General features: G+C 40.2%; 2 protein-coding genes across 2 annotated transcripts; both read left to right on the top strand.

Annotated features, from left to right (window-relative positions):
- Window positions 1–55,637: 55,637 nt before the first annotated feature.
- LOC135476475 (atrial natriuretic peptide receptor 1-like) lies at window positions 55,638–88,783 on the top strand. Its single transcript, XM_064756504.1, has 23 exons — window positions 55,638–55,822; window positions 64,702–64,811; window positions 65,313–65,410; window positions 66,522–66,912; window positions 67,282–67,475; window positions 67,815–67,919; window positions 68,804–68,942; window positions 69,868–69,998; window positions 71,827–71,932; window positions 72,748–72,832; window positions 73,214–73,310; window positions 73,701–73,913; window positions 74,281–74,385; window positions 75,235–75,306; window positions 75,723–75,885; window positions 76,187–76,336; window positions 77,093–77,270; window positions 79,856–79,996; window positions 83,094–83,286; window positions 84,129–84,318; window positions 85,479–85,562; window positions 87,385–87,476; window positions 87,799–88,783. The coding sequence occupies exons 1-23, from the start codon at window positions 55,638–55,640 to the stop codon at window positions 87,889–87,891; spliced, it is 3,315 nt and encodes a 1,104-aa protein (XP_064612574.1). The 3' UTR covers window positions 87,892–88,783.
- Window positions 88,784–95,525: 6,742 nt separating this feature from the next.
- LOC135476473 (receptor-type guanylate cyclase gcy-28-like) lies at window positions 95,526–117,400 on the top strand. The gene is given in 16 exon segments (XM_064756502.1): window positions 95,526–95,556; window positions 96,065–96,258; window positions 98,458–98,562; window positions 99,082–99,219; window positions 101,216–101,284; window positions 106,791–106,895; window positions 107,470–107,541; window positions 108,390–108,552; window positions 109,338–109,487; window positions 110,026–110,203; window positions 112,175–112,315; window positions 113,128–113,320; window positions 114,341–114,530; window positions 115,618–115,701; window positions 116,963–117,054; window positions 117,326–117,400. Coding segments are annotated over 16 exon segments (1,980 nt in total).
- Window positions 117,401–118,620: the final 1,220 nt, after the last annotated feature.

Raw genomic sequence — 118,620 nt, 5'->3', positions numbered from 1 at the left:
CCTTTCCTCCTGTCCTCAGCTAACGGCGAATCGAAGAAAATCCGACCGGTTTAGCTGTAGCTGCACGATCCCCGCTACCTCCCAACCCTCTATTTATCCCGTCAACGCTGACGTCCACGAAATTCGCGCGCTAACACCGAGCGCGGAATGATTTTTCCCCAGCATCTGCGTTTCGTCATCTGCTTGTCGCCCATTGATCAGTTTTGGCAAAAATTAGCTGCTCAACCTGACTTCACAAGCTCACGTTTCTCTCACCCGGCGCTCAATCGTCCGCCCGCCCGTCTCCCATTTGAGGACGCGGCGCAAACGTCAACGAAATCCGCGCGACAATCCAACCCACAGCTCAACACTCAACTCTACAAGTTGGCCAAACAGTATACCATACTATACTATAGCATACTATTTTCGACGCAGTATACTACAGTATGTTCTCGCGTGCCTTGGATCATCAATCTAGTGTTGAGGTTGGGAGACTCCAGACAAACAGTTAGAATATTGGTTCATATACAGGGTAATTTAAGATGTCCGTTATTTACCACCCAGTGATCTTACTAGTGACACTGTTTCGACGACTATTGGTCGTTGTTTTATGTGGTAGAACAGTTCCGGCTCAGCTGTGCTGAATTGCATATAGGCCTATAAATCACTGCAGCTAAAACCAGTGAGAAAGAGGACTGTTCGCCCCTCGCCTATGGGTAGTCAGTGGAAGGGACAGAGCATATGGACACAAACCCACATTACACCTTCCGCTTTTCGGTAGTTCTGTAGTTCTGTGTTTTTAAGGGTGTAAAGTCTTTTCTTGCTGCCAGCCTGCCCTTTTTGGTGTACAGGTGCATGCTTGGTATCAAAATGATGAAAATTGTCTAAGCTTTGGGCAGGTATGAGTTTTAATGATGACAGTTTGAAATGCTGGGCGAGAGAACACAAGGAGACAGGTGGTGATGAGGCTGCGAGTGACGTCCCATTGGCGTTGCTAGGCACCCCTCCCAGCTGCCGGCGTAGAAAGGTCAAGATTTTTATGGCTTCTTTCTCACAGGCTGGGCCAGGTATGCACCAAAGCTTATTGACCATGGAATGTTTGGGACTGAGCTACAACTCTAAACGTTAAAAATGTCGCTTATGGAAAACTAATGGGAGTCTGAGGCCATATTTCCAGTCCATCCCTTTCGTCTGGGCGTCCGTTCCCCGGCTAACCACCTACTTAAGGCCCTCCTTTCTTCCATTTTAATGGCTCAGTCATTGTTTAACTTTGTGTTCACAACGCACAACATCAAACGTGCTGAACATTGCCACGGTATCAGAATCGTTCATATATGTGTCATCGATCAAACGTCTGTAAAATTTATAAAGCTGGATCTTAGTATAACTTTTTCAAGCTTCAGAGTCACTTTAACACAATGATGAGTACAGGTACGAGTCTGATATTTACTTAAAGGCGGTAATTTCAGCTTCCGGTAGCCTTGGCAAATTACAGATTTTTTATGAACCATAAATCTCCACTTACACTGCACTCTCTAACCTTTTAAGGGCTGTTATAATACAAAATGTCAGGCCAAGTGTACCCTCCATGGGAGTCACAACGATCTGAGGACAGTAACATTTCCTCTGACATACTGAGTCACGACGTTAAATTTTAGCCCTAGTTTCTGTTTCCGTTTTGGTCAGGCCAGTGTCTATATGGCCCTAATGAGGTATACCGAGGTTGTATTCCCTATCACGGTGTTTGAACTGCGGCCTTAAGTTATACCTGCAGCGGTGTGGTTTTTCTCCCCAGGGACCTATGCCGTTTTCTCCATCTATAAACTTGACCACAGTGACATATCTGAAGTGTTCTTGAGTATGAGCAATAACACAAACCTAGACAAATCTAATCAACAATGCGTTTCACAAATTACACCTGAGTAAGTCCAGACTGACAGCAGCATATAGTTGTCTGTTTCCTCCAAAATAATCTTTTTGAAGATTATAATTTTTTGGAAAATGATTTTGGCGACGCATTTATACGTTGTAAGTATTTACAAGTGCCCTACAGAGTGTAATGTAACAAGTTATAAGGCATACGGTAAACATAAAAATGAAACATGCGGTACCTGTAAAATACAATGACTATTAGATAATTGATCTTTAGAGAGTCCTAGCTCTAACACCCTAAGAGGAGAAAACCTAAAACTACCAGGCGGGAATATTGCGATATTGTGTAGTCTATTGTCCAGGTTAGATATAAATAGATTCAAGCGCCTAGTCTCAATAACAGGGTTTCATAATCCGATATGATTGGAATGTCTTCACGGATGTGCGCCTGAATAAACAAAGCCATTAGGTTGTGTGTGATGCATAGGCTTACTAGGTTTAAAGTACCCTCCATCCTCTGAAATCATTATTAGCGAGCTGGAACACTGCAGATATGCTAGTAAATGACATCCCAGCATTTTGAGTAATTCTAGACCAGTAACGTCTAATAAATTGCAATTAACATCACTGCGTTTTTCTTTACCTAATTCTGCTTAAGCCATGATGCTAAGGGGCGTATGCATTGTTACTATTTACGCATTTACGTGAGGAGTTAGAATAAAACCCTGACCGAGTTAAATTGACAAGAGGCCGTATTTCACCGGTTACCGTGTGACCATTTGCCGGCTATCATACTGTCGTCGCTGCTCTGGTTTTACTCTTTATGCTGTAATCTATAATTACATATATGATGTAATAATATGAGTTCCTCATAAAGGGAATGAAATCTACCCTACGGCTGGATTTAAGGGAAACTACAGACTCGCCATTTGGTAGGCCTACAAGTTATCTGGACTTGTATTTGTACAAAGACATGAACAGCAATATACCGAAGGGTGCTGGATATGGCGCGTAAACATCTCACTTTGTGGCTTTTGTGGCTCAACGTTAGAAGTTATTACTGCAAAAAAATAGTTTGTCATAGGTTTTTCCATCAAACGCATGATCTGAACATCGGCAACATATGTACACCATGGTATACATGATTCGTAAACTGATTTCATTCACTCGCCTAGGACATTCCTTGCGTCTTCCCATAATCATTCAAAACCGTTGACCGCTTCTGGTTTCATGAAGTCGTCTGTGTGTGTTGAACATTATTTTGGAAACTGGTCTCGTTAACTGGGACGCCCATTTTGGTACGACGGTTGAATGTCTGTTTTGACGCCTGCATTTAATATTGTATGTTTTAACGTTAAATGGTGGTCCTATTATCCCATTAAACACACAAACGCCTCTTTTTTCATTACGACAAGAGGCGCTTTTGTGGCAGAAGTAACTGACGTGCCAGAGCGGCGCAATGGCCCAGACGCCTCTCACCAATGATCTATCGTACGTAGGAAGGTCTTCCAGTAAATAACAATAATGGTTTAAAAATTTTTTATACCGCTCGCCGTGCCATAGACATTTGAAAGCATTACCTCATAATCGTCCGTATGGAGTATGTGATTATAATCTTCCATAATCTTCCGTATTTTGACACAAAAAAAGCCGTCTTTATTTCTCTTTTTGATCTTTAATCCTTAAATGGAATACAGAGAGGGAGTAATGAGATATCGTTTGACGGCATATCTGCCATTTCAGATAAAACATCAAAGTACAACGGTTCATGCCTTAGATGCTGAACATCGTCATTGTTGTTGTTCGTTTGATCATCGTATAATCGTATTTCAGATATATAGAGGGGAGCAAAAGTCGGCCAACAACAGCGGCTCAGAGAATAAGTACATGGCTGAAATATTTCCAAAAGGGAGTCTGCTCCTTAATTGGGAGTTAATTCCTAAATTAGCTTTTTATCACATTGTACCGTAAATGGCTTACCTTCAAGAAGATGAAATAATCTATTTTGGAGATGACAGGGAGTATATTTGTTGTGGGTTCCCGTGTTGTGGGTTCCCGTGTTACTTATGACTATTCACATTTGTACCAAACCATGCCAGTTGTTAAGAGATGTTACACTGAGCAGCCAGGTAATAGTTTCAAGACGTTGAATGATCTCACTCGTATTCATTTCGATTCCATTCCGAACTCTATCGCTTTGCTACGTGGAATTTGAGAAAATAATCATTCATTCATTCATTCATTCATTCATTCTATCGCTTTGAAAAATGCCTTAACCCTGTACCGTATAGCAGGACATTTGCAGATAATTTACGGAAGATATCCAGCCGTTTTACCATTAGAGGAGTGGTATCAAGATGTTTGTGGGAAAATGTTACGTTAACTTGATCATGATAATGGCGTTGTCCGTTTTGCCGCATTTGACGCTTACCAGGCGATTTACCTTGGCATATATGACAGACCACTCTAAGCGTCATAGAGGTTTTACAACCAACGGTGCTGCACCTGTGTTGGCCTTGGAGACTGCCAGAACACATCAGATTGTGGGACACAGTCACATCATAAAGTAAGTATCGGTTTGTTTATCGACTTTTCCAGGTCTTTTTTTGTTAACAGAGCAAATGTTTTCACATCAGATCTTGTTCTTTTTGTGTGTGTTATGGAATCGTATATTTGAGCTTACATCCTTCTGATCTGCAAAATATATACTATTTTTGGATCTGTATTAAGTGTCCGTACAAGGATGCCCAAGATCTTCTCTGACGACGTCTTTATTACTAATCGGAATGATATCAGTATCAGTTTTGAAATTATGCATATTTTGATAGTAAAATATCAAACGGTTCTGCGCATGAAGAATACATATCTCACTTGTAACATTTGTTAGGTCATGTGTAAAATGTAATAATTTCAATCTACGGCCCCAGTTACTGATTGAAAACTGGTTTCTTAAATTGTTCTCTTGTTGATTGTTGTGATCAGAGTGTTCATGGTCTCTAGAGGTATGAGTCATAATTGTATCTTATCTACGCGTCGAAATAGATATTCGTACACCAGCCGTCCACCATGGACGCTCCAGGTCAATAATCGCAAGACCAATTTCCTACATGGCATTTAACACAAACTACCAAAGAACTAAGAAGGTATAGAAAGTGAGAAAATAGGACGGATGCATGCAGAGAGAAGCAGTCAACAGTTTTAGTGATGATGGAAAGACATAAGGTAGGTTCTAGTCACTGTGTGACTTTGATAACAATTCTGCTAACTCGGGCTTGTATCAGCATCGCGCGAGCCTCCGTGGCTCAGATGGTTAGCGCGTTAGCGCAGGGTAGTGACCCAGGAGCCTCTCACCAACGCGGGCGCTGTGAGCTCAAGTCCAGCTCATTGCTGGCGTCCTCTTCGGTGGGAAGGCCTCACAGATAAATAAATAAATATAAGCATCGCTTTTAACAACTTCAACTTTGTGAGTTTAAGAAAAGTTACATTCAAATACTACCAGCTTGAAATCCGCTATGTAACTGGCGTTTTCTATTAATTTTGATAGTTCCATGTTGATCAGTGTAAATTGTGTACAGGCACTGTTCATCGTGTTCAGGCATTAAACGACAAGCCCTAGATTGTGCCTTAAGTTGTGTTAAGCAATGTTATGTTTTGGTAGACATGTAAACAAAATCCATATTTATAGATGACTGAAACGGTTTTGCATAAATTTTGTTGATTTAACCTACTGGAAGGTGTACCTGATGATAGACAAAAAATAACGGTACTGTGACTTCAAAGAATGAATGGTGTATTTAATTGTCTAGTGTTTCCTTAGATTCTATGTCGCTGAATAGAAGTTTAGGGGCTGCGTGACATGCTTAAAATTCTGGCTCGAGGTTTGCTAGGAACCAGGTACCGGTACTGGCGAAGGTGGGTTGATCACTTTGATTTTACCCAGCTCTAAACCTGACCGCCGTCATATAAGTGAAAACGCTTTTAGCACGTCGTTAAACACCAATCAAATAAATAAATAAATAAATAAATTTTGGATCTGACGAACGGAGGGCTGTGATTGTACCATACAAGTTATCTCCCCTCAGCCATATCGTTCAGTATAATGAATGCCAGGATAGTTTCTTCATTGTCGTTTGAAGCGCCTTAGACGGATAGGATTCATCTGATAAGGTAAACTTTCCATACTTCTTAAAAATCCAGCAATTTAACAATCTTATAATCGTAGCTGGAATATCTGGGAGCTGGATGTAATACTGACTCTATCGCCTTCCACAATCGGTTGACATAGAAGACAAAACAAAGGGGTATTGTTACGATGTTTGCAGATACCGTCTTCGTACTATATTATACGTAAACTAACGCTATGAAGCGTTTGTTTGTTTTTATTCTTATTGTCCAAGGTTAAAGTACGTTCTAACGTTATGTGTTGGGTCCACATTCCGATTAAACACGTACCATGAATCACGCCTCCATTCATTATGTCAGGAAAAGGTTTAAAGACATTAAATACTAAACAAAATGGTTAAAAAAAACCTTTAGCAGATACTTCCTATACAACACACTGAGCCATAGACATCTTGACGTGCTGCCTTAAGCTATGCCACATTTCAAAGAATATTATACGCTTCTAGATCCTGTCGCATTTCTTCAAACGGGGAAAGATTATTTTGATCTTTAATCCTCTACACATAGCCCGACAACTTGTCTACTATTTCAATAGAAGACGTCAATAGAGAGAAGACCTTGAGACATTGAACATTCCCATTGTTGTTTTCTTTGTGATCTCCATAATCATATTCTAGACATTTCGCAGCGTCAGCGCCTATATATTTAAATTAATTTCGAGTAGGAACGTTGATTAAACGTTTGCTCTGCGCTTTTTATCTTGTGGATTTACTTTGCACCAAATGACGCCGTGTATGGTCTAGCTTCAGATTAATATCTTTACAGACCATTGTGGTCTATTTGAGTTGTAATATGAAATGACTTCACTCTGGGTTCTTCAGTTATATGCGGATGGTTAAACAAGTTACTCAGTCAAGCAACCATGTTACCACGGGGGCTAATATGCTAAAAAGTCCTTTCAGAGAGATGTACATTTCATGGACTCCTGGAATTTTTTGCGTTCCCACTCCTGGTGTTATTGTTAAGATAGTTGCCGTGGTGCTGAATTTCTATCGTACGCGTGTACTGCTTTACTGAAGATTTCAAGCCGTTTTAACGTCAAGGGAATGATATCAAGATGTTTTTCAAAGAGCGTTTTCTTAACTGGATCGTAATCATGGTGTTGGCCATTTTGCCACATTGGACATTTGCCAGACGATTCACCTTGGCATATATGACTGATCTATCAATGGGCTTGGTAGGTTTCACCACAAACGGAGCAGCACCAGACATAGCCTTGGATACTGCCAGAACAAATGGGATTGTGGGAAACCATTACAGCATAGAGTAAGTATCAGTTTCTTTAAATGTAGGTGATTTTCTAAAATATACTGCTAACGAAGAAAACGAGGTCACAACAGATATTTTCCCGTGATTATCTTATGTGTTGTCTTGTCATTGCGTTCTGTCTACAGCATGGGTTCTGCAACAACACTCCATGTGGCCCTTTTGACCTTTCGAATCATGTCGTAGGGCTGGAGTGTCTTGATGTCGAAGTCCAACTCAAATAACCTGGAAGAGACAAGAAAAGACGCGTTAAGTCAGTGGCGCATAACATATACAGGGGCTGATTTTGTTAAACAATTTGTAGCATAAGTCAAAATGTAAATACGTTTTGCTGTAACAGTTACAGTTGTGAGGATTTTTGTAAAAGTTATCTGAAGACAAATGTGTTAAACTTATATTTTCCGGTACCCAACAATTAAGGCACTGTAACACGGGTATGGTGAGGGAAACGAGACAGAATCTGGATTTGTCACAATAGTCTCTGTAAAACATGAATTTATTCCGTTTTTACGATAATGTCACACGATCAAGCATGTCAAGCGTGTAAATGGCGTGTGTGCAGTTGGTAATCACGATGCTGCAACCTAACGAAACGGATTTCTGAAAATTATTATTCGGAATGCTGTATTTTAAAAGCAAAATACGGGGTTCACCAAATACCGTAATATGTTGGCCAGACAAATTGACGATCATACCTCCAACAGCTACTTACATATAGTCATGCTGTAGGGATCTAAAAACGATGCGTGAATGTAGGCGTGTATTTAGTGCACATTGTTTTTCCTGTTTCTTGACATCCTTAATATGTTTAACATCACTAGGTGTACTTGCTTTCTCTCTAACGCCAGATCGCCCTAACCTACCGGCGGTTGAACGCTCTGTCGAAATACCCCTCGAGTTCTGATACAAATAGACGGTGATGTAATCAGTTAGCCAATAAACGCTCCGTACGAGAAAAAGCCTTCGCAAAGGACTACAAATTTTCATTGGTTAATTGAAGTAGGGGTGTGTCTTCATTAATATTCATCATCATTCCAGAACTGGCAGAAGCAAGAAGCCGCATAAAAAAAACATGAATTTGAGGAAATTAGTAGGGAAGCTGAGGTTATTAATTGCCACAACTTCGGGAAAAAAGAGCTGCATACATATCAGAGACAATATCTACAAGCCCTTCCACAGGGAAAAGATATTTTTATGTGCCGAAAGACTGGAGCAGGGAAATCATGCTGTAAACAGTATCCTTATTACAACAGCAACGTCAACAAAACTGGATGCCTCTATTGGTGAGACTTGATTACAACAGTCGAAGGTGAAAGCTGTAAACTAGAGAGACATACCTGTAGCGTATTCTAGGGATGACTACGAGATCCAAGACACTGTGGATTGTAAATTCAATTATGGGAATGCAGTTCGCATAATCTCGCAGGAGAGACGAGATGGAGAAAATTTTTGATTGAACCCATCTAACGAACATTCTTTCTACATGTAGAGGAAACCGGAGTGGATGATGTAAACTACCAACCTTTGCCAAGTTGCTGATGAACTCTCCCACGTTTGACACACTGACATGCACACCGTATGGATTACATATTCAGAAAAAAGTGGTCTTTAATAATCTTTAAAGTCTCTTTTTGAAGACTTTCCATAAGGTAATGTCAGGAAATATATATTTCCACACATGACATTGAATCAAATACCTGCTTTAACAAGATGGGAATGTTAGATAAATAATAAACACTGACACATATATCTGATCTTGAGATGAAATGGTTTTACTTAGTCTGGTAGAGTTTGGATTACCACATAAGAAAAAAATCACATCTCTGGGTATATGTAGATGTATCAACGCATTGCTTTCACATCGAGGAACTTTTCTGTTGAGAAGGGGGCCTCCGTGGCTCAGTCGGTTAGCGCGCTAGCGCAGCGTAATGACCCAGGAGCCTCTCACCAATGCGGTCGCTCTGAGTTCAAGTCCAGCTCATGCTGGCTTCCTCTCCGGCCGTAAGTGGGAAGGTCTGCCAACAACCTGCGGATGGTCGTGGGTTTCCCCCGGGCTCTGCCCGATTTCCACCCACCATAATGCTGGCCGCCGTCGTATAAGTGAAATATTCTTGAGTACGGCGTAAAACACCAATCAAATAAATAAATAAATTTCTGTTGAGATTTGTTCAGAACAAATGTGTATATGTTAAACATGCCATATTCCATGACTCAACATTTTTAAATGAATCAAGATCAACTTCGTACTGATATAAGATACATACATGGCGTATTAAACTTTTCTCATGCTTTTCTGCCATCTATTGTGCGTAGTATGTGTAATGACATCAACAAGCAAACATGCGGGGAGATGGACTGCTGATCGACCGCCGTTCGTGCCACTCTCTGCTTGCTTGTTTCCCATCAATCTTTGATATCCTTGCAACTATTCTTCCTCTCTTGTATGCAGGTTTCTTCTTTCCATACAGCCTTTCCAAATTTATTCAACCGCACAGAACATGGCCTGCAGATATACCATCTCCTTTCGCAACAACAACCCCAGGGGAAGGCGAAAAGGAAAGCCTCCAAGAGCTCCTTTAGAGATCTTGCTTTCCGCTGTCAAATCACGCCTCTGAGCAACCACAAGACGATTGTTCATTGTTGATACCAGTTTCGCTAAACAGATTTTAAGCATACCTTAAAATCGACAGAATATTTCCCTTTTTATTGCGTGGACATCGAATCACATCACTGCAGTGAGGTATGGATATCTGTACATGTCAACTGTCATTTACTGTTTACGACCTCCAACCAAGAGATAGTACGATCGTTTCCATTAGTCGGCCAGGATTATTTTAAATAGCAATGTTTACTTCACCATGTGCAACATGCTCAGGCCTTTCAGCCGAAGATGACTAGACCTACGCCTACGGTCCTCTGCCTAAGGACACTTTTTTGCATTGTGCAACTCTTTGAAACAATTCGTTTCATTAACTTTTCATTTTATCATTTTCATTAACACATATTGAAATAACAGAATCTTTGCTTGCGTTAGGCTTATATGTACTACAACATAATGTGGTGTAGTAATTTACAGACGTAAAACATTTCGGTAAATCTGCTTTCTACGTGGTTTATAAGACGAACAACACTGAGTTAAAGTGCATGATGTAACAAAGTAATCTTCGATGCTGCCGTCTGCAGCGAGTTGAACTAACAAGGACGAAAGTCAAATTCATCTTCATCCGAGACATCTGAACATTCTTGGCCTGGGTCATTAATGTGCCGTTGGTTTGACACAGTACATATTGGAACCTCGTCTCCCATTTGCTCCACCACAACATGGGTTTTCTTCCTAGTGGCTACGGAGTTTTCCTGCTCTACCCAGTTCCGACATATTGCGGACTAGAACATGGTCGCCAGCCTTCATGACACCGGCACGGACTTTCTGTTGTATTACTTCTGTGAATGGACTCCTGCTCTTTCGGACTTACTTGAATTTTTAAACACTTGCTGTATGCCTTTCTGCCAGCCTGCAACACTTGCTAGTTCTCTGTTAGATTGTCCAACTCAGAGGAAGGTCTATCGACTGTCTTAGAGATCTTCAAAAAAGCATGAAAAACGGTCCAAAACCTGTAGCATCATTACTGTGCACAGGCGAGCAAATCTACCAGACTTCTGAGAGTGTACCCAGCGTACTGAGCAACGTTCGATTCATTCTATCCACCTGTTTATTTCTCTGTGCGTTGTAGGGTGTAGTCCGCGATTTTATGACCGCAGTGTTTGTTCAGTTGGTGGAACAGAATATTTTCAAATTATGCCCAACCACCTCTCTCCTTGGTCGTGATGTTCGCACTTGGACGGCTTTAATTTCATGCCTTTGTAATCCTACGTAACACTTCACTTTACTGTAAGTGTTGTTCATAGGGCCAACCCTCCGGTCGTAAGTGGGAAGGTCTGACAGCAACCTGCGGATGGTCGTGGGTTTCCCCCCAGGCTCTGCCCGCTTTCCTCCCACCATAATGCTGTCCACCGTCGTATAAGTGAAATATTCTTGAGTACGGCGTAAAACACTAATCAATCAAATGAATCAAATCAAATCATAGGACCTATCAAACACGATGATTTCATCCAGATAAGGCGAACACTTGTCATCTCTAAGTCCTTCTAGACAACCGTCCATGCTGTCACAACCATCACCTTTGAAACGCTGCTGGCGCGTTTGTAAGTCCAAAGGGTATCCGTGACCATTCGCATAAGTCCAAAGGTGTTACAAGCGCAGTCATGTGACGACACTTTTCATTTAGTTTTGTGGTCGATAAGTCTTATACATCTGTTGTAGAAACGGCTCTAATGACTGAATCATCTTTTTCAAGTGTTCTCACTCTTGAACACTTGAAAACTACACTAAAGCGTCATGTTTGGTTGAATTACAGATGATTGCATCTACTTTCTGATCTTCCTCACATTCTACAAGTGAGTCCTAGATATTGACATTCTCCAGTAAAGCTGGCTCCAGCATTAGCTGCTGGTACATCAAGGCACGAAACCCACTCCCACCCAACCTTGATAAGAAATCGCTTATCATTTGCTGCTTACAGTTGAAAGTCTTCACTTATTAGCTCAGACAGCTCTCGCAATTTGCGCTTTGGAAATTTCTTCTGGACCCAGACATAGGGAAGTATACAAACTTGGGACTCGGTATCTCGTGAAATTGCAGTGGTGAGGCCATTTAAAAAACAGTTCAATGGACCTCTTCTTCCTATAAGTTGTTTTACATTCTTTTCTTGATGCGTTGCGCTTGTGGGTTCAAGGTTTTTTGTCCATTCCATAATTTTCGCAGGAAACTTTCCCCCCACTACTGACATATCTATGCTCGTATGTGTCCATATGTTTTGGGGAACTGGCCTTACGATTATTGACCTGGAACGTTCTTATTGGTTGACGGCTGATATACAAATGTCTGTTTCGATGCATAGATCCTTCAAAACCATCGGTTGTAACTTGGTCCATACCGCTTTAGTTTCCCTGGTTCTGTTTGACCACCCTTTATCGTCGAACTCAGTGGTCAGAACTCACACGCTTATTGCTGTGAGTACACTCATCCCGACTCCTCTAGAGTATTAGTTCCTACCCCCTCTCCATACACTACCTGTAGACGACTGCTGCTCATTCGCTTTTGCTATGTCAGCGAACTTCCCTGTTAGAATGGCAATCTGTGCTTTAATTTCCTCTACTTCAATAGGTAAAGTACCCGGCTTGGTTTTTTTTCTGAGCTACTTTAGGCTGAGCAGGTCTGTTATCTACCTCTATTACACACACGCTTTAACTAGCTCGCCCTGGGGGCAGTTTTTGTTCGCTTCTGTCTTCTATCGAAACGATACGTGTCAGTTCCCGTATTAAACCTGCATCACTAATTCCTGGTGATTCCAGAACTGGTTTCATCTCATGACGTATTGAGTCACTACGAAGGATACGTGATAATACTTCTTCTGAAAACATTTTTCACACTCCCCTTTCTTCTTGAGAAACGAAGACAAAGTTTTGCTTAATATCCATTACTCTGGTAGGAAAGGTTTACCGATCTTCTGTCTCTCTTTGGACACATGACACAGGACACATCACAGTTGCTGATACAGTCCTGTTGATTTTTTTTGACATAGGCTGTAAGGATCCTTCTGAGGATTGGAAGTTGGATATCTCTGACACCCTCGATGTAATTTCTCATGCAAACGCCAAGTACCACTGCTTACAGCACTGCCTGTGTAATTTCAACTTCATTGTATTTTGCCGCCAGTCTCCGGTCTATTTGCTGAACAAGGTTTATAAAGCTAAAACGTTCCTGTTGGGAGGTTCCCCTTTTTGCCACTTAATCTTAAAATCAGTCCCCAATACAGGTGAACTAAAGCCAGGTTGAGTATTTGGCAACCATGGTTTAAAATATGGACAGAGCGTACAGAAACTCTGGCTGTCTGCGTCATGATTGTGTCTAATTCCGCTTAGCCCGGGGCTAGCTACGTTGAATATATAAACAGTTGTAATGAAAACGCAACTGACATAAATATTTTGTTATCGACAACTGATATTCTAGCATGGTTCTATCTGAATACTGATTTCACCCAGTTGCCTAAAACTGCTTTATATGCTTTTTTAGTTCTTTGGTGATGTATGTTATACGTCGTTTATACGTGGGGAATTTGCCTTGCGATTATTGACCTGGAACGCCCTTATTGATTAACGGCTGGTATACAAGTGCCTGTTTCGACCCATAGATCCGATTGACTTATATCTACCAGAAAGTCCAGAAATTGGTTAGCTGACAGGAGTACAAGCTTCCCACAGTCATCTTGTGACCACACCTTACTAAGGGAGCTGCTGACAGCCTGATCAAGTTTCGCTCTGCCATGCACAACGTTGTAACTTCCTGGCACTTTTAGGTGATCCAACAACGTTGTAACTTCCTGGCACTTTTAGATGATCCAACAACGTTGTAACTTCCTGGCACTTTTAGGTGATCCCACAATAGCGAAAGTTGGTTTGACATCACAGAATACGGTATCTGCTTATCTGCATAGATACGATCAGGGTCTGCATTTTAAAAGAAGTTTTAGCAACTCTAAAATTTGTAATCAGTTAATGTGCTAAGGCATAATTCAACAATCTCAACAGCACAAATCACATATACGTGTTCTACCTCCTGGTAGTCAACAAGAGAAATATATTTATGAATCATAACACACTCACAACAATACACATACGGTACTTTAGTTTGTACTGCACACTAATCATCGGGCACAATATTGACAAATATTCATCGTCCTAACCCAGCAAAATGCTACAACTGTCTATCATAGCTTTTACAGATTTCCTGCTGTTGGGACTAATGAATATTCCGTAGAATATTTATGTCCTGATGCACTCACTATGTTGGCACTGATGACTGTAATCTGTTGGTAGAAACAGACATTTGTATAGCAGCCGTCAATAACAGTCGATGATATTCATCATCCCAACCCAGCAAAATGCTACAACTGTCTATCACAGTGTTCACAGAGTTCCTCCTATTGGGACTAATGATGGCCGTATGTTGGCACTGATGACTGTAATCTGTTGGTAGAAACAGACATTTGTATAGCAGCCGTCAATAACAGTCGATGATATTCGTCATCCCAACCCAGCAAAATACTACAACTGTCTATCACACTGTTCACAGAGTTCCTCCTATTGGGACTAATGATGGCAGTATGTTGGCACTGATGACTGTAATCTGTTGGTAGAAACAGACATTTGTATAGCAGCCGTCAATAACAGTCGATGATATTCATCATCCCAACCCAGCAAAATACTACAACTGTCTATCACACTGTTCACAGAGTTCCTCCTATTGGGACTAATGATGGCAGTATGTTTGGCACTGATGACTGTAATCCATGGGTCGAAACACAAATTCATAAACCAGCAGAGGCGACAGATTGTTAGTTGGAAAGTGGTCACATCTAATTTGTGAAATACGGTCTCTTGTCAATTTACATGTCAATGTTTTTTTCTGACTGTTCATGTAAATGCATCATAGTAACAATTTACACGCCCTCTAACGCCCTCCATGGCTTAAGCAAAATTAGGTAAAAAATGCAGTGATGTTAATTGCAATTTATTAGACGTCACTGGTGTAGAATTAGTCAAAATGATGTGTTGTCATGACGTTAGAATCACATTAAAACATGTAAAGAGACCATACCTTGGGCACTGTCCAACTGTTCACCAGAGCAGATCCTATGTTCCCCCACATCTGGCTTGATTGTCGCAATGTTCTTCCGATATTTTTTGCCCTCACCCCGGCCAGGTTCCCAAATGTAACACGGGTATGGTGGCGGATGTGACACAGAAACTGGATTTGTCACAACGGCCTGTAAAACTGGAATTTATTCTATAAGTGGTATCCAGGTAACTGCATGTCAGATTACACCAGACAGCACCACGGGCAGCTTATTGTCATCAGCCCCGAGAACAATAGAAACAGAATTCCTTATAATGCACAACTTTCCACATATTACAAAAGAGCCCAAAAAGTTTTCCTGACTGTTACTTGATCTGTGCAATGTATTTGTATGTCTTTGTATGTCATGTATTTATGAGCCTTCTTTGTCTGTTTTATTGCCTTCTACACGCACATTCTTTTGTTGTATAGAAGATAGATTATGTATCATCGGTGTATTGCCTGCGGACAATATCATCGTGATACGGCACGCCTATTTAGATAGTAGCAGTCCCAAAGAAGTCGTTCATATCGGAGAGGTTGCAAAATGTTATGCAAAGTCTCTTTCATTTCACTGACCACATTTCTGCTCTTTTGCATGCTGCTGAAATGGGCATGGACAGTTCAGTTTACTTTAGCCTATTTGTGTGATCTGTCTAATAACATGATTGGCTTTATACCATGTGGAGCCGCTCCGATGATGGCGTTAGAAGCTGCGAGAGGAGACACGATTCTGAGAAAGAATAACAGCATAGGGTAAGTCTCAGTGTATTTCTCCTTTGAAAACCCGCACATCTGATAGTTGCAGCTTGAATTTCACACTTTGCATTTGGACATTTCTTGAGATGGGGGAAATTACAACCATGTTATTTGGCCCATTTAACATTGTCGTTTGGACAGGCTGTTAAAGGACACACGAAAAGGCACTATAAAACAACATACTGTTTCGTTCATTTTAGGCAAAATTTCGGTATTGCTTTGGACAGTGTTCTGGATTTTCTTTCCAAAATGGTTTGCCATATTTAAATTTGAACCGAAAATGTGTCTTCACCATGATAAGTTACAGATCAAGTTATAGGCTGAGATTTTCGTTTTGGTCATTTTCAAGCAAATTATAACTGTTTTGTCCTGTATGACATTGAAAGATTTCTTGATTATATTTGTCTAAAACGGTGGGTTTTTTGAATTGAAACGTCTTATTGGCTTCACCATGACAAGTTACAGAACATTTTCGGCTGTTTCGTCCATTTTAAACAAAACTAGTCCCCATTATTACGGTTTAAACCGGTAGGGGACATTTTATTTGCAAAAGCAATACTCACGGTATGCTTGTTTATGCTTTTTTACTGGCGATTGGCCCCTTGTTCGTGTACCCCTACATTTTAACCAAGGTAACCATCCATAACTTTAACCAATGTAGCCACCTCTAGCCTGAATCAATGTAACCACCTCTAGCCCTTACCAATAAAACCACCACTAGCCCTAGCTAATGTAACCACCCCTAGTCTTAACCAGTGTGACCACCCCCAGCCTCAACTAAGGTAACCATCCATAACCTTAACCAATGAAACCACCCCTAGTCCTAACCAACGTAACCACCTCTAGCCTTAACCAATGAAGCCACCACTATCCCTAGCCAATGTAACCACCCTTAGCCTTACCCAGTGCGAACACCCCTAGACTCAACCTATGTAGCCACCCATAACCTTAACCAATGAAAATACCCCCAGCCCTAAAAAATTAACCACCCCTAGCCTTAACTAATGTATCCATCCCTGCCATTAACCTATTTGACCACCCGTAGGCTTACCCAATGTAACCGGCGCTAGCTTTAACCCAGGTAACCATCTTTAGCTTTTACCAATGTATCCATCCCTGCCATTAGGCAATGTAACCACTTAGAGCTTTAGCAAATATAACCACTACTACCCCTGACTAAAATAACCACCACTTAACCAATGTAACCATTTATAGCCTTAACAAATGTAACCACTCATAGCATTAACAAATGTAATAATACCAAACCTCAACCAATGTAACCATCCCTATCCTCAACAAGTGTAACACCTTTCAACCAAGGTGATTACGCTTTTGTTCTTTCCTGTCCCCTCCACTGTTTCATGAATGGTTGCTTGGCTTGTACTGATATTATCACTGCATTTTGAGGGAGACATTTCCATTATCACTCTACGCGGTTTACATTTTTATCTAACCTGTGCTGTCATCTACCTGCGTTATCTCTACTACAAACTTTTCTATCATCATTCACTTGACATGTTCTTGCTTATGGAATCTTGCTTATAAAAAGAAACACCCGAAGGGACATACGAAATCATTCCTTGTTTCAGCCAAAATATCTTCTGACATGCTACATTAACAAAACACTTCACTATCTAGGAAAAGAGAGTCAGAAGAAATAATTCATTATTTTTCTTTCTTTTTATGGCATTTTTGTTTAAACGTAATTCGTAGGGCCTTATGTATCAAAGACGACCGTCCAGTGTACTTCTTAGATATGAATCAGATTTGTACACTGAAAGTTTTCTCGAAGTTTTCACTCTACGTATAGTCTTCATTGTGTAATTTAATAGACGCTAAAACTTGTGTATTGATATCCTGAGACATTCTACCAAATCTTTAACGACATATGCTAAAGTAGATACATGCTGTGTTTGATGATGAAAATGATACATAGATACGATCCATCTCCTGTGTCCTCACATTAATTCTGGCTTAACAGAAGCCGACGAAAAAAGGATAAGATGTAACACTAATTATGAAGAGAAAATAAACCAAACTTTTCAGAAACGTAAGTGGCTTTGGAATAATTGGCTTTTCGGCGAATGGCAAGTTATGAAAGCAGCTTGCTACTTGCAATGAATAAGGGCCTAACCGCTTTCAACAGAGTTTCTTGCCTTCAGTTAATATTTGAAACCGATAATCAATGGGAAGCTAAATAATGGTTAGGCCGATCAAAGCGGCCACATTTGTTGTTTGTGAACCATGTTCCAGAAAACCAAATAATGAATCTAATCTGGCCGCTTTCAGATCCGCAAAATGGTCCTTCCAGGGGCGTTGGGATCATAAAAGAATTCTGAAGCGATCAGAAAGTATCAGTACTCAAAGATAGTGCGGCTTTACACGTGTATGTACACAGGGTAAACTGGACTACAATTATGTCTATGTATAAGCGTCATGTCCAACATCACTGATTTTAATGGAGCGAGGAAATCGATACAGCGGAACATTCCAGATCATCTTTCAAAGCGAAATCCAGTTTGAAAAGAAATAATTTGAGCAAACAAGGCCTTGAAGTCAGACTTGACATTTTTGGCCCATCGATTAATAACAACGGGTTACAGAATGACTTTCTCTGTCTTAATAGTGTATATTCTAAATAGCAGATGCATTCCAATACACGACATCTGGTCATCTTTGCTAATCAAACAATATTAAAGACAACAGCGTGGAAAAAAACCCAGAGCAGCAAAGCGTTTCTAGGTTTGCAGTTTCTAGTCATGCTATTGTGAGAATGACCTTTTTGGAAGATAGAAGCGTTTAAACATCATTAACCCGTATTATATATCCGTCGTGTTTTTGCAACTGTCCTGATTGAAGATAAATCAATATCGTATCGTGCTGTAGTATTTTGTCTTTCTCTCTAACGTTTCCACAACAGAACAATTTGATGAGCACTGCATGGTCTACTGAAAATATTTGGCCGTTTTTACAGATAAGGGAAGATGCTTTTCAACAAAGATATTTTAAACTGGACTGTGGTCATGGCATTGTCCGTTTTGCCTCTTTGGACGGTTGCCAGACGTTTTACCTTAGCATATATGAGTGATCGGTCTATAGGCTTGATAGCCTTCACCACGAACGGTGCGGCACCACCCTTACTTAGCCTTGGATACTGCCAGAGCAAATGGGATTGTGGGAAACCATTAGAGCATAGAGTAAGTATCAGTGTGTTTGTATTATATTGTGTATGATCAGCTATTAACAAAACAACTGAGGTTTTAACAGAATTGGTTTTGTTGGCTTCCGACCATTTCCCCCAAATAGATAATATAATTAAAACGCACAGCATAGAGATTAAAACCAAAGCAGGGACGACATTGTAATAGCTGGCAAATGGTCAAACGTAACCGACGAAATACGCCCTGTTGTCAGTTTACCTCAGTTTCTAACTGTTCATGGAAATGCATATATAGTAGCAAATACACGCCCACTAGCACCATGGTTTAAGGTTGTCGTAAATCGAAATTGGAATTAATGCCAGTGCTTCTGAACACTATGTGCTTGTTAACTTAAAAGGAGTGATGCTCATCTTAGAGTGACGGAGTTTGATGCAGTATCCTTGACACACGAGTTACACACCAGATATTTACACACTTGGGAAATAGACAATCACGTCGAATATCCTTTTTATATTTTTTCATATACTAGTAGTAATGGCTTCATAACGTTTTTTCATCCAGCTTGTTAGGGTACATTTTATGCCACTAAAATGTTGACATATGTCATTTTCGTCAAATGTTTTTTTAAATGGCATTTTTTTTCACGAGTAGAAAATATTTCATTCTTTGCAATGAAGTCAATGGTTTCAGTTTGTTTGCATACTTTCATGCTCATGTAACGGAAAGATTTTGAATGAAGACCATGTTTATTATGACCTTTCTCTACATTTAATGCCATGCACCCAATGAGAAAACTCCCTGCCTGCAATGCTGGGTGTCACATGGTATATCTCGATGCCTAAAGCATTATTTAATTTCGGTGGGGAGATAAGAAAAAAGGATAGATACTTGGCAACGGTCAAGCGTATTAGCGGTAAAACGGTTTTATGTCACTCTGCCACAGTTTGGGTTGTATTTTAACTATTGCAGGAATGTAAGTTGTAATTCATTAGACGTTACTGGTCTGTAATGACACAAAACACTGTGTTGTGGACACATTTAATATAAATGTACATTGTACATCTCATCAACTTATTTAATACACTTTTACCTTTTACCTGTACGTGTAAGAAGACATGTTATAATTTATAACAGTGACTAAGTTAACATCACTGAATATGTGATATAACAGGCTACGGGAAGGAAACTCATCGAACACATTAAACAGGTGAGAACATGCTGACCTAGTCGGAAGATTTGTCTTTTACATCGTGGGGTGCGGTGGTTACACTGGAGTTTGACCTCATTCCTCGTCTAATTGACCTGGCCTCTATGGCACAAGACCTGACGGGATAGGACAGTAGGTAGAACATCCGCTTCGGGAGGCGGTAGATCCAGTGACAATCCTGCGTCGGGTCACACCTTAAACTGTAAACGCGAAAGTTACGCTTGGCGTTAAACATGACGCGGGGCTGCTTGCTTGCCTTCAATAAGTCGCCTCAGTGAAGCAGAACTAGATAAAAGAGCGGTGGAAATCCATCCTGCAACAAGGAGGCACATTAAATGCACTCTAAGGACTCCTTCACTCTGTGTCATAAGTGAAAACTGCAGATAAATGAAACACTCAATGAGATGCATATTGAGTGTTATAGTCTTTAGTTTTTTAGCATAACGACATTATTGGGGCGAGGTTTAAACGAAAAGGGATTCCATTTGAAGTGATATTGAATACTACCGCATAGAGTAAAACCAGAAAAGCGACGACAGGGTGATATGAAAACTTCCCATCCATTATTGTCAAGCATATGACTAGCAGTGCAACATGTAACCAGTGAAATACGGTCTCTTGTAAGTTTACCTCGGTTACGGTTTTATTTTAACTGTTTATGTAAACATAATTAAAGACGCATAGCGTTGAGTGTAAACCAGAGTAGTGGAGACAGTGTGACGTCTTCCAATTGGCCTCGCGTAGCGGGTGAAATACGACCTCTTGCCAATTTACCTCAGTTATGGTTTTGTTCTAGCTATTCATGTAAACTCTTAAGTATTAGCAAGTTACACGACCCTGTCACCATGGCTTAAGCACAACAAGGTGAAAAATATACCCTGATGTTAACTGCAATATATTAGATGTCACTGGCCATGAATTACTTAAACCCTTCGGGACATTGCACAGAAAAATAAGTGAGAGTATATTTACGTCATGAAGCAGATTATGTGGGAGAACGATAAAAAACAATAGTTGATTTAAAAAAACTGTACGGTATTAAAGACTATGAAATAGAGAGTAAAGCCAGAGCGGTGACGATAGTGTAGTAATTGGCAAGCGTCATGCTTTTCTTAACGGTGTGTTTAATGCAAACAACGTATTCACAACATATTGAATCAGACAGACGTACACCTGTATGGTCTGATAATAGCCTACTTCACAGGCATAGCAAAATAACAGAACACAAAACAACAAATTTTCCTTTAGCTCTACTCTTAATTTAATCCCTTGGGTCTCTTTTTATTTTCTTTGCATGGGAATTCTGGGAAATGTTTATTGTCAGCTTTAGCAGAGTATTTTTATCTTTTATTCGCATCCATCAACTTGTTACGAACATATGCTCGTCTTAAGTTATGCACATAAGTATTGGTAGTCCACAAGAAAATTCTTCTTGGTAGGAGAGTGACAGAATGCTGTACATAAGTTCTTTCCTTTGTTTTACCGTATTCCTCCTTTGTTCCTTGCCAAAATGGACTTTGGCAACTCGATTTACCTTAGCCTACATGGCGGACTCATCAGATGTCTTGTTGGGTTTTATTCCCTGTGCAGCGTCACCAATGATGGCGCTGGAAGTTGCGAGAGAAGAACAGATTCTGGACAAGGACAACAACATAGTGTAAGTCTTACAGTATGCATGTGGTTTATTTATTTATCTTTTTTATTTTTATTTTTTATTTATTGTTTTTTATTAAAAACTTGTCCCCGATAAGTTCAAACAGCATTTTTTGACGTTTTTCTCTAACATTCTCTTATTCTAAGTGATTCAGCAGCTAGAGATAGAATTAAACGTGAATCTGTGCGTAGAAACAGACATTCGTACACCAGTCGTCTACCAAAATGAACGTCCCCGGTCAGTAATCGCGATGTAATTAAAGACGTACTGCACAGAGAGTAAAACCAGAGCAGCGACGACAGTGTGATAGCTGGTAAATGGTCACACTTATCATCAGACAGGGTTTTATTTCAGCATGAGTGTTCGTGTACATGCATACTTGAAAGCAACTTACACGTTGTGTCATACTAGAATATAACTTGTCCATAACTAAAATATGCGTCTAATTTGATTGCAACTGTTCGTGTATCGAACGTGGCCATTTAATTCAGCACGATGAATATAAAACCGCTGAGCTTCAAGGCTTCTTTGCTCGCCCAACTTATAAAAATGTAAGGTAAACTATCGAGCTTTAAAATCAATGTCTTTCAAAGAACTTAATTTGCCATAGAATGCTGTGCTTCTGCAGCAAATGGTAAGTTTGTGGAGCGACTTAATTAGCTGCTTCCGGAAAAGAAATCTACACAGACAGGTCAATAACTTTCATCCCAGTACCTTTAAATGTCGAAAATCACTCGCTAAATGTAATACTCTTGAAAGCCGCTGACTTTATTGTCTATGAAACATGTCCGCGAAAATCAAAGAATGTGTGTCCAGGCCTGCTCCCAGATCACTGGTAGTTTCTTTGAAGAACATTCAGGACCGATTATTGCCACACGTAGTTACCAGCCATACCCAAAGATGTTAAGCTTTACATGCGTATGTATCGTAAATAGGACTGACCCTTATTTGAGTGCGAAGGCATCATTCCTATTTAATGATCCATCTTCACTTTCAAAGCAAAATCCCACTTGAAAAGAATCGATATCAGAAGATGATTGCTATGAAGACATCAGGTATATATAAGCCAATACTCAACAGAGTAGATCAAGAAAGCCTTCAGTGTCCAAGCCCAGCAGTATATATAGGAAGTAGTGAGTGCTCTTCGTTCTAAAGCTGAGTTCTTGGCCATCTGATCACGTCTTCTGATCAAACAAGGATTTAGGAGCTTGCTGTAAAAACAGACAAAAGTTTGTTCAAGCCATGCTACTGAGAGCGAAGAATATTTCGGAAGACAAAATCACTGACAAATAATTAGCCCTGATTTTGTCATGGCCACAATAAATTAAGAATGATACTGTGACAATGTTTAGGAAGTAAGTTCACTCATGTTCATATGTTTTCAGTCAAGAAATCTGACTCACGGCCTTCGGTCAAACTAAAGCCAATGTTTGAATTTTATGACTGGATGCAATTTCAGTGAACTGAAGGTTTTGGAAGTATTGCCCTGTGAGAGATTTACCAACGTCTGGATCACATGATGAGGAGTTTTAAAGCCGATCTGCTAGCTGAGATGTACATTGTTTGTAGTGAAGGGTTTCTGGACAATTCATGACATTATTTTTAGCAGCACGGTCAAAAATGTTCTCTGCATCATGGACTATATTTCTCTTGGTTTTTGTGCTGCCACGAGGGACGCTCTCTACTCTGTTTACCTTGGCATATGTAGCTACTAGGTCGAACAGTCCCATTGGGTTTTCTTCCGGTGGTGCTGCCCCAATCATGGCGATTGAAACTGCGAAACTAGAACGGATTCTGGAAAACAACAACAGCATAGAGTAAGTCTGGATTTACACCCCGACATTTGCCTTGGTGAAAGTCTGTGAGTAAATATCTAACGTATTTAAAAGGGCTTATCTTACTTTGTTAAATCCGCATCCTTTGCTTAATGGGAGGGTTAATCTCAGCAGAGAACCTTGCCACACAACTGACTAACCCAGACATGCTTTCCACAACTAAGACAAAAAATTAAGTAAGCAACAGGGGTTTGATATATTCACACATAGTCCGACAAAAGTTGCCCTTTACGTTCACATAAATTAGCCGCTATAATTAAACTCACAGAAGCCGCACTTAATTGGTATAGTATAAGTAAAGCAAAACCAACTCTGTTTGCACGGATGACTAAAACACACGGTCTTAGGGTGGCGTCGGGGTAATCTGTACATAGATGAAACATTATACTCTGCTTTTTAAAGGTTTGAAGACAACCGCATTTTGCTATCTTATGAGATACACAATTATAGCATCTACACGTGTATTACAAGTCTAAGATACACGAGCGGACTGACGGTAGGGATGCTTGCGTCGACATCTTCTTCCAAACGTTTGTTTTCTTGAAAGCCCCACGTAAACTCTGTGTTAAAAGCCATGTCTGTGTGCGGCGGAGATATACCCATGCTAAAGTGTGGCTTGCTTCAGCATGTGACTAGCCGGGCCTGAGGTAATTTAATGACCTTTGGCAAGTCACTAACCGACTTCTCAATGTGTGACTCGGAGACTTGTATGCCAAATAAGTGGAAGACAGTGGGTTCACTTTCTATAATCCTCACGAACAATAAGAACAGGCAATCTAGAAACTCGGCGTCATTAAACGGGATTGAACCTCTACCTTTTGGAGCTTTCTGTTAGAGCATTTTCTTACTGATTATTTTTCTATCAGACTGAGGTCCTTGAATAGTTATTGAGCTAGTTGTTACTTCTGTAGCGTTTGTTTAGGGTTATCTAACCCTCCCGGATTGCTGTTACAAAACCAGCCTGGAGTAGGATAACACACGTACAGTAGAGAAAAGTGCCAACCTTGCCGCGATACAGTAACAAAACCCACCTGGAGCAGGATAACACACGTACAGTAGAGAAAAGTGCCAACCTTGCCGCGATACAGTAACAAAACCCGCCTGGAGCAGGATAACACACGTACAGTAGAGAAAAGTGCCAACCTTGCCGCGATACAGTAACAAAACCCGCCTGCTTAAGCGGAATTAGATATACATATTTACAAAACTGTACGAGTTTACAAGTTGCAATTTGCATGTTTGGCCAAATGTAAGAAACTTTGAATGATTTATTTGACTGATTGGTGTTTTACACCGTGCTCAGCATTATGGTTGGAGGGAAACGGGCAGAGCCCGGAGGAAATCCACGATCATCCGCAGGTTGATGTCAGACCTTCCCACGCTACGCTAGCGCGCTAACCAACTGAGCCACTGAGGCTCCAACTTTGAATTAAAGCCTTTATAGTGAAGCCTTGGTTTAACATATTCAGGCCGATAAAGCTGTAATCTGGCTTTATTAGATCTGGGACAACAATGCCTGGAGATTGTTTCACATACTTCTCCGTTAAGTTCGTGTCAATATTTTACACTCAGGGATTAAAGAATCGTTAGAAATTTATGTACACTCTCGGGTGAAGTAATTAAACTTGGATTTAATTACTTCACCCGAGATTTTAATTTGACAGAGATTTTGAACTATGATGTGATCATGAGTGTGCAATTCATTAAACTTACTATGGCCATGGCTAAGGTATTTCCGTTGAATTTAAAACGTGTGTGATATTTTATGGTAGGCGCTGGTGTGCATTATTACCCTCCCCTTTAACAGTATTAGGTAAAATTAACAATTAATAAATAAATAAAAATTTAATAAAAACACAGCTTGCAATAATTATAACAAAAAAGCAATCTGAGAGTATTTTTTGGTAATAAATTATTTCAAATTCCATCTCCCAGATGGGCATTTTGTAGTAACGTATCCCTGTGAAGAAGACTCTGGAAAGTTTCTTCTGAAGATGATCAAGCCTAAACTGGCAGATGTCATGAATATTCAGAATAACGACGATAACTTCCTGTCAAAACATAGTTCTTACATGTTGCGTTATTACAGATAGCGTTCCCGACGTTATTACAATTTCACAATGTGTATAACAAGATTCTAATCTAGGTAGATTGGTGAGAGGCCAGATTTCAGAGCTTACGCTGTGTCGATCTGCCAACAATCACACTGTCTTCGATGCTCTGGTTTTATTCTCAGTGTTGTCGTCTTGCTTGAGGGTTTATGATATGCACTGTGAATGTTCATAATAATTGATAGCTATGACAAATACAAATGACAAAAACGGCATTTAACAACATATTTGTTACATATTGCAATATTACAAACTGTACTAACACATGCAACGCAGTTTGTTATTACGCATTATGTCACAGATATGTTCTTAAGGGAAGTTATCGTCAATGTTCTCATTCATAACATCCACCAGGTTAAGCTTGGCCAGTGAAACAAATAAATACAAAAAGCTTTGTAATAACGCAAGGAATTTATTCTCACTATTGGCATCTGCAAGTTTAGGTATGGCCATTCTTAGGTAAGATTGCCAGTGTCTTCTGGACAGGAATAAGTTATAAAAAAACTTTCTGGGAGTTACAATTTGTAATATAATCACTACAAACTGCGTTTATATTGTAAATTGCGTTGTTACAAAGCATGCGCAGACAGTTAACTGTCGCACTAACCCTCAATATCTTGCCAAGATATCTCACGTTTTGATGGCCATGAAGTTATCACGGTGATCTAGCTCTCAAAATGTTACAATCAACACATTCTCAAGACAAAATGTTATCAAATTTATTTTGCTGGATTTCATGGTTGTTTCATTTATCGCATGAAAGCGTAGCCCAAATGCAATTAAGGGACCCTAAAGGTGACAAGCTGTGCAGTTAATTGTTACCCGGCAACGCTAACATGGCTATAAGGCAAAGTTCAGCATGCCCAGAGATCGATTTTAATCGACCTGAAAGCATTTCTGAAATAAAAAACATTTATATGTATAAAAATAAGATAACGTGATATCAAATATTGTGTGAAGTACATGATTTTTATAGCATTTTGGTCGATGCGATATTTTCAAGTTTGCTTGTTTCGTGTTAGATAATGTTTGTAGGTAAAAAATATTCCTTTTCTCCCGAATGGATACACCAATCATTTCGTGAATCTTTGTTATTGATGAGACCAGATGACAAATCATCTGAAACCACGTAAATCGATTCCCGATCGTTTATGTGTACAAGTGTATGTGCTCGACATTTAATGTGTATATATTCATCATAATATGTAGGCCTCTCTGAACTGTTCACCTTGCAGCCAGGACTCCTGATTCCATTATAGACATGTTTACATGTGGCACAAAGGCTGTTGGCTTGTCCACCCCCTTTGGCTTGTATTAGAACGACAAAGTCACTCTAATCTAGCTCAGATCAAACGCAGACGGAAGGCCGACAGGGAAGAAGCCGGAGTTGGATTGAGGAAAATAGTTTTTTTTTTTTTTTTTGCTGTTTGGCTTCTTTTCATATTAATCAAAAGGTTACATATCTGCGGGCGAAATAGTGCCCGGAACCAAACCTTTATGTAGCAGAGTTGATTGATGTTACCCCCATCGGCGACCGTTTCAACCCACGTGCTTTCTTAATCAATCAATAACGGATACGAGATACAGTCAGGTGATCACTTCCGGCTCCCCCCCATCCCTCACCTACTCCCGATTGTCGGTAGTTACTTTCCTTCTCAATAGTTATTATATCGTCTACCAAAGCTAGACAGATCTGTATGCTTCAGCTATTTACAAGGGTTGGCTGTACAATAAGGAAGCCATAGTACTGGACTGATGAGGTCGAGCTTTATTCCCGAGTTGATCTACGAAGATTATTGGTATTGTGGTAAAGATTTCGTACCATGATGGATATTATTGTGGAGTACCCACCTTGTCGGCAACTGGAATTATTTCTCCTGACCTGTGGCAAGTGTTTCTTTTGTTCTACGACATTTGCGCACAAACTCCTGTATGCCTCATACAAGAATATTCCATAAGGAACATGTTGCGGAGAAAGAACCTAAACGCTAAGGTTCACGTTCAACAATTGGAGGTGAATAAAATTGGTTCGGCTGTAGTATTATTCTCTAACGTGATGCGTCAAACGCACTAAAATACTGGTTGCTGTGGTACTGGAACTTCAAAGCAAGATAAACAATTTAAGTGTTGTCCATCACTGTCTCGGCGCACCCAACACGCAATACACGTGACTTGGTATCGTAAACCTCTCTGGTTATTTCAGCATTGACTGAATCAACATTTTAATTGTCATTCGTTATTTCATCTATGACTTGTTTCAACTGTGACCGATTATTTTAAGGCGCCTTCTCTGTTTCATCCGTGAGTTATGTGAAAACTCAAAATATAACATTTTAACCAGACCCTTGAGATCTTCTTCTGACGGACTGTCACAATGCGCCTGGCACTGTGTCACGTGTTTCTGTCCTTACTTCTCACATGGCCGGGGATTCCTTACTGGGTGTACAGTAAACGCTTTACCCTAGCTTACCTTGCCGGTTGGACAGGGGATCTTCTAGGGTTTGAATCTGGGGGTGCGGCTGCAATCATGGGCATGGAAAAAGCTAGTCGAGATCAGCTAAACAGTAGAGGTGGTGTGGAGTAAGTTTTACCTATGTCAGTGACATAACATGTTTAATTAATCTCTGATGTGTGATCAGATTTGCTAATAATACCATTTGCTCAGTTACCCAGGAGCCTCTCAACAATGTTGTCGCTGTGAGTTCAAGTCCAGCCCATGCTGGCTTCCTCTCCGGTCGTACGTCGGAAGGTCTGCAGCAACCTGCGGATGGTCGTGGGTTTCCCCCGGGCTCTGTCCGGTTTCTTCCCACCATAACGTTGGCCGTCGTCGTATAAGTGAAATATTCTTGAGTACGGCATAAAACACCAAATAAATAAATAAATAAATAAATGAATAAATAAATAATACATTTTGCCCACTTCTTCATGACAAAGTGGTTTACCCACTATGACAAGGCATGTTTGGCTAGGCACTAATATATAGGAAGTTTACATAACTTCTTCTGGTCGGTTCATACCAAAGGCATGAAAAATGGTACAAAAGTGTTACAGCACTGAGCGGTTACAGCGAGGAAATAGAACTGGTTGATTTCGTGTCAGCATAATGTTACAGGATGGGTTTTCATTTCTGGTGTCTTCAACAGGCCTGGTTTTTCAGTGGCGGCAGCACTTTGGCGACATGGGCTCGCCCTGCCCCAAGAAGACACAATATAAGGAGGCCTCTACACACCTAATGATTCCTCCTGGTAGACTAAGCATCCCCAAGGCCTGGCCCCTTCGCATTGTTTTAATGTCATTATATGTTACATGTGACGAAAACACAGCACTTTGAGTAATTCTTCACTAATGACGTCTATTTAGTTGCAATTAACATCACTGCGTATTGTTTTGTTTACCTAATTCTGCTTAAGCCATTGTGCTAGCGAGCGTGTAAATTGCTACTATTTATGCATTTACATGAACAGTTAGAATAAAACCCTGACCAAGGTAAAATGACAAGAGGCCGTATTTTACCGGCTTCGTGTGACCATTTGCCAGCTATCACACTGTCGTGGCTGCTATTGTTTTACTCTCTATGCTTTACGTCTTTAATTATATTCTCGTCGTCATATGTCCGATACTTTGCAAAGTACGACGTAAAATCTCAGACATACATACATGGACTCTTATATAGTATATGTTTACACTTTGCTATAAAATACAGCGTAGTAAATTCTTTTAACCACCACTGCGTGGGGGCTCTTCCTACTGATACCCACCTTGACAAGTTTGCTAACACTGTATATAGTACCGATGTAAATTTGCAGTAAAATGTGCTGGCAATTTTCGGACCAGCGAATTTTACTGTATTTTTACATCACCACAGTAAAGAATTTTGCGAAAACCACAGTTGTAAATTTACAGTAACAACAAGGAAATAAGTAACTGTATTATCGTTAATAAGGACTACACTTTCTGCGGGGTTCCAACCAGCGACCTCAGAGTCAGGCCCCAAATCGTCAGCAGTACATGTCAACCGTGTAGGCCACCAGACCAACAGGCCTTCCACAAATGTAGAAGGTAGTTGACGGCTATACTTTACAGCGAACATGCATTACCCCTCTGATGATCACAAATGACGCCAATATGTGAATATATCAGACAATATATATCTGTCCATGTCTGATATCTGTATATATCTGACATATTCGCTTAAGGGAGTGGCTTTATTTGTGATCATGAGAGGGGTAATGCATGTTCGCTGTGAAGTCTAGCGGTCTACTACCTTCCATATTTGTGGAAGGCCTGTTGTTCGGGTGGTGTATATTTTCGACGTGTTGCTGAGGGTTTAGGGTCTGACTCTGAGGTCTCTGGTTCGAAACCCGCAGAAAGAGTAATCCTTAGTAACGATAATGCTTATACTTAATCCACTGTTTTGCTGTAAATTCACATTTGCAGTTTTTACAAAATACTTTACCGTGGTGAGGTAAAACTACAGTAAAATTCTCTGGTTCACAAATTGCCAGCAAATTTTACTGTAAATTCACATGGGTACTATTTACAGTGTAAGGCAAGTGGATAGTATGTTTGGGTTTTTTATATAAAGAAACGACAACATATGTTTGGGAACAAATCTGCATTATTCTGGAAAAAAGAGCATATGTAAATGGTTAAACAAAGATCTGCCTGTTTTAATATGAAGACTCAATTGTATCAAAGTTGCTTGTAAAACACATTTAAGCCGCTTAAGCTAATTAAGATATTCCAGAATCTTTGACATTCTGCTTCATAACTGTGTCTGCTCCGTTTACTCTGGGGCTAAGGGCCGTAATTTTCGTCGAATTAGATTACTATGTCAGATACATCAACAGTTCTAATCAAAGCACAACTGAGTTACACATTTTGATTTTCGGCCAGGTATAAACTAGTGTGGTACATGCATTGGATACTGATTCATTGATTCGCCCAGAACATTCCTTGGGTCTTTCCATCTTCGCTGAAAGCTGAATGTTTCTCTTTGCATCATACCGTCCTAATCTCATACATTGTATACTTTCTTTATTCTCTAGTGGTTTGTGTTGAACGTTGCTTTAGGAATTGGCCCAGCGATTATTGACCTGGAAAGTCCACATTTGTTGATGGGTGGTATATCAATGTCTTTTTCGACGCATATATTATATATCTACCTCCCTCGTGGTATTCATGTCGTACAACCGAAGAGCGAAAAACAATAAACATTTAAACACTGATTAACTGAGCCTTTAATAACAAAGTCTCGGTAACCACTAGTAAATTACCCATCTCTTCTCTGCACGATCACTAAGCGGTAGGCTGCTTGAATTGTCGAACCCAACAAACTGGTTATCCCAGACTCTGTTGTCAAACCATTGTCAATTTATTGATGCACGCTCACTAAGCGGTAGGCTGCTTGAATTGTCGAACCCAACAACCTGCTTATCCCAGGCTCTCTTGTCAAACCATTGTCAATTTATTGATGCACGCTCACTAAGCGGTGGGCAGCTTGAGCTGTCGAACCCAACAAACTGCTTATCCCAGACTCTGCTGTCAAACCATTGTCAATTTAATGATGCCTACATTGCATACATACGGTATGAATACATTCTGAGAATAATAACACAGTTAAAGAGAATCCTGTTCAGCTGTACTTTGGATATAAATCAGCCCCGAACAATAGAAGTACAGTTCTGGTGCTCAAGGCTCTTGGCAGCAAGGGCAAGATAATTGTTTGGTTTGATTAATGTTCCTCTGTGAAATGATATATTGAACGTCGTGTTGATGTTCCCTAAATTTCCATTGACCGCTGTCAAAGCAGTGGGAAATGAACTAATTTGGAGTCATGTTTTAAGACAGGAGTAAAATTGTTATTTGCTTTTTGCCGACGGAAAACGAAATACCACACAGCGGGCCATAACTATGCTATCTAACCATCTTTACAACTAGGATGTGGTCTGGAAAGTAGATTAATTTCCTGTGAATTTCATATTTCCTCACTCCCAGTGTTTGTTGGGCCTTGATGACTGTCATCATTGTGAAGGCATTTGTGCAGTGTTATGCGGATTTAAGATTACCTGTTTTCCACCAATATCCTCGGCACGTTTATGTCACACGCTTTAAAGTTCGTCAGTTTACTCAGCTGAGTTTTCTCCACCATTAAGCTGACCGCCGTAAACATAAGAAAACATTTTTAGTATGGCGTTAAGCAACGATCACATAAATAAATAAATAAATAAATAAAGAAATAAAGAAATAAAAAAAAAAGAAATAAATAAAGAAATCAATAAATAAACAAACAAATATACCTAGCGTGTTCTATTATTAATTAAGCTTATTCGTATCTTGATTAATTGATTGATCATATATTCAGAATATTTTACAGTATATACATATTGATTCTCAACCGTTATGGCGGTCATACCACCTTTTACGTTTTATTTATTTATTCATTTATTTATTTATTCGGGTGTTGCTTAAGTAAATAAGTAACCCAACATTTTTGGATGACATACAGCGGTTAGGTTTATTGATTTGTCCCTTTATCTTCTCTTGGCTACACACACAACGTTTAAAGCAACAACATTTAGCCTTCTTGCCTTGCTTTTCAACATGTGTGATTTTACCAAAAACGCTTTATGTTTCTGTATGCCATTAGGATTTCAGCGCATTTGTTTTTACCAGTCTTTTATCTAATGTAAGCCTTGGCGACGAAATTAGGGTTCTTAGCAATAAAGCCTGTGACCAATTATCGTAAGACAATAACACAACTAATGGTATATACATTAGCTGTTTTTCGATTGCATGCTTCACTAGAAATTGCTTCGCCTTGTTGGGCCTGAAAGATCAATGAGTCTGTTTCCGGCTTGCTGGTGAAGCCAATTATTCTGGACCTTGTGCTTGTCGACGTGATCACAGAGACGAAGTGAGTTTATTACCTGTTCAAATCTATGCCATTTGGAACTTTCCGCTAACTTCCCACATGCCCTAAAAGGGAATTTAATTCGTTTGCCATGCATTCATACATTTTAATTAAGACAAGTCTCTAACAGAGGTCGCACAGAAATAGTTATAAGATATTTATGGTTAGTATAGCAAAAGCTTATTATAAAACTAATTAGGAAAAATATTGTTTGGAAAAAGTCCAATTGCAAGGACGGTGAAAATAAAGCACAAAGTCATGCACAAATTCCGAATTGACTCTGGGACTCATTTTCCGATTTTGGGTTTTTCCTTAAAACTGCATTTCAAATGAAACTTTTAAATATCTGCATCAAATCAACAAATTTCTCACGTCTTATTCTTTTCTGTGGTAGAACATCTCAGTGTCCGACTTCATGTACTTTGTATCTGAATGAAGTTTTAGACCTTAGTCGAACATGGCTTTGTGAAACAGTCCCCACAGCAGGCTGTTTTAGTATTGTACCTAAGAAACTTTTCTCTACAATAGCGTCAGCAATTATTTATTTATTTGATTACTGTTTTACCCCGTACTCAAGAATATTTCACTTGACAGTTGTCCAGCATTGCATTTTGGTGGAAGGAATACTCAACAGTTATTTACATGGACATGCAATGTGATCAGCGATATTTAAATGAATAATCTAATGATGAATTTCCAAATCGTTTAGACGCTTAGCAGTTTCATAATCAAACCCAATATTTCAACACTTCAACACGCTTTGCAAAGAAACTAACGCGTACAAGATACCGAATGACAAAAACTTGGCATAAGGTCTTTAATGGTACTAAATTTAGAGTAGGCTACTATAGCAAAGATTCAAAGAACGCCTTTACAGCTTTTGGAAGAATTCATGCATGCTTGATTACATTATGTCAACATGAGGAAAAGCGACACAATAATTACATGGGATATGTGTTCAGATATCTCTGAAATCAAGTTTACAGGTGGGTTTCCTTATAATGGTCAACGTACTGTACGTCTCAGCTCAATCAGGTAGGAGAAATTGATCACCCGGTACAAGGCTCAGTTTCTTCACCCGTTACACAATCAGCGCTCACGTGACGAGTTTGTCATCGGACAAGCGACATGACGTATGATAAGGAGTGGGTCGCATTATTACATACGAAATAAGTATGTAAATACCTAGCCAGGCTTCAGTGTAACCATCGCGATCTGTTTTCATTAAGAGTTTTAGAAGAAACGCATTTGAGTGTGCAACCTGCGGATAAAATTATTGGTCATAATGGTACAAATTGTGTAAGACAGGCGGTGAATTTGTCAAGCCTATGCATAACTTATAAGCAATGAATTGTTACGAAGAGTGCAATGTGTGCAATAAATTAGTCCAAATGGGATTATATTCACATAGATTCGCTCTGACTCGTTGGTCTGTCATAGCAATGAGGAATTTCACCAGCCCTGGGAGTATACAACCAAAATTGATAGAAAGAAATGATATTTCTTTGCCAACAGTCATTGCAATTTTATAGTTTTGACCATTGGTCTCAAACCAATAGATAAAACACGATGAAACAATAGGTGTACCAACCGTGCAAGTGTGGATATCAGCGATTCTATCCCTTGGATGGAAATTTATCTGAAAACAAATGTCTTTTGTGCTGTTCACTATCTTTCATGAATCAACAGATTTATTTGTTGCCAATGAACAACAAAGGCTGCACCAAGGAAACACTTGTATATATTCGCTTCGACTGACACATCGCTTTGTTAGACCACTTCGATAATGCCTTGTGGGGAATGTTCTAATGATGTTCACCTGTCCCGTTGACGCATGTGTGTGGATAACATAAGGCTGGTGTCTAGTCTGTCTTTCTGTGCGTACTGATAATAATATTGGTATTAATTTGAACAAGGACGCGCTATGTCAGTATATTCACCAACACGGCGCATTTTGACAGCATGATGCTGAGATATGTCATCATGTGTCACAAGATTTCCTGCTATCTTTATATCCTCTTCTCACTAACGCTCCCTTTGCTGATCCACGGGTTCCAATTTACCTTGGCTTACCTGGCTTCTAATAGTCGCAGAAATCTGGGGATTTTCTTCATGCGGAGCCGCTCCAGGAATGAGTATTGAACTCGCCCGAGGTAATCAGATTTTGGGAGACCATAGTGTGAAGTAAGTTACCTTAGGATATTTGTTGCACCGTTGATGCTTTCTTTTTTCATTTCTCACACTGTACATTTTTGTAGAGGTTTCGCACGTTGTAGTCATTTAACGCATTGTAGTTGACCTTTGGTGTACCTATATCTTGCGCCCGATGTCAGATCCGAGATCTTGTGTCACATGCGTAACCTTGTGTGTTAGACGCTAAGCCATTTGTCAGATGCAAATCATGTGTCACATGCGTAACCTGTTGTCAGAAGCGAAACACTATGTCAGATGCTTGACCTAGAGATAGATGTGAAAGGTTGTGTCAGATCCGGAACTTTGTGTCAGATGTGTAACCGTATGTTAGACGCTAAGCCATTTGTCAGATGCAAACCATTGTGGTCAGATGCGAAACGTTGTGTCAGGTGCGAAACGTTGTGTCAGATGTGAAAGGTTGTGTCAGATGCGAAACGTTATGTCACGTACGAAACGTTCTGTCAGATGTGAAAGGTTGTGCAGATGCGTAACCGTGTGTCAGATGCGAAACGTTTTGTCAGATGCGAAACGTTCTGTCAGATGCGAAACGTTCCGTCATATGTTTAAGCTTGTGCTACATGTAGATGTGTAATCTTGTGTCGGATGAGAAACTTGTGTTTACGCAAAACCATCTAGTGTCAAATGCATTAATATCTTGTGTCAGACACGAACATTGTGAAACGAACATTGTGTCAGACACATTTGTCTCTCAGACGAGTAGCCATCTTGTGTCAGATGGGAAACCTTGTATCAGGTGCGTAGCCTTGTGTCAAATCCATAACCTCCTGTAAGATTCTGGGTCAAGGACACTCCATAAAACGTTTTCACTATAAGCTTCTTAAATTTTACAGTAAGTATAACACTCTATGTTTTGGTACCAAATATGGTTTACATATTTACAGGAACTCTTGAGATCACTGTAATAATGTTTTTTCCTCGCTCCACTCTCTCCGGGGCTGGTGGCGTGATAAGCATACATGTTCATCACATAAACATCGTCCTTTTATGAACAGTTGCAATCCAAACGCGAGTGAAATACCTATGTTTGTTCTAGATCTTCAAACTACCCACGCAGTACGGCTTGAAATTTGCTTATCCTGCCTAGATTACCCTGCATCAGCGGAAACTGATTACCACTGCTATATGTCGTTCCTTACACACTCCTTTGGGAAATGGTGTTTTATTTGACTTGGACATGGGCTTGAGATAATTAATTTGTCTTCGATTAATTTACACTTTTTTACCAAGGGAACGCCATCAAAGGCCTAAGCCGAGGGTTAAAGCCGTATACTCGTTCGTGTTGAATTAGATCACCACGCTGGATATATGAACAGCTGCAATCAAAACCCAGATGAGATACATATTTTATTATCGACAACTTTTATACTAATATTGTACACGATTGAATAATGATTTCACTCAGTCGATTAGAACACACCTTGCGTCTTTCCAACATCATTGAAAACTGTTGACTGCTTTTCTGTGCATGATTTTGTGCTTTATTTACTTTCTTAGTTATGTGGTGGTTAGTGTTGGACGCCGTTTTGGGAATTGGCCTGGCGATTATTGACGTGGAACGTCCATTTTGGTTGACGGCTGGTATACGAATGTTTTGACGCATGGATTCACTCTGTGTTTCTTAAATTTACACTGAACTTAATACTCTTGTTGGAAAATAAGGAAAAACTGAAAAATTTATCTGGAGTCTTATTGTATGTACATGTTGTATTTCGATTAGTTGTAAAAAAAAATCTCTTCTCGCGCTGTATGACATTCAGGAGAAGCTTTTAATCAACGATGCATTATAAGATGACGGAAGAATTCGCTCATTAAAGGGGGTTCGCTGGAGATGACTACAGGGGTTTATGTTCTCCACAATAGCCCGGCGAAGCCCGTAAGCCACTTCCGGTATCTCCCTGAAAGCTTTCAGATGGACGGAAACTGCCCAGTAGAATCAAATTATCTGACATTTGAAAATTGCGATTTACCTGGGTAAAGCAGGTCTTTTCTCTACGTCAGTTGAAACTGCGGCGTGTTGTCATATAGTGTACCGGTGCTAATTACTTACTAAATAAGTTATATGGGAAAAGAATTAAGATGATTTTAAAAACTTGTACATGTGTCGCCAACATTCCATTATATCGACACATCGCTTCATAGTTCGTGGTCATTTTCACTAATAAGGCCTACAAGACAACTGGATTTCAATTACTGCCTTTTCACTTCCACGTTAAATGTTAAATCATCTTCAACTCGTCATGTAGTTCTTTAATGAAAAGACATTGGCCCGATTTTCACAAGTGTCAAGATGTGAAACCTTGCTGGAAAGGAAGCTAGCCTAAGATGAACTTACAGTGGAAAGGCTCTATTAAAATCAACCACTGTCTCTAAAGGAGAAGGTTTATGGCGACGCCGCAGTATTTCCGGGATCCACGTGAGCCCAATTACACACCTAAACCACTTCCGGTGACCAAGCGCTTTGATTTCTTAGAGGACCTACAAAAATAGAAACACAGGATTAATTTGCTGCGTCCTGACATTCTGCACATGCGCATTGCGGACAGAGGAGGGCAGTTTACTCAACAGGAGGATCAACCTTATTTTACTCAGGCGATTTTGGTTGTTATTTAGTAGAACGGTTGATTCGTAACAAATGACTTAAGCAGCAGAGTGAACACTCCGAATGGAATTTCCTGGGCCCAGGGTTTTATTATAATAAATAATATGTTACTCATCTTTGCTAACTCAGTTGAAAAGTAGGACGTCTTTGTTTAGCGACACACTCTTGAAATGCCTACGTTGAAAGCTGTCGAAAGTGAAATAATTCATGTTGGTCAAGCCATGAAGTCCATGTAGGCTACAATGATGAAAGTTAAGAAAAGCATTGTATTGAAATTTAATACCATATGTCCAAGCCCTTTATTGGATGCATTTGACAAATCAAGGCCGACCAAGCATCATTGCTTTTCTTTCTTTGACCGAATTTATTTTGCCATGCGTTTTATTGCAGTTACAAAAACATTAAAGAATGAAATCTTTGTTCATTGTTGATTTTAAGACTATACTTTATTTGGATTCCAGTGTAACCCATTTAAAAAATTGAAAAAAAAAAACGACATTTCATGAACTTTGTCCATTTTGTGTGGAGCTCGTTAAAACAAGATCTTCAATCAACAAGTAATTAAGTCATTTAAATCAATGTCTAAAGTAACTAAATGTCCCGCCCTATGGTCGAATATTTGTTTATATGATGGCTGTGCTCACATTCTTCCAAGACTTGGAATTTAATTTTGTTTATTTCTTTTGTGAATTTTTATAAATGCTTATAGACGTAAGTATAAGTGTACAAGGCTACCATACTGTCCTATGACTTGGAACTTAGGAATGTCGAAGACGTTGCCAGTGAGATTATCGACATCAAGATAATGAACACATATAATGAATATTTTTGAATCTTAAAACAAACAGAAAATACTTTATTTCCAATCGTCTATTCCCAGGACAATGTTGCAGCGATGAGGTCAAATGTCACTCTATTCTGGTGACATGACTTTATCCAACGGTAGCTAAACGAAATCAACATCTTCTGGAATATTTACCCAGTGTTCGGTATTGTTGGATCTGTCTAATGGCATTGATTCTTAGGCGACGTGTTTCCATATATTTGATTTCATGAGATACTTGGTAATCGACTACAAGTAAAATAACAAACATATTCTTTTATTGAATTATGATCCCAACTCGCACTTTTCTGTTTGTTTTAATGACGGATGATACCATAGAGGAAAGAGACAGGAGGAATAGCTTTGACATTTTTGATCCTTATTCAGAATAGAGTACTGTATACAAAAGGATTATGCACATGGCATGTAGGCTACATATCTCATTTTGTAGCCTTTGGTTGGAAAACATGAAGTTTAGTCCGGGTCGGGTCATACCAAAGACTTTAAAGAGCTACTTTAGTGTTTAGACTTGTATGTCTTAAAGGCAAGGTTAAATCATAAGGATCGAAAAGGAATTTCTGTCTTAAATTGTAGGAAAAACGCACTCTATTAAAGCCGTTGTTGTTAGTTTGAGAGGATAATAATGAAACAAAAGTTTTCAGCCGTTTTCAATTTTGCCTGGTGTGACGCCATGCACGAACACTTGACGTCACCCATCACTGACTTATAGCAACAAATGACGCCATTCCAGCGTAACTGCCTTACGCGACTTCATATCAGCGTGATTCATCGTCACATAAGAAATATTACTACGTCAAATCAGAAAAATTTTACCGAAACGCCAACGATTTTGTTTTTTCAGGACTCTTCACTTATAGGGATTAAATAGCGTTATTGGACGTAAATTTTTGGAGCCGAGGTGCTAACTATATTCCAAAGAGTATCCTTCATATTTCTTTCATAATTTATATAGTCTCTTAGGACTGAATTAGCACTGGTGCTTGTGGTTGCCTCGCTTGGCGCTCAACACTGGTAGGTTAGATCAAAGAAAAGTTACTGGTTGGCCCAGTGTCAGTTCAGTGGCAGTAGCACTTTGGCGGCATGGACTCCCCATGCCAAGGGAAAATCTCTCTCTCTATATATATACATGTACTCATGCCTAATGACGCCTAAACATTGTTAAGTACAGGCACAGGTTAAACCTCAAGCACTCATTCATTCATGAATCTTAGCACCACATGACTTTCCTCGATGCTCTGTGGTTTAATGATTCTAATAGCAAATAAAAGACTACTGTTTTTCGGATATTTGGTGAAAGATTTTAAAACTGTGGCTTGTAGCTATAAAACGGCGTCACCCACCTTGTGACATCAGAGGCTTAAGAAATAATGTTCGCGTCAGGGTAGTCTAACGGTAGTTTTACATCAAATCGATGTGGAAGAGTTTATATTTTAGGTCGAAGGCGAAGCCTGAGGTTGAGTTTGATTTGCGTTTATTGTATTGTGAAATATAATGGATGGCTATCACAATTTAAATTTGTAATGACGCAATCTGTACAAAGTTATATGTACATTAAACGAGCCCCTGTTTCACTCAGTGCGCCGTACAAGTTACGTAAAACATACACGTCACACTCATGCATAAAGGTCACATGGTGTACCAAATTTGAAGATCTGGGTCAACGGCAATATATTGGCGGCAGTCAGATAATAGCGTTCGCGGAGAGAAAACATGAGTAAACGGACTGAACATTGTGGATATAAAAAAAAAAACAACAGTTTAACTCGGATAAACATCAAACAAGGATTGAGAGTTGAAAAGGACGATCTGCAGCCAGTCTGCTATCCAGAGGATGTGAAGTTCATGTGAACTCTGTTGTTATTTATTGTTGCATTGTTGAACAGCCCTCCAAAACTTTGAGGCGTGAGTGAAAACTGGAATTTTGCCATTTGGATTGTATTGCTATTGTTATGTGTAACATTACAGCGTCGACAGCGTCGGGCATTTGCACTGGGAGTTGCGTGACTGACATGGGAGTATTTTCACCCAACGGCATTTTAACTTTAGGCATTTTCTGATAACACACTTGAAGCTTGCAGGATAATGCTGATTTCACGGTGTTTTGAAACGGACGGTTTGGTGACATAACTCCCTACACTGGATTCATTGCGGTGGCCTGTCACAGACATAACGTCCATCACAGAAAAAAAACGGCATCAGCACGAACTGTGGCTGTCGTAGCCCGGACGCAGTGATTCGTGTTCCTGTGGCTAAGTTTTGCATCGCGGGAAATATCAGACATCATGGATCCGATCTTTTTTTAGACCCATTGGTTGATTGCCATACCATGGTTTGTGGTCAGCTGGGACGTTTAGGAGAGGCCGCTGAAAGAAAGACTCGGGGGAAGAATTATCAGGTCCGTATGTAGAAAAATAAAACTTTTCGTGAAACCATTATTATTTCTTTTGTGTAGCATTCAAACGTCCCTATGGGCTTTAAATTATCTGTAACCTGATACTTTTCTTCTTTAAAATAAACGTTCGCTCGGACAGAAAAAATAGGCATTTTGTTTCTTTGTTTGTATTTGTCGTCTGCTTTATTCAATGTAAACAACAACCTCTATCCACCCATAGAACTACAATAGACCCGTCCAGAAGTCAAACGCTTCTGTCTCGTGATGGGGGGGGGGGGGGGGGGTATCTAACGACTCAGATAATGTGCACTTGGCATAGCGCCACACACCTTGTGACGTCACAGAGTTGTATTTATAAAACGGCGTCACCCAATTAATACTTGATTCATACGGGAATGGGTTTTACAATTTTCCCATTCCGTGGTATCTGGCATTCTTTTGCACTTGATAACTTTTATGTAATTTCTGAGTAAAGAACAGAGTAGAAACCCTAGATATGTGCATACAATCGTTTCGTTTTATTCATTTCTTTATTTGATCGATATTTACGTCGAACTCATGAATATCTCATTATAGGACGGGGACCAGCATCTTGTGGGAGGAAACCCACGACCATAAGCAGGTTGTTGGCAGACCTTCCCAGGTACAATCACAGAGAAGGCCATAATGGGGTGGATTTGTTGTCGATGGGATGAGATGCTCTTGAGTTATTTCTCTGTGCTCGCACGTTACCACTTCGCCACGGAAACCCACGTTTTCTGTTAAGAATTGTCAATATCCAACGCTGTGATCAAAGTATACTTTTTGATCAGTTATATGTATCTCATCCCTTCTACGTCCATTGTGAATCTGCCGCAGTAAGAGTCGAAATGTCTACAGTAACGAAAAATCCACGGTATTGTTATCCATACTGGATCTGCGACAGATAGAGTCAGATTGTTCACAGTAACGAACAGTCCAAGGTATTGTTATCCATAATGGATACCGTATGCCGCAGTGAGAGTCAGAATGTTCACAGTAACGAAAAGTCCAAGGTATTGTTATCCGTACTGGATCTGCGACAGATAGAGTCAGAATGCTCATAGTAACGAACAGTCTAAGGTTATGTTATCCATACCGGATCTGCGACAGATATAGTCAGTGTCCACAGTAACGAACAGTCCAAGATTATGTTATCCATAATGGATTTGCGACAGATTAAGGCATGGTGGTAGGGGCTTTTTAGTGGCTACGTTTAAGGAATTACATGGACAGTGGGGATAAGACCTAATCTGGGGTAAGCTGATAAGAGGCCGGATTTTACCGGTTACGTGTGACTATTTTCCAACTGTTACACTATCGTGGGTGATCGGGCTTTGCCCTGTGCTATACTCTTATATGTTAGGAATAAAACAAAATATGCAAGTTCGTGATTTCATTTTCGAAATCCCATTTTGATTTATCAATATATTGTCATTACTGTTGTTGGCATTTATACATACTTCCTTGTGTATGTCTATCCATTTATATTATGTCAAGCTCAGCCTATTGCTTGAACAGACATTTGTCCTTTCCTAGTCTCGTATATATTTCCAATCCATGGCACGAAAGGGTAATTGTTGATTCTGTGTTTGTATACTGACGTATGCGAGTACTCCATTAACTGTATCGTGAATAGTATATCTTGAGTAATTGAAGATATACGTGACCACGTCGGATGTGGAGCGTATCTATATTTGTACAACATATATGACAATACACGAGTTCACGGTTTCGCGTTTGGAATGTATATAAAGCCCCGTGACACGAACTGACCATTCAGAAAGCGTGATATGGTTGCGAGGACATTTCTTTTCCCAATTCTAGCTCTTTTCGTAATGACGAGTTTGTTTACGAACCAAGGGGCGACCTGCATATACTTAATCGTATAAGGTGACACTGTGAACTCGTAGGTAAATGTCTTTTCTCAGAGCACATTCGGGGTGTTTGCGCGTGTGAAGCTTGGAGTGAGGAGTATGCGACGTTTGTGTGGAGAGGCCATGTAAGCTGACAAAAGTAGAACGGAAATAAGAACCGTTGGCTGACAGCTTACCGGAGGAGCACACTATGACGTCATTCCTCTGTGATATTGCAACGATACAAGGTGACAGCTTTCGAAGAACATGTGGGATGCACCTAGAAGGAGTGTTGATATATCTGGTTACTCCATCGCGATCGTCACTTGTGGTTGTGCAGCAACGCGACCAGTGTGACAGGCATGGCTCGTGGGCGCTCTGCATGGACAGTTGATACAATACTCCGCAAAATGGGCATGTGAGTTGGAAGATTAAACATCACAGTTGAAATTCAATCCAAACACTGTTTAGGTTATTTCCGAAAATCGCATTTGTCATTACAGTTTTTACAGTTACGTGGTTCCAGCCATCACCAACTATTGTCGACTAAACTTGGAATTCAAAGACTGGCGGCATACGGATATCGAACGACGCTTAGACTCTAACGATTATTAGTCATGATATCATCCTCATATTTTGTTTCTTCGCAGTCTATTTGGTTATCAGATTCCATATAACGAACTAAGCACCTTCATGACCGTAAACAGGTGATCGGGAGTTTATATACTGAAGGACATCTATGGTGCATGGCAGGTGAATGGTTATGTTTTACCAATTGGTAACGGGAACTTTCAACAACAATATGAGGTTACTCTTCATTGTCGGATGCATAACTCTTCTTTCATCCGGGTCTGTAGGTAGGGAATTCATCCTTGCTTACCTGACCGGCCGTAACATACCCCTGCTAACGTTCGACGAATCAGCCGGCGCGATTCCACTTGCCCTCGATAAAGCCAGGAAGGACGGAATTCTGCATGGAAATAACATCACGTGAGCATCAATTCTTGTTAATTATTGAAGCTATTATAATCATATTTCTTAAACTTTCGCCAACATTTTGAAGGTTCTTCGGGCCTTTGCTGTGTAGCTAGCACACTCACCACTCGGCCACAGGTCCTAGGGGAATTTCGAAATACCCTATCCCAGTGCAGGTTTTAACCCTCAACTTCTCTGATATAAAAGACGTACAGCATAGAGAGTAAAACCAAAATAGCCACGGCAGTGTGATAGTTGGCAAATGGTCACACGTAACCGGTGAAATACAGCCCCCTGTTAGTTTCATGAATACGCTAAAAAGATTTAACCTAGGAACCTAAGAAGTCTCCTAGCACCGTGGCTTAAGCAGAATGCGCATTGTCATTCAGTGACCGCTCCAAAATCATGTCCTTGTGACGACAAAGTGCACATCGTATTGTAGGTTTTCAACTGTGCACATCTATCGCAATCCAGCTGACTGCCAATTTGTTTTCAGTGACACAACACACATTGAGTGAAAGTTTAGCTACACTTCTTGTAGTTATGTATTAAAACCACTGGTCTGTTTTGCTAAAAAAAACACAAAAAAACAAGTGTTATACAGCAAGTGATGTATTGTTCTATTTCTTGACGGTAAAAACTATCGATAGACTGTTGTACATAAACCATGTTAATACAGCCAATGATTTGACACCTCAGCTGTATCCTCCAGTTAAAAGAATTTAGCTATTTTAGGATGTATGGTACTTAATATCTATTAAAATCAAGCAGTGCCGCATTTTATGATGACGTGGAATCGTTTCCGCCATTCACAGTGAGTCTAATTACAAACCTCAACCACTTCCGATGGTGACATGCTGTGATTGCTTAGAGGACACAGTGAAATAGAAACACTGAAATAATTAGCTATGCCCTGACATCATGTAAGTTCACAAAATCCACAATTTTGTCGGCGATATTGGAGTTGTTCTTGGGGGTACCCATATATTCATGCGAAACATTTCGACAGCAATGCAAACAATCCGAATCGAACTTTACAGTGTTGAGAATGGATAAAAAGAAAATATTGCAAAATCGATCCTAACTATGTGTTTTTTGTATTGTTGTAAAGGATTTAAACACATAGGTCGAAACTTTGTCAATTAGATGTTATTACTTGGCTGGTCCCTGAATATTTATGATTTTAATGTGATTGTTTATAAAATGTGATGACAAAACTACATTTGAAGTATTTCTAGACCGGTGATGTCAAGTTATTTGCAATTTGCATCAGTACATTTTTGTTTACCTTGCCTTTATTAAGTCAGTTTTGTAAGCTACTACCATTTAAGCAATATCATAAACAGTTACAATAAAGCCTTAACAGGGGTAAATTGACAAGAGGCCGTATTTCACCGGAGGCCATTTTCCAACTAGCCACGAGTTAAACTGATTTTACTCTCTATGTTGTAGTCACGAGTCAAACTGGTTTTACTATGTTGTAGACACGAGTCAAACTGGTTTTACGCTGTATACTGTAGTCACGAGTCAAACTGGTTTTACTCTCTATGCTCCAGCCACGAGTTAAACTGGTTTTACTCTGTATGCTGTAGTCACGAGTCAAGCTGGTTTTACTCTGTATGCTGTAGTCACGAGTCAAACTGGCTTTACTCTGTATGCTGTAGTCACGAGTCAAACATGTTTTACTCTCTATGCTGTAGTCAAGAGGCAAACTGGTTTTACTCTCTATGTTGTAGCCACGAGGCCAACATGTTTTACTCTCTATGCTGTTGTCACGAGTCAGACTGGTATTACTCTGTGCTGTACGTCTTTTATATTAGAGAAGGTGAGGATTAAAACTTGTTCATGTTCCATTATGTTTCATCTTGATTGTCACCAGTGAGGCCGAGGAAGTCTCCATTTCTGTCGGGTTCAGCGTTAACATATGTAATGGCTTCTCTCATGTCTTCCTAAAACTTTTATTTTGCTTGTGATACGCGTTTGTGAGAGACTGTAAGGTTTATTCTCATTGTACCCCCTTATATTTTGGATTCAGGAATCGTTGCAATGGTACTGGTCCTTCCGTTCTAATTCCGTACTTTGTAGACGCCCTTAGTCCTTTGATGGTTTGTGTTAATCTTCGTTTTGGGAATTGGTCTTGTGATTGTTGACCCGAAACTCCATCTTGGTTGACGGCTGATATACGAGTGTTTGTTTCGACGCATAGATTTACATTATCATCATGATCAATAATGTGAGAGACGTCTCGAAAACATTACTGACATAAAGAAAATATCCAGCCAAATATTATTGTATCTAAAATTAAGAAAGTTTAGCTCTACTTCTGGAGAACGGTAGAATGTTGCAGCAATTGCGAAGCGTGCAACATCCCCAGTCCAGCGACATTATTGTATGAATCGGCCCTGGAAAAATCCATACTCTCCGTGACTATTTACCCAGTGTCCGACAATTGTTGAATCTAGCTGATGGTATTGATTGGTGGACAATACAGTTCGATCTTAGCAATTCCCTTTAGATACTTGATAATCGGCTGACGTAAACTACCAGGCGTCACCTCGTATTATGCTATGCTCCTGTAAACTTAGTTCTTTGATATTTTGTGTTAAACTCTGGTTTGCAAATAGATCCTGCGATTATTACACCATTGTGCTTAATGACTGGTATGCATATATCTGTTTTCAACGACCAGATCCGCGTTATTTATAATTCCCTTTCTTAAGGGAATGTGTCTTGTAGCCATGGGACAGCGTTATTCATGATATGACGTCAGAAAGACAAGTATTGTATGCAGCTGGTGCACACCATTCTCTGAGAGCTTTTCACACCGGATCCTTCCATTGTAACGGCTTGATAAAGAAATATCTGAGAACCCAGACATGTCCAAGCGAGTGTTTTGTGTGTCAAGTAGTGATAACACTGTTGTCAGTGTTGGAATATTTGCGCTTTAATTCATTGTATCTTACTCTGGACCCTTTCTCCATTATTTTCCCGTCTCTTGTGACAATCAGAGAAAAGATGGCCAGACTAACAAACGTTTCGTCGCAATGCTATCTGTGTCAAAATGACCACTTGATCGATGAATCGCACATTTTATATGCTCTATGCAACTCTATACAGATTTATACAAAGCGCTGTGTTTTATTTATTATATTTACCTCTATTATGTCCCGGGTGTATGTATTGGGATGGTACTGTCAGGTACCTGTTGGACATGACAGCCTTGTCCTGCCATATCGTCTGAACTCATTTCAGGTTAGTTTGATACTAACCTCTTAAAGACGTTATACCGGAGATTTTTGACAAAAACATCTATCAGGGCAAATGCAATTCAATGATTGCTATTATTTTACAAAGTCGAAATAATTACCTTTTATTCTTGAAATGTCAGCCTCGTCTGTGCACGTGTTATCCTTCAAATTCGGTTATTTATAATATTATTATTATATTTTAACTTCGTAAAATTTATAACTTTTTAAACTTTTAGAATTGTTTTAACGCTACAAATATCACTCTGGTATTTATAATATCCTCATTAACTGGAAATCTGACGCACTGTGTGGCTACATGGCTGTGTTACCTGTTGCCTATGATGATGATCACAAACTGCAAAATACATGCACATAAACGTCAAAGCCACAATACTGTCAGATTTTTCGAATAGTATTGTTTATTTCTTTATTTGATTGGTGTTTTACGCGGTACTCAAGAATATTTCACTTATACGACGACAGCCAGCATTATGGCAAGAGGTAATCAGGCAGAGCCCGGGGGAAACCGACGATCATCGGCAGACTGCTGCCAGACCTTCCCACGAACAGTGCAATAGTTTAACCTCACGACACAGGACGATTCTGTTCGAAATTTCATGTACGTGTATACCGGATCGATCTAAAAGCGTATTGTATGGTGTTAGCCCGTGTATTGATTCACAGCGTGTAATCACACACAGTGTGCAGATATGTAATTATGGCACGTAATGCTGTTCCTATAGTTAACACATTCTGCATTTTCTGTTAGAAATTACTCATTTACAGTTAACAACATGCAAAGCAAGTAAATAAATGTATAAAGAATTAACGGTTCTACCGGTTTTTCACAATGAACTGTTCGTGTTGATGACAGCCTTACTATTATAATCAACACATTTGCAAAAATGCGCATTTGTATTATTTGTTCTCCAGCAGAACACACATTGTGAAATTTGCGTAACATTACGATGTGTATCAGTAGTGTACAGTTTGTGTAAAGTTTGTGTACAACTGGTACACATATCGTTGTGGATAAGCAAACCTGATTCGTGCTATGGGCACATTACCTGGGGATTATTTTCAACGATATTGTCGTAAAATAACGTGTACATATTTGTGACCAAAAATAAAAAAGAGTTCAAATTTAAATTTTAATATCGCCTTATCGAAAATTTTTGCAGCCTAATCATATGAAGGCAGTCATAAAGGACGAGCATTTCGATCTCTTGTTTGCCAATGTGGCACGATACTAACGAGTGAGTTGACCTTGATAAACACGGCTGGTAAGAGATTCCCCTTCCCTTCCCTGCCGGTAAACTACCGTCTGAAAAGGGATGATAGGCTTGGTTAAACTGGGACGATAGACTTGGTCAAAGTGGAATGATAGGCTTGGTTAAAATGGATGATAGGTTTGGTTAAAATGATGACAGGCTTGGTTAAAATGGGATGATAGGCTTGGTTAACATTATGATAGGCTTGGTTAAAATGGAAGATTCCGTGGTGTTAAAGGGGTTTAAGAAGAAACCATCCTTTTTTCAGGAGACAAAATTTACTCTATACATTTTGACTCGGAACTTTTCAACGAAACACGATACTGACCAAAGATTGCCAAATAAAGGATCAGTAATTGTTTTTTTTTATATTGTGAAGAGAAGCACTATTTTTTTTTGCTATATATACTTTCTTAGTTCTTTGGTGAACGATGTATTGGAAATTGACCTTGCGATTGTTGACCCGGGACGTCCCATTATGATTGATATGCGAATGTTTGTTTCGATGCCTAGATATATATCACCTATTTGTCTCTTCATGACTGCTGATAGGAGCTGTCTATAGAGATATCAAATACAAAAGACAAAATCACAGAAGAAACTAATTAGCCATGGTATAATGCTGCAAGTGATTGAACAACTCATCCGTGCCCCCGGGGGCGGGAGGGGGGGATTAATTCTGGAAAATAGCATCGTGGACATATTATATGTTTATATGTTTATTTATTTCGAGGACCAACAGAAAGTACTGTTTCGATTGCAAAATTGTGTATATATAGACTAAATCAGAAACAGATAGTACAGGTCTCCGGTATAAAACACCGACATGGCATGAAACCGCTAAAGTACATATCTCAATAGTCTGGGGTTTTTCATGGTGATACGGCAGCTAGAATTCCCGTTATCCACCTGAGCCCAATTACTCATTTAAGCCACTTCCGGTGACGACACGCTGTGATTTCTGAGCAGACCTACAAAAATAGAGACACCGGATTAATTAGCTCTGACCTGAAATCTCCTCATGCGCATCACGTGCACTGAAGGAAACGGCTTAAAACTATGCACGAGCTTTTGAATTTTGTCAGGAAAAGGGTAGGGTTGATTCAAGAAGTAGTGTGAATACTTCGAGTTGGACTCGGACTAGCGTTGGCTATCTATAGTAATCAAGTTACATAACAAGGCGGTAATATGCAATAATTGAACATTTCTTTCACTGCGTTTTCGTTTCGACCTGTTATTCTCAATAACAAATGCTGCCATTAAGGAAAAGTTTTTGATAGCCAAGTAAGATGTTGAAATGCCAAATGCTAGTCCGCCCACATTTGATTAGGTACGTAGGATCGGATTTGGCTACCAACTATCACCACGACGCCGTTTCGTTGTACTGCCTTTAGTTCTATAATGCGCTGTCTGTCCTAATTATCTAATTCCGATTGAACATGGGCTAGACTGTATATGTATGCCTTTGAATACCATCAGGTTGGATATATGAAAGACTGAGGTCAAAAAATACTGCTTAGAATACCTCCTAGAACATTCCTTACGTCATTCCAGCATCATTAAAGTTGTCGGCTTCTCTGTACATGGCTCCAGCCTAATTTATACACTTCCTTAGATCTTTGATGATTTGTGGAAACCATTACTTTGTAAATTGGTGTTAGAATTATTTGACCTGAAGCGGTGATTATGACTGATGATTGGTATACAAATATCATGAATAACGCCTAGATTTCAAGCATCGGATATGATTCTCATTTCACTTTGGATATGTAACGGAAATGGTTTCTTTATGGTTTAGAAAACTTCAATATTGCACACCTCACACAAGATGTTATCGTTCACCGTTGCCGAGAGATTCTGCCTCTGGTCCTGAATAACCATAGAAAAGGTGACTATGGTTTCCACCGAGATCTGTAACATTCCTCTCATCACTACGTCCATGGAAAGAACGCATCCATATTCTGGTGCCAGATGAGAGAAAAATAATCTTCGTGCCTTCGTGCACTGCTTTCTGTTGGTGCTGCTATAGCCATTACAATAGATCAGTCTTTTGTAATTTCTTTTTAAAAGAATGGTTTCACAACCCAGACATGTGCGTGCGGTTGACTGAAGAACTGCCAACATCAAACACGCTGATGGAAATTTGTAATAAAATAGTAATCAGAAGATGGGGATATCCGCTTTGATCAATTGTATTTGTACGGTAGTAAATAGTAATCAGAAGATGAGAAAATGTATTGATCAACGGTATCCAACTCCAAGTCCTTTACTTTGTCCAATCTGTTTATGTCACAGTAAGAGTCAGTAAGTCGGGAGTAACACAGCAATGACCCTGATAAGGTGAATGCTTCAATCTACATGTAACTACAATGGAGTCAGCCCGTGTAGACGAGATCAACGCTTTAGATTCATGAGCCAGCGAGGGCATCTTAAAAAAACCTGGCGTAACTGTGAGACAATGACTGTAATACGATGTAGCTGACTCTTCAGAACAGTTATTGAAAGGCATGTTTGAGCCTCATTTTGTGTATGTATACGATCACGATTTATGTATCCACGGTGGGACGCTCGATCGTAAGTACCATTTTTTCTCATATTTTCGTGCACTTTTCCAGGCTTTGTCACAAGCCGCTAATGTGTTTGTAGACTAAAATGTGCGTGTGCTTCCTTACCTTTCCATTGTTAATTGGAAACGTGCGGGTTTAAGTCGAATTTGGCGCATTACCATATTTGGACAACCGAAAGAACAATATGTACCTTTTCTCACGCTGCACTTTACTTGGATACAAGTGCTGTGGTGGCGTAGGTCTTCGGGTGTACGCTGGCAAACTACAGTGGAAATTACGATAATTGACGGCTTATCGGGGAAGCACGCTGGGATAGCATTTCTAAAGCGAAGTTCTAAGGATAGACGCTAACAGGTTTTATAAAACAAGTGGAATAAATCGGGAATGAGTGCTGTGACAAGCGGCACCGGTATAGCTGTTGGATACACTTAAGCGTTTGTATATGTTCAAGAACCACATTTGTATTAGTGGACGTGACGTAGCTGTTTGATTCCTGACACTCACAACCATTCTTAACTAGTGTTGGAATTTAAAGATGACTTCTATTGGATACCAAAGCTCCGTGCTGCTGTTTTTTGTGATTTGAACACCTTCATCACCTTGTTCACCTTGGCCAAGGACAACTGGTACATTACTGGCGCAGAGTGAATCTTTTTATTTTGTAAAAAATGTTCACGTCAGCAATTGTTATCAGGTTATTCTTCATTGTCGGATGTTTCACATTGCTGCCATCAGGATCTGTGTGTAAGGAATTCATCCTTGCCTACGTGAGTGGCAATATTATACCCGGTATGAGATTTGTGGAGTCGGCCGGTGGGCCTCCAATGGCCATCGACAAAGCAAAGGCGGGCGGATTTCTGGACGGGCGGAATGACATCACGTGAGCATCAATTTCATAAATTACTTCACAGATGTGACATCTTACCTATAGGTACATTTTTGTGTTACTATGTATGATTTTCAAAGTGAAAGTCAAATTCACTTGGCTACTTCCATGACTAAGGCTCGATTAAGACAACCAGTTCTAGACCAGTGACGTCTAATAAATTACAATTACCATGACTAAACATTTGTTTTTACTTAATTCTGCTTAAGCCATGGGGATACGTGGCGTGTAAATTACTACTATGTATGCATTTACATGAACAGCTAGAATAAAACCCTGACTGAGGTAAATTGACAAGAGGCCGTATTTCACCGGTTACCGTGCGACCATTTGCCCTCTAGCACACTGTCATCGCTGCTCTGGTTTACTCTCTATGCTTTACGTCTTTACTTATGTGTCTTTAGTTATCAAAAATTCAAAATTCGCATTTGTTTTCGAGGATAATTTTTGGCCTGAAATCTTAATTCCTCGGAAAACTTATCGAAATTAGTCTTTTGAAGACTAATCTTAAGGGCAATTTAAAGATGAAATCAGTGTTTACAAATAGTTTATGAATGTATATTTTTAACTTTAGTCGTGGAATATTTTGTTGATTTCTTTAATTGACTTAGGTATTAGGCTATAGTTAAGAATATTTCAATTATACACGTATGGCTGTGGTAAGTTTTGTTTGTACAAGAACTAGACATAGCCTGGATAAAACCAATATGACAAACCAGGTGCGTGATTTTCTTCCACGACCGAACTAACAAGACTTTTATCCACAGGAGTGATGTGAATGGTCAACGGCGTGGACATCCGGGAGAACCTATTAGTGTCCTAGAATGTGTAGCCTTCTTTCGTCCCACACAATAAATGAGTTCCTGTGCCACCTAGCGTCAGTGTAGGCTATCTCTTTAATGCCTTCGGATGCATGTGTCATGGCACGTGAAAGATTCCTAGTTATTAAACCCCTTGTGCGGGCTGTTGAGATATATTGTTACCTATCAGTGTATTTTCCCTGCTGTCTGATTGGTCAATTCTCCTCCAATCAGGACTCGTGTCTGGTGTTCTACCCGCGCTATACAACGAAACCAAGGCACGGGGTCCACAATCATTCGCAGGCTGCTAACACGTTGCAATAGTTACCATGGGAGTGCCGTATATGTATACTTACATACTTGCCCTATATGTATACCTAAATCATTTCGATGCGGCACAAGAAATGACAATAACTAGCCATAAAAATTTGTCATAGTTAACACTCTATAACTTGTCAGCGACATCTATAAAATGAAGAACACACGGTAAAGAGCAAAGCACCACTGATTTGGCAGTCTCGACAGCCGTTAACTTCACACGGCCATCCGGAGGTTGCTCCCAGACCAAGTACGAACGGTGAGGAAGCCAGCTTGAGGTTCACTTGAGATCAATGAAAGCCTCTTGAGCCATCATACTTCTCGTAAATACTTCGTATGTCCCATGAGCCAACCTTTACAACTAATAGAATATAATTAAGACGTACAGCGCAGAGAGATTAACCAGATCAGCGATGATAGATGTGATAGCTGGCAAATGGTCACACCTAACCGGTGAATAAAGGCCTCTCATCAGTTTACCTCAGTTAGGGTTTTATTCTAAATGTCCATGCAAATGCCTAGATAGTAGCAAACAATACGCCCCCCTCCCTCCCCCATGCAGCACCATGATTTACACAGCATTAGGTAAAAAAAAATGCAATGCAGTTACTCAAAATACTGTGTTGTCACCACATTTAACATACAATAACATTAAAACATTAAGTCAGTCAAAGATTCAGGAGGGCAAAGCTTTTGGGTTACTTTCGCTGGATACCTCAGTGCCGGCTGATATACCAACAGTACTTTAAGAATGAAACACAGAACGCTATAGACTTGAAAACCCGTCCTCTGGTGAATTACACCTGTCATGTTTAACTCCTTGTACATGATGAGACAGGCTTAGGGCCACAAAACATCTGTCGTGTCATTTTGACCTACATTCCTTTTTTGTGGGTTTATATGAACACTAAAGGCATCACAATGAACGTTTCTGTTTTTACTCATGTTGCCAATGGGCCTCCGTGGCTCAGTTGGTTAGCGCACTAGCACAGCCTAATGACCCAGGATCCGCTCACCAATGCGGTCGCTGTGAGTTCTAGTCCAGCTCATGTTGGCTTCCTCTCCGGCCGTACGTGGGAAAGTCTGGCATCAACCTGCGGATGGTCGTGGGTTTCCCCCGGTTTCCTCCCACCATAATGCTGGCTGCCGTCGTATAACTGAAATATTCTTAAAACACCAATCCAAAAAAAAAAAATCATGTTGCCAAGTTGAAATGATACGGGTCAAACCGTAGTCATCGCACCAATCAGCGATGACAGCTTCGCTTGATAGTAACTGAAGTATCCCAGTCACAGTTGGGGCCTCATCCGATAAACAATATCAAATTCTCAAAGACCTGTTTCATTAACAAAAACAGTATTTACAATATTTAAAAAATATATGTACTGTTAAGGAGAGATACAATGTAGTTACCTAGAAGTAGAAGCAGTTTTCTATGATATTGGAAAACTAAGGGTCGAAACAGACACTTACCTAGACGTTGGTGTAAACGTTTTCGAACTAGGGCATGGCTTGATGGCACAGCAAAGATCATTTGTAATCAAAAACTCCAGAAAAAAAGTTTCATATAAATTCATTTTCAACGTCTAATCCGCTTATCGTAAATTTTGCGATCACATCCATTGATGAATAAAGGTTTGAAATTGAATCTGTCATAAAATGTTATAAAGTAGTAAAATGCGGAAGTACAACTTGTCACAGTATGACAAAGAAACATATGCTAGTTAATAAAAATGCGTGCATTTTTAAATTTACGTCATGCGATAGGCTAAAGTTATATCCAAACCTACACGATATCACAGCTTGATATCATCTTACCTTGCTAGGAATTTTTCGCTTGAGAATGGGCGTGACATAATTAGATATGCCCAAATACAGCATTAATTCATCAGGAACCGTAAATGAAGCGTGAAGCATCGTTGTCCTGGCAGCAATATTCGTTCCTTCTACGTTCATAAATGCAAAAAAAAATGTTGTACGGATTGGTATTACTACAACAATGACAGCACAGGTCAAGACATCACAATGGTATAGTTACTTCATGCTGAGATACTATATGACTGAATCAGACTGCCAGGTCTACATTCTTCCCCCGGAAGCATTCTTCATTAGACAGATCAAAGGTGGGTCTTTCGCACCGTCGATTAACCACTGCCATCTTTAGCTAAAAGGTCATCTTGGTCAGTCGAAGACTTGGCACTGAGAGGCTGCCATGGTCATTGAGAACAAAGACAGGCTGCATTAAGACACGACAAAAAGTAAGACATGTCCTTCACATATTTCTTGCTTCGTAAATAGCAGGGAATATATCATTTTTTAGAGGGCGCCATTATTATCTGTCCAACATGATTAAGGCGCTTTACATGAAGTTCGAAATCGCTCATACCTGGTTTAAGAAAATTAATGTACGTCAACATCAGCATTGTTAGAGGCGCCACATGCTCCTTACCAATCGCCTCTCTGAAGTAGAACATCGGTAGAGCAGTTCATGATTAAACGTGACACGTACTTGTGGAAGGGAAGAATTGACAAACACTTCGACGATACTGCGCGAGAGTGGATTCATTTTTTTTTCTATCAGGGCATTTTTAAGTCACGTACTTTTTTCTTCTGGATGAGACTCAATGGCTGTAAAGCAAACCTTTCCAACAGGTTAATCGGATTTCTGTACCTACGTAAAATTGGTCAGCTAATTTTTCTTTGCATGCTAGATTCAGGGTTAATATATATCGTCTGACGTCGGCGACAGGTGAAAACAGCAAATGGACCATCTTTCGGTAGTATGAGAGTGTGTTACATGGACCGTGGCTACAGACTTCAAAGGGGGTTGTAGTTGATTTGATGTAGGACGTAGATTTCAAATGTTGCAGGTAAATTACAAGAGATATTAATACAGATCAGAGTGTTTGGTAACTGTTTGAGAACGGCAGTTTTTCCGTCATTTCTCTCGATTGTGTTAGAGAGCGTGAGTCAGGATGAGCATAACAGGATTCTTCTTCTTACTACTTCTCGTACCATCTGCGTGGTTTGGGGAATACAAGTTAGGATACCTGACTGGAAACAGGATATCCAATTTTCAGTTTCAAAGAAATGCCGCATCACCCTTTGTGGCGGTGGAAAAGGTCATCCAGCAAGGCCTCCTCAAAGGGAATACCATAAAGTAAGTACTGGGTCAGTATAGGGGGTTATTGCCAGGCTCAATAATTTTTGATCGGATTGCGAAAGCAGGCCCAGGTCTGTACATTGGTGGTCTACCTGTCTGGCTGGCTAGTAAGTGCCAACAGCTCTGATAAAGACAATAGTAAAGTGCACAAATTGTCCTGCACTTCCATTCTAAGAAATCCCTAAAACAGAGAAATAAAAGGAACCAGTCCCCGTTTATCCATTCAATTAGTTGCCTTATCCACAATAAGTATAGAAATATATCAATTTTGGTGTGAAAAGGGTATCACTTGTATGGAATGACCTAACAAAATTGTTTGGTTAGAGTTTGAAGACCAAGATTGGAGGAATTTAAACCCAACATCTATGTGTTCAACACCATAGTTTTCGTGTTATGTTACATGAAGCACTAGTGCTTTGTTGCGTCAATGAGGTTTGAGCTAGCACTACATTTTAGTTTGTCTGCCTGTCTTTGTCAATCTAAAACAATAATTTGGTATCACAGAGATCTGCTGAAATTTATTTGGGCCTTAGTGGACAGATATTTATTAGGCTTGTGTGCTGGGTATTAAAGTGCCCTAGTGGTTGACATTTAATTAAATCAGTATCCAAATCATGAACCATGTTAGTTTTGTGGGTAATCAAAACATGTACCACTGTTGCGCTTTGCTTGCGCTTGTTCACATATCCCTCATGTAGATCTCGTACAACGTCATGGCTATACAGCCGCTAGCCGTATTTCACGCGGGCCGTATTTTTGGCATTTGTTAATCTAGATGACATTCTTGTATTAAAGCGATAGATTAATATCGAATAACCTTCAGAGGCATGGTACAGTTGTGCACTATATACATCTTTCCTCGTGACACAGAGTTGTTTTCTGCTCTACATATGCATGTACTTAACCTTGACCGGCCCCGATATCACAGTTGGTAGAGCTTCCGCTTGGAGAGTGGTAGATCCAGGGTCAATCTGAAATTTATTAAATCTGTTGGGGCTACGCACAGTTTTCCATTCTTCTTACATAAATGTTTCTGCATACAAGCAAACAAGGTTACAAATGGCGGAGTAGCCATCTCCCCAGGGTGGCAGCTAAAGTGTCACATTTTGGCTTAGGTAGAATTAGATAAAAAAATGCAATGATCTTAATTGCAATTTATTGGATATCACTGGTTTAGAATTACTAAAAATGCTGTATTGTCATCACATTTAACATACAATCACATTAAAACAATGTAAAAAGAGGACCTCCCTCGTTAATTTGTCGGGCCATTGTTATGTTACTATAATACTATCACTCCACTGCCTTGGGAATTTTCCCGTTTGGAAATATGTGACAAGGTAAAGCAAACAAAAATTTACTGGTTTTCTGGACAAATTCACTTGTCTGACACTACATGTATCTTTGCAGGCTTTTTTTTTTTTTTTTTTTTGATTGGTGTTTTACGCCGTACTCAAGAATATTTCACTTATACGACGGCGGCCAGCATTATGGTGGGTGGAAACCGGGCAGAGCCCGGGGGAAACCCACGACCATCCGCAGGTTGCTGGAAGACCTTCCCACTTACGGCCGGAGAGGAATGCAGGCTTTTCAATTTTCACTGAGGAACTGACCTGACTTTGAACCAAGAAAATTATTACATTTGGACATAGTCTAGCCACAATTCTTGCACTTGTCTGCAAATTCACCAGATTGCCCACTGCGAGGTGCTGAGAGTAAAAGTTGTTACTATTTAAGCATTTACGTGAACAGTTAAAATAAAACCCTGACTGAGATAAACTGACAAGAGGCCGGATTTCACCGTTAACACGTGTGACCATTTGTCAGTTATTACACTGTCGCTGCTATGATTTTAGTCTCTTATATTATTACAAATATTCATGTTAAAACTCTAGATTTAGTATTTGGAGGCGGTTCTTTTTACGGCGAAGTTACTGTGTAGGCTGTGTCATAAACCAAAGACATAATCCCTCATTTAGAGATCCCATGAGCTAACGAGCTAAATGACTGATGAACTTGAACTACCTAATTATAATTTCTCCAACCAATAGTGGAAAATCTTGTGGGTGCCATTCCATTTTTCTGCATCACAACCTGTCGTGCCGCTAATGTGGGAATTAGAGATCAACACTTGTGCATGCAAGGAATGCCTAAGTACAGCTTTCATTGAAATCCATTTGAGAGGACAAATCAGTCTGAGAGGACAAATCAGTCTGAGAGGACAAATCAGTCAGAGAAGAAAAATCCTTCTGAGAGGAAAAATCCTTCTGAGAGGAAACATCAGTCTGGCTTTAACTGACCTGGACATTCATTGGATGATAAACGCAAAATTGGACACCTCACAATTCGCTAATTCTCTATGTCAAATTCCAGGTTGTCATATGTCAATATATTCTGACCGCCTTTCTTCGCACTAAGTGGCTTCTCGTCGTCATGTGACTGAAAAATTGTGAAGTACGACGTAAAGATATTTTTGTACCGAATTCTGCCTAGGCAGTGGTGCTTTGAGTGCGTTCATTTTGCTACTGTTCTAAAATTTACATTAGATATAATAGCACCTTTTCTACATATTGGCAAGAGGCCTAATTTTACAAGTTACGAGTGACCGTATTCGTATGAGCCCGTCCTAACATCTTCGGACGACGCTGAGCACAATTCCCAACGGCTACAAGTAACCTGAGCCTGCTGCCTCTAGTCCTTAGCTCACGGTATATTTATGTCAAAATCAAGGCAAAGTCAAGTTGTCGGTTTTTCCTAAAATTCTAAAAAATGACACAACGATCGAATCCACAAAGTATTAACAAAGAAGTAATTAAACGGACTTCCTCAAATATGGATAAATCACAAAACTGCTCGGTGTTTAAATCGATGATGGGACTCAATCAGACAAGTGTGAAGGCGGCTTGCCTGGAGGAAATGTCATATCTCAATGATTGTTTCTTCGTATTGTGGTTGTGTAAAGAGAGCCGTGCACGCGAATTGTCACATGGCGTGTCGCTTCTTGCTAAATCGTTGTTATACGACAGTTTTTTATCGCCTGAAAAACAAATTGAAAACTGTGTCGGCCAGTCTTATGTATTAGCCTATATAAGATATCACTGGACATGCTTGACAATTTTCCAGCCATCACATGTCGTTTCTCTGATTTAACTCTCCATACTGTAGTCTTTTATATTATATAGTAGTATATCTGTTTACTCTTGAAGTTCTACCGGCCCCGATAGCACAGTTGAGCGTCAGCTTCGGGAACGGTAGATCCAGGCTAAATCCTGGGTTGAGTCACACCTAAGCCCTTAAAAGAGGAAGTTGTAACTTCCTCACTTGGCGTTTAGCATGAAGGGGATAGTGCAGCGACTGGTTGACCCATATCAGTATAATGGCTCGGGCGTCTCAGTGAAGCAGCACAAGATAAAAGAGCGGTGGAAATCCGTCTGCAACAAGGAGGCACATTACATGTACTCTAAGGATTCCTTTGTCGCCATATCACTGAAAAATTGTTCAGTATGCCGTTAAAGCCCAAGCATTACGGTTTCCTTCACCCACAAAATTCTTGAGTATGGCGTTAAGCAGTAATCAAATAAATACGTTATTACATTAATCTAGAAATGAGACACTTTTGGAACGTAGTTACATAAAGTTGGATGCATTTGCTGTTTAACACAATATTCTGTACCCACTAAACAACGTCAACGTTGTTCAAAGCGTCTTCTCAACAACATGCGGATTGTCCAGGCTTTCCTCCCGCCATGTTCTTGAGTATAGATATTTTAATAAATAGAAATTTTGTGTAACTAATAAAGGCTTTAGAGAAACAATAGCCTCTTTTGGTTTAATCTGTAAATATTATCGTTCTTGCTGTTTTTTACACGTGTTGACGTCAACACCCGACAATTACGCGGACACAAAGCCTTTATCGACCAACTGTATGTGTGTGTGTGAGGATGTGTGAACCTTCTACCTGGCCTCGTCACATGCACTTGTTCCCATCCACTCTCCGCCGAGTCTCATTTTCTGCAGACGTGGAGAGTTTTCAAGGATCGCCGTAGGAGTTGCTATGTACATTTATGGTTTTGTCGTCCAAAGAGGATAGACGCCAATTCAAAATCTTTTATGGTTTGTTGACTGCTACTATATCTGTGTACTGTACCTTACATGTAACCTTTGGGGACAAGTGTTCTAGGTTGTTTTGGAAAATGGTCTTGACATTGTCCAATCGAATCACATTTATGTGGTGTAATGGTCATACACGAATGTCTTTATCAAGTAATAATTACACTTTTTAAACTGTTCAAGATACCGATTTTTTTCTAGGTTGATGTAGATTCCCAGGGCTGCTCCATCCAAACTGCGGATGGATGGCATGATGTAGCTTGAATCGATTCCGATTACTTTAAGTGTAAGAAAATGGAAGAAAAACGGCTGAAATTGATGATCAAACATCAGAAAATTTACTCCACTATGATCGAGCCACCGTTGACCTTGTCACAGCGATACATTCGCGACAGGCATCGCTTTGTGTACAACTTTGGGAACAGGAGACAATCGCTATACTTTACAGCCAATATCGCGATTATTCCATGCCCAAGTGTGGCTTGCGACTGCAATAACACAATGCAGGATACTTTAAAGTTACATACACGGCCTAAAAATGCCACAGATTAAGAAAATATGGGCCAGATCTCATTACAACCCCCCTTTGATTTCAGAAGGAGTCGATTGTAGTCGTATGAGCCATACTTATAAGAACAAGCCTTATACTGTCAACCACAGTTTGGTGTGAAAATGAAGTTTTTGGGGATTTCCTTTAATATATTTATATTACGTTATATTTTTCACTTTAAAAGTATATCTTCATGGATGACAATAGATTTGGAACCATGCGATGAAATCATGGATAGGTCAGCTTTTTGTTCAAGGTTAACTTTGTATTGTTCTAAATCTCATCCCTTTGTGACAACATGCTAAATGTTGCAATACATGCACGCACCATGTGCTGGAATCACATACTGTGTCGCGGCTTTGGGTCTTTCAGGTACCTGATGCAGGGCACTGGCTTCTCTGGGAGGTTTTTTCCACCCAGACATCTGGATGCTATTGTGTATGGGATACGCCCTTGAGTATAGTGCTAAATGTCAATCAAATAAATAAATACACGTATTGATATTGATTCTGCAATAATATAAAGCATGTCTTCACTGCTGTTTGTTAAGTACGATGTTGAACCCCAAGCATTCACTCATCCAGACTTCACTCGTGTTGGAAGATAGGATTTTTTAAAACATGTTTGTGTGTTTTAACCAAGCCAGGGGAAACCCACGAGTATGTGATTCCAGCACGTGGGAGTATATGTATTGCAACATTTAGCATGCTTTTCTTTGACCAGCCTTAGAGTGCATTAGTCATGCTGCAAAAGAATGAAGGTGTATATGTGGTGTTATCACTTTGTGGAAGCTTCTGTGAGATACATTTCTATAATGACTCACATTGAAAAGACAACACATTAGCCTTAATGGGTGCTTTTTAGGAGTAGCCATGGCGTTGTGCAAATGTTTATCTATACATGTGTCCAATAGATTAAAGCTTAGTAAATTACTATAGGGGAAATGAGTGCCAGCGTTACTGCATATCTCTCGACTGATTTGACATCATTTTTTGCGGTATTTGTTTTTTCTAATGTTAATTTTAAGTCACATTGTATTATGACAACGGAAATAATTTTCTGTGTTATAGCCATGGTGACGCAATAACAGAGTGACGTAAATGTAGATGTAAATACAACAGATTATGTTCATGACAAGGTCATGCATTCTGGAGTACACATATCAAAATGGTTGTGTAACTAAAAATACACAGGATTACTATAACGTCTAGACATATAGTGTAACCATTATACCGGCTAGGCAGCTTCTATATAAGCAGTTAATGTAGAGGAAAGTCCGTTACTTTGATTATTATCCAGGTTCTCTGAAGAAGACTCCGTACTGCACCATGTGTACAGGGAGTTACACTTCTCTGAAGAAGACTCCGTAGTGCACCAGTGTGCACAGGAAGTTACACTTCTCTGAAGAAGTCTCCGTAGTGCACCATGTGTACAGGGAGTTAAACTTCTCTGAAGAATTCACCGTAGTGCACCAGTGTGTACAGGGAGTTACACTTCTCTGAAGAAGTCTCCGTAGTGCACCATGTGTACAGGGAGTTACACTTCTCTGAAGAAGTCTCCGTAGTGCACCAGTGTGTACAGGGAGTTACACTTCTCTGAAGAAGTCGCCATAGTGTACCAGTGTGTACAGGGAGTCACACTTCTCTGAAGAAGTCGCCGTAGTGCACCAGTGTATACAGGGAGTTATACACCACATATCTCCCATTCAGGTTAAGTCACTCAGACAATACATATGATTCAGTGCTTACTTACATGAACTGTCAAAGCAAGCTGGCCTACTTCCTTCTTTATACCTCCGTTATATGGCTGTTGGAAAAAATCAATCAATGATATCCATCCGAGGCTTTTGGTGTGAAAACACTACAGTTGTGTTTATATTACAGGTATGTTTGGATTACGCGGATAGGAAAATGGCAGGTAAATTACCAGGACAATCTCAGATCGATGTGGTACCTTGAGTCCACAAAGGAGTGATGGCGCCGCCAAAGTGGACGAGTCTATTGTCGTCTATAAACCAATATTGGCTACCAAAGCGTCTCGCTCCAAACAATAAATTGGACACGCCGTCAAATATCGGATTCTCCGCGACAGATTACTGAAGATTGTGCCAGTGTGTCGTATATAGAGAGCAATTACTGGGTCTTAGTAATGCAAAATAAACTTAGGGCCTGTGTGATGAAATTGGAAGCACTTAACCAGTGATGTTAAAAAAATATTGAATTATTTATTTATTTGGTTGGCGTTTCATGCCATACTTAAGAATATTTTAGTCATACGACATCGGGCAGCATTATGTTAAGAGAACAAATTGGTGACAATCTGTACATTACTCCACGCGATTAACGTGTCACGGATACATTGGTCTCGAGACGTTAAGTATGCCTCATACTGAAGTTTGTCAACATTTTGGCTTAAGTAACAAAAAATGATTTTGTGAAATGATTCTGTCCTAATTTCGTACTTCATATACATGTACTTTGTAGTTCTGAGCGTCCGCCTCGAAGTCGAGAGATCTGGGATCAAACCCGGGTCGGGTTATACCAAAGACTTCACAAACGGCACTTGCTGCCGCTTTGCCTTGCGCTCTGAGAGATTGGAGCAAGGGAACATGACTGGTTAACCAGGTGTCAGTATAATGTGATTGGGTGGGATGTCACGTCTGGTGTCTTCGGCATGATACTTCAGTGACGGCACCACTTTGCCGGCATGGACTCGCTCTGCCGTAAGCAGACACAGTATATGTACGCACGCCTAATGACACCTCGTCGTCATATGACTGAAATTTTTTTAGGTACGACGTGAATACTCAAGCATACACAGTTACATACGTTCTTAGTTCCACGGTGATTTGTGATAAACGTCGATTCGGGAATTTGCCTTGGGATCATTGACCCGGAAGGTTCATTTTGGTTGGCCAGTGGTATACGAATTTCTGTTTCGACGCATAGATTCAGATTTCTTTGCTACATCATACATTGTGAAGTAAAGTGTCAAATATTAATATTGTCCATGTCATGCTATAGTGTATAACAGCTCGCCACGAATTCGTCATGTTAAATTTTTAATGAAATTTTAAAACAGGAAAGATCTAAACAATATAATTTGTGTGCTAAAGTTTGTACGTCAGAGCATAGATCCTCACCTAATATGAAAAAGATGTTTCATCTTGTTTTTAAACACTACAAATATTGATAAGCAGTGCAATGGGAATAAAGGTATCCAAACAAACGAGAACGATCCGTTTCCTTATTCTTTTCACATTTTACAACAACACTGACAGATTTGAACTGCAAATATAACAGCTAATGTGATATTAAGGAATATTAATCAGTACAGTGTATTTCTTTCTGTGGGTGAAATTCTGATATTTCGTGACAATATAAAGACAACTGACAGGCGGGCTATCTGCTGGAGCGGATTGTGCCGGTAAATCACTGCAATTTTATCTTACATGCACATGTCCTGTAAAGCCGTTATAATTCAGCGCTTTCAGATCAATACTCTGAAATAATAGCTTTATAAATGAGAACATTAAGCGCTTAAAAATGGCAAAACAGGATGGTATCTCGACACACTGTTACTTAACAGGAGATCTGTATAGATAGTTTAGAACTTTCTCTTGTAAGATCTCTTTTAACTGTGAGGTCTCGATCTCAAATTCACGCGTGAATGTGGTTGTGAATATACACCACGTTCGGTGCCTAAACATGGTGGTATTTTCCTCCACAATGATTCATCAACCAGGCTCATACATACAGGCTCTGCTATCTTGAAATAAGAGTACGGCGTATAATTCATTGAAATAAATAAATAGAATACAAATGTGTTTTTTTTTTGGTAAAACTTAATGATTGTTTAACAATCAACAGCGAGTATTTCTGCGCGTTCGCCTTGCAAACCCACCGCGACTAACATAGGAGGGTCCTGTTCAAGACTTTGAGGACAGCTAATTTCCTCTCGACGTGGAAAAATCCATTTTTTTACTTTATTTATTTACTATTTGATAGCTATTTAGCACCGTATTTAAGATTTTTCGCTTACATGACCTAGGCCAGGTTTACAGTTGGAGCAAACCCGAACGAACGCCCTTCGAACGATTCTTCACAAATCTCCTGACGTAAAGCCACAACCCGTAATGACAATACCAAGTGTTTCCTTAATGATCTGAAGTCGCACGTGACTTTCCCTTTATTTGCGCATTTCTTCTCCGTTTCAGAATCATCTACAGAGATGACAAGTTTGACCGCCGTCTGTCGATGGGGTATGCCATGGAGCTGTATGAGAACCCCGGGGTGGACGGCTTTATTGGGGTTGGCTCTTCCGTGGGTATGCCATTAGCCTCACTACTTTTGTCTCCATTTATTTCTCTGTTAGTCTGTTATGTCTGTCTTTCTGTTACGCCTGTCTTTCTGTCAGTCAGAAGCTTTACAGAATTTTTTTTTACAGAACTGGATGAAATTTAGTGCAGGCTGAACACGAGCACATTTCGGTGACATTTTTGGTGTTAATGCTAATCTACATATACATTTTAAAATTTCTTCTTTAGTGTGGGAATTTGAATATCTAACTGAGACTCCTTGCCTTCTTAATTGATTAGTTACAAGTTCTATTTATTTCACTTGGACCAATATGCCGTATAGACATATAGCGATGAAGGAGGTTGGGGGCAGGGAGCCATCTCAACTAGTCCCCGACAGACTTCCCGACACATAGCGATGAGGGTGGTATGGGACAGGGAGCCATCTCAACTAGTCACCGACAGATTTCTTGACGTATAGCGATGAGGGAAGTACGGGACAGGGAGCCATCTCAACTGGTCCCCAACAGACGTCCTGACACATAGCGATGATGGAAGTATTGGACAGGGAGCCATCTCAACTGGTCACCGACAGTCCCCGACAGACTTCCTGACATACAATGATGGGGTAGGTACGGGACAGGGAGCCATCTCAACTGGTCACCGACAGTCTTCCTGACATATAGCGATGAGGGAGGTATGGGACAGGGAGCCATCTCAACTAGTCCCCGACAGACGTCATGACATAGCGATGAAGGAGGTATTGGACAGGGAGCCATCTCAACTAGTCTCCGACAGACTTCCTGACATATAGCGATGAAGGAGGTATTGGACAGGGAGCCATCTCAACTGGTCACCGACAGTCCCCGACAGACTTCCTGACATACAGTGATGGGGGAGGTACGGGACAGGGAGCTATTTCAACTGGTCACCGACAGTCTTCCTGACATATAGCGATGAGGGAGGTATGGGACAGGGAGCCATCTCAACTTGTCCCCGACAGACGTTCTGACAGCGATGATGGAGGATTGGGGCGGGGAGCCATCTCAACGAGCAGCCGAGAGTCTGCCTGATAGATAGCGAAGAGGGAGACTTGGGACAGGGAACCATCTCAACAAGTACCTCCACAGACGTCCTGAAATAGCGATGATGAAGGATTGGGGCAGAGAACCACCTCAATTTGTACCCGACAGACTCCCTGAGGGATGTTAGGGGCAGGGATCTAACTCAACTAGTACCCCACAGACTTCCTGATATATAAAGATGAGGAAAGTATGGGACATGAAGCCATCTGAACTAGTACCCGACAGACTTCCCCACATATAATGGTCAGGGAGATTTGGAACAGAGGAAGAGGATTCTTTCTGCTGGAGGACTAAGCATCCTCAGTGCTTGGCCCTCTTCCATGGTTTTGATGTTATTGTATGTTGAATGCGATGACAGCACAGCTTTTGAGTAACTCTAGACCAGTGACGTCTAATAAAATGCAAGCAACATTACTGCAGTTCTTTTGTTCAAGTCATGGGTTTAGTTGGCTTGTAGTTCGCTAAATGTACCACTGAACCATTTACATGAACAGTTAGAATAAAACCTTAACTGAACTAAATTGACACATGGCCGTATTTCACCAGTTACGAGTGACCATTTGCCAACTATCACACTGTCGTCGCTTCTCTGGTTTTACCTCTTTTGCATCATTCAGTATACTAAATGTAACGTAATACTTTGCATTTTGCCAGCTCTTAAACTCTTCTTCTTTGCCAATTTGCCTAGTTCTCTCCCAGACCGGCTATCTCATGGCTTACTGGAACTTGCCGGTCCTTAGCCAAGCGGCCACAGATCCCGCTCTGCAGGACAAGTCCATCTACAAAACATTGATCCGCTTGGTACCACCCTTCAACAAGGCAGGGAATGTGATGACGGAACTGGCTCAGTACTACAAGTGGAAACGGGTGATGATTATCTCTAGGGAGACAGGGCTGTGTAGCTACTCCTCCCAGTCCATCTTCTCTCATCTATCCCGCATGGAGGTCATCATACCAGCCTGGATCACCTTCCCGGAACCCTTCAGCGATATCAAAGAGGAAACCATGGACGACATTCTGAATACTATCCTGTACAAAAGCAGAAGTAAGTGTGGAAAACGGCATTTGTCGTTTGTGAAAGTTTCTGGAGACACTCATTGATATAACAGAGGATCAGCGTGCTTGACAGTTTCACATTTGAGACATTGGATACTTTGGTATTTTTCCTGATTTCTCTTGTAAAAGTGCAAGATAACATAACGACACGTGTTTTTTTTAGGTTTATCCTTATTTCTTATGTTTCCCCTATAGGCTAAAAATTAAGAAACCGGAGACTCTCCACATCGAGCAAAGAAAACGACTAATGCTTCCGTGCCGGTATTGCATTTATTTAAGTTATGCTTTTGATCCGGAAGTCACGATGTATAAAAATGCACCCATATGTGATATTAATCGGACCATTCAACTGTTTCAGTTGTTGTTTTCTGCGGAAGTGCAGCAGAAAAAGAATTCTTCTTGGTAAAACTCCATCAAGCAAACCTAACGACCCCAGATTATGTGTATATTTTCCCGCCCTACCGCCCCCTGGACTTGCCGATAGAACCATGGACAGATAACTCGAATCCAAATAAAGATATTCTGCTCGAAGCTAGCCGAGCCGTCTTGCAGGTAGGACGTAAAGCAACTCATGAAGAATTATAAAAGTAATAAAGATGAAATGTTACCACTGCAGTATCGGCGAGAATTTTTTTATCCTTTAACATGCAGGTGGAATAGTCTCTCTCTGAAATCGGTGTAGTATTTGCTTTATGTACATATTTTATTGTTTTTCACGAATATTTCAGTGATACCAAAAACACCCAGAAGAAAACTCAGCGTTTGGTCAGATACTTCCAAAAATCATACAAAATTTTTATGGTATTCCATATAATTAAAAGTCGAAACATTTCTATGTGTATATATTTTGCTGATCCTTACACCTTAAGTTATTGTTGACATTTTGAACAGTTTTCGTTATTTTCGCTGGATGAAGAGGAAGTTGAAGCTTTCAAAGACGCCCACGTGATTAAAATGGCAGAATACTGGAACTACAACATGACAGCGGAAAATAAGGTAATTTGGAGATATTTGACATCTATTCTCCCCTAACTCTCGCTTTTAGTGGCCAAGTACAAATCCTTAGAAGAGCTTTTTGCAACAATTCGACCATATTTCTCGCTGCTCATCTTAAGGTGTTAGCAATGGTTAAGCTGGTGCCAAGCTGCTAGGGCGAATGCAATAAGCGTTCATCGTAAAACCGCCTCTTCGTAAATAGATTTCACTTCCAGATGCATACAGGTTCCTAGCTGGGTCAGCTTAATTGCACTAGAGCCCTAGATCGATGAGGTTGCGTGTTCCAATCCATCTTTCACTGTTTCAGCTGCGGCTTTAAGTCAGAAAATTTGTTAAGTACCTGTCTAAGGTCGGTGGTTTACGCCAGTTCCCTCGCACCCATAAACCTAACCGCTCTCATATGAGTGAAAAATTCTTGGAGAAGACGTTAACACCACAGTCAGTTCAGACAGATATTAACACGTCCATGCCCCAGTGTTTACTGACATCCAGGTAAACTTAGAAACATCCTGTAACCGGGTATGTGAAGTATAGCAGAAAAGCTCAATGTAAAGATCAGGTTAATGAGTCAAAAAATTACAGACTATCAGGAAGAGATGATTCAAACTTCTGAACACATGAACCATGTCATACGGTGTACTTGTCCCATCTCACACAGGACGCACAGACAGCCTTGTATAAACAACAGTATATCCCCCTCCCCCCCCCCCCCTCAAAATAGCATGGAATGTCCGTGGTTGCTTCGGGTGGTTTGAATTTCTTCATTTACGAGTTTTACAGGCCATTTTTATTATGTACCTTGGATATTACCAAATTCACTAATCTGCTTACAAGCTGTAAGTAGAAAAACCATACCCATCATTAAACCTCGATTACCTTGTCAGGTGACGTCAAATTACGCCACGTTTCTGCACGACTCGACGTACCTGTACGCGCTGACGCTGAACAAGACACTAGAGGCGGGACAGGACCCTAGGAACGGAACGCTATTTGTGGAGACGGCTAAGAAAATGGTCTTCAAAGGTAAGGTTCCAGGACGCCATCTGTATAAAGTGTTAACAGAATAAACATACTGAGATTTACATGTGTACATAAAAAATTAGGAAAGTTTTGGTTTTGGGTTTGAAAGTAAATATATATGGCTGAGTTAAAATGTTTTGTTATTTATATTTGTTTCTAGCTTATATTTGTAATCATAAGTTCAAATGTGTCCATGGTAACGAGATTGTTATTTATATAGAGCTAAAATTAAATTTTGCTGTGGCTTATCAATGATGAGATAATTTATTTATTTACTTTTTGATTGGTGTTTCACGCCGTAGTCAAGAATATTTCGCTTATACAACGGCGGCTAGCATTCTGGTGGGAGGAAACAAGGCAGAGCCTGGGAGAAACTCACGGCCATCCGCAGGTTGCTGCAGACCTTCTCACGTACAGCCGGAATGATGAGACATATGTAGTATGCAGACAAGTACAGTTGCCTGGGGAATCCCCAAGTTAACTAGATGACAACTTTTTTTTTCATATATACATACTTATTTAGAAAACCATGTAGATACATTGTAGGACCGATTCACAAGTCTTTTCTGACGCAAGTTACAAGTTGGAATGCGATAGTAGTAGATTTTGACTAATGGGTTATATCATCGCAATACCCCGAGCTCCTTGTGACTCAAGTCAGAAATGGCAACATAGATTGGACGCTTTGTTGTATTAGTTTGATTGGAAAAAAACCCTTGGTGTTGTGTTCTTCTTTTAATAGTTACAAGACTAGAAAATAGGACAATTCTATTTCCTAATCCGCGTTCAGATAACACGATTTGTCAAGTGTAACAGTCGCATGGAATAGTAAATATCCCATTTTCATTTGACGAGTCGAATTCAACAGTTCAACTCGATGATCTCACTTCATGGAGACGGCTTTATGTGTAAATTTCTCTATTTACAGGTGTTTCTGGGTTAGTGGCTTTTGACGAGAATGGTGACCGACAGCCCACCTGTTCTCTGTATTACGTGAAGCCTGACGGTAATAAATTTGTTCTGTGGGCAGAGGCCATCCTCAGTAACCCACCTGGACAGGTAATCACACACGCTTAATTTTCAGAGCGTAGATCTACAGTTCTGCATTCATGTCACGGAGAACTCGTTCTTTTCCCGCGTGCTATCTGCAGTAAGTCAAAGATGTAAGCTGCAGAAATTTGTTTTTCTTTTATCAGGAAGAAGTTCTCACTTCATATTACTTTGTTTTCTATGAATAATCGAGATTATCAGGCTGCACTCAATACAGACCTAGTTGAAGCATAGGCATAATACATATTTCAATCAACATGCTACAATCACTAAATTCAGTTGCTACTCGAGTCGACTGAAATCGACAAGGTCCCTGAAAGCCATTTCACCAAAGAGAGAGGTGATTGGGAATGTCCAGTCAGTTTAAACTTAGCAACAGAGTTACGTGATTCGACCTGACGTGTGTGAAGTTTGCATGTGCTCAGAGCCGACACCAGGCCTACCAAAATCCACAATTAATTTTACTTACCATTTACTTACAATGTTACCGTTTGGTCTCACAGCACTGTCCCTGAATCTACAAGCCCCAAACGCTCCGGGCCTGATAATCCTCATCCCCTGACACAATTTTCGTAAAATTCCTGATAGGGTTGACAGTCGAAACTTTTCACAGAATCGACAAACAGCTGATGGGGGTCAAACTCACACCAGACAGAGGCCGGTGAAACAGATTTTGCCTAGAGAGCATCCCCCACTATTCTCTGAAAACACACAATTTATAGCTAGAATGAAACTTTGAAGCCTCTGCTACAAAATGATACCACTTAACAAGCAGAAAAATCGAAAAGGCTACCCCAGAGGAGCAAAAGAAAATATATCTAAAAATAGCATGGGAATACATTAGGGATTCCTAACCCGGAAGCATTAACTTTGGACTGTAGCCACCATTGACGTCACGTGTTTCCTTACGATTCTAAGGTTGTCCATGGCCATCCTAGTGACTAATGTCAAGCTTCTAGAGTTGAAATGTCCTTTTCAAAATTTCACTGGTCACTGGTATAGTTCTACAAGCACATGAAATTTTAAAAAGATCCGGCCGATGGTTCTTAAAATAAAGATGTTTACAGGTTTTGCTCGATGTATGGTATGACCACAGCTTATAAGTTTGATTAACATTTTCCTTCAAGCAAAGGTTACGAAAAGCGGTGCATGTTCCCAGACCTGACGCAGAACGGTTGTTTCTGGCACATGTGCATGCAAATATCTTCGTGGACCTCTCCTGTTTTGTTTTAAATTGTTATTTAAAACAAACATGGCGCTCTTGTGCAATTCCTTCCACAGGTGTGTTGTGTTAGTGTCTCCAGGATGCAACCGAAAAAGTAAGCACAGGTACAAAATATGTGAAAATAGGGTACAAAATAGAGCACGGGTTTGGGCCGCTATGTTAAATAACGAATCAATAAAATACACGTGTTGCAACCGGTAAAATAAACAAAGAACATAACATTTATTTATTTGATTGGCGTTTTACGCCGTACTCAGAAATATTTCACTTATGCGACGGCGGCCAGCATTAGGTTGGGAGGAAACCGGGCAAATTTCGGGTGAATCTGCAGGTTGCTGACCATGAGCTGGACTTGAACCCACAGCAACCACATTGGGCGGGAAGATTCTGGGTCATTACGCCGCGCTGGCGTTCTAACACCCTCGGCCACGGAGGCCCCCAACAGAACATAATAAAACACGAGTTGTGCTCGTTATATATAAAAAGGCGTTTCTATATTGAGCCGGAAATGCATTAAGTTATTTCGATATTTCTATGAATGTCGGTACTTCATGCAACGCTTACAATCACAATGGAAAAACTCGTACGTACTATCAGTGTTTTATATTTCAGCGGATGGAAATCAAAGAGGACATTATCTGGCGGACTGAGGATGGCTCTGTACCACGTGACACCCCGGAGTGTGGATTTACTGGGGAACTCTGCATTGAACCGGAAGGTTGGTTTCATCTCAGATAAATCCGTAATCCACTAGTCCTGGGCCAAGAACGTGGCATGGAGAAAACCAGATTTCACGTGATCGTCTACAGCAAAGCATTTGCTAAGGGTCATGGAGAGTCAGCTCAGTTTCGTACGCTGAGTAATATAGCCGCAATATTGCCTACCTACTTAATCATCAAATATTTAAACAAATTTTTAAAAGTTTAAAAAATCTTTGCGCTTTTGAAAATTCAATGGGCAGTGCACATCAGTAACATTGTGTTAAATTCTGACATTCCAACATGGTTATATTTTCAAGGCCTTAACTCGGTCTGAGCTTAGATGGTATAGTTGGGATGGGGGTAATGGTCTCCGTGGCCGTGCGGTTCACGTGTTAGAGCTACACAACAACTCAGAAGCCTCTCACCAATGCGGTCGAATTTGACTCCAGCTGATGCTGGCTTCCTCACCGATCATGGTTTCCCCGGTTTCTCCCATGATAATGCTGACCCCCGTCGCATGAGTGAAGTATTCTTGAGTACAGCGTAAAAACACCAAGGAAATAAATAAATTATTATTCCAAATAAAATGCCATCGCGTATCGGATTTCCATGCAGGCATTAGGGGGTGGGAGTAAAGGCGGACATGGTTTACAAATTGCACTTCTCTAGCACAAGTCGTTCGTAACAATACAAACAAATATTGTTTGTAATCCCTAAAGCTGGCAGATAATGCTTTTATTTTTCCTTTGTTTTGCATTGTGAGTCTGATAAATAAACATTAAACTGACATTAGGAATTTGCAAGAGAAAATGTCTGTATTTTTGCATTGAAGCTGACACTAAAATTCTGATCCTGACGGTGGTGTTCGTGGTATTACTGGCGATTCTGGGAATTATCTGTATCGTCTTGTACATAAGGTAAGTTTTGTCTGTACGTCACAGTGTTGTTGATTTGAAATCTAGGCCACATGCATTACCATACCAATAATTGTAATGTCCGAATTAAGTTTAACACAAGTCTTCTATGGATCTTTAAAGGTAAAAAAGTAAACCATCATGCTTAAATTCAAAGGAATCGGAATGTTTATTTCATCGAAAAGTATCACTTCACCCGCCTCCTGCCGTTACCCTCCCTTTTTCGTGCATGGTGTTACGTGAAAACTGATGAACGTGGTACAGAACCAGTGCAATTTTATTGCGTAAAAGTCTGGCAGTCCTCATAGATCTGACAGTTTCCTAGGAAGATTTAAGTAAGTGGTTTCAACGCGTTTTGAATTATTCTTCCGCTTTGCATTTCAGGAAAATAATCATGAATCAGAACATAAGACAGCTCTTATGGCGGGTGAATTTCTCTGACATCTCATTTGTGGACATGAACAAGTTTCAGAGAAGCCTGGTAAAGTCTGGCCTTCACCTTAAATATTAATCACCAGTTCTGTTCTGATGAACAGTTTGACGTTCAATGTTCTTTATTGTTTTAATGTTGTCTTTTATTACATGAGTTAGGGGTCTCTGTGGCCGAACGGCTTGGTAAGCCAGCGCGGTACAATGACCCACGAGCCTACTTCCTATTCTGTCCGGCTGTATGTGGGTTTCTCTTGGGTTCTGCCGGGTTTTCTCCCACCACAATGCTGGCCGCCGTCGTACAAGTGAAATATTCTTGCGTACAGCGTAAACACTAACCAAATAAATAAATATTACTTGAGATGACAACGTTCACTGCAGTAGCATATCCAAATTCATAATTATATATCAAATGTTCTTATTTGAACTTTTCCGCTTTTAGGCTAGTCTGAGATTTGGAATGACTGGATCATCAAGTCGCCTGTCTCGTCGAGGGTCCAGCGTAGGCGGTTCAACCTCACTCACATCAACACTGGATAACTTTGAAAGCGGTCAAATCTTCACCAAGGTGGCCCTCTACAAAGGCCGGCTTTCTTCGGTAAAATTTGTACACGCCGTGAATCTTCGATCCAGGGAACAGGATGAGCTGAGCGTTGTGAGTTTGAAGTGAAATAAATCGTTACCACCGTGTACTATTATATTTTTCTAGCAACAACAGTACACATTTTCAAATGCAGTCCTAATAAAATTTATTTCAAATTTTATTCGTGTTAACACTGTATTTTCACGTGAGAGTTGAGAGTATTTCTCGTACCGAAACATATGGTAGGTCAGGTTTACGCTGGAGTATTGAACCAGTCAAAGCCTAAAAAAAACCCAGTCAACCTCATTACACTTTAACTAAGTATTATCCAATATATAGAGTCTGTTATCATTTTCTTTGAGCTATTCTGTATCTTACACCGATCACAAATCTCTATCAAGAAAAGCATTTGTTTAAGAGAAAGTTTTGTCATTGACAGATGTGTCAGCTGAAGCACGATAATGTGAACCCTTTTATTGGGGCCTGTGTGGACCCCAAGAACCCCTGTACGCTGACCATGTACTGTGAGAAAGGCAGTCTACAAGTAAGTCTAAGCACTGCCTCATCTGATAAGTTAGTACTCATAAGGTATCTTGAGGTCTGTGACAGAGAACATCCCACCCAGATCTCATGATCTCATATCCGCTACCCCACACAAAAACCTCCACCTGAGACATCGCTCTTGATGTAGGAGGCCGTTCACAATGCCGGAAACATTTATAGTGCTGCCTCACTGAAAAACCAGGTATAACGGACCGCCAGGTAACAGTGTACTGACACAGGGTCAACGGGTATTTATTCTATCCTTGTAAGCTGTTAAGTACCAGGTAAAATCGTATTTAGATAACCAACGTATGGACGTTCCAGGTAATAATTATTCATTTATTTATTTATTTGATTAGTGTTTTACGCGGTACTCAAGGATATTCACTTATATGACGGCGCCCAGCTTTATGTTGGGAGCAAACCAGGCAAAACCAGGGAGAAACCTACGACCATCCTCAAGCAGCTGGCAGACCTTCCCACGTAGTGCCGGAGAGGAAGCCAACATGAGCTGGACTTGAACTCACAGCGATCGCATTGGCGTGAGGCTCCTGGGTCATCGCCCCGTGTTGAGGTGTTAACCACTTCCCCCGAGGGTGAATAATCGCAAGGGCAATTCCCAAAACTACGTTTAAGGAATTATAAAAAGTACAAAATTAGGACGGAAGAGAAGCAGACAAAATTTTCAATGATGTTGAAAATAAGCAAGAAAGACCTGAGTTTCCCGTTTTACTGCTTGAGCATACAAAAGTAGATTTCTGTTTTTTCTGGTGTGGTGTGGTCAGATTTTTCTAGTCAAAGCGACTTTGAGAACTTACTTACATAGGAAACCAAACCTGTCATGTTGCAGGACATTCTGGAAAATGACAACATCCAGCTGGACAGTATATTTAAGGAATCGCTCATCTTTGACTTGATCAATGTAAGTAGCCTGCATGAAATGAATTACTGTACACCCCCTGAATGATTAAGGCTGATCCCTTTGCTTTAGTTCCATGCGACAATATAGCAATTTGAGTAATCTAGACCACTGATGCTTGATAAACTGCTCATGGAATCATACCCTTGTTGTTAGGGGGCGTGTCATATGTTACTATTTAATCCTTTACTTGAACAGCTAGAATAAAAGTAATGTAAATATATTACTAAGGTAAACTGTAAAGTGTAACAATATAAGGGAAAGGCAGTGATCAATTTTAAAATATTAAGGAAGGTAGATATTCTCCGCTTAATAAATCCTTAGTTTGGATCATTTCCGGAAGGCATTTACGATAGTGTAGACACCGAAATCCAAGAGTTGTGTGTCTATTCTTAAAACCATGCTCTTTTTTCGTGTAGGGCATGCTTTACTTACACAACTCCGCCCTCCGTTCCCATGGCAACCTGAAAAGCTCCAACTGTGTGATTGACAGCCGCTGGGTTCTGAAAGTCACGGATTTCTACCCAACAGGAGTGGTGCCAAAGCGCAACGATAACGCGGGAGAGTACGAGATTTACAGAGGTAGGAGGATCTTAGATGTCTTGGTTTTACAGGCAAACTATGTCAATCTATCAAGCATAATGTTTTGCCAGCTATACTACTAAAACGTCAAGGGATTTCGCCCGTACAATTAAAACTGTTTACAATTCCAACTCCAGTCGTGAAGTATAACTTTTCCGTGCACTTTGGTCACCAGTTACCAACGGTTTTACCCCGTAGATCATGCATTAAAACATACCATACGCATTGACTGTATCTAATTTTTGTTACGTCTCGTGCTGTTTTCAAACAACCACTTAGCTACTGAAATCGTTTGTCTTAGCCAAACTGTGGACGGCGCCGGAAATACTCAGGGCGCACGCACACGTTTGCCGAGGCTCACCACCAGGGGACGTCTTCTCGTTCTCCATCATCCTCCAGGAGATCCTCTACAGAGCTTTACCCTATTTTATGGAGGATTATTCTCCCCGAGGTGAGTATAGGGGAAATTCTTTCTATCTTTGAAGACCCATTCGTAGGTTTCTACCTTGTGTTCTTACATTGTCAAATTATTAGCCAATTCTTTGGGACGTAGGCTACGTGAAATCCAGTTTTTGCTGGTACGGCTTAGAATTTAGGTCAGAAGGAAAGCCAGGTACCCCGTTCCTCATCAGATGGTAAGCCAGGTACCGCGTTACTCACCAAGGTGGTAAGTCAGGTACCGCGTTACTCACCAAGGTGGTAAGTCAGGTACCGCATTACCCACCAAGGTGGTAAGTCAGGTACCGTGTTGCTCACCAACAAAAGGACATCAGTCGCTCACTCATTTAAAGCGCTGATCAACTTGGACTGCTGGGCCATTGACGAATGATACTCCGTGTTCGAATCTGGTTGTAACTGTTTTGGCTGCGGCTTTAAGTCATTCTTGAGACACTGCAATTGGGGGTACTGCAGTTTCATCTAACCATAAATATGTCCACTGTCCTACAAGTTGAAAATTCTGGAGTTGGGCATTAAACCTCTCCACGTGGCCAGTGTATCGAACTGGAACCTTGTTATCGTATTGACCGATAGCCTCTGGAATGCCTATCTATAGCAATGCATGGGATATATTTTGGAGACAATGCTATTATTAGTTCTAAAAGTAGCGTCTAAATTTAGTTTTCTCATAGTAGGAGAAAGTGTTATAAAACAGAACAATGTAAAATTGTGTAATAAACGTACCGTATGTCAACTTATATTCTGTCAGAAATCGTTGAACTTGTGAAATCGGTGAGGACAACGCCGTTCCGGCCCGAGTGTCCATTAAGGGCAGAAATTAAATCCGATTTCATCCGCCTGATGAAACAGTGCTGGGACGAAACCCCCTCCGCGAGACCCCCATTTGCCGAGATCAGAAAAACTCTGGAGAAAATCAGCGAGAGAGGGTAAGAATAAGTATATTTTGTGGGATTAACTGTTTAATTAGGGTTCCACGTCGTTCTCAAAAGCATTTCACTAGTACGACTGTGGTCACCCTAAAGGGCAGAGAACACCGGATGGCCAAGATCAACACCATTGCCATTTCCGCAAATGATTGACGAACTTGTCAAATATAGGTTTTCACCAACAAGTGATCTCCAAAGGACTTCATGCAAGACGAACTGAACAAACTTACATGCGCTCTCAGTTGTCCTAGAGAAGGGGTAAAGCGGGGTCGCAATAATTCCTTCTTTGAAGACTGGATTGAATTTACACATCTGTGACCTCAAAGGCACGTAAACGTTAAGGACGTCTCATAGATTTTTTTTTTTTTTTTTTTTTTTTTTTGATTGGTGTTTTACGCCGTACTCAAGAATATTTCACTTATACGACGGCGGCCAGCATTATGGTGGGTAGAAACCGGGCAGAGCCCGGGGGAAACCCACGACCATCCGCAGGTTGCCGGCGGACCTTCCCACGTACGGCCGGAGAGGAAGCCAGCATAAGCTGGTCTTGAACTCACAGCGACCGCATTGGTGAGAGGCTTCTGGGTCACTACGCTGCGCTAGCGCGCTAACCGACTGAGCCACGGAGGCCCCCGTCTCATAGACAACGGGTTTGAAAACTATAACTTCAGTTCAAAAATTGCCATATGGCAACGGATTGATCAGTTTGAATGCGATAGATGTGTTTTCATTTATTTATTTATTTGATTGGTGTTTTACGCAGTAATCAAGAATATTTCATTTATACGACGGCGGCCATCATTATGATGGGAGGAGCTGGGCAGAGCCGAGGAAAACACACGACAATCCGAAGGCTGTTGGCAGGCCCATGTATTTTGAAAGATATTCACGTGCATGTCATACAAAACGCCTTTTTGATAATTGCCATGGTCTGACGCAGTATTACTCCATATTCATTTATATTTACACAGTCGTATTTCCTAGAAATATCAACACGGTCTAGACCATCCCCTGTTTCTTAAATAGTACATACTACCGTGCACCTAAGGGGTTTAACTGTGTCAATTGCTGTAAAGCTGTTTAAACGAACAAGCAATGAGCCTTTATGTCGTATATACATGAAAAGCCTTGGCACGTTATACTTAGGCCTGTGTAAAACTCTTCCCAGCTTGGACAGACGATGGATTTCATTCATTTATTTCAATGAGGAAACTGGGCAGAACCCGAGGGAAACCCACGACCATTCACAGGTTACTGGAAGACTGTCGCACTTACGGGCGGATATGAAGCCAGCATGAGTTGGACTTGTACTCACAGCGATCGCATTGGGACACTCCTGGGTCATTGCACCGTGCCGGCGTGCTTATCCCGTTGGCCACAGAGGCCCCGCGATGGGTTTTAATAGAAGACATAAGTAAATTTTGAAATATACATCGTATGACCCGAATGGAATTTTGATCTTAGGATTTTATTTTGAGTAATTCTGTAACTGTGACGTCCAATTTAGCATCATTGGGATATTCTTGAGTACGGCGTAAAACACCAATCAAATAAATAAATAAAAAAATAGCATCAGTGGGGACATAAGTTGCTACTACTTAAAGGCAAAGAACACACTAGCATGAAGTAAATGTGAGATGAAAGACCATTAAATAGTGTACGGGAAAATAGCTTGATTTATTTTTTTAGAATATTGCTACATTCATGATTGCTTAGATTGCTATATTTACGATACAAAATGCGTCTGTATTTAGAGCTATGAATGCATTCAACAAACGGACCTTGAAACGAACTATTTCAAACCAAGAATATTGCTGTGACTGCAATGCACCCTGTGAGTCCCACCAAACGACCATAGAATCATGTTTTAAATGCATTTTAGTCGGATTAGGAAAATTCTAAAAAAAACAATGAAACTATTTTCCTGGACAGTGTTTTCTGGTCTTTCGCCTGACAAATAATTTATTTTAGTGGGTTTTTTTTAGATTTTTGCATTTACTTTTAACATTTAGAATGAAATCCTAACTGAGGCAAACTGACAAACGACCCTATTTCACCATTTACCCATGCCCACCTTCCATCTATCACACTGTCGAAGGGGCAGTAGGTACACTCCCCAAACTGTCTCCTGTTGCATTATTACCTCAGTTTTACTAAATCAGAATCATTAGTCGCTCACCACACGCTACACGAATGGATGAAACACCTGGTCTTCCTTTACTGACTTTACTGGATAATCAGCAGACAATCTGAGGGTCGATTTTCCTTCAGATCGAGTTAGCGACAAGTCACTATAGGCCGTGACTACTACATCTGACACAAGTAAGATTAAGATTAAGCCTTCTCCATATGACGCCTGGTTTTGGTAGACGTGATTTTGGGTGTTTTCTGTTACATGTAGGCAAATTGTGGTGTTATTGTGACTCTTAATGCGGTGTTGGATATCAGTCTTGTTGATCTGACATGTTTTCATAATTATATTTGTCGCTGGGTAATTAAGTGGACATATTTCACCATATTTCATCTCCCCTGGAATTATGTTATTCTTTTTATTTTATTTATTTGTTTATGCGTTTCATTAACAGAAGAATCAGTATTATGGACCGCATCATACAAAAACTGGAATCGTACTCCAGCAATCTGGAGGACATTGTACGTGACAGAACCTTGGCGCTGAGAGAAGAAAAAGCGAAAACGGACTCGCTGTTATACCAGATGCTTCCCTCGTAAGTAGCACGGGTTTTTGTTGTATCAGTGACAGGGGTAAACGTAAGGTGATGAGCATATTACTGATGTAGTTTTATCCATGTTACCGGTCAGATTTTTAAACATCTTTTTTTTTTTTACTTTTTACATTTACTTGGGTGAGGGAGGACGGTAAGACTGCAACTATAATATAAGCGTCAAGTCCGATATTGCTTAGTCTTAAATTCAAGTTACAAGAACTATTTCCAAAAATAAAGTCGAAGTCCCGGTCTTCAAGGAGTTTTTAAGAAATAATTATATAAATGGTAAATGAAGTTTGGGATATTTAAGAGAAAAAAGTCATCAGATTTTAATGTTGGAGGGAAGATCAATATTCTAGGCATGATATCCAATTGAAATTTTAAACTGTTTTTCCCTAAATACTTTCCAGGCCCTAAAATAAGTATAAGTATCTTTCTTGGGCTTCGACTGCAAGTTTACATAAAAGCAACATGACAAAGTAATTAGCATGCATGCTTATGGAGCCCTGGGTTATGCTGAACGTGATACAACTGTGACACAGGCCGTCAGATCTCCTGCATGCTCTGTCCATATTTCCCCAAGAAGGATATACTAAGTGCAGAATATCTGAAACTTAGTGTGAAGATGTTTGATGTAGTACTTTAGACACTCTAGTTTATGAATCAGTAACGTGTGACATTGAATGAGATCGCCTTATTTTACACAGGATCAAACAAATGCTTCAGGGCGAGAAATATACACACCGTATGCAAGACCCTTTAGAAATTATTAGCCAAAAATGGACAGTTTATACCTTCAGACTTGAAATTTTGAAGAGAAAGTGTTTACCATCCTTAAACAGGTACATGCATAGGTCAGAAATGTAGTAATGTACCTTATATTGATGCCGGGGTTCAAGTCGCCATTTCCGGACTATATGTCTCTTGCTACGGTTTGATCAATTCTGTCTCCCTGAATTCAGACAACCACTGACTTTACAGCTATGTTGCTAGAGTCACGTGCAAAGGATATAGGTCTCTCCCGATGTTGATGTCATTTCTGTTTCAGTTAAATTGATTTTCCGACTATCCGATCTGTCGCATATTGCTAAATGCATGTAATTGCAATGTGTGGTCTTCTCTGTAAGAAATGGGCCAAGGTTTTAAAGATGACTACATTTCACTGATGCAAAGGAATAGACTGTCAGCCTTCATGCCAAAGCATCGTACAAAAATCCGTAAAAACAAAGACTGTTGATCGATCGTAGCTCAAATCCCTTGATATACCTGTCAAAGTGCTGAGCACCGGCTACAGTTTGGTACAAGTCCCACCACACCATGAGACAAAATGTGATTTCTTCAAAATTTCGGATATATGCAAGTAGATTAAAAACTGTGAATTTTACATTCATGGGATGTACAGTTCTTTAAAGATGACGTGGCAAATTTCATATAAAACGGTCTTCTGTGAGCGAGTCATCGTGCTGAACTAGATTGCCACGTTGGATATACATAACAGCTGCAGTCAAAAAGCAACAGAGATACTTATTTTATTATCGACAACTTCTATTCCACATGTAGCATTGTTCCCGATTTGAATGCGGATTTCACTCATGCGCCTTGAACATACCTTTCGTCTTTCCAACACCGCTGGAAACTGTTGACTGCTTCTCTTTGCATAGCTCCGTCCTAATTTCGTGCTTTTCTAGTTCTTTGGCGGTTTGTGTTAAACGTTTTTTTGGGAATGGCTTGCAACTTTTGACCGGGAATGTCCATACTGATTGATGGCTGGTATACGGATGCTGTTTGCACGCATAGATTAGTAAATAAAAATTTATCGGCGACTTTCGCCGGGTTTTTCCACTTCCGATAAAGACTTAAAACTTCCGGTAAAAAATACTGGCATATTTGGATTAAACGCAAAAGATGAATCTATATGGATAAAAGTTTGCTCATTTTGCTATTAACTTAATGCGGAAATTGAAGAAAACTAAGGATGGGTCACGTCACCTGATAAATATGGCTACAGCCTCTTAATCTGTATAAAAATCGAAAAGTGAAGAAAATGAGTCAAGTGTAAAGAAAGCAATATGGCCGCCAGGTCATGTGAACTATGACCATGATTTTTGCTTGCATTAGTTTAAATTGCGTATTATTATGTGACGAATCTTAAGACCATGGCTGTGATGATTTTACCTGGAGAACTAGGATAAAACACAGTGGAATAATAATAATAATCTTAATAAAATCTTTTTTATAAAAGCTTGAATGGCTTGATTCCTTAATAGGATGTACATGTTTTCGCCTTCAAATCGAATTATGCCTCCGTGGCTCAGTTGGTTAGTGCGCTAGCACAGCGTAATGACCTGGGAGCCACTCACCAATGTGGTCGCTGTGAGTTCAAGTTCAGCTTAGGTCTTCCGGCAACCTGCGGATGGTCACGGGTTTCCACCGGGCTCTGCTCGGTTTCCTCTCACTATAATGCTGGCCGCCGTCGTATAAGTGAAATATTCTTGAGTACGGCGTAAAACACCAGTCAAATGAATAAATAAATAAATACAACTTGAAGAGAAATGAAAGTTATACCCAATTTTTTTTCATTTTCATTTCCTTAATTACCCCCTATTTTATGCGTACTTTCCGTCAACGGTCGGAAGTTTTTGAAATGACAACGATGAACGGCCCAGTTTAGTGTCACATACGAGCTCTTCCTCCTTCCAGGGCGGGTTTGACAGGTTTACGACGTCGACAGGCAGGATGATTCGTTGACGTAGGCAAATTGTTTTCCGAACCGACCCCTGGGGCCTTAAGAAAACTATAAAGGAGTCTATAGCCATTGTTACATCCCAAGAACATATACCTTTGACCTATATGTCAGGGTACTGTCTATATAGCATATTAAGAAATACAAACCATGTATAACATTTTTTGTATCCTTTAAAATCAAGGTAAAACATCTAATGGCAGAAAGCAGAATTCTGTCACATCACTGCTCTTTAAATAATACCTTTGCTAATCTCTAAACAATACCAGTTATCTTTCAGAAACTGAAGTTCGCGTCTGCCAAAATCAGAAACGTGAATAATTTACAAGATTGTGGTCTTACTTCTTTATACAGAATTGTAGCGGACAAATTAAAACAGGGAGAGTATGTGTCGCCAAAATTGTATGAGGAAGCCACGGTTTACTTCTCCGACATCGTGGGATTCATGGAAATGGCGGCGGAGAGCTCGCCCATGGAAGTGGTGGTCCTCTTGAATGACCTCTACGAAATGCTCGATAACCTCTCAGCGACCTTTGACGTCTACAAGGTCAGTGTGTTTAGTTGCGATAGTATTACTTCTGAAGGCTTTCAGAAGTTGGGAAACATTTCGTGCAAGCCACCTTTCTTAACAAGAATTTTGTTCAAAATGATAGCGGTTTGTCGCGCTTCATGTTATAGTGTTAAACGTCAGGGATAGTAGAGACGACAGCCGGCTAACCATATTGATAATGACACTTTCGCCGGGTTGTCTCTCTGATAACACACAAATTTCGCGTTAAAATGTGATTTTGTCTGACATGAGATTCACGCCCAGAAACACAACAGAGATCTGGACAGATCTGCTCTACTGCGGCAGGATGGCTTTACTTTGATCCCAAGAGCTGCATGTCTTTAAAAAAGGAAATATAGTATGACAACATGTTTATGCATTATGGAATAAGATAAATGGTCACACGCAACTGGTGGAACACGCCTTCTGTCGACTTTTTTCAATTCTAACTGTTCACGTAAATGCTTAAATAGTAGCAAATTACACGCCCGCTAGCACCATGACTTAGAATTAGGTGAAAAGAGATGCAGTGACGTCCCTGGTCTAGAATTACTAAATTTGGTGTGTTTGCATCACATTTAACATACAATGACATTAAAAGCTTGCAAAGGTAACAGGTAGACAAATGCCTTTTATTGACTTCTGTACTGAAGGTCTGTGGATACTTGTGAAGTGTTACCAGTGATCAGGAACTAGATGCCTTTTAGTTATACCATTTTGTCGTTGTGCGAGTCATTTTTTGCTTTTATTTTAGCGTTTAACTTTCCTTGATATATTACACTATTTTTTTCTTTGTTATTTGATCTGTTATAACTTATCACGTGAACGACCATTACTAGGTGGAGACGATCGGAGACTCGTACATGGTCGTCAGTGGGATTCCGGTGAAAAATGGCTCCCGACACGTGGCGGAAGTTGCCGACATGTCGCTTCGGGTGTTGGAATCGGCTCAGACGTTCGTTATCCGCCATCGCCGGGGAGAAATCGTACAGCTCCGTGTTGGCTTCCACACCGGTGCTTGCTGTGCAGGTATGTACAGAATCTGTGATCCTTTAAACGATGGTACAAGGTGCTGTTTCAGTATTTTATTTTATATTGTTCTTGTTTTTACGCCGTTAAATCAAACCAGACAGTAGGTATATCACTACGTTTTTTTTTATCACCCCTGTTGGGGGTCTCCTTCGCAGAGAGGATAAGCATGCATGCGCTGCGGAATGAGCTAGGAGCCTCTCACCAAATGTGGACGGTGTTAGTTCAAATCCAGCTCCTGCTGGCATCCTCTCCGGCCATACGTGGGAAGGTATGCAGCAAACTGCGAATGGCTGTAAGTCTTCCCCGGGTTTTGTCCGGTTTCCTCCCACTATAATGCTGGCCGCCGTCGTATAAGTGAAATATTTTTGAATACCGTGTAAAACATCCATCAAATAAAATAAATAAAAAAATAAATTTATTTATGTTATGTACAGTGATCTTTTGTCTAACATACAAGTGTTTCCGGTTTATGCTTAAAGAGTTATGACTAATGTACCTTATGCTTACTGGGCTTTATGGTTAATGTACATTATGCTTACTGGGCTTTATAGTTAATGTACATTATACTTACTGGGCTTTATGGCTAATGTACATTGTACTTACTGGGCTTTATGGCTAATGTACATTGTACTTACTGGGCTTTATGGCTAGTGTACCTTAAGGTTACTGGGCTTTATGATTCATGTACCTTATGCTTACTGAGCTTTATGGTTAATGTACATTATGCTTACTGAGCTTTATGGATAATGTACCTTATGCTTGCTGGGCTTTATGGTACATGTACATAATGCTTACTGGGCTTTATGGTTAATGTACCTTATGCTTGCTGGGGTTTATGGTGTACCTTATGCTTATTGGCTTTATGGTGTACCTTATGCTTATTGGGCTTTATGGTGTACCTTATGCTTACTGGGGTTTATGGTGTACCTTATGCTTATTGGGCTTTGTGGCTGATGTACCTTAAGTTTATTGGGCTTTATGGTGTACCTTATGCTTATTGGGCTTTATGGTGTACCTTATGCTTACTGGGGTTTATGGTGTACCTTATGCTTATTGGGCTTTGTGGCTGATGTACCTTAAGTTTATTGGGCTTTATGGCTGATGTACCTTATACCTATTAGTCGTCATACATGACACCTGGGCATGTGTTGTTACAGGTGTGGTAGGACTGGCCATGCCTCGGTACTGTCTGTTCGGCGACACCGTCAACACGGCTTCCAGGATGGAATCCAACGGTCTTGGTGAGTGATGAATTGAAGGCATCGGCAAATTGTTTAGTTTATATGACGTTGGCTTGCATGATGAATGGATGAGTCTGGTGGCAGTGACCGCCCTTCACAATATACCTGTCAGTCCTGACTTAAGGCTGTAGCCGGGGTAGCGGCTTCACTAGCCCGCCTCTTCAATAGAGGAGTTTTGGGATGGAACTCTTTTGTCGTCAAAGTTAAAAAAGTCCTGCTGTATCACACTCTCGTTGTTGCTGTGGTTTGACTCTCTATGCACGTTCGTCTTTAATTATACCCTTTTCCTTCAGGGACTTACTCAGTTCACAAACATTCAGCTACTCAGTTTTCGCCATCGTTTGTTTACTCAAAAATAACTCATATGAAACTTTTTCCAGACGCCAGTGGCATAGTATATGTAATAATTATAAAACCATCATATGACCATAACAGCTTATAGTCTTCGAGGGGCGTAATGTAATCTGTAGTGATCTCGTGATCATTCTATGACTTATTTATCAGACGACAACTAGGACCGCCCCTTTTGAGACCTCATTAATATCGGTGGGCGGAGCATATTGTAGCGTCAAGTTACTTGTTACGTCAGGCTGAACATATCGTCAAATGGGCGGCGATACGGCGACGTTGGATGGATACGTAATTAAAAGTAGTGACAAGTCACATGATAAAGTAAGACTTCTTTTTGACTTTTAGCGATAAAAGCGTTACAACTCGAAATCCCTTATTAAGGGATGGTTGTTTTCACGAGTGTAGTCCGCTTCGGGACCGGTAGATCCAGGATCAATCCTTGGTCGAGTCACACCTAAGACTTTAAAAGAGGAAGTTGTAACTTCCTCGCTTGGCGTTCAGCATGAAGGGGATAGTGCAACGACTGGTTGACCCGTATCAGTATAATGGCTCGGGCGGGTCGGCTTACTTGCCTTCGGTAAGTCGTCTCAGTGATGCAGCACTAAATAAAAGAGCGGTGGAAATCCGTCCTGCGACAAGGAGGCATATTACACGTACATGCACCCTAATGATTCCTTCGTCGTCATATGACTGAAAAATTGTTGAGTACGACGTTAAACCCCAAGCACTCACTCACTCACTCTTCACGAGTGTACTGGCCAGTTGATGTGATGAAAATATCTAGCTACCTTTTTTCACTTATAAATCCAGTGTCACTCATTTACTTACTTGAGCATGCTTAACAGCTTTGTCATTTGCCATTTTGATCATTTGCACACAAGAGGATGTGATGATTCATTCACACATCCAGACAGGAAATATTTTAGTTTCCTTTGAGTCCTGTTCTATGGGTAAGGACAACAGCGTAGGGAGTAAAACCAGTGCAACGCCGACAGTGTGATAGTTAAAAAATGGTCTTGTTCGTGTAAATGCTTAAATAGTAGCAACTTGTACGCCCATAGCATCATGGTTTTAGTAGAACTGAGTAAAAGAAAAATTCAGTGCTGTTATTTGCAATGTGTTAGACGAAAATTTGTCTCACACGTGGGGCGGTTCATTGACTTGTCGGAGGGAAGTAGTTTTAACTAGACACTCTTTTTGAAACGCTTCCAACTACGGCTACAGCAGAAAATGGTCATGTGGTTTGGCATCTTTAGAACCTAGCAAAATTTGTACACCGGGATCTAAGAGCGTTCCAAGTCAAAATAGTTACTTCAAGTAATTCTGAAAATTAGAATATAAAATCCGAAGTGATGCCATGAGTTAGCTCCCTTTCTGCATCCAATTTATTCAGCATATATTTTAACTCACAGCATACCCCTCTCATATTGTAACAAAATTTAAGGCGGTTGTCTCGATGTTTGTGTTGCAGCTTTAAAGATCCACATTAGTGAGCAAACCTACAATGCTTTGTCAAAGTTCAAAGATTATCAAATGACAAAGAGAGGTCAAATAGCGATCAAGGTAAGTTGATAATGACGATCGTGATGAATCACGTGACCATCGCTGTGGGGTTTTCATGGCTTTGCATCACGGAATCGTTGGGAGTAGAGGAGTGCCACAAAACTTCTAAAAATCAGTATACACTCTTTTGAGACTTTTGATGATGTAGAAAATAAAGAGGTTTCCTTGTCGACTTTTACCTGTATAGGGTTTTGCGTTGTCGTAATTTCTCTAAAAAATTTCCCAATACAGATTCCCCAGCGGGAAAGCAGGTGTTAAGAAACCCGGTGTTCATTTTTATAGTAGCTTACGCATCCTTTACAATATTTTCTTTTTGTAACAGGGGAAAGGAATGCTCACAACCTATTGGCTGGACGGAAAAGAGGGACTGGACGACAAAGGAAAGGATCATCAAATTAAAACAAATCTTACGTAACAACCTGGGCTTGTAAAAGCAAGAACGCTTTATCTGATTGGCTGAACGACTTGAGATGTAACTTGAGGGAAACGTGAACTCATTTCACAATGACATTGTTTTGAACAAGCTGAAGAGGACTCGTTGTGAGAGGCTACAGACAGGAGACCTTTATCACTATTGCCAACTGCAAGGAAATGTGCTACCATGAACCATCAGGTCATTGGTATATCCATACTTTCTGGTGATTGACATATAAGTGTATGTTCTTTGCGATTTACTATCAAATTATGTGCATTATAAGTGTTAAGAATTGTTTTGAAGAGTTTTGTCATGCCACATTGCCTTTGCTGAGATATATATTCGTCATCGTCATTTTTGTGTTTGACATTTTTGCCGTTGTTGATGACATGTATAACATCGAATATAAACGTTAGTGTATTATACCCAAGCCAGTGTAGTACAGTTTATGTATTCATTTATTTATTTACTAACTTGATTGATGAATCACGATTTTCTTACAAATATTGCACATATTATAAAGTCAGACACGTTTGTAGGTGTAAGGACAAGGACAAATCCAGGTGGGGAATGGAGTTCGCGTCTAAACGTAAAATTGTGTGAGTAGTTTTTAAGTCGGCATGTATGAAGATAATTACCAGAATATTTGCTCTTCTACCAAGAGATCAAGAAAATAAACCACTGGCATTACATTTGTCTTAGTAACCAACAGATTTGCCGATATCACAAGTCGCTTTTCAGCATCCTGTTTTGGTTCCAATTTTCTTTACGCACTCCTCTGTTAAAAACAATTTGTTGTATTCATCTGGTGTTTCATTTAACCTGTTATTTAAATTTATTTTTTATTTTAATTTACTGATTTAAATTAAATTTAACGAGATTTGAGTGATTCTCACAGTATTTCTTTGGGAATGTTCCTATATATGATGTTGATTGATTGATTTATTGGATTGGTGTTATACGCCGCACTAAAGAATATTTCAGTTAAACTAAGGGTGTCAGCATTATGATGGGAGGAAAGCGGGAGAAACCTACGAATATCCGCAGGTTGCTGCAGACAATTACCGTATTCGTGGATCACTGGGTCATTGCGCTACGCTGTCACGCTGATCCCCTCGGCCACGGAGACCCTCTATGTATGAGGTTGAGTAAGCACCAAGAAAGTCAAGCGCGTGTCAATTTCTTCGTCTCTTTTTGATAAACTGGAATCAACTTTCGTACAGTAAATGACTTGATTGGTTTCTTTCAATGATTGTTTTTGTTTTAAGGTCGCATCAAGTTGTTGATCTTTCTTATTCGAAACGGGAGAAATAAACATTGTCACGATAATATACTAATTTGTGCATTTTCGTCAACAAAGGGAAGAAATGTAAACATCTTAAACATCAGATCAACATTACTTTGTGGAATTCTTAGATTAGTAAAAGGAAGAAATGAAGAGAGCTTTACAAAAAAAAAGTGCGAGAGTATCTTACCATTTTATTGCCAAATGTCTTAAAAAGAATAAAACAAAATATCCGCTTTAATTATCAAAGATATGATGTAACCCGACACATTTCAAGATATGACATAGTGAGAAGTTACAAGCGATGCAAAGACACGGTGAACATGGCTTAAGCCCCCACTTTCATCTTTTAACATCAGTAAGTAGTCTAAACATTCTTTACATTTGCAATATTAAGCTTTTCACAAAACGAAGGCATATTTAAAGAAGGTGGTCAAAATCTGATTTTTAAGGTATTAAAAATTTGATACACATGGACTATTTAATTATATGCACGACCGTAAAAGCCACAGGTATACAGTGTTCTCAGTATAATGTTTCAGGTAAGACAATGTGCTGAGTGGGCCGGCATACTACAAGCACACAGCGTCGTGACGTCGTCAATGTGGCCTACTACAGACACGCAGGGACGTAACCTCGTCACTGCAGCCTGCTACAGACGCACAGCGCCGTGACGTCATCACTGCGGCCTGCTACATACACACAGGATCGTAACATCGTCACTACGGTCGTGTCGTGACGTCGTCACTGCGCGTGACACAGACACACAGCGTCATTAGGGCGTCATGACATCACTACTGGGTGCACAGGTCACTGCGGCATGAGAGATCGTCACTGCGACCTGCTCCAGGTAGAGAGTGTCATGGCGCAACAACAGCGTTCTGCGGACACACAGCATCGTGACGTCATCACCGCGCGTGCTACAGACACATAGCGTCGTGACGTCACTGTGGCCTGCTACAGGCACATAGCGTCATGACGTCGTCATTGCTGCCCGCTGCAAACACAGAGCACCGTGACGCCGTCAATTCCGCCTGCTACAAACACATAGCGTCGTGGCGTCGTCACTGCGGCCCGCTATATTGGCCTATAGAATATCACAAGACTGTGTTGTTCTGGGAGTTCGTATCAGGTCTCGCGCTCGGTGCCCGGATCACCACATGGACATCGACCCATGACGTGATCCGGACTCCAAGACGACAGTTGATATGAACTGCCGGAATAACACAGTGTAGTGATGATGACTTTATTACAACCATCACAAAATTACCAAAAATACCCTGCATTTCTATGAACTACGTTGACACGCCCCTGCTGCTCTGCAGAGTGTGGGTTCGTCAACTGGCTTTATTTCAATTCACGCACAGCTGCAACAAGGTCAACATGGTTCCCTCCTCACCGTTGGTTACATTACATATTCCAATGAATAAAAAAAAAAATTAGTTAGTCCTTAAATAACTAAGCTATAGCGAGCCATCTGATTGGTAAAACGTGCGTAAAACATTTCCGGTGTGCAGTAAACGGATTATTAACACAAAAATTCTTTTCAAACAACCAGTCTTCACCCTACCGGTACAATACTGTGCATTGCCTTTATTTTTTAAATTTACAATAAACTTCCAAGCGTGACGGGAAAAAAAGAAAATTTTGAATGTCAAACTTTCGCAGAAGCTTACGCGCATAGAAGCCACAAGGATATTATTCCACCTTGCGACTGAATTCAGTTTGGTGACCTATTAGTTAGAAGACCTGGGAACAAACCGTGGTGGAGCCATCAAAAATCGTACTTGTTGCAGCCTAGTTTGGCGGTAAGCACTAAGAGGTTAGTGGCCTGGTGTCAGTATAATGTGAGTGGGTGGAGTGCCATGTCAGGTGTCTTCCGCATGATACTTCAATGGCCGCACTTTGGTGGCATGGACTCGCCTTGCCACAGAAGACACAGTCTATGTACACACCTAATGACTATTCGTCTTAAAAATTGTACAAAAGCACGACGTAAAAACCCTAACATACATAAATGCCTGTGTCAAATGTGATGAGTTACCGCACCCATCGATATATGAGTAGATGAAATTAGTATTACTTAGACTACGTGAAAGTGAGGCATGATTATCCAGTTTTCTTTGCTTCTCCTGTGAAGTTGTATCCATTTTAAGACATCATATCTCATCAAAACCTTCCTCTACCATCTATATCATCAAAATGTAAACGCACAAACCCCTAACATATGTATTAAGTAAACTTCTTACAAATAACCATGTATGCTAGATCAAATCGGGATAATAGCATCTCAGTAATAACGGTAGGGGTCAAACGCAGCCTGCTAAAAGCTCAAGTGAAAACGTTGACAATAGTACATCCATTAGATGAAGTGGACTTCATAGTGAACCGGACTTAAGGGAAAGCTTTTAGGTGTACGATGCCTCACACGAACCTATCAATATTTACACAATGGATATGCTAGATGTGTCATCGTGTACTGGAGAGACAATCGATCGATGAGTATTGAAAAACACAGATGAAAGTAAATCACTTTTTAGTTAGTGAAGAGTAACCAGGGTTAAAGATTAAATCAGAGAACCACAGACCGCCTGCCTGCCTAAGAGTTGCCGGTTGAATGGAAAGGTGTGCCAGGGATTGGGTTGCTGTAACCTGTTCTTTGTTCTTTTGAAATGGAAGTGCGACGAACTCATCTGGATTTTCTAATCAGTCCAAAGGGATGCTTGCCTTCAACAAACACCAAAAGCACGGCAAGGGTTTAGATTTGCCAGAAGACGCCAATTCATCTGTTTCTTGTTAGTGGAAATAGTTTAATACACGTGTCCCATAAAGTTTATAGATTTTGGAAGCAGCGTGTTGCCCATCTTTCTGTTTATTCTCTGTTGGCGGTGCTCTTAACATGATAGCTTCAGCCAGAGTCATCTCTTTATTACTCCTTCTTTCCAAAGCTATTAGCATGGAATTTAGGTTAGGGTATTTGACGGGGAAGGAAATATTTACACTACAGTTTCAGACAAATGCAGCGGCGCCCATTCTGGCTCTGGAAAAAATTCGCCAACAGCGGCTTCTTGGAGATCATACCATCAAGTAAGTACAAGTTACGTAGTAAAGCATTCAGGCAATGTACTAGTCAGCCTAGTCCAAAGATCGCCAAGTTGTCATGCACTTCGTCTGAATTCCCATTAATTCGAGGTAGGGTCTGTGTATTCATCGTTTTGAATATGATCGCCATGTTGGATTTGGGAAAAGTTGCAATCAAAGCGCAACCGAGATAATATCTTAATTATAAATGACAACTTATAAATCTTGAATTGTGCACGTTTTTGATACTGATTTAATTTATTCGCCTAAAACATTCCTTACCTTCCTTGAAAACCCCTTCTCTTTGCATGAATCCGTTCTAATTTCTTACTTTACATACTTTCTTAGTTCTTTGGTAGTTTGTGTCGAAAATTGTGTTGGAAAATTGGTCTTGCGATTATTGACCCGGACCGTCAATTTTGATTGACGTCTGTTAGACGAACGCATAGACTTATAGTTTACTGCGATTAAATTGTGGCTTACCTTATGAATGTTTATTTTAATTCTAAGAGATTTCAGAGACTTTCCTGAAAAATAATTGAAAATTTAGCGTTTAATTTCAATTCTAAGTTTATTAATATTACCACAAATGAAGATTAAGTGTGATATAAGATTGAAACAGATCTTGTTCCCGTTAATGACATTTTCACATTGCCGGCCATTATTAACCATTTATCATTATTTACTTATTTACTAAGTAACTTCAGTTCAAATCAAAGTTCCGGAGTACCGCCACAAGTTAAGACGCCGCATGGATTAAGCTAACCGTACCAGACATTCGTATACCAATTTTCAACCACATTGGACATGTTAGGTTATTAATCGCAAGACAAACCGGCAAATCAACATTCAACACAAATCACCCAAGAACTAAGAAAGTAGATATCAAAAATTAAGAGAGATTTGTGTAAAGGATGAACAGTTAAAGACAGTGGACACGACGCCTCACTCATTTACATTCGAATACATGTAACACTAGAACGATAAAACTATGATCCATTGTTGACTGCTTCTCTTTTACTTGCTACCCGTTTTATTTTACTATTTATGTATTTCATCTTACATATTCTTTTGGGAATCATTCAATCAAACTATTATCAAATTGTTGACAATTGTGATTTCAGGATCATTTACAGGAACCACAAGAATGATCGCAGTCTATCCATGGGATGTGCCATAGATCTCTATGAGAATCATCGTGTAGATGGTTTCATCGGATTGGGCACTGTAACAGGTTAGATTTTTGTGCTTATGTTTCACGCTCCAGTCACAAAAGCTTATAATAATTAGGAGATACTAGGCAACTAAAACTAGGCATTTTAATATTTGGCTAGCCACACATTACGACGGAAGAGTGACGACTCAGTGCAAACTATAACTCTACGACATTGTATGGCTGTTCTGCACTACAACCTGGAAAGTCCATTTTCGTTCACGGCTGGTTTACGAATGCATGTCTGTTTCGACGCAAAGATACATATATTTGTTTGTTTTTGATACTCAGACCCAATTAGAACACAATTTTGAAGATTAATCTACTCCTGTTTAATTTTTTTGTTACAAATGTTACATGTCACATTGACATGCTGTTCCTAATGTGCCACTTAGCTACGACGTCGCGTGACAAAGAGTCGTTATACTCTATTGTGGAAACCTGCGCAGTAGGCAAAGTTCAGAAATTTTCAAGTGAGTCATTGTGACTCGCAAAACTTGCTTGCCTTCATTTCTCCTTGTGGAACTTGTTAAAGATACCATTAACATCCCCGCACGCATGCAGTTACAATGTAGTTTGTAAGTCGCATGGTGACTAATTTTATGCAGTAATGCGCTGTGAAATTAAAAGACAAAATGCAGGGCATAAAAACAACACGTATAGTAGGCTACATTATATATATGGATATGATGTAAATTGTATTAATGAGATTGTCCAACTGTTGTAAGTGAGTGAGTGCCTCGGGTTTAACGTCGTACTTAACAATTTTTCAGTCATATGACGACGAAGGAGTCCTTAGAGTGCAGGTAATGTGCTTCCTTGTTGCAGGACAGATTTCCACCGCTCTTTTTATCTAGTGCTGCTTCACTCAGACGATTTACCCGGAGGCAAGTAAGCAGACCAGCCCGAGCAATTCTACTGCTACGGGTACCAGTCGTCGTTACACTATCCCCTTAATACTGAACGCCAAGCGAGGAAGTTACAATTTCCTCTTTTTTAAGGTCTTAGGTATGACCAGACCCAGGATTGACGCGTGATGCTGGATTTCAGTTAGAGCTATGAATGTATTTTTAAAAATGAACCTTCAAACAAGCTATTCCAAGCAAAAAATATGATTGTGACATCACTGATACACTCTTTGTCCCAACAGACCACCATGGAATCCTATGTTTTAAATGCATTCTAGTCGGTTAGAAAATTAGAAAAAAACTATTCTCGAGGAAAGTGCTTAATAGCCTTTCATCTGATAATTACGTGTTTTCTTTGCCTTTAACATGCTCCTTAACAGCATAATCGATGTAGTGATGAAGTTTTCGTCACTAACTGGTGCAGAACAACACTGATTCATTCAGTCAGTCATAATCACAATCATAAAGTCGTAATCATTTAGCTCTAGTCGTCTAATGGGGTGCATACATCGACTCGAGGTGAACTTGATTTGACCATCGTTTAGTGATTATAGAATATGTGTACGTTACCAGCAGGCTTACAAGACGCCATTGCTAAGTTAGGAACGATCTGTATACTACTTTAGCTCAAATTACTTCATGTTGGAAAGGTTGCCTGCTAATTTCCCTCGCGGACAACCACTGGTTGGTTAGTCCAGTACCGTAATCAATCAACCCGGCGTAAAAACACCGTAAAAATTCGAACGAACTGGATTGTTCTTTCATTTGTCTGCGATGATACAAAACTGGAAAGTGTCCTCATGGTATCTCTTGTTACAAACATGATGGAGACAGGATATCTGATTTCCCACTGGAACATACCTGTCCTGAGTCAGGGAGCGGTAGACTCAGCGCTACAAGACAAAACCGTGTACAGAACCTTGATTCGTCTCCAGGCTCCGTACAACAAAGTTGGGGACGTAGTGGGCGAGCTGACCAGGTATTATAACTGGAACCGCCTGCTCATCATCTCTAACGGACTACGGTCTCGGCAGTTATTCGGCTAGGGCCATCTTCTCCAAACTGTCAAGTCTACAAGTCACGATCCCAGCCTGGGATCACTTTTAAAGATTCATTTTCTTCCAGCAGAGCAGACAAAGTGGACGAGATGATGAAAACCATCCAGTCAAAAGGCAGAAGTAACTTCGGTTTTGTGTTTTTTGTTATGTTGTTGTTGTGTAACAGTCACAGTTAAATAAGTTACACAGAAGGAGTAAATGAAACATGAAAACTAGTACCCTTGGTGCTTTAATTTTGTGTTTACAAAGAACTGTTATATGGAACTGTAATGATGTTAATGTGGAGGAGTGCAAACATTTATAATGTCATAATAACTATATGTTATAATGTGTAATATAACATTATTTTACGTCAGATTAAAATGTTTAGGCTTTATATGTTAAACATGTTGTAATTTAAAATTATGTGACAACATTGAAACAGTGAATATGCTTGTACAGCATTTAACATGTATCATTTTAGCACATAGAAAATGCTGACATTCCAACTTGCATGATTTAGGAGCTTTTTGAAAATCGGATGCTTAATCGCTAGATTTATCTTAAATTAACGAGTGTTGTCCAGTAAGTGTGTGAAAATCACTGAAGCCCTGACAGCTCTATTACATAAAAATTCTTCTTGTTTCAGTTGTTGTATTTTGTGGGACATTTTCCGATAAAGAGGACTTCCTGGTAAGCGTCCACCAAGCGAATCTGACCACTCCAGAATACGTGTATATATTCCCACCATACCGCTCCCTGAATGCGCCAGAAACACCATGGGTAGATAACACTAACCCAAAAAAACACATTCTCCTAGAGGCTAGCCGAGCTGTTCTACAGGTATGTATACTATCCAAAAAAAGAAACGCATAACCCGGTTTTTTGCGGAGGTGATGCAGTCTTTTCAATTATGCATAACTAAATAAGAATTGCTATTCTGCAAATATTTTTTTACACAGATTAAGGAAGGGTCCATATCTAGACAACAAGGCCATCAACTTGAGGTAAGACACTCACAATGACTCTCCCACTTGAGTGGAATGTCAGTATCTGTTGTGACCACCACGGGCACGAATAACAGTTCTGACACGCCTTGTCATGGACTGGATGAGACGCTGGATAGAGGCCTGGAGAATGTTCTGCCACTTCTCCTGCAAACATGCAACTTGCTCTTGAAGCGTTTGGGGTTGAGGTTGACGTTGGCGTAGACGTCGATCAAGTTCATCCCACAGATGCTCAATTGGGTTAAGATCCGGGGAACGGGAGGGCCAGGATAGCACATTTACATTGTTTTCGGCGAGGAAGTCCCTTGTGACACGTGCCGTGTGCGGTCTGGCGTTGTCCTGCTGGAACAACTCCCGCTGAACGTCAATGACAGGTAAGAGGTGTGGCTGCAGGATGGTGTCTCGGTAGCGTACGGCCGTAAGATTTCCCTGAACATGGACAAGATTTGTACGACCAGTATACGATATTGCTGCCCACATCATCACACTCCCTCCACCAAATCTGTCCACTTGGCGTACGCAGTTAGGGGCATAACGTTCGTGAGCACGTCTGTAAACCCGGTTTCTACCATCACGTCTCTGCAATAGGAATCTGGACTCATCACTGAACCAAATGCGTCGCCAGTTGCGTAGATTCCATGCAGTCACGTTGTTACACCATCGGAGGCGATTGGCGCGATGGTGAGGACGCAGCACGATCCCAACATAGGGCCTCCTGGCTCTCAGTCCATGTTCCCTCAGCCTGTTCCGCACTGTCTGACCTGATATCCTCCTCAGTCCCGGTATGCTGGCTGCTGTGCTTTCAGCTGTAGCACAACGGTCACGCAAATGGAGGACCCTTATGTAGCGATCTTGGGCTGCTGTAGTGACACGTGGTCGACCTGAACGCCGACGGTCATTTGTTGTCCCAGTATTGTTGTAGCGGGCAGCAAGCCGTGAAATCGTGCTCTGGCTGACGTGTAGACGCCTAGAAATGGACGATTGGGACTCTCCAGCTTGAAGTCTTCGAATGGCAATATTTCTTGTGACAGTGTCAAGACGTGGCATGTTGAATCAGCTTGAAAACACCACTTGAAAGACGCCGATTTCCGGCCCGAAGTTGCGGTTTTATAGTCACACACTGCATGCTTTCCATGCGTAAGTTCGGCGTGTAAGACTGCACGTGATGCAGTGTGGTGCTGTATTTTTTACTTCTTCCAAAAACGGCCTCCAAACTCAGCATTTTCAACCAAGAAACGTTTTGAGGAATAAAATGTGTGCTAACTGTGACTATTAACAATATTAAAACACATTTTGCTCATGAAATGAAGACAAAATGTATTTATTTCATTTTAAAATAAAACAAAACACCTATGCGCTTCTTTTTTTGGATAGTATATTTATTTTTTAATGCATTATATTTGTTAACAGGCTTTACTTGGAATATTGACAGCATTCAGACTTATGCTTTGAATAAAAAAATCAAACTTCGTCACTAAATAACCATAAAGAGCTTTCTTTTCGCTCCTAGATTTAAAGTTTATCATCAAACTTCGCATTTTGAAAAATAATGATAATCTGTTATAGGCCTAATGTTTCTTATGCATGTGTGTCTCTGCCTTGAGATAATTCGCTGAAAGTATAACAAAAGCATGTTATATGCATACAAATGCAATGGATAGTTGACATCTACAGTGGATCCCAGAGGAAAACAGGCTTCTACTTTTCCATTTGCCACTTAATTCATCACGATGACCCGGGAGCCGTGAGTTCAAGTCCAGCTCATGCTGGATTCCTCTCCGACTGTAGGTGGGGAGGCCTACCACCAATCGGCGGATGGTCGTCGGTTTCCCCTGGGTACTGCCCCGGGTTTTGTCAGATATCTGAACGCGGTGGCCTCAGGCGGCATGCTTTCTGCATTCTAATCAGCCATAGAATTCATATTATACCTGGATTGAAAGGATGTTGGATTGGAAATGTACATTATATCCAAACTAGTGAGCTTTGTGATTTGCCTCTTATACGGCTAACGATTGTGTTTGCCTTCTCGATACAGATTTCGTTGTTTTTTCTTGATGAAGAAGAAGTAAGAGATTTTACAGAAGCACATGATATTAAAATGGCTGAGTACTGGAACTACAATATGACTGGGAACAAGAAGGTAATATAACTAAGACAGTATAGAGGGTAAAACCAGAGCAGTGACGTCAATGTGATCGCTCACAAACGGCCACAGGTAACCTGTGAAATTCGGCCTATTGTCAATTTACCTGTTTAATTTTTTATAATAACCGTTGATATGAATGCTTAAATATTAGCAAATGATATGCCCCAAAGCAGCATGACTTTAGCAGAATTAGGGTAAAAGGGCAGTGATGTTCACTGTTATTCATTAGACGTTACCGGTCAGCATTTTAGAATTACACAAAATGCTGTGCCGTCTTTATATGTAACATACAAATAAGTCAGGTCTTCGATCATTAACCTGTTTCGTGCTCAGATACATTTCGTCAACGAATAAAATTATTCCCATTTTGCATTTCCAAATTGTTCATCTGTGACTTATGACCTCAAGCCATAAAACATTTCCATAGCCGCCAAAGTCAGTTATTCTTCAGAGCGGCACAACGCTCCAGTAACCAAACAATATGTAATACACTTATACACATGCATAATTCAGGTGACGTCGAATTACGCCACGTTTCTGCACGACTCGACGTACCTGTACGCGCTGACGCTGAACAAGACACTAGAGGCGGGAAAGGACCCTAGGAACGGGACGTTGTTTATGGAGACGGCTAAAAAATTGTCTTCAAAGGTATATGAATAATTCAAACATGTAACACGTTCATATTTCTCTTAGCCTTATAATTCTCTGATCTGTTGGACGTCTGTTTACTTTCTTGTTCCTTGGTGGCGATAAGAGACACTAAATAACCACTTTTACGTTTATTTGATATAGATTATCGCCATGCTAATGGGATGACAATTTTCCTTTCATTTAAACCTGTAAAAATTTAAGCATTATAACCAATCGTTTGATAGTCATATCCTAGGTCAGGATCACTTATTTTGGCAGTGTATTTAATAAAAACACTAGCAAATTTATGAGTCTACAGGTGTTTCTGGGTTAGTTGCCTTTGACGAGAATGGTGACCGGCAGCCCAGCTGTTCTCTGTACTACGTAAAGCCTGACGGTAATAAGACGGTCCTGTGGGCAGAGGCCGTACTAAGTAATCCACCTGGACAGGTAACGTTTATACTGAATAGATAGGTTATGGGTCTAGGAAAGTAGCGCCAATCTTGTACAACTCTATTTTAAGAGCTGAAAACAAGAACAATGACAATCATTGAAAACTCATCCTGTTTGGTGTTAGCGATCAACACACGATTCCCTCACGATAAGCCGTAGACGGGAACTCTGGATTGTAGTCTTGACAATCGCATCAAAAAGCAAGATACCGGTACTGGTTTACGATTACTTGTTGTCAACAAAGAAGACAGTGATGGTTGCTGTGAAGAACATCTATGCACAATTACATACAACTTCCAGAGCAGATCAACATTACCCATGTTTCATGATACATATGCGTCCAAACATCATAGTGGAGTTCTAGTGCTTGTCTAACAGAATGTCTTAAAGAATGATTGTGTGACTATGGCTTAATGCCACCGTGGTAACATTTCAGCCATATCGTGGCGACAGTCCTAAAAGAAAGACAACACTAGATTACATGTATGTATACATCGATAAAGTGTCCCGCATAAAGTTTAGAAAGCATAACTTTTTTATTTTTGTGATATGCGCAAAGGAGATATTGCAGATCAAAGTAAGCAAAATCTCGCACGCGACGCCATGTCATCAGTTTTATCCAATCAGAGTCGAATGACTTCTTTGACCCGAAGACGTGTTTGTCCGCTTACGTCATCCTGTTTTGCTATTTAAACCATATGTGCATGGGGTACGAGTGAAGCGACAGTTTCCTCCCACCATAGTACTGGCCACCTTCGTATAAGTCCAGGTGAAATATTCTTGAGTACGGCGTAAAATACCAGTCAAACAAATAAATAAAAAGTTATGCGCAGCACGCCAGGAAAAAATGTCCTGTGACCGTTTAGGGCCTGTTGTCGCCCTCCATATTGTTTGTCATCTTTCCTTTTAAATACAATAAGGACGAACAGATTATAGAGAATAAAACCAGAAGACAGTGTGATATCTGACAAATGGTCACACGTAATCGGTGAATATACGGCTTCTTGTCAATTCTGTTTTTATTGTCTTCGTGATTTATTAGCTTGTGGAGCTTCACAGAACGTGAGGTGTATTAAAATGGAAGAAAATGCATCAGGGTGCAAGGCTGAATACAGGTTGAGGCTGCTTTATGAGTCACGGGAATAAATAGTTAGCATTTTTGGAACGGTATGTTAAACAAGGATAGAGATAAGACCACTTGCTTGGACCGTGGATTACAAAGGAAAAATTCACCACGCAACTTAATTAGTCATGCTGAACAACTATACAACTCAATATATGTACAATGACTGGGACTGCTACGTTGATTAAAATAAATAAAATAATACAATTATTGATACCGTAATTTTGTTCTTAAACAAAGCAACAAAAATAATACAAAGTATGTTAAACAACTGTGCAACGTGGATCACAGGTTGATTCTGTTATGTCAGTCCAAGGAGCAGGAGAATACGTAGGTTGGGACAGTTCTGTGTTTTAAAGGAGCTTTTCAATCACAAAGATAACTTAGTATCATCAAACTTCTATACACTGTATGTTTTGTAAATGTTTTCTATTTCAGCGGATGAAAATCAAAGAGAACATTGTCTGGCGGACAGCGGATGGCTCGGTGCCACGTGACACCCCCAAAGTGTGGCTTTACTGGAGAATTCTGCATTGAACCGAAAGGTAGATGTGAGCCTAGACAAATCGTTTACCCCCTGACTTTCGGCTGAATACATAACGCGTAATAAAATTCACGTTCACTGATCCTCTGTAGGATTTTAACGAATCTAAGTGTAAAGTCCGACATTTGCATACGACTCACAAACCATAATGCGGCGTTCCAAATTTATAATGACCAGACCCGCTTACAAAACAACCTAAAGCACCAGGCCCCGGAATCATGAAACGATCTTAGAAATTATGTTAAAATTTGAGATCTAAAATTATTATTTCTGATATAACAAAATCAAAACTTGACAACGTAAATTATTGTACACCAAGTTTCATCTAAAATAACAATAGGGAACATACCAAATGTAATGATTCAAAGTTGGACTTACATGTATGTCAACGAACATGTGTGGGAAAATGGTAAACAAAGGTTGTAGCATGTAAGACAGAAGCAGTCATGAGTTTTCAGGGCTTAATGCAGGGAAGACAGACAAAATTGTAGAAGTAACATCGATTTCAAATTTTAAACTCATCATCCGTGAATTAGCCACAAATACAGGTAACTCACTTAAGCCAGTAAGATTCAAGTCGATGTCTCTCAGCAGAACGTCCAAACTGTAAGTAAATAAGTATTTGTAAGGGTATTAGGTACTTTGTACATGCTGTGGTTTAATAATACTGTTATGAAACTTCAGCGGACAGTCAACGGGTCCAGCATATGGCGCGTCCACATCTCTCATTGTAGCATTTGTTGGATCCTGTGTGTTGTGTGACGAATTCAATCAACATCACAAATTATTTATAGTTTATAAACCATTGTGTCAATGTTATTCCATCAAACGCCTTGGACAAAGAGTATTATTCTCATGTAAGTAGATATGGGCAGAGTGTACAGAATCCGTGGCCTTCTGCTTTATGATTGTGTCTAAATTCCGCTTAGCTGGGGGATAACGGTTGCATATGCATAGTGTAGAATTAGAACTCCACGTTGGATACATGAACAGCTGCAATCAAAGCACAACTGAGGTACATATCGACCACTTATATTCTATCATGATACACGGTTTGAACACTGATTTCACTCAGTCGCATAAAACATACCTTGCGTCTTTCTAACATCAATGAAAACTGCTTCTCTTTGCATGATGCCGCCTTGATTTCGTACTTTATATACTTTCTTAGTTGTTTGGTCGTTTGTGTTATACGTCGTTTTGGGAATTGGCCGGGCGATTATTGAACTGAAACGTCCTTATTGGTTGACGGCTGGCAAACGAATGTCTGTTTCGACGCATAGACTTTGAGTCGCACAAATAAGCATTACAGTGGCATTATAAATTTGCAGACTGAAAATGTCCTTGGTTTCCCTTTGAAGCTGACAGTGTGACTCTGATCCTGACGGTGGTGTTCGTAGTATTACTGGCCATTCTGGGGATTATCTGTATTGTCTTGTACACAAGGTAAATCTTAAAGGATTAGTGTATATATTGTTAAAGTGAGTTTAAAAGTGAGTTTAAAAAGTTTCTTAAAAGGGCACATTAATTCGATTAATTTGGCACTTCAAATCATTGGATCATGAGGCTGGTTTTGTGCATTTTATCCGTTGAATTACGTCATACAAGTCCAACCTTTGTGAGCTTCCAGAGTTTTACCATTTAGTTCAGTTTTAAAAAAGCGACAAGAGTGACAACAAGCCCACCGAACTTCTCTACGAAATTGTTTTTTGTTCTGCATGCGGTTGTCAAAACAGGTCGTCAGAAGATCCCGGGTTTTTTTCCAAGTTTCCAGACGATTTGACCCTCAGAAAGTCGTGGATTTACAGTTGATGTAGGCCTATAACATGGAAGATTTTTGTACCCAAAACAGCCTTATCTGCTCTTGCCATTTTACAGTTGAAACCTGTGAGAGGAATATAGCTGAATTCGAAAGGTTTAGCCACTATGGAAGGCAGTCGACTAAAACTTGAAGCTTAACTGAACTGAAAACCGATAGATAGCGAATCTCTATACACTAATACCGGCGTCCAGATCGTATATATACTCATGTTGTACACGACCCTATACCCCTATATTGCCAGTGCAGTTGCATTCAACATCTGAGTCAGAGACTGAAATCTGGCCAGTGATGTCAGAGTCATAAATCGGAACTTAACGTCACCCACTAATCCTTTAAACGTTAAACAAATGGATGTGACCGGTTATGGGTTTTAGTCATATCATGCATAGAATTAAAAGTTAGTAAGGCATCGTGAAAACGTAAAAAATCTGTACCAACTATATTATAGATAATATAACAATATTATAAATAATATTGTTGATATAACACTCTCTGGAAATATAGCAGTATTTGTTTATGTTGATACACGTGAAAAGAACTTCCAATCCACGCCCCCCCCCCCCTCAGTATTTCTTTACGAAATGTATGTTTATCCATACATATTCAGGTCATGAATTATTGTGTTCTATTCGGTCACGTTTCAGGAAAAGAAGCATGAACAAGAAAATGAGACAGCTTTTATGGCGGGTGAACTTTTCTGAGATCTCTTTTGTGAACATGACTACTTTACAGAGAAGTCTGGTGAAGACTGGCGGTGACCGCTTGATGCTCCCAGCTTTCCACCTGGCGGACTGAGCTACTTAACATTGTTATAATATCTTTGCAAGTGTGGAGCCACTTTAACAAAACTTTGGAAATCATGTTTCGCTTAACTCTTTTCATATAAGGCGATCGTGTAGGTAATAGTACCATAAGAAGGTCGTCTAGGTTATAGTACCATAAGACGATTGTCTAAGAAAGAGCCATAAGGCGATCTTGTAGGTTATATTACCATAAGACGATTGTCTAAGGAAGTGCCATCAGGCAATCGGGTAACTTATAGTACTTTAAGACGACATGTTTCGCGAGAAAAGTAAAAAAAATATGGAATTACCAAGGTTTGATAAAGTAGGCTGTGATATCCTAGTTGTTACTTTAAAACGATACATACTTGCTGGCAGACTTGAGTAATGTGCCCTGGAGTGGACTGCAAATTGACTCATGACCCTCTCTTCAGATAGTTGTGAGTTCAAATCCAACTCGTGCTGGCTTCCTCTTCAGTCATACGAGGGAAGGTCTGCCAATAACCGGCTCTATCCAGCTTCCTCTCACCATAATACTGGCTGCTGTCGCAAAAATAAAATATTAATGAGTATGACATAAAGTACCAACCAAATAAAATGATAAATAAACAGGTTTCTTCTAAATAAAGTCCGCTAAGTCTGGATCAGTAAGTTCCCAAGTTCGATTCCAGATACCGCTGCTTCGGCTACGTGAAAAGATTTGTTAAATACTTGGTCAGGTGAGGTAATAACCCTCGGGCTTTGTCTCGTGTCCACCCATAAACCTGATCCCTGTCATATAAATGGAATATGTAGGGAGTAGGGTCCGGGCATAAAACACAAATAAATGTAATGAATATGTTTAAGAGACAAATTTTGTTTATCTATCTGTCAAAGCTTTCGTCGTACACTCCACTATAGGGAATTTTGTTGCACGAAGAATATCCATTGTAATATCCATTCGCTTAAATTTTTCATTTTTAAGGCCAGTCTGAGATTTGGAATGACTGGATCTTCAAGCCGTCTGCCTCTTACATCAACGCTGGATAACGCTGAAAGCGGCCAAATCTTCACCAAGGTGGCGCTCTACAGAGATCGGCTGTCTTCAGTAAAATTCATACACGCCATGTATCTTCAAACTAGCGAGCAGGAAGAATTGAGCATTGTGAGTTACACTCATAGTCTCATAGTCTGTTCTACTCCAAAATCTGTTTTCTGTTCTTCAATTTTACGAAGTTTCTGAATTACAGACAAACAATTGCAGTATCTGTTAATCTGCCAACTCCAGTGGATTTAGACTTTATTTGCAAGTCCGTGTTTCAACCCCTTACAGCTTAATTTCCATGATGATAATACGCCTAACCTATGTGTTCAAACAGACATTCGTATACCAGCTGTCAACCAATAAGGATGTTTCAGTTCAATAATCGCAAGGCCAATTCCCAAAACGACGTATGACACAAACCACCTTGAACTAAAAAAGTATATAACGTATGAAAATATCACGGAATCATGCAAAGAGAAGCAGTCAACAGTTTTCAAGGTATGATGCAAGGTATGTTCTAGGAAATCGAGTGAAATCAGTATTCAAATCGTGAACTATGCTAGAATATCAGTTGTCGATAACAAAGTATGTATCTCAGTTATGTTTCGATTCAATTGCAGTTGTTCATGTATGCAACGTGTCGATCTAGTTCAGTACAATGAAAATAGGGGGCCTCCGTGGCTCAGTCGGTTAGCGCGTTAGCGCAGCGTAATGACCCAGGAGCCTCTCACCAATGCGGTCGCTGTGAGTTCAAGTCCAGCTCATGCTGGATTCCTCTCCGGCCGTAAGTGGGAAGGTCTGCCAGCAACCTGCTGATGGTCGTGGGTTTCCCCCGGGCTGTACCCGGTTTCCACCCACCATAATGCTGGCCGCCGTCGTATAAGTGAAATATTCTTGAGTACGGCGTAAAACACCAATGAAATAAATAAATAAATAAACAATGAAAATACATCCCCTAGTCGATTGACGATAACGAATATGAAATACAGGATTGGAGTCATTTAAGTTCACTTGAATGCAATTATAACACTACTTCTGATCTTCCCACTGAGCTTGACAGTTTCTCCTTCCGTCGTATGAACGTTAGAAACCCTACAAAGCACTATGACGATGTCATGGGCTCTCTCAGAACTCTAGTCACAAATTTAGTGTCACTGGGCTATTGGAAACTTGGCTGACACTACAAACTGTGGAAATTCTGCATGCGACATTTCAGGCTGTATCTGTGTAGGAAAAATTTAAGTCATGCATATCAGTCATAACAACAAATCAGTAAGACCCCAGTAAGTTTTTCACAATTTTCACAATTTGTCTTTAATTACAAATTCAACTCGGTGACTCATATTGAACATGTCTATAAAAACTTTCTCAAAACATCGGTGTCTTAAAATACTTGCAGACGATAGTGAATAAGAAAACCATGCTCATTGTGTGTTTGTCTTTAGTTCTGTGATATTTGTCTAATGTAAATACACTGTGGAGAAGCACCTACTGACCTCACCTCAAGACTTATCTTATTGCAAACTATTATCTGTTGGTATCATCTCTTTTTTTTGAAAGGTTGGCACACACTCAACCTCGCTGCAAAATTCTTCCCATGGTAAAGTTCGATCAATATTTCTGTATTTTAGTTGCTCACTGGTTCGTAGATCACGCCCAGGTCTTGCATTTTAACTTCAGGAAGTTTTTCACAGAACATTCCGATGTACATGACTATCCAAGTCGAACCCAAGGTCTCAATCTCCATAGGCCTTTTCAGTTATCAAATCTTCATCTAAAATCGATTACCGTAAACTGACTTTTACTTTTTACTTTTGAACAAAAACCACTTTCATTGACAGATGTGTCAGCCGAAGCACGATAATGTGAACCCTTTTATTGGGGCCTGTGTGGACCCCAAGAATCCCTGTACGCTGACCATGTACTGTGAAAAAGGCAGTCTACAGGTAAGTCTTTTATACCCAAGCTATCGTGAGCATAAAGATGTCACTGCTGTGTCTATATGAAGAGTTGTAAAATATAACTAACTTTTATACCCCTCCTTGTTTCATAGCAGGATACTCAAATTGTGAATAAGACACATATCGAGCTTTCAGTGTTTCAATACGAAGTGTTCTACACTATGTATTGGATATGACGCGCTGGATATTACAAAGATATGACTTTCCACAATCATTGGATATTACTGACTAATGAGAAGGTCTGCAGCAGCCTGCGGATAGTCGTGGGTTTCCCCTAAGCTCTGCACGATTTCCTCCCACCATAATGATGGCCGCCGTTGTATAAGTAAGATATTCTTGAGTACCGCGTAAAACACCAATCAAATAAATAAATAAATATCATTGACTAAGAGATTGCAATGCTATTTTTATTTTTTGAAACTGGTCATTTGGAGGCTTAATTGGGCGAACTGTGTTATTCCGGATACTGCGTGGACATGGAAATAGTGCATGTGCATGTCTCGTGTGTTGTCTCCATGACGGCTTGTGTATATTGAAAACCAAATCTGTCATGTTGCAGGACATTCTGGAAAACGACAGCATCCAGCTGGACAGTATATTTAAGGAATCGCTCATCTTTCACTTAATCAATGTAAGTAGCCTGCGATTTCTGTTGATCAAATTCCCAACAAATCCTATGGATGATTACGGATTGTTCTTCGACATTCGACAATTTGGGACTTGTTTGCCATGTTGGGTATTGTGGAAGTCATTGTTACATCGGCAGTGTGGGGCTTGTTTGCCATGTTGGGTATTGTGGAAGTCATTGTTACATGGGCAGTTTGGGACTTGTTTGCCACGTTGGGTATTGTGGAAGTCATCGTTACATGGGCAGTTTGGGACTTGTTTGCCACGTTGGGTATTGTGGAAGTCATTGTTACATGGGCAGTTTGGGACTTGTTTGCCACGTTGGGTATTGTGGAAGTCATTGTTACATGAGCAGTTTGGGGCTTGTTTGCCACGTTGGGTGTTGTGGAAGTCATTGTTACATGGGCAGTTTGGGACTTGTTTGCCACGTTGGATATTGTGGAAGTCATTGTTACATGGGCAGTTTGGGGCTTGTTTGCCACGTTGGGTATTGTGGAAGTCATTGTTACATGGGCAGTTTGGGGCTTGTTTGCCACGTTGGGTATTGTGGAAGTCATTGTTACATGGGCAGTTTGGGACTTGTTTGCCACGTTGGGTATTGTGGAAGTCATTGTTACATGGACAGTTTGGGACTTGTTTGCCACGTTGGGTATTGTGGAAGTCATTGTTACATGGGCAGTTTGGGGCTTGTTTGCGACGTTGGGTATTGTGGAAGTCATTGTTACATCGACAGTTTATCTGAATCATCGTTGCAAACATGCTAATGACTAGTTTTATCCAGTCGTATTCTTTTCACTCTGGAGATCCCATGGGGCTTGTCTATTCCTAAACCAAGTTTCTTTTTTCGTGTAGGGCATGCTTTACTTACACAACTCCGTCCTCTGTTCCCATGGCAACCTGAAAAGTTCCAACTGTGTGATAGATAGCCGCTGGGTTCTGAAGGTCACTGACTTCTACCCAACAGGAGTGGTGCCAAAGCGCAACGATAACGCGGGAGAGTACGAGATTTACAGAGGTGGGAGGATATTGGCACATTTAGTTTCCTCGGTACACGATATCAATCTAACAAGCTACATATACGTTCATCCAAGTTATTAAAACTAAAATATCGATGAATAATAACCTATTAAAGTAAATCGGAACAGTCTATAATGCCAACCCCATTATAGAAATATGACCCTCACCAAATGTCATCAATAGCGTTTGGCTGTGGCTTATGTTTTAAAGGCAAAAAAAAAAAACCAGCACAAAACACAAAGAATTTATCGCATGGATTATCTTTAAATACTGTCCATGAAAATAGTTTGATTTTTTTATTTAAAATTTTTCTAACCGACTAAAATGCATTTAAAACATTGGATTCTACGGTGGTCTTTTGGGACCCAGAGGATATCAGTGATGCCACAGCAATATATTTGACTTGAAATAGTTCGTGTCAAGGTCCATTTGTTGAGTGCATTCATAGCTCTAAATGAAGATGCATTTTGAATGATGAAATATAGCAATCTATGTGCATCAAGTGGCAAAAGGCTGAATTGACATCACCGGTTGTAATACGACCAGAAAGGTCACAGTAGAATGCAAAGATTTCAATGCATTTTACTAGGTCGGAAAATATTCTGAAAAAATAAATCAAACTATATCCATGGACAATATTCAACGGTCGTTCATCTGACGTACTTCATGCTAGTGTGTTCTTTTCCTTTAAAACATATTCCATATGTATATAGTCTGTCTAATTTCCGATTCTGTTTACAAACAAACCAGTCAGATATTCAATGAAACGCCCATCTGTTTTAGGCAAACTGTGGACAGCACCAGAAATACTCAGGGCGCAAGCGCACGTTTGCCGAGGCTCACCACCAGGGGACGTCTTCTCGTTCTCCATCATCCTCCAGGAGATCCTCTACAGAGCTTTACCCTATTTTATGGAGGATCATTCTCCTCGAGGTGAGTATGGGCGAATATCAAGCCTTTCATTTCTCAGACAAGCGAATTTTTTTAATTTAAATTCATGCACTGTTGTATAACCCAAGAAGGACAAAAAATCATCTTGGCTTTGTATCTCACAAGCCATGTTTTTGGGTATGGCATCATTTCAGCTGCAGCTTCAAGCCATGCGCGAGAATGTCTTTATTTTATGATTTCAATCAAAGTTATTACTGTTAAAACTAATGTGACAAGGTTACTCCATTAAACACCTTCACTCCAAGTTTTATAAGTTTTATAATGAGTATCGTTCTCTTGTAAGTAAATGTCGGCAGAGCGTGCAGAATCTCTGGCATAATCTACCGGTCAAAGATAGTGAATTGTTGTTTGACTGGTATTTTGTTATCAATCTACTGTCACTTGAATGCTTAAACATTGCAATACATACGGGTAGTATTCTGGGGAAATTTGCCAACATGGGTTTCAACCGTGATCTGTTAATTTGGTTTTTGCTTAACGTAACCATGTTATTCATGTATAAACACTTACGTTTTGTCAGAAATCGTTGAACTTGTGAAATCAGTGAGAACAACGCCATTCCGCCCAGAATGCCCACAAAGGCCAGAAATCAAATCCGAGTTTATCCGCCTGATGCAACAGTGCTGGGACGAAGCCCCCTCCTCGAGACCCACATTTCCCGAGATCAAAAAATCTGTGGAGAAAATCAGCGAGAGAGGGTATGATCACAGATATGTCTTCTCACAATATACATGAAAATTTTAGAGATCTAAATTTAGTAATTTATTGAACGCATGCCGAAGAACTTTTTCCAGTTATATCAGTTAAATCCTCCTCACATTTTGACAAACACCTAAGTAACTCCGTGATTATATAATGCCGCAATCTGTGTGGACACCAGAGTGCTAACAGTTAAATCCTGCTCACTTTTTATCAAACACCTGAGTAACTCCGTGACTATATAATGCCGCAATCTGTGTGGACACCAGAGTGCTAATAGTTAAATCCTCCTCACATTTTGTCAAGCACCTAAGTAACTCTTCCTGACTATATAATGCCACAGTCTGTGTGGACACCAGAGTGCTAACAGTTAAATCCTCCTCACTTTTTGTCAAGCACCTAAGTAACTCTTCCTGACTATATAATGCCACAGTCTGTGTGGACACCAGAGTGCTAACAGTTAAATCCTCCTCACTTTTTGTCAAGCACCTGAGTAACTCCGTGACTATATAATACCGCAGTCTGTGTGGACACCAGAGTGCTAACAGCTAAATCCTGCTCACTTTTTGTCAAGCACCTAAGTAACTCCGTGACTATATAATGCCGCAGTCTATGTGGACACCAGAGTGCTAACAGTTAAATCCTCCTCACTTTTTGTCAAGCACCTGAGTAACTCCGTGACTATATAATACCGCAGTCTGTGTGGACACCAGAGTGCTAACAGCTAAATCCTGCTCACTTTTTGCCAGGAACCTGAGTAACTCCGTGACTATATAATGCCACAGTCTATGTGGACACCAGAGTGCTAACAGTTAAATCCTCCTCACTTTTTGTCAAGCAACTGAGTAACTCCGTGACTATATAATACCGCAGTCTGTGTGGACACCAGAGTGCTAACAGCTAAATCCTGCTCACTTTTTGCCAGGAACCTGAGTAACTCCGTGACTATATAATGCCGCAGTCTATGTGGACACCAGAGTGCTAAGAGTTAAATCCTCCTCACATTTTGTCAAGCACCTAAGTAACTCTCCCTGACTATATAATGCCACAGTCTATGTGGACACCAGAGTGCTAACAGTTAAATCCTCCTCACATTTTGTCAAGCACCTAAGTAACTCTCTCTGACTATATAATGCCGCAGTCTGTGTGGACACCAGAGTGCTAACAGCTAAATCCTGCTCACTTTTTGTCAAGCACCTAAGTAACTCCGTGACTATATAATGCCGCAGTCTATGTGGACACCAGAGTGCTAACAGTTAAATCCTGCTCACTTTTTGCCAAGCAGCTGAGTAACTCCGTGACTATATAATACCGCAGTCTATGTGGACACCAAAGTGCTAAAAGTTAAATATTCCTTACGATTTGTCAGACACCTGAATAACTTCCTGACAGTAAAATCACCCTCACCTTTTGCCGAGCACCTGACTGGAAGGGTTTTATTCTGACCGATCATTAAATACCTAAAAAGTAGCAACTTATGTACCCCTAACAGCAGAAAGACTTAAACAGAATTAGGTGAAAAAACCATGGTTTTAATTACAAATATTCTTATCCATAGCTCTTCTTTTTAGCTGGATCTTTCCGATTTTGTTCTTCTTATTTGATCGTGGCTTAAATGTTTCTAGATTGTTGGAAACTCCCCCTTCTTACCTGGTAAAATCACTTGTATATCTTAAATCATCAATTGCATCAGTTTTATACCTATACAAAACTTCGCGTGGTTTCAACAAAGCTGTTATTCCGATGGTTTAAAATCAAATATGATTACTTTTATTTTAAATATGAAAGCAATACCGTCTGCACAAATGTTTTGGAGGTTTTGTCTTGAAGATTATCCACAAGTGCCTAGGAAATGTAGTGATGTAAATCAGACATGAATTCATACACATCTTTGTAGTACAATTAGCATAGATATAGAGTGGGCATTGATTGTCTTTCTCGTTGAATAACGTTACGCTTTTTATCAACAGAAGAATCAGTATTATGGACCGCATCGTACAAAAACTGGAATCGTACTCCAGCAATCTGGAGGACATTGTACGTGACAGAACCATGGCGCTAAGGGAAGAAAAAGTGAAAACGGATTCGCTGTTAGGCCAGATGCTCCCCACGTAAGTTATGTATTTGTACGGTGTCAGTGACAAGAGTAAAGTGAGGAAGTATTATTACTGGTGCAGTTTTACCCTGACTTTTGTATTTATGTGTAATTAGGTGGGTAAGCAAAGAAGATAACAATGCGGATGATGTTGTAAGACGTTCTAACGTTCCTCTCCTTTTATACATGCTTATGAGCGGAGAGCTGTAGGGAGACAGCTGCGGGATACACGAGCGCATTGATTTTCCTTACTGTTTATATAGTAAATTTGTCAACTTCAACCTCAAAACTGTATACCCTATTAACTTTCGCGTTGTACTATGCCATACCACCATATGCAGCTTGCACATTTCTCTACAACATATCAACCTAGCATGACCACCATTTTTTTAGTCGTGGTTGCTGGAACTCGAGTGGAGGATATTAGCAGTATATGGGAGCTTGGTCAGTAAATATACCATGAAAGGCGGTGCAAGACATAACTTTGTTGAAAACAGGCTTTCAGCTAAGACTTATGCCGGCTTCCGGTCCGGTCGTACGTGGAAAAGTCTCCAGCAACCTGCAGATGGTCATGGGACTCCCCGGAACATGTCCGGTTTTCCACCGTAACGCTGGCCGATGTATAGTATAAATGAAATATTGTTGAGTACGGCGTAAAACATCGAAAAATAAAAAAAATAAAGGAAGAAATCTTTCATCAAGATCAAGAACACCTCATACCAACAAAGTCACATCACTACTCTCTATATGCTGATTCTTTTGTCGTCAAGAATCCAAATTATTATCGCAAATCAGAAATTCAGATTTTGGTCTTACCTTTTCATACAGAGTAGTAGCGGACAAATTAAAACAGGGCGAGTATGTGTACCCGGAATTGTATGAGGAAGCCACGGTTTACTTCTCGGGCATCGTAGGCTTCATGGAACTGGCGGCGGAGAGCTCGCCCATGGAAGTGGTGGTCCTCTTGAATGACCTCTAGGAAATGCTCGATAACCTCTCAGCGACCTTTGACGTCTACAAGGTCAGATTTCTTTGTTATCGTGATAATGTAAAGAGAGGGTTTCAATCTCTGTGTTGTAAGTCATGTATTGTATTATGTTATATTCATGATAGATAGAGAAGTTGGTACTGTCTGGTTAGGAAATCATAACACTGCACAAAATAGCGTAAACAGTTTGATTTAAGGTTTCTCACACACGACAGAGATCTGACGGGGTCTACTTGACCAGAGGGCCGATGACTTAGCAGTGTCCAAATTGATCTGCTTTCGCACGGTTGTGCTCTGATAAAAACTTCAAATTAATAATTTCTTGAAAAATCTAATCTGTAAATAACCTTTGCCCAAAAGTAAATGACAGCAATCTGGAGAGTAAAACCAGAGCAGAGACGACAGTGTGATGCCATACAACATGGTCACGCGTATTTGGTGAAAACACACTTCTTAACAATTTACCTCAGTTAGGGTTTTATTCTAAATGCACTGAACAAAGGCATTTCTGTTATTTTAGTGTAAGACTTAATACCTTAAACTTCAAGCCACATTTTCAAGTTTCTGCTTGGCCTAAAAATTGTTTTCCAGTATATTTATTTATTTATTTATTTGATTGGTGTTTTACGCCGTACTCAAGAATATTTCACTTATACGACGGCGGCCAGCATTATGGTGGGAGGAAACCGGGCAGAGCCCGGGGGAAACCCACGACCATCCGCAGGTTGCTGGCAGACCTTCCCACTTACGGCCGGAGAGGAAGCCAGCATGAGCTGGACTTGAACTCACAGCGACCGCATTGGTGAGAGGCTTCTGGATCATTACGCTGCGCTAGCGCGCTAACCGACTGAGCCACGGAGCCCCCCCCCCCACCCCCAGTATATTAAATATGAACTAAAACTGCTGCTGTTGTATTTTAACTCCGGAGAACTGCATCGGCTGCTGAGTTTGGCTAAATTTTTAAATATAAAATATGACTTAATACCAGTATTACCTAATACACTTTTGAACAACTGGGCCGTGGAGGTTATTTCATTGACCGACCATTACCAGGTGGAGACGATCGGAGACTCGTACATGGTCGTCAGCGGGATCCCGGTGAAAAACGGATCTCGACATGTGACGGAAATTGCCGACATGTCTCTTCGGGTGCTGGAATCGGCTCAGACGTTCGTTATCCGCCATCGCCGGGGAGAAATCATACAGCTCCGTGTTGGCTTCCACAACGGTGCTTGCTGTGCAGGTATATACGGAATCTGTCTTCCGTTTAATATAATTAGTATTCTTCTGCAAAACTAACCTGCTTGGACTAATTCAAAATACATTTCAAAGAGCTGAGACACATTCACGAAAATTGGAGTCGTGGAACTATAGTAGATTTGAAGATCCAAGAGCGGAACAGTCTCCCAGAATTATCATTTTCACTGCTGCGCACAGACACCCAGTGGATGTTGGGTACGCAAATTGGGCAATAAGCAAGGAGCGGGCTGGATGGGGGGTTCTTTTCAAAAACGCCTTCCTACAACATTAATCCCGGGTGCTTTGGTTTCTTTCATTCATGAAACAGAAGTGTCATCGAACAACCGAAAAATTCTTGCGCGCGTTTTCTTGTTATAAAGTCATTAAGTGGAATCGGTCATATTTGCATTCTGATAAAACATCTAAATGCTTTATGCGTTTATGCCTAATGGTCTTTATGGTTAATGTACCTTATGCTTTCTGGGCTTTATGGTTAATGTACATCATGCTTACTGGGCTTTATGGTTAATGTGCATTATGCTTACTGAGCTTTATGGATAATGTACCTTATGCTTACTGGGCTTTATGGTTAATGTACCTTATGCTTACTGGGCTTTATGGTTAATGTACATTATGCTTACTGAGCTTTATGGTTAATGTACATTATGCTTACTGAGCTTTATGGTTAATGTACTTTCTGCTTACTGGGCTTTATGGTTAATTTACATTATGCTTACTGGGCTTTATGGTTAATGTACCTTATGCTTACTGGGCTTTATGGTTAATGTACATTATGCTTACTGAGCTTTATGGTTAATGTATATTATGCCTAATGGTCTTTATGGTTAATGTTCCCTTATGCTTACTGGGCTTTATGGTTAATGTACATTATGCTTACTGAGCTTTATGGTTAATGTACATTATGCTTACTGAGCTTTATGGATAATGTACCTTATGCTCACTGAGCTTTATGGCTAATGTACTGTACGCTTACTTGGGTTTATGGCTAGTGTACCTTATGCTTACTGAACGTATGCCTTTATGGTTAATGCTGGGCGTTACACCTGATACCAGGGCGTTTGTTGTTACAGGTGTGGTAGGACTGGTCATGCCACGATACTGTCTGTTCGGGGACACTGTCAACACAGCCTCCAGGATGGAGTCTAACGGGCTCGGTGAGTGGGAAATTAGTGCACCGCCAGAGCTGGATTCGAACTCGCGACCTTTGAAAGATTACTAGTCTTAATTGGGGGAAATCTAGACTGCTCATCCGTTGAGGGCTCACTTGTCAGTTTTTTCTTTGATGTGAGGACATAAGCACCTTTTCCCATGTCGTATCTAAATGATCTCCCAATATGAACGTCCCTTTTCGCCTAGGGAATTTTTAAGTTGTTGTGGTTGTCGATTAGACTCGCAGGATCAGGGTCGTCTTACGTGAAGTTCGCCTTACATTAATAAAGCATGCCCACTGACATATCTGAGCACATGTGAGAAAGTTCATCAAATTATTGCCAAAGGATATTCCAGGCACTGTTCCAGCCATGACAATGACCAGCATCGCATACCAATGATATATCGAATTCTACGGCGTTAGTCATACTCTGTGTTGTCCGATATTGCTCATGACGGTACCACTTGTCACATAAAACCTGGATTTAAATAAAGAATGCCATGTGTTTTTACCGCTGTCATATTTCTAGATTTTTTAATAACTGATTTCTGTTTTACAAGGCCCTTTCTGACTTAAGTCAAAATTTAAAAACTCTATAACAAATTTTGGTACTGGAAGTTGAAATTTGGACACATTTGGCTGAAGATAACATTGATGAGGGGTACAAAATTTAAATTTCTAAAACCCAAAAATATGCTTAGAGATCATATTTCAAATTTTGACTTAAGTCAGATATGGCTGTGTGGAATCGGCCCCAATCCTAAGTATTTGTTGGGTGCAAAATTATTTCATATGTGACGACTCTATAAAAACGATCAAATGTTTTTAAAGAGGCTCTTTCAAAATGTATGAACAAAATGATTTACTCGTAAAATGGAAGAAAAATCGCAAAAGCGGATTTGATATCGATGTAACAAGTGAGCACTGTGAATCCCTGGATCAGGCTACTTTGTCGATTATATTTTATTGTCGTTTCACGGATAGTGTTATCGATGTATGGATTTTCAAGGTTGGAGTTTTATAACAAAAATTCTCGTGTTGAAACTTTTGCGTCCATTTGAAATCCGATGTGATCAGCTGAATGTCTCAAGACAATAGTGGGAAATCCCCACAGAACGGTGCTACCTGTACCATCACTTCGCCCTCTTCCTTCCTGGGAAGATCTGTTTTCATTTTATGTAACTAATGCATATCCTTATCATTTCATACAACAAACAAATGCTCTAAAATATTTAATACTTTTTTTCTCGACGTTTGTGTTGCAGCTTTAAAGATCCACATTAGTGAGCAAACCTACAATGCTCTGTCAAAGTTCAAAGGTTACCAAATGACAAAGCGAGGTCAAATGGCGATCAAGGTAAGTTGATAATCGCGGCTATGATGAATCACGTGACCATCGTCATGGTGTGCTCATGGCTTTGGGGCACATAATTTTGGGGAAAGTTGAGAACGGCAAGCGGCAGAGTACACCATTTTGTAAGACTTTTGATAATGTAAAACATGCATATTTTGCCTGCACCGACTTTTATCAGTATGGTCGTTGTCATTTCTCTAAACATATTTGATCAAAAACCGATGAAAGCAAAACCGGCATTCAGGTAATAGTTTATTTGTTGTATTTCTAATAGGGAAAAGGAATGCTCACAACCTATTGGCTGAATGGAAAGTCGATCAGGACAACGAAGGAGATTATTGTCCAATGAAAAACAATCGTTACATAATTATGGCGGTATATGAAAAATAATACACTCTACTGGATGGACTAGATGAGATACGAAATGAACTGAAATGAAAGATTTGAAGGTCCTTTAATGTGTTGTGTTGATAAGAACAATTGGCGAAAGGATTAAGGACACGAAGTCTTTATCATCAACCTCACGGTGTAAGCGGAACATTAATCGACAGTAAAGCAAACAGCAGAAAGCAGGTTGTTGGAGAATTGACCTTTAACACATTGGAATGGAGTTTATTTTTGTGAATGGTTTAGTTTTGTGTGATGTTTGCTGGCAAATTTGACTCCATTTCTCCATGTGTGGGACACCAGAAAGCCTACAGTCACGGACTGACAGAATTTACACAAGTTCTTCGTGATTTATTATCAATCAGTGTTAAAGGCTGTTTTCCAGATTTATGAACTTACCTGTCTTTCACCCCAGCCAATCAGAAACGATTCTGTGTCACTTTTAAGCGTTCAGCAATCTTTCTGACGATAATCTGGAATAGAAATCAGAATCGTAATCCTATGCTTTCTACAGTTCTTGTCCCCTACTTTAGTGCAATAACACGTCATTGTGGAAGAAGAAGAAGCAAAATGTGTTCTGAAACAGTTTTTGCAAGAGGCAAAATGTCTTGAGTGTCAAGTGATCTTGTATGACATGTACATCTACGTGCGAGTTCCCGACACTTCACTCAGTGATGTATTCCGATCTTACATTTAGTATTCTGTTATCTGAGTTGTTTTTTTGAAGAAAGATATGATCACTGTTAATTAGGTCCGATGTTCTTGGAGTTCATTTTTGTCCAATGAAGCATTAGCAGGGTTAGTCATGGACAAAGGCAGTGAGCAAACGTAGATCTTAGTCAAAGACGTCGATATAGTGAATCAATTAGCAGACCAGGTCTTATATGGTGCTATATATAAATATCGAACAACCGAAAATTTCTTGCTCGTATATTCTATAAATATATGGTGCTTAACACGAGGGTCTTGGTGTAAAACACAATGGACGTGCCATCGTGTTCCAGAGACACTATCGATCGATGAAGATCAAACAATATCGTTATCATGAGTGAACGGTAAATTGGCATTCACTTGTCTCTGAGGACCTACCATGTTGTTCGTAGCATCGGAAACGTAAGGATTTACCATATGGAAGATTTGCATCTGACGGAATGGTCTGACAGAGATTTGACACATGGTTTT

The sequence above is a fragment of the Liolophura sinensis genome, chromosome 10 (genome assembly GCF_032854445.1).
Source record: "Liolophura sinensis isolate JHLJ2023 chromosome 10, CUHK_Ljap_v2, whole genome shotgun sequence".
NCBI classification, from domain to species: Eukaryota; Metazoa; Mollusca; class Polyplacophora; order Chitonida; family Chitonidae; genus Liolophura; species Liolophura sinensis.
This window is presented reverse-complemented; position numbering and strand designations above follow the sequence as displayed.

What these genes read in the sequence shown, in the direction of transcription:
- LOC135476475 (XM_064756504.1), top strand. Translation starts at nt 55,638, where the DNA reads ATGAGCATAACAGGATTCTTCTTCTTACTACTTCTCGTACCATCTGCG. An exon ending in AACAGGATGAGCTGAGCGTT is followed by an intron (nt 73,914 to 74,280) that starts GTGAGTTTGAAG and finishes TGTCATTGACAG; the next exon opens with ATGTGTCAGCTGAAGCACGA. An exon ending in GATGGAATCCAACGGTCTTG is followed by an intron (nt 85,563 to 87,384) that starts GTGAGTGATGAA and finishes TTTGTGTTGCAG; the next exon opens with CTTTAAAGATCCACATTAGT.